This window comes from Cnephaeus nilssonii (assembly GCF_951640355.1).
Source record: "Cnephaeus nilssonii genome assembly, chromosome: 9".
NCBI classification, from domain to species: domain Eukaryota; kingdom Metazoa; phylum Chordata; class Mammalia; order Chiroptera; family Vespertilionidae; genus Cnephaeus; species Cnephaeus nilssonii.
The window spans coordinates 76,842,499-76,966,926 of record NC_137080.1 but is presented as its reverse complement, the minus strand read 5'-3'; the positions used below and the strand labels follow the sequence as shown (position 1 = coordinate 76,966,926).

The following is a 124,428-nucleotide window of genomic DNA, read 5'->3' as shown; positions in this document are numbered from 1 at the left end:
TCAACTAGGTTGCAAAACCCCCGTTGCCCCTCCCCCATTTTCCTTTTCAGTGGAGGCTATCTCCTAGGGATGCTTACTCAGAAGATGAGTGGAGGAGGAAATATCCACAAATTATAAAAGAGTGGACAGGTATAGAATTCTCTGTTGGCAATATATGCCTTCAAATTTTGGGAAAAGTAAGTTGGACTTCCAGTGTAGCTCTGAGGCATTACTGTCTAAGTATATTATTGTCCTTTGTGTGTGAAAGTGCATGATAATTGGCTTTCAGAATCAACAGGAACACTGAAGAATGTACTATAAAGATCTGTAACCAGCCCTAACCGGTTTCGGCCTGTAGACTTAAAGGTCCCAGGTTAGATTCCGGTCAAGGGCACATACCTGGGTTGTGGGCTCAATCCTAAGTATGGGATGTGCAGAGGGCAGCTGAATCAATGTTTCTCTCTCACTGATGTTTCTAACTCTCTATCCTTCTCCCTTCCTCTCTGTAAAAAATCAATAAAAAAAATATATATATATATATTTTAAAAAAAAGATCTGTAACCGGAAAATACTTACTTTTTAATGGTATGGCTAAGAGTAAGGTTGAGGATTAGGTACTACTGGGTGTTGAGGTATGATTATGTTATTTCTGGCTCTTGGATCTTGAACAAATCCCCATGCCCTCCCATAAGATTTTTTAACAGGAAGGATAGGAGTGTTACAAGGGCTCATTCAAGGAATGATGAGGTCTTGGTTGAGATATTCCTTAATGATATGTCTGATTCCTTCAATGGCCTCTGCATTTAAAGGGTATTGACGAATGTTGGGCTGAGGTTTATTTTTGTCAATTTGAATTTTCATCCCTGGTACAAAATAAATGTGACTGATGTCAGTGGCATTTTTTTGACCAATGTTTATTTGGAAGGGAATCTAAAAGAGAACTTGGGTCAGTTAAGGTGACTGAAAAAAAACTAGAATAGCTATGACTGAGTCCATGAACAAGTCCTCTTGAGGGTCATAAGTTTAAATGTAGTAAAGGCCTTGGGGCAGCTGGGGCAGGGTGGAGGGAGTGAATGGGGGGGGGGGGGGGAAAGGAGGACATCTTTAATGCATTCAACAATAAAGATAACTTTTTTTTAAAGTTCAAGATGTAAGAATATTTCTACCTTCTGAGAGAAAGAAATATAGGCTGTGTGAGCTTTCAAGAAAGTTTCATCCTAGGAGATGAGTAGGGGCAGAGGGAACCAAACGAAATTGGTAAGTTCAATGAATAGGTCCAAGATGAAAAGGAACTGGAAGGGATTTGGAGACAGTTATGGGTTGCTTGAAAACCTCCACCGTTTGCATGGTTTCAGTACTCTGAGGAGGTGGAATGGTGAGGCTGATGGGGATAAGAACTGATAAGGTGGCTCTGGTGTCTACCAGGGCCTTGGTTACCTCATTTCCAATAGTTAGATCAATTTCTCCAAAATAATTTGTTAGAAACGTGGGAAAATCTTTTGATCCTTGGAGCAACCTTACTGCTGAGAAAGCATAGATTGAAATCCTTGAGGAGGATTCACACATTTTATTGGCCTTGTAATTGTCTTTTGAGCTTTAAATAATCCCGCCCCCCCCCCCCCCCCCCCCCCAAAGTCCAGGCTTTCTGAAATAAGTACAAACCCCTTTGAATGGTTGTTTGTGTTTGGAACCTAGATGGACAGATTTAGACATCAATTGCAGTAATTTTAGGCTCATTAATTGGGTTGCCTGAATTTGGGCATTTAGGGCTTATAAAGCTTTCTTTTTTGGATCTTTTGGACAGCTAGGGTGAGCTGCTCAGATAGTTCACTAAATCATGGGTTTTTATGGTGGCCCAATTAATTTATAATTTTTTACCCATTGTTCAAGTTCATCTTGTAGACCCTCAGCAAAGGCTGAATTAAGAAGCACTGAGGGCCCAGCTGGTGTGACTTAGTGGTTGAGCACTGACCCATGAACCAGAAGGTCACAGTTTGAATCCTGGTCAGGGCTCATGCCTGGGTTGCCAGTTGGATCCCCAGTAGGGGTCGTGCAGGAGGCAGCCAATTGATGCTACTCTCTCTTTCCCTCTCCCTTCCTCTCTCTGAAATCAATAAAAACATATTTTTTTAAAAAAGGAAGCACTGGCCCTAGGCAGTTTGGCTCAGTGGATAGAGTGTCGGACTGCGGATTGAAGAGTCCCAGGTTCGATTCTGGCCAAGGGCACATACCTGGGTTGCAGGCTCAATCCCAAGTATGGGGCATGCAGGAGGCAGCCAATCAATGATTCTCTCTCATCATTGATGTTTCTATCTCTCTCCTTCTCCCTTCCTTTCTGAAATCAATAAAAATATTTTTTAAAAGGAAGCACTGATGTATCATCGACTTCATTTATGCTGAAATACTGTTTAAAATGTTTTCAAATCTGTTATGCTAACCAAAAACAGTTTCATTTTGTTTGTTTTTAAAAACATATTTTGAATTCTCTTCTAACCAATAACTTGAAGAAAAGCCTCAGGTATCTTTTCATTAAGTTGTTTGGCCAGCTTTGAGGCTTTCTTCATGGCTTCTCAGCCTTGACAGAAAAAATCTCTCATAGGGTTGTTATATCCGGCAGTTTAATTTTAAGTGGAGCAGTATGAGAAGCCCAATTTAAAAATGAGAGTTCAGCAAGTGAAGGGTAAAGAGGAGTAGAAGGTGCAGATAAGGAGACATCAGAACTTTTAGAAGTCTCCTCAAGTTTAGTCAGTATCTGAGACAACTCTGAATTTGCTTTGGTTAATTTAGGATTTGTATTTTGGGAAGAAGCCATTTTTGATGCTTGAAGACCTCAAAATGCCAATTAATATATGCTTCTCATTCAGATTGCTTAGTTTTGTAGACTTTTTCCAAGTTGACTGTGCAGATAGACTAACTAGGGGAGTTCTAAAGAGCCTAAGTTGAACAGTTTAACTATAAATTATCACAGGTAATGATGGACCAGTGAGATAGAAATTTGCAGGAGGAGGGCCTGTAATTTTTATATATAAATTCATCAACAGTTCCAGGAAGTGGCTGTCTAGGAATTACAAAGTGAAGTTACCATTTTTTAAAGAGTAACTACTCACCATATAGGCATTTTAAGTCCCATAGACAAAAATCTAGTAACAGAGAACACACAAACAGAGCCTAAAATTCAACCAAGATGGGAGGTTAGGGTCCAGGAAGACTTACCCCAACAATCTAGGACCATTCGGGAGATGATAGAGTGCAATGGACTCTTGGAGGTTCCTTAGTCAAATCTCCGAAGGCATTGGAGGAAGATGGAAGTCACTCAGGATCTCACTTCTCACACCGTATTATGTCAATCCATTTGGACCTAGAACTGAAAGATAAATAGAAGCTTTATTTGGGGATCTTAGGAATTGTAATTCAGAACATACAGATATCGATGGAAATCCAAATTGTGTTCTAAAGACAAAAAGCAGAGAACTGAGTTTATAATGACAGAAAAAGGGGGCTTCCAAGGGACTTACACAAGTTGTTTTGAAAGAGCTGTCACTGCTGCCCTCAAGCAGACTTACACTGCTGTACATGTTGATTGCTTTATGTCTATTGCTAGGTGAAAAGTTTATTTCTCTTTTTTATCTGAGAATCATATTCTAACTAAGTTTATATCCACAAACATTTACAATTCTGAAAGCTTCCACACAATTAAAAATGGGTTAATATTAGTACATGGATGTTTAAAATTTTTGTAAGTCAGCATAGCACAATTTGCAAATTTATAATTAGGTACATTCAAATTTGGTGCTAAAACATAAAGCATTCCTTTAGAATTTATGAAAAATATATAATGGACAAGTAGTGGCTAAACTATTGGTACAAATATCTATAGACTTGACAATATATAAACTACAGCATTAACCTATCAGAAACTACAAAAACAATACCTAGACAAACCCTAAATTATGCCATTCTTGTACTTCCTATTTGCTAAATGACACAAGCTTGAGATGGGAACAAACTCAGTTATAGTTGACACAAGAAAATCTAGATTTAGGCACAATAGAAATTCCAGAAAGTATGGGAACTATCGAAGAATAGGTCTTTGGATGGGAGTGGATCCAACATGAGGTAAAAGAATGTCTTACTAGGCATGTAGTACACTGGAATGGAAAATATAAGAGCAAAGGATATTTGGAGCACCAAGCAGCTCAGTAGTTGCTGACACTATAAAATCTAGCAGTATCTGGTAGGGCTCCAAGTACCATCCAGGGGTTTGAGGGATTCCAGTCTTTAGTTAAATCAAAAGTGAGAGTAATAAGAGCTCAGGGGTAGGTGGACTAGGTATGTTTGATTATTAAGACAAGCTCTAATTATCCTAATGGGTACAAAATGCAGGAAGTGTGTCTATGGGACAAGACAATAGCCTAAGTATTTTCAAAAAAGACTTTAGGTCAGGGTAGAGCTAGATGCTAAGTTTCAGAGTGTTGAACTAAACTTCTTTAGGTTCCTCCCCCTATATTTAAGATTTTTTAGAGGTTAAGATGAAGCTGAGCCCACAAACTAAAGTTAAATGGCTGTAACTGTGGAGAGAAAATAGTTATAGAGGATGGGAACCAGGAATGGCATAATTTAGGATTTGTTTAGGTAGAATTTTGAATGTTGGAGCTAATTTAACATGTAAACATTTTACTGCTACCAGGATTTATCTTACGACACTTCCCTCAATCTTATGCCACCCATCCTAACCTGTAATAGCTATGAATTCCCTTGATATCCAAGGGAACATATAAAAAGGAGAAACTGACCTGGTTTGCAGATTTTTAGCACATATTGTTAGTCTCACATTACATACTAGTATCAAAGAAGTTGGCAATGTGAGGTATGAAGCTTGGAGAAAAACACTGGAAAACATTTATAAGTTTAAGCCATAACTCTACAGTGTAATTTGTTCTCAGATACCCCATCTTTGAAAAAACTCATATCTCATAAAAGGAAAAGCTGGCCTATAAATGAAATATATCTCTTTGTAGATCCCATCTGAATGAGCTATCATATTGTGGGCTCTTGGCACCTTGTATTACACATTCCTATTCATTGACACTAAAAAAGCCCCAGATAGATTGGTTTAGGCACCCTAAAAACTTACATCAAGAAAAATGACTAGATCCATAAACTTCCTTCCCAAAACCAGCTTAATCTATAGGATGGGGCAAAGTAGGTTTACAGTTGTAAGAACTGGAAACACAGACTTTATAGTTGTATGATGATTTATTCATTATTGTATTATTTTCCATACAAATATCTGTAAGCCTGCTTTTGCTCCACTCTGTAGAAGACAGAGTTAGCAACTCAGCCCTGTCTTCTCACAGTCACAAGAGGGTGAGTGAGAAAAGCACTAACCAGGGGAAGAAACACAGAGGCAACCCAGGCCACGTCAGGGTGAATGTACCCATCTGTTCCTTATGCTTGTGTGCACAGCATAATTCACCACAATGTCCTTTTTCACAGACCCCTTTTTAAGTTTCTCCACAAAATCCATCAGAACAAGCTAGTTTATGAAGCTTCAAAATAAACTCATCAAGAGAAAAACATGCAATATGTATTATAATGGCAGAATCTTTAAAAATATGAGTAGGGTGCTGGTGGGAATGCACTGGTGCAGCCACTGTGGAAAACAGTTTGGAGTTTCCTCAAAAATTTAAAATGAAAATCCCATTTGACCTAGTAATCCCACTTCTAGGAATATATACTGAGAAACCAGAAACACCAATTAGAAAGAATATATACACCCATATGTTCATAGCAGTGTAATTTATAATAGCTAAGATTTGGAAACAGCCCAAGTGCCTATCAGCAGATGAGTAGATAAAAAAGCTGTGGTACATCTACACAATAAAATACTATGTGGCTGAAAAAATGACAGAACTCTTACCATTTATAACAGCATGGATGGACCTGGAGCATATTATGCTAAGTGAAATAATCCAGTCAGAGAAAGATAAGTACCACATGAACTCACTCTATGTGGAATCTAATGAACAAAATAAACTGATGAACAAAATACATCCAGAGACATAGAAGCATGGAATACACTGTGTAATTCCAGTGGAAAGCAGGACTAGGTGGGTTGTTGGGGGTTGATTAATGAGGGAACTTATATACATACTAAAGGCCCTCGGCCTGGCCTGCAGGGATCAAGCCGAAACTGGCTCTCCAACATTCCCCGAGGGGTCCCAGATGACGCACCCTGGAATTGGACTCCCTCCTCTCTAGTTCCAGATGTGACACCTGAGAACCTCAGCTGCCAAGTCACTGCAGCTTGGCAACTCCTGTGTTCTGGTGGTCATTGTGCATCATAGCTTCTGGTTGAATGGTCAAACGGTCGGATGGTGGCTTAGGCTTTTATATATAGAGATATGCATAGCCATGGACACAGACAATGGAGGGGTGAAGGCCTGGGAGGGTCGGGTACGGGTGGAGGGTGTAGTTGAAAAAATAAAGGGGACAACTATAATACTTTCGCAAATAAAGATAAATTAAAAATAAAATATTTAAGCCCTAATGAGTTTGGCTCAGTGGATAGAGCGTCGGCCTGCAGACTGAAGGGTCCCAGGTTCGATTCCAGTCAAGGGCATGTAACTTGGTTACAGGCACATCCCCAGTAGGGGGTGTGCAGGAGGCGGCTGATCAATGTTTTTCTCTCATCGATGTTTCTAACTCTCTATCCCTCTCCCATCCTCTCCGTACAAAATCAATAAAATATATTTAAAAAATAAATAAATAAAATGAAATAAAATATTTTAAAAATAGGACCAGGAAAAATACAGGTAGACAAAAGCAGAGCATAAAAACAATCTGTGTTCTGTAAATACACCAATGATTTATACAAATGAGGTAATATGACATAAAAGAAAGTGAAAAATATAAGATTATCCTCTCTAGTGAACATAATTCCGTTCAGTTGCTGCCCTAGACATCTTCCATATATATATAAATTGTCTCTTCTGTTAATTCACAATGAGACCAAAATGTGTCAACTTGTTTGTCACAGAAATGAAAAAATCCACATGAATCACTTTTGTCCTGCACATTTTCACCTTGTTCCCTACTTTCCAAGAATAAAGTTGTCTTTCTCTAACTATTCTCCCCTCCTCATTTGTGCCTGGCCTTGCACCCAAGCATGGCAGACAGAGAATCCTAGAGGCCCAACGTTCTATAGCGGCTGTTTGCAAAGGGGGAGGAGACTACAGTAACTGCCACACTGGATACACTTTATGTGAGAAGGAAAAAGGGAACTATCGTGAAGGACTCTCGTGTGTAAGAAGGCAGGGTGGCAGGATGCCTACATGGCCCAAGGAACCAGAGGGAGCATATTATGGGCAGAAGAAGGGCAACCAAAGGCTGGAAGAGGAAAGGTTTGCAGTCAGCTGACTCCTAGCCCTTTGGTAGTTGCTTGTAATGGGCAGAGTCCATTGGGGGAAGCAACAGACACTACAAAGAGGACCCTGCTGCTGGAAGTGGACAGGAAGTAACATCTATGAGAGTCAGAATGCAGGATCACAGCTTGTCTACAAACAATGCCTACAATGAAGATGAAGAGAAAATAAGAGTGGTAGGATATGCAAGTACAAAATGGCCGTGCCCAGCCCAGCCCAGGGAAGGTAGGATTCAAGGAAAAGAAACTACAAGAGAAGAGCCTTGGACCACATCACTCTGCACAAAATGCACTCAAGAAACTTCATTTTACTTTTGACCCAACTGACAGAATGAGCTCCTTAATCCCTTCCTTTGCTCCTCAAAAGCCACAGTAAATTCACTAATGAGATGGCCTGGTATGATTTCAGAACAACTCTAATTGTGCAACCTAGATGTCCCTTTCCATTCTCTCTAAGGATATTAGCAATATATATATATATATATATATATATATATATATATATATATATATATATATAAAATGATAAATATATGTTATACAATATAATATAGGGAATATAAGTAACTACTCATTAATTATATTCATGAATGTCTGTAACAAACTTTGAGATTATTCTCCTAACATCATAGCCTGGGAAAGCGAGTCTAGAATAACTGTCTTGTCCACCAGCACATCTGTCCCGAGATCTCAGCCATTTAGGTGTTGGTTTAGCTCACCTACCGCTCCCTCTATCCAATCCTCTCTTCTGTTGGGAATCTGACCTCCCGATTGGCTCTCTCATCCCTTTAAACTGCCTGCTTGTGACATCATTCTCCCACCAAACCTACCACCACCTGGTAGAATCTTGGGGTGTCCATGGAGTTGTCTGTAAATAAATTTGGATCATCGCAACTGACCAGTGACCAGTAACTGGTGACCAGTGTCCAGTGGCCAGTAGGACCAGTGACTTTCGTACTGGACACATGTGCTCTTTGGCTTCAGCCACTGAGACATCCTCATCGCTTGCATCTAGAGTTGATATTTCCTCCTCCTCTTCTCTGACCATGTCAGGTAAGGAAAGAACCTTTTTAAAGTTTCTCATTGGCTGTTTGTTTGCCCCTAAATTTAGCAATAGAGTCAAAAGAGCATAGAATAACTTGGGGAAATATTGATCTAGAAGTCTGCAGACCTAATTTCAGTTTGGATTTTGACATCTACTAGCAATGTGACTTTGGACAAGTCATTGGCTCTCTCATAAAATCTGTCTTTTTCCTCATCTGCTACATTCGGATGTTAGATTGGTTGTGGACTCTAACCCCTTCCTGTTCTAATATGGAGTTTTAAAGAACACTCATGTTGAAATCAAAATCAGCACTTCTTGACAATGTTTCAACAGCAACAGAATGAAAACCTAGGTCATGTAGAAAACTAGCAATACATATATGTACAGGATATCTTGTGTGTAACGATCTCCCACCACCAAGGTTTCAACGTTAGTATTTTAAATTGAGTGATGTTCCAAAAGTAATATTCATGTGCTTTTGGAGTTTTCTATCCAAACTAGGTGACCAGACAAAATAGGAAGAGAGGATGAACAGTACTGGGCTATAGGGAGGCAAGTATTTAAATGTAAAAAAATTAGAATTGCTTTCATGGGCACATGCCATCAGGAACCAGGAGGGAGGGGAAAATAGAAGCAGGAAGGAGGGGAAACTAAGAATGAAGAAGGAGAGCATGGAAGAGCTCTCAAGAACAAAAAGGGTAGTTTGGAATGGAATATTGAAAGGAACCAAAGATTTTAAATGAAAGCAGAAAGAGCATGGAGTGAAATCAGCTCAGAGTAGGGCAAAATAATGTGGATCTCAGCAAATGCTTACATTGATAGACTATGAAGGAAAGTAAGGCCGGAGTAGGGCACCACTAGACAAATCAGTGTGTAAAAACAATCATATTCATTTCCTGTGTATTTTTATTGCCTCTCTGAAAAATGTGACATGTGACAGTTTGGAATATAAACATTTAAAAATATATTTCAGAAATGATGTTTCTTATATACAAGATACTAAGAAAGGTGATTATCTAGGGCAGTGGTCGGCAAACTGCGGCTTGCGAGACACACACAGCTCTTTGGCCCCTTGAGTTTTTAGCAAAGGCCAGCTTAGGAGTACCCTAATTAAGTTAATAACAAGGTATCTACCCATATAGTTTAAGTTTAAAAAATTTGGCTCTCAAAAGTAATTTCAATCATTGTACTGTTGATATTTGGCTCTGTTGACTAATGAGTTTGCCGACCACTGATCTAGGGCATTGGAAATAACAGAATTTTCAGTGTTTCAATTCGTTCCGATGTTTAAACTATGACAATGTTTTGTCTACTAAAAAAAAAATAAGACTTTAAAAGCTATATCCTAAATGGATCACAAAGAATACATCCTTTACGTGATAAGTATATTCCAAGTCAGAGTTGCACTTCATCTTTACAGTTATTTTCTTCCTAACACAGAGAGCACCCTGATACACAGCCATCACCTCATTTTAGGTCATAGCTACCTAAGGAGAAAAAGAAAACATCAAGCCCCGTATCTCTAAGTTCACAGTTCTCTAAAAACCATTTTATGGATTCTCTAGAAAACTCTTACATTAAATTTTTTAATTGGAATCTAGTGATGATGGTTTTAAGACTTTGGGTAGATTCCCTTTCCTGGATGTTGAAGATGATGATAATCTAGGTTTCACGATAAATATAAAAACCTTCTTGATACATTTCAATGGTTCTTTTTTCTTTGTTATGAAGTTACATTAATTGAAATATATATTTCTAATAGACTAAGTATCTATTACTTGTTGGGGAATATTCAGAGAAACACGAATACACTAATGGAATTCCTTTACACTTATTTGGCTCTCTGCTTTAAACCAGTTTTTACTGAAATATTGGTCTGCATATATTGAAGGCACATATACATCAACATTGATTGCATTGTGCTGCTTGTTATGCAATATTTAGTGATACATCTTCTCTGTCCATATGTACTGGCTAGTAACTTATTCAAAATTACCTATTGTGGGTTGTTTCTGGTTAACAGTATTCACTAAAATAAAATAGGCCATATTTACTTTTATGATATTGCATGTATAAAACAGAACTTCATTTCTAAGTAAATTTATTAGGATTTGATGTTTGCTACGTGCCCCAATTTGTACTCATGTCGATTTATTCCTGTGATATATGTTGTATTTGGTTTTTCTCTTTGTCTTTCCAGAACTTATATCTTTTGTATTAATCATATGAAAGATATCACTTATATATGAATTATTACTGTTATCATCATTATTATGACTTTATAGATGAGCATCCCAAAGCTAAGACAGTTTCTCACTCCCTGAGAAACTCACCTTCATATAGTTATTTGAGGTAGGATCCATACCCAGGCTTGAAGAGAGTAAGAATGAACTTTTAAACTTAGCAACTGGATTGAGCTTTATGTGAATTCTCCAGAATAGCATGTAAACTGTGCAGGCAAAATGAGCTGCTGAAAATAACAATGGCGATAGATGTACCGTTTGTTAATAGACAAACAAACGCCTGCATCAGAAGTTGTATTGCTCCTAGATGTTGGCAGTGTAATGCGCAAAGCTCTGGAAAGGAAGTCGGGATGCTTAGGTTATGGAACCAGGTACTAATACTAACATAGGGAGAGAACCGAGCCGCAGTTTCCTCCCTCATGAAATGAGAATGTCAGAACAGAGGTTCTCTAAAGACTCCTGTTCTACAATGCTTCAATTCTAGGAAAGAGCATACAAATCAATACTATTGCAGGTTCAGGGACGAGATAGGTCAGGGAGCAGTTGCTTCTAGCCTAGAGAACGATGTGTGAACCACAACAACTAGGTCTTGTGTACATTTTTGTCCATGTTGGGAGCACCAGCATTTACAAAGAGGATAAACTTTGAGTTTTGATATCTCAGTGAGTATTGGTATTTCAGGCTTTCTGATAGCAACTATCTTAACATAATGCTATTTTCCACACATATTGATTATCAATCTCTCTGATATTTTTCATCATCCTGTTATTCCCTACAGAGAATTTCAAAAATGCACCTTTCCTTGGAATTTCAAAGTCTCTGCAGTACTCTCTTCCTGTGGAGAGCAATGCAGCCTCCCTACCAGGACGTGTCTGCAATTTCTACAGCATCTCTGTTCCAGCCAGCAGCTCAGCATGGCCCCTGCCATCAGCCTCTGGCACCTCTTTCCAACCTCTCATGGGTGGTGCCTACTTTTACCAACATTCTAGCACAACCATGTTATCTGGAGTTCCAGCTGCTTCCAATCCTGGAGTTTTTGAGTGGGCTCTCACAGGAGGCATTGAAAAGAAGTCACCATCACTCAGCGACTTCACTGTGACTGTCATCGACCAGGACACAGCTGTCTCCTCCATATCTCTGGCATCCCAGTGTGATAAAACCGCAGATGTCCATAACATGGCCCCTCTGTATCCATCACTTTCTGTCAGCCTTGTTCAGGAGGCACCATCTCACATTCCAAATCAGGGCCATAGCCTGCCACTTCCCTACCATGAGGGAAGCCAGGTGTGTTTCTATAATCAGGGCCCTCTGCTCTCTGCAGAAAGTGGCCCCTACCTGCAGTCCTATGGCTCTGTGTCTTACACCGAGAGCAGGGCCTCTGCCCCTGACCCGGGGATGGTCATGGTGCTAAAGGAGGCTCAGCCCACAAATATGATACCACCAGTCTCCACCTCTGCAATCTGCTACTCTGTGCCTCCTCAACCCACCACAAAGACAGGTTTTCAAGGTGAGTACAAACAGCAACAAGGAAGAGGAATAAGGTCAGCATTCGAAACTAGGGTCAACCTGCAGCTGGCAAGTGGTGGTTCCTCAGACAGGTAGAATGTAAGTCCTATGACTTACACCCTCAGTCAGTGCCCTCCATTGTCAGACTCTTTATGAGGACACCTGATAGAGGTGAGAGGTGGGGCATGTAGCAGCCTTGGATGCCACATGTAGGAGAAATCAAGAGCATACCAAGGGACACCACACTTTCCACTGCCCTACCTGATGAGTCCCCCTGAAATGACCTCTCTTGATTTATTGCTTTTGTCTCTCTCTAAGGCATTTCAGGACATTACTGTGACAGTGTCTGTTTAACTTCTCTTAGTTGACACCTGGATGTAGGACCTCATGTTCCAACATCTTGTCCAAAGCAAGCAGGCTATGATCTCCCCTTGCTTATAGACTTCATCAGGAAGAGCTCAATTCCCTGTCTTAGTCCTTGGTGTAATGTGTTTTTATTCACTCAGGAGAGTAGAGATAATTAAACGGGTTCCATATGAGACTGGGAAACATATTTTAAAAATCACTTTTATTTTTTATTTGACTTATAACAACCCTGTGAAATGCAAAGAAAATAATGAAAAAATGACATCAAATGGTCACCATTAAGAAACAGAACAGTTGCCTTTTATCTCCTAGCACACAGCGCTGTTCATGATCCTGCAAAAGAGCTTGTAGGAATGCCTTTCCCACTGTTGGAAGGCACATGATTGCTGCATTGGTGGTCCTGGGGGAGCATGTTTTTACCAGGGACTGACTGACTTCCCCTTGTTTCCATTGTAGTGATGGAGACTTCCCTGGGGATGGAGACTTCCCGGGCATTGCAACTTCCAGGCCAAATATTTTATCTACCACCTCCAAAATTCCCCAAGTCCTGCAGTAACAGACATATCCAGGTACTTGAGAGTTACCCACCACCTCAGAGTGGGGACATAGCAATGGCATCTCTAGTCCAGAGTCCTAGTAATCTCCTGGCACTGCCTCCAGCTCCAAGCCAGGAACATAAAGAGAATAAGAATGTGGAGAATATTAAAACCAAGCTTTCCGAGCATCTGAATGGCTGCCAGATCCCAAGAGAAAACCAAGCTTCTCCACTGCTCCATTTAGAAACACCTGACATTCCGCAGGTCCTGGCATACACTGATCCGCTTGACCAAGAGAAGAAGCCTAGTGGTGACAACTCTGGTTTGGGAAAGAACAGCCTGAGTCTTAAGGACCAAGGGACACCTGAAAATGGGACTGAATCTAATGATAGTTTTGCAGACATCGCTACACTGGTGAAGGGTATTCACCTTCCACAGGTCTTAACTTCCTTGGCTGACCTTGATCAGCCCCAAGGTTCCAAGGTGATCAAAACCAAAGACACCAGAGGCCTCCAGTTGCACGAGGGGCAGAAAAAGTCAAGTGTCAGAAAGGCTCACTCTGATCAAGGCAGGAAGATCAAACATAAAGCCTCTGAGCCTGTCGGTGATGCTCCCAAGGCCAAGATCAAACCCAAGAGCCCAGACTGTGTGTTCGTGGGAGAAGTGGTTCATTGCAATGCTGCAGCCGGTGGCAGGGCTCCTGGGAACATGGCCGAGCATTCTAACAGCAAACGTCAGAGAGCTGCAGCCAGCAGCACCAACAAAACTAAGAGCCATGGGCAGGAAAACACCAAAAGAAACAAAGAAAAGTACTCCAAGAGAGCTGAGGAGAGGAAGCAGTCAGGGAACAACGTCAAGGCAGAGGAGAAGCCAGCCATTCCCAAGATGAAGAGGAAGAAAAGTCATCCTGAGCTGCCACAAGAGGCCATCAAAAAGCCTCGCAGCAGCCTCAGTTTGCACATGCTGGAGTCTGTGCAGGTTTTCCATGCACTGGGCAAGAAGAGTGATAAGAAAGCTGACCTGTCTTCCTCACGGGCCCAGGGAAACTTAAGCAACCCCAAAGGCCCCCAGCCACGCCCAGCTATCAAAAGATGGCTGGATTCTCCCGGGGAGGGCAAAGGTCCTGAGACAACTCAAGTCAAATGCCAGAAACCATGTGGAAGTGCTGACAAAGGGTCTTCATCTCCATCCCAGGACCAGCTGCCATCTCCCGGGAAGGTCAAGTTGGTGCCACTGGTTTTTCCAACCATGGACAAGCCTCGACCTGTTCCTCGCAAGCCACCGACTCTGGCATCACGTAGGCCTGCGGTTACCAACCCTGCCAAGCCTGCTGCAGTCAATGCATCCCAGCCAACTCCTGCATCTTTGACAGGTCCTGTCAGATCAGATCGGCCAATGTCCACCAACTCAGCCAGACCAGGTTTGAACAACCCTGACCAGCCTCCTGCTTCTAGGCCTGCACCCTACAAAACATCATCATGTGCTTCCTTGCAGCAGGAGCCTGTTCACACTGCTGTGAGCCAGCCCCAGACCCCGCTTAAGCCTCACAACCACTATCCTCTCCAGGATTTTGCCCTCCAACCAATACCATGGAGGAAACCTGAGGTTCTGGGGCCAGTAATGTCAACACCCATCACAAACGAGCAGAGGCCAGATCGAGAGGCCATGAAGAGGAAGGCTCAACTAGAGCGGGAGAATGCTGCCAGATGCTCACTGGGGAAAATGCAGCATTTCATTGAGAGGGAAAAAGAAATGGACATTTCTCTGTACTATGGCTATGTGATGTAGGTGATGCTGGGAATGTTGGTGCCACTTTGGGTACTCGCTGTTTTCCATAGATAGATAGATAGATAGATAGATAGATAGATAGATAGATAGATAGATATGAATTTCTCAATCTTGATATATTTTATAACTTAATAAAACTGAATAAATATTATAAATTAGCATTTAGTAATAAAGAAGCATTGTGAGTTTTCAGACGCTGTTAACTCTGCTCTTTCTTTGGTGGGTATGGAAATCAAAGGCTGCATGATAAGGAAAGAAATAGAAGTTGGATGGGCGAATGAGGGACAAGGGGTGAGCACTGTGGGGGAAAAAAGGAACGTGGGCCATGGCCAGAAAGGCCAAAAGGGGAGAGATGTTATGGACTTATAAAGAGAAGCTGGAGGTGGATATATGGCATAAGTGAGAAGCAGGAACTGAGATTAGTGTCAAAAGGAGAAAATTTGAATTGAGTTGAGAGGGGAGAAGCTGAGTCTAGGTTGACCAGGAGAAATGTAAAAAGGCTCTTTTGGAGATTGGCTTTGTGTCTCATGACCACTTATTAAGTACCGTATTTTCTGGCATATAAGACGACTTTTTAACCCAGGAAAATCTTCTATACGGCCAGTCCTCTTATACGCCAGAAAATACGGTATTTCAGAAAACAGATTCAGGACACATTTCCTATAGGTTGGGGTTGCCTTATGCATATATGACTATAGTTGGGCAAAATGAGAACAAATCAGGGGAATCTACTAGATGAGTGGCAAAGGCTTAGAGTTTTCCTAAGGCAGCTGATGACAGGGGCCTACAGAATGAATGTCTGTAGTAGGAGGCCCACTCAGGACAGGACGTGGGAAGTAAATTATCATTTGCTCCACACCTATGCCCAGGCCCAATACACCACTTCAGTTCACCTTCACATCATGCAAGGCCAGTATCCCTGTGTCACTTTACCCGAGAGGTTCAGCAATGGGCTGAGGTCACATTGCATGCAGTAGAGTAAAGCCTCCATTGGAGGCCTGTCTCCGAAGTCTTCATTATTGGCAAGTGCCCATAGGTGGCCAATCTGGCTTTCAGAGTCCAGCATCCAGAGATTACTGGTGCATGAGATCAAACATCAGATGAAGCCTAAACATTAACTAGAAGGGCAAGCCAGGGCCTCCTGGATGATCCTAGGCTGCACATGTCCCCTTGTCTAAGCACCACCATCAACTGAGCAAAGCCCAAGAGAAAAATCCTTGGAAGCATCCATGCCCACTGGCAAGAGCAATAGCCACACTGGGTTGCAGGTGACCAGCCCCCTAACTGCAGTAGCTAGGAATTCCCTTGATTTCCATGGGAAGACAGAAAAAGGAGAGACTGGTCTGGACTGGAGATATTTAGCTCATAGTGTTAGTCTCATATTACATACTAGTATCAGGAATTTGACAATGTAATGTAGGAATCTATGAGGAAAAGCCTGATAAAATTTATAACTTTAAGCTATATCTCTGCACTGCAACACTTCTCACATTTTCTTCTCAGGTAAGATTGTACCATCTTTGAAAAAACTCTTATCACAGGAAAACTTGGCATATAAATGAAATATGTCTCTTTGGAGATTCCATCCATAGGAGTTATCTTCTTTTGGATCTTGGCCTCTTGGATCACATACTTGTGATCCAATAAAAAGCCCCAGGTAGTTTGATCCAGGCACCCTAAAAGCTTACCATCAAGAGAAGTTACTAGATCCAAGGACTTCCTCCCCAAACCAGCTTACTCCAAAGACAGCATGGGGCAAAGTACGTTTACAGTTGTGAGTATGGGAAACACAGACTTTATAGTAGTATGATTATTTATACATGATTGTGCTATTTTCCATTCAAACAACTGTAGACCTACTTTCCCCCCCCCCCACCCGCCCTAAGTATAAGACTGGATTAGCAACTCAGCCATGTCTTCCCACAGTCACAAGAGGGTTAGTGAGAAAAGCACAAACAAGGGGAAGAAACACAGAGGCAACCCAGGCCACATCAGGCGACTGTACACATCTGTTCCTTATGCTTGTGTGCACAGCATAACTCACCACAATGTCCTTTTTCACAGACCCCTTTTTAAGTTTCTCCACAAAATCCATCAGAACAAGCTAGTTTATGATGCTGCAAGAAAAATTCATCGGGAGAGAAACCAAGTGGCGGCATAGGTAAACATCTAAACTGTTGCCTCGCACAACAATTTCAAAACTACAACTAAAAGACAGAACAGACATCATGCAGAACCACAGGAAAGCTGGCTGAGTGGAAATTCTACAACTAGAAGGAAAGAAAAAAGCTCACGGAAAATCAGAGGATCTGCAAAGGACTAAGGTACAGAGACACATGCGCAGAGAGGAAGGGCAGCTGAGTGCATGGCTGGCTTTCTCTGGCGGGAGAGGGAAGGAAGCCCCCGACTGCACTGAACCCCACTTCCGGGCGAAACCCCGTGGATCCAGGCTCATACGGGGGTATTCTGGACTGTCAGGTAGAGAGAAAGGCACACGGAGACTTGGAGACTCGGGGAAACCATGGCCGGCAGGGGTCTGGAGGCACGCATGCACAGAGAAGACTGACTGCTGAGGTTGCCGCTAGCTCTCCCTAGTGGAAGGGAGTCGGAAGCAACTGACTGCACTGAACCCCAGTTCCGACTGCAGTGAACCCCAGTTCCGGGCAAGCCTGGGGGAATCTGGACTGTTAGGCGGAAACTCAGGGGAGCCACGGAAGGCAGAGGTCTGGAGGCGTGTGTGCAAGGGCAGGGCTGACGGGAAGCCAAGACTGTCTGCTCAGCCCTGAGACTCCGCCCCATCCAAGCTGAGCACAGAGGCTTTTGCAATTTTGCAAGTCTGGTCCTATAAGGCTGTCTCCAGCACGCGTCTCCTGGCATAGACACAGCTGATTCACATAGCCAATTGGCCTGGAGGTCAATTCCTACCAGTGAGACCAACAACAATCAAGACTTAACTACAACAAGGCTGTACACACAGACCACAAAGGGGTACACCAATATTGTCCACCTGAGGTGACTGGGAGGCCGACCCACTGGGCCATATAGGAAAACTAGCACAAAAAGCTACCCTACCAACTCAGGGAAGCAGCAAAAATGTGGAGACAAAGTAACAGATCACAAACGAAAGAAATGGAAGGGGGAAAAAAGACTGGATATAGAATTCAAAACCACGGTTATAAGGGTTTTCAAGAATTTCCTAGAAAAGGCCGGTAAATTTAGCCAGACCCTCAAGGATATGAAAAAGGACCAACTAGAAATTAAACACAAACTGACTGAAATAAAAAATATTATACAGAGACCCAAAAGCAGACTAGAGGACAGCAAGAATCAAGTCGAAGATTGGAAATACAAAGAAGCAAAAAATACTCAACTGGAAAAGCAATAAGAAAAAAAGAATATAAAAAGTTGAAGATAGTGTAAGAAGCCTCTGGAACAACTTCAAGTGTACCAACATCAGAATTATGGGAGTGCCAGAAGAAGAGAGAGAGCAAGATACTGAAAAGCTATTTGGAGAAATAATGACCGAAAACTTCCCCAACCTGGTGAAAGAAATAGACTTGCAAGTCCAGGAAGCGCAGAGAACCCCAAACAAAAGGAACCCAAAGAGGACCACAGCTAGACACATCATAATTAAGATGCCAAGAGCAAAAGACAAAGAGAGAATATTAAAATCAGCAAGAGAAAAATAGTTAATTACCTACAAGGGAGCACCCATACGATTATCAGCAGATTTCTCAACAGAAACTATGCAGGCCAGATGGGAGTGGCAAGAAATAGTCAAAGTGATGAATAGCAAGAACCTACAACCAAGATTACTCTACCCAGCAAAGTTATCATTCAGATTGGAAGGTCAGATAAAGAGCTTCACAGATGACAAAAAGCTAAAGGAGTTCATCATCACCAAACCAGTATTATATAAAATGCTGAAAGGTATTCTTTAAGAAGAGGAAGAAGAAAAAAGTATAGATAAAAAATTATGAACAAGAAATACATATCTATCAACAAGTGAATCTAAAAATCAAGTGAATTAAAAATCTGATGAACAGAATAAACTGGTGAATATAATAGAATCAGGGGCATAGAAAGGGAGTGGACTGATAATTCTATGGGGGGTTCAGGAATAGACTGGACAAAAATCGTACACCTATAGATGAGGACAGTGTGGGGATGTAAGGGCAGAGGGTAGGGTGGGAACCGGGTGGAGGGGAGCTATGGGGGGAAAAAGTTGAAACTATTGTAATAATCTGAACAATAAAGATTTATTAAATTTAAAAAAAATGAAAAATTCATCAAGGGAAACATATGCAATATGTCTTACCACGGTGGAATCTTTAAAAATAAGACTAGGTTGTTGCTGGGAATGCAGACTAGTCCCGCCACTGTGGAAAACAGTGAAGAGTCCTCAAAAATAAAATACAGAACTCCCATTTGACCTAGTGATCCCACTTCCAGAAATATACCCTAAGAAACCAGAAACACCAATCAGAAAGAATATATGCACCCCTATGTTCAAAGAAGCACAAATGAAAATAGCTAAGATTTGGAAAATAGCCCATGAGCAGATGAGTGGATAAAACAGCTGTGGTACATTTATACAATGAAATACTATGTGGCTGTGAAAAAAGAAAGAACTATTACCATTTGCAAAGCATGGATAGACTTGCAGAGTATTATGCTAAACTAAATAAGGGAGAGAAGACAAGTATTGCATAATCTTATTCATATGTGGAATCCATTTAATGAACAAAATAAACTGATGAGCAAAATAGATCTAGAGAGATAGAAGCATGGAACAGACTGACAAATTTCAGAGGGAAGGTATGGGTGTGGGTTTGGTTGTGGTGTGATTAACAGGGAATTTGTATGCATATATGCTCAGCCCATGGACACAGAAAATGGAGTGGTGAAGGTAGAAGTGTGGATGGAAAGGGTGGACTGGAGTGGGTCAATGGGGGGGGGGGGAAACAAAAACAGAAAATAAAGGGGACATCTCTAATACAACAATAAAGATTTATAAATAAATGTACGACTAGGGGAGAAACCAAAATGGCGGCATAGGTAAACACCTAAACTGCAGCCTCGCACAACAATTTCAAAAATACAACTAAAAGACAAAATGGACATCATCCAGATCCACAGGAAAGCTGGCTGTCTGGAAATCCTACAACTAGAAGAGAAAACCATAAGGAAAATCAGAGGAGCTGTAAAAGACTGAGGTACGGAGACACGGGCATGCGCGTGCGGAGAGAACGGAGTCAGAGAGGACGGGCGGCTGAGTGCCTGGCTGGCGTTCTCTAGTGGGAAGGAAATAAAAGCTCCAGACTGCGCTCAACCTCAGCTCTGGCTGCACTGAACCCCAGTACCGGGTGAGACCCTGGGGACCCAGGCTCATACTGGTGGAATCTGGGCTGTAAATCGGAAACTCATGGGAGCGGCGAAAGGCAGAGCTCCAGGGCGCGCACGTGAATGCACGCAGAGGATTGACTGTTGAGTGTGCCACAAGATTGCTCTAGCGGGAAGGAGACAAAAGCTCCGGACTGCGCTGAACCCCAGTTCCGGGTGAGAATCTGGGAATCCATATTCATTGGGGGAGAGACTAGACTGTTTGGCAGCGGGCGAAACTCGAGGGTGCCTTTCTCTCAGAGGTGCTTGCAGCGAGAACTGAGGGACACTGAGACCCAGGAACCTCATAGGGCGGGGCCAATGGGAAGCCAAGGCTGTAGGCTCCACCCTGAAGCTCCACCCTGAAACTCCGCCCCATCCAAGCTGAGCACAGAGGCTTTTACAATTTTGCAAGTCTAGTCGAATAAGGCTGTCTCCCGGCGTAGACACAGCTGATCCTACAAAGCTAGCCTACCAACTCAGGGAAGCAGCAAAAATGGGGAGAAAAAGAAAGAGATCACAAACCAAAGAAATGGAGGAAAACAAACGACTGGACATAGAGTTCAAAACCATGGTTATAAGTTTTTTCAAGAATTTCCTAGAAAAGGCCAATAAATTTAGCGAGACCCTCGAGGATATGGAAAAGGACCAACTAGAAATTAAACATACACTGACTGAAATAAAAAATATTATACAGACAGCCAACAGCAAACTAGAGGAACACAAGAATCAAGTAAAAGATTTGAATTACAAAGAAGCAAAAATCACTCAACTGGAAAAGCTGAAAGAAAAAAGAATCCAAAAATTTGAAGATAGTGTAAGAAGCCTCTGGGACAACTTCAAGCGTACCAACATCAGAATTATGGGGGTGCCAGAAGAAGAGAGAGAGCAAGACACTGAAAACATATTTGAAGAAATAATGACCGAAAACTTCCCCCACCTGGTGAAAGAAATAGACTTACAAATCCAGGAAGCACACAGAACCCCAAACAAAAGGAATCCAAAGAGGACCACAGCTAGACACATCATAATTAAGATGCCAAGAGCAAAAGACAAAGAGAGAATATTAAAATCAGCAAGAGAAAAACAGTTAATTACCTACAAGGGAGCACCCATACGATTATCAGCAGATTTCTCAACAGAAACTATGCAGGCCAGATGGGAGTGGCAAGAAATAGTCAAAATGATGAATAGCAAGAACCTACAACCAAGATTACTCTACCCAGCAAAGTTATCATTCAGATTGGAAGGTCAGATAAAGAGCTTCACAGATGACAAAAAGCTAAAGGAGTTCATCATCACCAAACCAGTATTATATAAAATGCTGAAAGGTATTCTTTAAGAAGAGGAAGAAGAAAAAAGTACAGATAAAAATTATGAACAACAAATACATATCTATCAACAAATGAATCTAAAAATCAAGTGAATTAAAAATCTGATGAACAGAATAAACTGGTGAATATAATAGAATCAGGGGCATAGAAAGGGAGTGGACTGATAATATTATAGGGGGTTCAGGAATAGACTGGAAAAAAATCGTACACCTATAGAGGAGGACAGTGGGGGAAGGTAAGGACAGAGGGTGGGGTGGGAACCTGGTGGAGGGGAGATATGGGGGAAAAAAGGAGAAACTATTGTAATAATCTGAACAATAAAGATTTATTAAATTAAAAAAAAAGAAAAATGCATCAAGGGAAGCATATGCAATATGTCTTACCACGGTGGAATCTTTAAAAATAAGACTAGGGTGTTGCTGGGAATGCAGACTAGTCCCGCCACTGTGGAAAACAGTGAAGAGTCCTCAAAAATAAAATACGGAACTCACATTTGACCTAGTGATCCCACTTCCAGGAATAAATATATCCTAAGAAACCAGAAACACCAATCAGAAAGAATATATGCAGCCCTATGTTCAAAGAAGCACAAATGAAAATAGCTAAGATTTGGAAAATAGCCCATGAGCAGATGAGTGGATAAAACAGCTGTGGTACATTAATACAATGAAATACTATGTGGCTGTGAAAAAAGAAAGAACTCTTACCATTTGCAAAGCATGGATAGACCTGGAGAGTATTATGTTAACCTAAATAAGTGAGAGAAGACAATATTGCATAATCTTATTCATATGTGGAATCCATTTAATGAACAAAATAAACTGATGAGCAAAATAGATCTAGATACATAGAAGCAGGGAACAGACTGACAAATTTCAGAGGGAAGGTATGGGTGTGGGTGTAGTGTGATTACAGGGTAATTTCTATGCATATAAGCACAGCCCATGGACACAGAAAATGGAGTGGTGAAGATAGAAGTGGGGATGGAAAGGGTGGGATGGAGGGGGTCAATGGGGGGGGAAACAAAAAGAGAAAATGAAGGGGACATCTCTAATATAACAATAAAGATTAATTAAAAAAAAGTACGACTAGGAAAAAAACATATGAACAAAACCAGAGCATTGACAGACAGCATAAAAACAATCTGTGTTCTGCAAACACACCAATGATTTATATAAATGAGGTAATCCTATCTAATAAAGATGAAATATGTAAATTGACCAAAACTCCACAAAAAGATGGCGGCATCCACGGCCAATAAAGAGGGAATATGCAAAGTGACACAAGGCGAGAGGCAGAAGGCAGCTCTGGCCCAAGAAAAGGGGGAAAGGCAGCTCCATGGAGGAGCGAAGGTGGAAAGGCGACTCCAGGCCTGAGGGAAGGCGGACAGACAGCTCCAGCCTGAGCGAAGGCTGTGCTGGAAGTCAGGGGAAGGAAGGCCTACTCTGCCACGAATGTTCGTGCATCGGGCCTCTAGGATGACATGAAAGTGAAAATATATTTAAGATGATAACCTCTAGTGAGCCAAATTCCTTGCATTTGCTGCACTAGATAAGTTGTATATACATGTAAATTGTCTGTTATCTTAATACAAAATGAGACCAAAATGTGTCAACTTATTTTTCACAGAACCTACAGTATCCACATGAATCTCTTTGGTCCCTGACAATTTCACTTTGCCTGTCCCCTCTAAGAATGTCCTTGTGTTTCTCTAACTATTCTCCTCGTCACTTTTGCCTGGCCTTGCACCCAAGCATGGCAGACAGAGAATCCTAGAGGCCCAACGTTCTACAGCGGCTGTTTGCAAAGGGGGAGGAGACTCCAGTAACTGCCACACTGGATACACTTTCTGTGAGAAGGAAAAAGGGAACTATCGTGAATGCCTCTCACATACGATAGAGCAGGCTGGCAGGATGCCTACATGGCCCAAGGAACCAGAGGGAGCACATTATGGGCAGAAGAAGGGCAACCAAAGGCTGGAAGAGGAACGGTTTGCAGTCAGCTGACTCCTAGCCCTTTGGTAGCTGCTTGTAATGGGCAGAGTCCATTGGGGGAAGCAACAGACACTACAAAGAAGACCCTGCTGCTGGAAGTGGACAGGAAGTAACATCTATGAGTGTCAGAATGCAGGATCAAAGCTTGTCTACAAAAAATTCCTACAATGAAGAAGGAGAAAAAATGAGAGTGGTAGGAGATGCAAGTCAACCTATCCTGGCCCAGCCCAGCCCAGGGAAGGTAGGATTCAAGGAGAAGAAACTACAAGAGAAGAGCCTTGGACCACATCATTCTGCACAAAATGCAGTCAAGGAATTTCATTTTACTTTTGAACCAACTGACAGAAAGAGCTCCTTAATCCCTTCCTTTGCTCCTCAAAAGCCACACTAAAATCACTAATGAGATGGACAGGTATGATTTCAGAACAACTGTAATTGTGCAACCTAGATGTCCCTTTCCATTCTCTCTAAGGATATAAGCAATATATATAATGGTAAACGTGCTATACAATATAATATAGAGAATATAAGTAATTACTAGTTAATTAAATTCATGAATATCTATAACAAATGTTGAGATTATTTCCCTAATATAAGAGCCTGGGAAAGTAAGACTATCATAGCTGCATTGTCATCTAGCACATGTGTCCTGGGAGCTCAGCCATTTAGGTGTCGGTTTAGCTCCCCTACCACTCGCTCCATCCAATCCTGTCTTCTTGGGAATCTGACCTCCTGATTGGCTCTCTCCTCCCTTTAAACTGCCTGCTTGTGACATCATTCTCCCACCAAACCTACCACCACCTGGTAGAATCTTGGGGTGCCCATGGAGTTGTCTGTAAATAAATTTGGATCATCGCAACTGGCCAGTGACCAGTAACTGGTGACCAGTGACCAGTGGCCAGTAGGACCAGTGACTTTTGTACTGGACACATGTGCTCTTTGGCTTCAGCCACTGAGGCATCTTCGTTCCTTGCATCTACACTTGATCTTTGCTCGTCTTCTCTGACCATGTCAGGTAAGGAAAGAAACTTTTGAAGTTTTTCATTGGATTGGTATTTGTACCTAAATTTAGCAATAGTGTCAAAAGGGCATAGAATAATTTGGGGGAATATTGAACTAGAAGTCTGAAGACCTAATTTGAGTTTAGATTTTGACATTGACTAGCTTTGTGACTTTGAACAAGTCATTGGCTCTCTCACAAAACCTGTCTTTTCCTCATCTATTATATTAGGATGTTAGAGTGGTTGTTCTATCTAATGCCTTCCTTTTCCTAATACTGAGTGTTAAAGAGCACCCATGTTGAAAATGAAATCAAGACTTCTTCGCAGTGTATGAACATATACTGAATGAAAACTTGGGTGATGTAGAAAACTAACAATATGTATATATACAGGGTGTCTTGTGTGTAATGATCTCCCACTACTAAGGTTTCAACTTCAGTATTTTAAATTGAGTGCTGTTCCAAAAGTAATACTCACCTGTTTTTGAAGATTTCTATCCAAACTAGGTGAACAAAGAAAATAGGGAGAGAGGATGGAGAGGACTGGGCTATAGGGAAGCAAGTATTTCACTGTAATTAAGTTTAGAATGTCTTCATCAGCACAGGTCAACAGGAAGTGAGGGAAATGGGAAAATACAAGCAGGAAGGAGGGTAAACTAAAGAATAAAGAAGGAGAGCATGGAAGAGCTCTCAAGAGCAAAAAGGATAGTTTGGAACGGAATGTTGAAGAGAACCAAAGAATTTAAATGAAAGCAGAAAGGGCGAAGGGTGAAGCCAGCTCAGAGTAAGGCAAAATAAAGTTGATCTTAGCAAATGCTTACACTGATAGATTAGGAAGGAAAGTAAGGGCAGAATAGGGCACCTTTAGGAAAAGCACGTATCAAAAAAGTCATATTCAGTTGCCTGTGGTTTTCTATTACCTCTCTGAACACAGATGGCACGTGACAGTTTGGAACATAAATGTTTAGAAATATATTTCAGAAATGATTTTTTTTTCTATTCAAGAAACTAAGAAGGGTGATTATCTAGGGGGTTGGAGTAAACAGACTTTTCAGTGTTTCATTTCATCCTTATCTGTAAACTATGATGTTGTTTTTTCTATTAAAAATGAAATTAAAAATTTTTTAAAATATATTTTTTATTGATTTTAGAGAGGAAGAGACAGGGAGAGAGAGATAGAAACATCAATGATGAGAATCATTGATGGGCTGCCTCCTGCACCTCACCCACTGAGGATTGGTCCCGCAACCTGGGCATGTATCCTGACCAGGAATCAAACTGTGACCTCCTGGTTCAAATGTCCACGCTAAACACTGAGCCTTGCTGGCTCGAAAAGATTTTGTTTTAAAAGATATATCCCAAATGGAATGAGAAAGAATACATCCTTTATGTGATTAGTATGTTCCGTGTCAAAGCTGCTTTTCATCTTTACATTATTTTCTTCAAAACACAGAGAGCAAGCACCCTGATACACAGCCACCACCTCCCTTTACATCCTAGCTATCGAAAGAGAAAAAAAAAATTTAAGCCCCTCATGTCTAATTTCACATTTCTCTTAAAACAATTTTGTGGAGTCTCTTGGGGAATCCTACATTAATTTTTAAAAAATTGGAATCCAGAGATGACAGTTTTAAAGGATTTGGGTACGACCCTTTCCTGAATGTTGAAGATGATAATCTAGGTTGTCAGATAAATAGAAAAGCCTTCATACCTTTCAACTGTTCTTTTCTCTTTTTGATGAGGTTATAATAATTGAAATATGTATTTCTAATAGACTAAGTATCCATTACTTGCTTGGGAGTATTTAGAGAAACATGAATGAGAACAATAATGGAATTCCTTTACACTTATTTGGCTCTCTGCTTAAACCAGTTTTTACTGAAATATTGGTCAACATATATTGGAGCACATATCCATCTACATTGATTGCATTGTGCCTGTTATGCAATTTTTACTGATATGTCTTCTCTGTCCATATATACTGGCTAGGAACTTATTCAAAATCACCTATTGTGGGTTGGTTTTAGTGGACAGTATTCACTAAAATAGAATAGAGAATATTTACTTTTATGGTATCACATGTATAAAACAGAACTTCATTTCGTAGGAAATTTTTTAGGCTTTGATGCTTCTTATGTGCCCAAATTTGTACTAATGTCTATATATGTCTTTGTATTCCTGATGTATATGATTTTTCTCTTTGTCTTTCCAGAACTTATAGCTTTTTTATAAATCACACGTAATATATCAATTATTCATTAATTATTACTGATCTAACATTATTATTGTGATTTTATAGATGAGTAGGCCAAAACTAAGAGAGTTTCTCTTTCTCCACTGCTCCCTTTAGGAATCCCTGACATTCTGCAGGTCCTGGCCTGCACTGATCCGCTTGACCAAGAGGAGCAGCCTGGTTGTAACAACACCGGCTTGGGAAAGAATAGCTTGAGTCGTAAGGACCAAGGGACACTTGAAAATGGGACTGAATCTAATGATAGTTTTGCAGACATCGCTACACTGGTGAAGGGTATTCACCTTCCACAGGTCTTAACTTCCTTGGATGACCTTGATCAGCCCCAAGGTTCCAAGGTGATCAAAACCAAAGACACCAGAGGCCTCAAGTTGCACGAGGGGCAGAAAAAGTCAAGTGTCAGAAAGGCTCGCTCTGATCAAGCGGGGAAGAACAAACATAAAGCCTCTGAGCCTGTCGGTGATGCTCCCAAGGCCAAGATCAAACCCAAGAGCCCAGACTGTGTGTTCGTGGGAGAAGTGGTTCATTGCAATGCTGCAGCCGGTGGCAGGGCTCCTGGGAACATGGCCGAGCATTCTAACAGCAAACGTCAGAGAGCTGCAGCCAGCAGCACCAACAAAACTAAGAGCCATGGGCAGGAAAACACCAAAAGAAACAAAGAAAAGTACTCCAAGAGAGCTGAGGAGAGGAAGCAGTCAGGGAACAACGTCAAGGCAGAGGAGAAGCCAGCCATTCCCAAGATGAAGAGGAAGAAAAGTCATCCTGAGCTGCCACAAGAGGCCATGAAAAAGCCTCGCAGCGGCCTCGGTTTGCACATGCTGGAGTCTGTGCAGGTTTTCCATGCACTGGGCAAGAAGAGTGATAAGAAAGCTGACCTGTCTTCCTCACGGGCCCAGGGAAACTTAAGCAACCCCAAAGGCCCCCAGCCACGCCCAGCTATCAAAAGATGGCTGGAATCTTCGGGGAAGGGCAAAGGTCCTGAGACAACTCAAGTCAAATGCCAGAAACCATGTGGAAGTGCTGACAAAGGGTCTTCATCTCCATCCCAGGACCAGCTGCCATCTCCCGGGAAGGTCAAGTTGGTGCCATTGGTTTTTCCAACCATGGACAAGCCTCAAGCTCGACCTGTTCCTCGCAGGCCACAGAATCTGGCATCACGTCGGCCTGCTGTGACCAACCCTGCCAAGCCTGCTGCAGTCAATGCAGCCGAGCCAACTCCTGCATCTTTGACAGGTCCTGTCAGATCAGCTCGGCCAATGTCAATCAACCCAGGCCGACCAGGTTTGAACAACCCTGACCAGCCTCCTGCTTCTAGGCCTGCACCCTACAAAACATCATCGTGTGCTTCCTTGCAGTGGGCGCCTATTCACACTGCTGTGAGCCAGCCCCGGACCCCGCTTAAGCCTCACAACCACTATCCACTCCAGGATTTCGCCCTCCAACCAATACCATGGAGGAAACCTGATGTCCTTGGGCCTGTAGAATCAACACCCATCACAAATGAGCAGAGGCCAGATCGAGAGGCCATGAAGAAGAAGGCTCAACTAGAGCGTGAGAATGCTGCCAGATGCTCATTGGGGAAAATGCAGCATTTCATTGAGAGGGAAAAAGAAATGGACATTTCTCTGTACTATGGCTATGTGATGTAGGACATGCTGGGAATGTTGGTGCCACTTTGGGTACTAGCTTTTTCCATAGATAGATAGATAGATAGATAGATAGATAGATAAGAATTTCTCCATTCTGACATATTTTTTAAATTAATAAAATTGAATAAATAGAATTAGTAGATGAGTAATAAAAAAGTCTATTGAGTTTGAAGATGCTGTTAACTGTGGTCTTTCTTTTGTGGGTATGGAGATCAAAGGCTGCATGATAAGAAAAGAAATGGAAGTTGGATGGGCGAATGAGGGACAAGCGGTAAGCACTGTGGGGGACAAAGGAACGTGGGCCATGGCCAGAAAGGCCAAAAGGGGAGAGATGTTATGGACTTATAAAGAGAAGCAGGAGGTGGATGTATGGCAGAAGTGAGAAGCGGGATCTGAGATTATTGTCAAAAGAGGATAATTTGAATAGAGTTGAGAGGGCAGAAGCTGAGTCTAGGTTGACCAGGAGAAATGTAAAAAGGCTCTTGTGGAGATTTGCCTTATGTCTCATGACCACTAGATAAGTATTTCAAAAACACAGATACAGGACACATTTCCTACAGGTTTCGGTTGCCTCATGCATATATGATTATATTTGGGCAAAGTGAGAACAAATCAGGGGTATCTACTAGATGAGTGGCAAAGGCTTAAGAGTTTTCCTGGGGCAGCTGATGACAGGGGCCTACAGAATGAATGTCTGCAGTAGGCGGCCGACCCAAGACAGGACGTGGGAAGTAAATTATCATTTACTCCACACCTATGCCCAGGCCCAATACACCACTTCAGTTCACCATCACAACATGCAAGGCCAGTATCCCTGTGTCACTTTACCCGAGAGGTTCAGCAATGGGCTGAGGTCACATTGCATGCAGTAAAGCCTCCATTTGAGGCCTGTCTCCGAAGTCTTCATTATTGGCAAGTGCCCATAGGTGGCAAACCTGGCTTTCAGAGCCCAGCATCCAGAGGTTACTGGTGCATGAGATCAAACATCAGATGAAGCCTAAACATTAACTAGAAGGGCAAGCCAGGGCCTCCTGCATGATCCCAGGCTGCACATGTCCCCTTGTCTAAGCACCGCCATCAAGTGAGATAAGCCCAAGAGAAAAATCCTTGGAAGCATCCATGCCCACTGGCAAGAGCAGTAGGCACACTGGGTCGCAGGTGACCAGCCCCCTAACTGCAGTAGCTAGGGATTCCCTTGATTTCCATGGGAAGACAGAAAAAGGAGAGACTGGTCTGGACTGGAGATATTTAGCTCATGGTGTTACTCTCATATTACATACTAGTATCAGGAATTTGACAATGTAATGTAGGAATCCATGAGGAAAAGCCTGAAAAAATTTATAAGTTTAAGCCATATCTCTGCACTGCAACACTTCTCACATTTCCTTCTCAGGTAAGAATGTACCATCTTTCAAAAAACTCTTACCTCATAAGAGGAAAAGTTGGCATATAAATGAAATAGGACTCTTTGGAGATTCCATCCATTGGAGCTATCTTCTTGTGGCCTCTTGGCCTCTTGGATCACATACTTGTGATCCAATAAAAAGCCCCAGGTAGATTGATCCAGGCACCCTGAAAACTTACTATCAAGGGAAGCCACTAGATCCCAAGACTTATTAAATTAAAAAAAAAATTAGGAGCAAAAAAAAATTAACTACTCTTAAAAAAGAGTGTTTTAAATAGAAAATAAAATTTTGGATTGGGAAATATCTGTACTTTCTAAAAAAAAAAAAAGTACCACTAGGAAAAAAACATATGAACAAAACCAGAGCATTGACACACAGCATAAAAACAATCTGTGTTCTGCAAACACACCAATAATTTATATAAATGAGGTAATCCTATCCAATAAAGATGTAATATGCAAATGGACCATAACTCCACAAAAAAGATGGCGGCATCCACGGCCAATAAGGAGGGAATATGCAAAGTGACACAAGGCGAGAGGCAGAAGGCAGCTCTGGCCCAAGAAAAGGGGGAAAGGCAGCTCCATGGAGGAGCGAAGGTGGAAAGGCGACTCCAGGCCTGAGGGAAGGCGGACAGACAGCTCCAGCCTGAGCGAAGGCTGTGCTGGAAGTCAGGGGAAGGAAGGCCTACTCTGCCACGAATGTTCGTGCATCGGGCCTCTAGGATGACATGAAAGTGAAAATATATTTAAGATGATAACCTCTAGTGAGCCAAATTCCTTGCATTTGCTGCACTAGATAAGTTGTATATACATGTAAATTGTCTGTTATCTTAATACAAAATGAGACCAAAATGTGTCAACTTATTTTTCACAGAACCTACAGTATCCACATGAATCTCTTTGGTCCCTGACAATTTCACTTTGCCTGTCCCCTCTAAGAATGTCCTTGTGTTTCTCTAACTATTCTCCTCGTCACTTTTGCCTGGCCTTGCACCCAAGCATGGCAGACAGAGAATCCTAGAGGCCCAACGTTCTACAGCGGCTGTTTGCAAAGGGGGAGGAGACTCCAGTAACTGCCACACTGGATACACTTTCTGTGAGAAGGAAAAAGGGAACTATCGTGAATGCCTCTCACATACGATAGAGCAGGCTGGCAGGATGCCTACATGGCCCAAGGAACCAGAGGGAGCACATTATGGGCAGAAGAAGGGCAACCAAAGGCTGGAAGAGGAACGGTTTGCAGTCAGCTGACTCCTAGCCCTTTGGTAGCTGCTTGTAATGGGCAGAGTCCATTGGGGGAAGCAACAGACACTACAAAGAAGACCCTGCTGCTGGAAGTGGACAGGAAGTAACATCTATGAGTGTCAGAATGCAGGATCAAAGCTTGTCTACAAACAATGCCTACAATGAAGAAGGAGAAAAAATGAGAGTGGTAGGAGATGCAAGTCAACCTAGCCTTGCCCAGCCCAGCCCAGGGAAGGTAGGATTCAAGGAGAAGAAACTACAAGAGAAGAGCCTTGGACCACATCATTCTGCACAAAATGCAGTCAAGGAACTTCATTTTACTTTTGAACCAACTGACAGAAAGAGCTCCTTAATCCCTTCCTTTGCTCCTCAAAAGCCACACTAAAATCACTAATGAGATGGACGGGTATGATTTCAGAACAACTGTAATTGTGCAACCTAGATGTCCCTTTCCATTCTCTCTAAGGATATAAGCAATATATATAATGGTAAACGTGCTATACAATATAATATAGAGAACATAAGTAATTGCTAGTTAATTATATTCATGAATATCTATAACAAATGTTGAGATTATTTCCCTAATATAAGAGCCTGGGAAAGTAAGACTATCACAGCTGCATTGTCATCTAGCACATGTGTCCTGAGAGCTCAGCCATTTAGGTGTCGGTTTAGCTCCCCTACCACTCGCTCCATCCAATCCTGTCTTCTTGGGAATCTGACCTCCTGATTGGCTCTCTCATCCCTTTAAACTGCCTGCTTGTGACATCATTCTCCCACCAAACCTACCACCACCTGGTAGAATCTTGGGGTGCCCATGGAGTTGTCTGTAAATAAATTTGGATCATCGCAACTGACCAGTGACCAGTAACTGGTGACCAGTGACCAGTGGCCAGTAGGACCAGTGACTTTTGTACTGGACACATGTGCTCTTTGGCTTCAGCCACTGAGGCATCTTCGTTCCTTGCATCTACACTTCATCTTTGCTCGTCTTCTCTGACCATGTCAGGTAAGGAAAGAAACTTTTGAAGTTTTTCATTGGATTGGTATTTGTACCTAAATTTAGTAATAGTGGCCAAAGGGCATAGAATAATTTGGGGAAATTATTGAATTAGAAGTCTGAAGATCTAATTTGAGTTTAGATTTTGACATTGACTAGCTTTGTGACTTTGAACAAGTCATTGGCTCTCTCACAAAACCTGTCTTTTCCTCATCTATTATATTAGGATGTTAGAGTGGTTGTTCTATCTAATGCCTTCCTTGTTCTAATACTGAGTGTTAAAGAACACTCATGTTGAAAATGAAATCAAGACTTCTTCGCAGTGTATGAACATATACTGAATGAAAACTTGGGTGATGTAGAAAACTAACAATATGTATATATACAGGATGTCTTGTGTGTAATGGTCTAACACTACTAAGGTTTCAACTACAGTATTTTAAATTGAGTGCTGTTCCAAAAGTAATACTCACCTGTTTTTGAAGATTTCTATCCAAACTAGGTGAACAAAGAAAATAGGGAGAGAGGATGGAGATGACTGGGCTATAGGGAAGCAAGTATTTCACTGTAATTAAGTTTAGAATGTCTTCATCAGCACAGGTCAACAGGAAGTGAGGGAAATGGGAAAATACAAGCAGGAAGGAGGGTAAACTAAAGAATAAAGAAGGAGAGCATGGAAGAGCTCTCAAGAGCAAAAAGGATAGTTTGGAACGGAATGTTGAAGAGAACCAAAGAATTTAAATGAAAGCAGAAAGGGCGAAGGGTGAAGCCAGCTCAGAGTAAGGCAAAATAAAGTTGATCTTAGCAAATGCTTACACTGATAGATTAGGAAGGAAAGTAAGGGCAGAATAGGGCACCTTTAGGAAAAGCACGTATCAAAAAAGTCATATTCAGTTGCCTGTGGTTTTCTATTACCTCTCTGAACACAGATGGCACGTGACAGTTTGGAACATAAATGTTTAGAAATATATTTCAGAAATGATTTTTTTTCTATTCAAGAAACTAAGAAGGGTGATTATCTAAGGGGTTGGAGTAAACAGACTTTTCAGTGTTTTATTTCATCCTTTTTTGTAAACTATGACGATGTCTTTTCTATTAAAAATGAAATTTAAAATTTTTTAAAATATATTTTTTATTGATTTTAGAGAGGAAGAGAGAGGGAGAAAGAGATAGAAACATCAATGATGAGAATCATTGATGGGCTGCCTCCTGCACCTCACCCACTGAGGATTGGTCCCGCAACCTGGGCAGGTATCCTGACCAGGAATCAAACTGTGACCTCCTGGTTCAAATGTCCACGCTAAGCACTGAGCCTTGCTGCTCGAAAACATTTTTTTTTTAAGATATATCCTAAATGGAATGAGAAAGAATACATCCTTTATGTGATTAGTATGTTCCATGTCAAAGCTGCTTTTCATCTTTACAGTTATTTTCTTCAAAACACAGAGAGCAAGCACCCTGATACACAGCCACCACCTCCCTTTACATCCTAGCTATCAAAAGAGAAAAAAAAAAATTTAAGCCCCTCATGTCTAATTTCACATTTCTCTTAAAACAATTTTGTGCAGTCTCTTTTGGAATCCTACATTAATTTTTAAAAAATTGGAATCCAGATATGACAGTTTTAAAGGATTTGGGTACGACCCTTTCCTGAATGTTGAAGATGATAATCTAGGTTGTCAGATAAATAGAAAAACCTTCATACCTTTCAACTGTTCTTTTCTCTATTTGATGAGGTTATAATAATTGAAATATATATTTCTAATAGACTAAGTATCCATTACTTGCTTGGGAGTATTTAGAGAAACATGAATGAGAACAATAATGGAATTCCTTTACACTTATTTGGCTCTCTGCTTAAACCAGTTTTTACTGAAATATTGGTCAACATATATTGGAGCACATATCCATCTACATTGATTGCATTGTGCCTGTTATGCAATTTTTACTGATATGTCTTCTCTGTCCATATATACTGGCTAGGAACTTATTCAAAATCACCTATTGTGGGTTGGTTTTAGTGGACAGTATTCACTAAAATAGAATAGAGAATATTTACTTTTATGGTATCACATGTATAAAACAGAACTTCATTTCGTAGGAAATTTTTTAGGCTTTGATGCTTCTTATGTGCCCAAATTTGTACTAATGTCTATATATGTCTTTGTATTCCTGATGTATATGATTTTTCTCTTTGTCTTTCCAGAACTTATAGCTTTTTTATAAATCACACGTAATATATCAATTATTCATTAATTATTACTGATCTAACATTATTATTGTGATTTTATAGATGAGTAGGCCAAAACTAAGAGAGTTTCTCTTTCTCCACTGCTCCCTTTAGGAATCCCTGACATTCCGCAGGTCCTGGCCTGCACTGATCCCCTTGACCAAGAGGAGCAGCCTGGTTGGAACAACACTGGCTTGGGAAAGAATAGCTTGAGTCGTAAGGACCAAGGGACACTTGAAAATGGGACTGAATCTAATGATAGCTTTGCAGACATTGCTACACTGGTGAAGGGTATTCACCTTCCACAGGTCTTAACTTCCTTGGCTGACCTTGATCAGCCCCAAGGTTCCAAGGTGATCAAAACCAAAGACACCAGAGGCCGCAAGTTGCACGAGGGGCAGAAAAAGTCAAGTGTCAGAAAGGCTCGCTCTGATCAAGCGGGGAAGAGCAAACATAAAGCCTCTGAGCCTATCGGTGATGTTCCCAAGGCCAAGATCAAACCCAAGAGCCCAGACTGTGTGTTCGTGGGAGAAGTGGTTCATTGCAATGCTGCAGCCGGTGGCAGGGCTCCTGGGAACATGGCCGAGCATTCTAACAGCAAACGTCAGAGAGCTGCAGCCAGCAGGACCAACAAAACTAAGAGCCATGGGCAGGAAAACACCAAAAGAAACAAAGAAAAGTACTCCAAGAGAGCTGAGGAGAGGAAGCAGTCAGGGAACAACGTCAAGGCAGAGGAGAAGCCAGCCATTCCCAAGATGAAGAGGAAGAAAAGTCATCCTGAGCTGCCACAAGAGGCCATCAAAAAGCCTCGCAGCGGCCTCGGTTTGCACATGCTGGAGTCTGTGCAGGTTTTCCATGCACTGGGCAAGAAGAGTGATAAGAAAGCTGACCTGTCTTCCTCACGGGCCCAGGGAAACTTAAGCAACCCCAAAGGCCCCCAGCCACGCCCAGCTATCAAAAGATGGCTGGATTCTCCCGGGGAGGGCAAAGGTCCTGAGACAACTCAAGTCAAATGCCAGAAACCATGTGGAAGTGCTGACAAAGGGTCTTCATCTCCATCCCAGGACCAGCTGCCATCTCCCGGGAAGGTCAAGTTGGTGCCATTGGTTTTTCCAACCATGGACAAGCCTCAAGCTCGACCTGTTCCTCGCAGGCCACAGAATCTGGCATCACGTCGGCCTGCTGTGACCAACCCTGCCAAGCCTGCTGCAGTCAATGCATCCCAGCCAACTCCTGCATCTTTGACAGGTCCTGTCAGATCAGCTCGGCCAATGTCAATCAACCCAGGCCGACCAGGTTTGAACAACCCCGAGCAGCCTCCTGCTTCTAGGCCTGCACCCTACAAAACATCATCGTGTGCTTCCTTGCAGTGGGCGCCTATTCACACTGCTGTGAGCCAGACCCGGACCCCGCTTAAGCCTCACAACCACTATCCACTCCAGGATTTCGCCCTCCAACCAATACCATGGAGGAAACCTGATGTCCTTGGGCCTGTAGAATCAACACCCATCACAAATGAGCAGAGGCCAGATCGAGAGGCCATGAAGAAGAAGGCTCAACTAGAGCGTGAGAATGCTGCCAGATGCTCACTGGGGAAAATGCAGCATTTCATTGAGAGGGAAAAAGAAATGGACATTTCTCTGTACTATGGCTATGTGATGTAGGACATGCTGGGAGTGTTGGTGCCACTTTGGGTACTCGCTGTTTTCCATAGATAGATAGATAGATAGATAGATAGATAGATAGATAGATAAGAATTTCTTCATCCTGACATATTTTTTAACTTAATAAAATTGAATAAATAGAATTAGTAGATGAGTAATAAAAAAGTCTATTGAGTTTTAAGATGCTGTTAACTGTGGTCTTTCTTTTGTGGGGGTGGGGATCAAAGGCTGCATGAGAAGGAAAGAATTGGAAGTTGGATGGCGAATGAGGAGTAGGAAGGAACTTCGGCCATGGCCATTAAGGCCAAAAGGGGAGAGAAGTTATGTGGTTATAAAATGGAGCAGGAGGTTTGGGATGGCAGAAGCAAGAAGCAGGATGTGAGGTTAGGGTGAAAGAGGTAACTTTGAATAGAGTTGAAGAGGCCAGACGCTCAGCCTAGGTTGACCAGTAGAAATGTCAAAAGTCTCTTGTGGAGGTTGGCCTAATGTCTCATGATTAAGTGTTTTAGAAAACAGATTCAGGACACATTTCCTGAAGGGTTGAGTACCTTATACATATATGATTGCAGTTGGGGAAAGTGAGTACAAGTCAGTGGTATCTACCTGGTGAGTGGCAAGGGCTTAGAGTAATCCTGGGGGCAGCTGTTAATAGGGGCCTAGCCAAGTGAACTGATGCAGTAAGAGGCCCACTCAGGACAGAGTGTGGGATATAATTTATCATTTACTCAACCCCTAATGCCCCAGGCCCACTAATACACCACTTCAGTTCACCTTCACAACATGCAAGGCCAGTATCCCCGCGTCACTTTACTCATGAGGTTCCGCAATGGGCTGAGTTCACATTGCATGTGGTGGAGTAAAGCCCCAATTTGAGGCCTGTCTCTGAAGTCTTCATTATTTGTAGGTGGCCAACCTGCCTTTCAGAGCCCAACATCCAGAGGTTACTGTTGCACGAGGTCAAACATCAGGAGAAGCCTAAACATTAACTTGAAGGGCTAGCCAGGGCCTCCTGCATGACCCCCATTTGCGGCTATGTCTAAACACTGCCATCAACTGAAGCCAAAGGGAAAATCTGTTGGATGCCTCCATTCACACTGGCCAGAGCAATACGCACACGTGTGTGTGAGGCATTAAACAACTTTAGGACTTAGGTGCCAGTTCAAAGGGGCTTCCCAGGAGGCCTCCCGGTGTAGTTCTGGTTTGCAATAGCGGTAAGTATATGTTAATTCAATAATCAGTCCAAGTTCTTCATTCTGTTCTTGGATTTTGTTGAAAATATCTAAAGGGGGGAAAACTTTCTCCAGGACCAAGTCTGTTTTCAAAACTCTTTTTCAAAGTCACTTTGAAAGCAATGAAACATGCCCCAGGAATCCTCTGTCCGACTGGGAGATAGTCTTGCCACCTTTCGGGGATGTGGTTTCTGCCCTTCCTCTTGGCCAATGAACCAGAAAGGATGTGTCTCTGGCCCCAGTTTCCATGGTGCCATTGGCCCATGTGGGCTCCTGATATGGCTCACCCAATGCCAAGAACCTCCACCAGAAACTCCTACACAGAAACCTATGCAGCTCCACCCCCACCCTGCCTCTGAAAATTATATTTTGTAATAGAGAGGACAGTGATTCAGAGCCAGTTCCAGAAGCTGTATCAGAGGTATCTGTTTGTGGTTTAGCCCAGTTAAGACTGGGCTCCGTTTTAGATTGCTCTCTTGACAATATCAACTCCATTTTGCTTTTACTTTCTCAAGCCACTCTGAAAAATCATTCAGCATTTTTATTAAAAACTAAACATGCACCTACCATACAACCCAATAATTCTACTCCTGGCTGTTTATTCCAGAGAAATGACGAGGTCTATTCACACATACGTAATAGCAAAAACTTGAATACAATAGAGATGGTTAAATAAACTGTGGTATATCCATACCGTGGACTATTACTCAATAATAAAAAGGAAGTGCTATTGACAGATGCAACAACCTGGGTGAATCTCCAGAGCGTTATGCTGAGTGAAAAAAAAAAAGCTGATCCCTAAAAGTTACATACTTGATGGTTCCATTTTTACAATATTCTTGAAATGGCAAAATTATAAAAATGAGAACACATGAGTGGTTGCCAGAAGTTAATGAGGGTGTTGGAGTGGGTGGAAAAGTGATTATAAAATGGCAACATGAGGGAGGGATCCTTGGGGTGATGGAAATGTTCTTGATCTTGACTGTATCAGTGTCAATATCTTGGTTGTGATATTATATTACAGTTTTGGGAAATGTTACCATAAGTGGAAGCTAGCTCAAGGGTATAAGGCATCTCTGTATTATTTCTTATATCAGCAAGTGAATCCATAATCATTTCAATATAAAAAGATTAATATTAAGAACACTCCCTATGTCTGGGTTGCAGCCCATACCAACTAAATTACATGATCTGCAGGTGGGAATCAACCAGGCATCAGTCGTTTTTAAAGATGCTCAAATGATTCCAATGGGAAGCAAGTGTGGGAACCACTGAATAAGGAAGGCATCTCAGAAGCCTCCAAGGAGATATTTAAGAAGAGGAAGGGGAAAAGCATTTCCTAAACTTCTGTCTGTAAAGACATCTTTGCAAAAGGGATTACATTTTGCCACAGCCCCAGTCATTGTGAGGGAGAGAACTTGGCCATTTCTTACTCATCTGGCCTTGAAGCTTCACTAATTGAACTTAGGCTTATAAGCCAACCACTTGGTTAACTGGAATAATTTATCAAAAAATTTTAAAGTCATTTCATAAATAATCCTATTTCTTTCTCTCCATCTTCCCCCCAATAATCTTTATTAAATCTAGCCTGAGAAGGTAGGTTATACAAGTGCTGCTAGGTTTTCCAAAGCCTTCCCAAGGTATTACAGGTGTGCTGGTGTTTTAAAAGTAACATTCCACCCCGACCTGACTTAAATTTCAACTCCTTGCATAGTCACTGCCTTCTTTCCAAGAAATTTGTTGGAGATACCACTTAACTTCCTAAACAATTGGCCTCCTAAATCAAACTGAAAGAAGAAAGGAAAGGGACTGAATCTTGCCTCTCATTACACTTGGACCCAATTTCCCCTTTACAGTGAATCTTACTGCACTGTTGAGAGGATTTTAAAAATGTCCCTCAATTGCATGTATTCAAGTAGTACCATGACCTATTTTTCAGCCTACATCTTCTCTTGGGACTTTCTCTTTTAAATTAAAAACATTGCTTAAAATGTGTTATCAGAGCAACATTAATGTATTGAGTAAAGGCAGCCTTATCAGACAAGATAACCTGCTTTTCCTCAAAGATGCCATTTTTATTGCATTAAGGGTTGTTTGCTCAAAGTGATCTGAAGAAGCCACATGGGTTAACCCTGTACATCAAGTCCTCTTTCTCACCAAGCCAATTTCCTGCTTGATGTTTACACTCCAAGTAACATAAGTATAGTAGTGGCTCCATGGAGACTAACAGAATAGGAAAGATTGAGCCATCTTTCTTTTTAACCCTTAGTGGAGGATATTTTTCTGTTGATTTTTAGAGAGAGTAAAAGGGAGAGATGGTGGGGAGAGAGAGAAAAACATCAATGTGAGAGAGACACATCGATTGGTTGCCTCCAACATGTGCCCTGACCCGGGCAAGGGATCCAGCCTGCAACCCAGGTATTCGCTCTTGACTGATAATAAAACCCTTTGGTCCGGGGGGTTGAGGGGGCAACATTTAACCACTGGCTCTAACCGGCTAGGGCAGATTGAGCTGTCTTTAATATTTGTTTTTGGTTTTTATTTCCAAGAAATCTATTTGGGTAAGATGAATATTAGACATATATGCTAGTAAAGGTAAGTAAATCCACCTTATGATAAAAAAGAACATAATTCCTTTACTGCTAAGCAAAAAAAAAAAAAAAAAAAAAAAAAAAAAAAGAGTGGTGAGTCATTTTGTTCAAGACAGAGGCTCTTCTAGATGTTAAGTGTACACAGACATCCAGCATTAAACTCGGTTAAGGACAACCAATGAAAAACAAGCTGAGCACAAAGATTTACCTCCCACCCCATGATGTAAAGTTTCCACACAGCAACATCTGGAGGCTGCACAGGCCAGATGACTTCAGTAGAAGACTCAGAGGTGAGAAAGCATGCTTAGCCTTGGCTCTTTGTGAACACAGCTTGTTGCTGAACCAGTTCACTCTGCTTCTATTTCACAGTTCTATCGTCCCAACCGAGTGCCCTCATTTGGTTCTTCCAAGGCATGAAGCCCTTTTCCCACCAACGACCTTTTCTCAGGCCAGTCCTGCTGCCTTCACTGTGGGTCCCCAGACTCCTTGCCTGCTGGCTCCCTCTCAGACTTCAGGTTTCCATTAAAATAATATCCCTTCCCAGCCTCCTCATTCCAGGGGAAGTCTCTGACTCGGCACCATGTTTATTTCTGAGTCCTACTCCAGGGCTTGACATCTAACAGATAACGATTTGTGAAATTAATAAATGCTTCCTCCAAAAATTAATAAATGTTCCCTCCAGCTATAAAAGTACATACCACACCATTCCTTAAGAGAATTTGAGTGACCAATAAAAATTAATTATAGTTTTAGTTAGGCACACATACAGCCACCTGATAGTAAAACACCAAGAATGTAATGATTAGTCAAGCCATTCGGGATCAGAGGCTAATTAATGTCAGTTGCTCAGGTAACATTTTAAACAGGTGCCACACTGAACAACCTGTGACTCAGACCTGTTTCACAGGTATTCCCTCCTCTGAACACTGACCTGCATCTATTATCTGTCCCATTCATCCTTTCAATAGGTACCTCTACTGCTTTATGAATCAAAGCAACCTCTTGAAATATTTTATTTGTTAATCCTCATCCGAGGATATTTTTCCACTGATTTTTTTAGAGAGAATGGAAGTAAAGGGGAGGGAGAGAAACATGGATGTGAAAGAGGCACATCGATAGGTTGCCTTCCAGAGGCATCCTGACTGGGGGGCTGGGGACAGATCCTGTGACCAAGGTATGTGCCCTTTGTTAGAATTGAACCTGGGACCCTTCAGACCGCAGGCCATGCTCTAACCACTAAGCAAACTGGCTAGGACCTTTTGTAATAGATTTTAAGCTCTTGGAAAGTAAGGACCACTCTTTTAATAATAATAATAGCAAACACTATTATATTTTCTATGTGCTCGTCATAATGTTATATGCTTTTCTGTACTAATAATATATGCAATGAAGCCATTATCGGAACCCAAGCTGAATAACCTCAGAGCCTGGCACACCCTTTCCTTAACCCTGGATTTGACACTTCTCAACTGTTTGCATGGCCTTGACTATGTTGCCTCAGTTTCTTCCTCTATAAAATAAGGCATGACATAGTACCTATCTCAGAGGGTTGTTGTGAAGATCAAAGAAATCTGGTGCCTGTAAAATGCTTAGAAGATGGCTGGCACATAACAGGTGCTCATGAAATGTTAGTTGTTGTTATTATTGTTTATAGGAAAGTCCCCAGTCCTGGGAAATCCCTCAGTCCCAGTGTTTAATGGAAAGTCTCATGTCCTTGGCAAAAGTTCACAATAGGTCCAGAGGGCAGGCCTGGGACAGGGGGTCAGCTGCTGTCCTGTGGTCACCCTTCACTGACCCGCCACTCTCAGAGCCCAGCTCAAAATTTCCCTGTATGCCCTGTAATTGCCCCTACCCCCACCACACACAATATTTCTACTTCTTAGTCAACAGATTGTGATGCAGAAATTGTTACCTTTTGTCATACAAACATTCTTCTACGTAGACCATCTCCCTGTTTCCCCACTTACTGTTAAGTTTTTTAAGCATCCCCTAAGAGCAAACTATTTGATGTTTGATATTAACTGACAAGGCTAAACCGCCTTGCCTACCTGAAGGAAACCAGAGCACCTAGTGCCCCCTGCCGCCTTTTCAGAGGAAAGGCCATCAAATACGAAGAGTTTGATTTATTGACGGTGAAGTTTTGCTTATCGAGGTCTAAAGAGAAATCGGTATAAATATCCTAAATTTTGAAACTAGATTCAGGTTTTACCTTTTCTTAAATTCGCCTCCTTGAATTTCCGTTATTTGCTTTGCCTTTGCAAAACTGACTTTTACTTACTAATACTTTTCTCATTTACAGTTGTTTTCCTTGAACTTGCGGTTTGACTACGGGGATTTGAACTGGTTTGGTCTTACTTTTGGCTCTTTTTCACTTCCGTGAAGCCCCGAGACCGGCTCGCGGGGGCGAGAGGCTGCGGCGTCAGCGGACGGAGGGCGGCACCCCGGCCTTTCGCGGGGCGGGACCGGAAGTCTCCCGCTGGCTCCCGGGGACCCTCTGCGCCGGCCCCCCGGCGCTCTGGAAAGACGAATCCCCCAGGATTTAGAGCGCGCGCCCTGAGGCCAATGGGACGCTGGCGCATGGCTGAGTGTCAGGCAGGCTCAGCCAATGAACATGAGCTTTGGAGAGGGGACTCCGCCCCCTACTTGGGTCGCTTAAATGCGTCCCACTGCATTCCCCGGAAGCCAGAAGGTGTGCTGAGGCATCTTAGTAACGAAGCGGGCTCTGGGGCATCCACCGCGTCCACAGCGGTGAGCGGAGCGGCCAGGTGTGCCCAGTATGTCAGAAGCTGGTGAGGGAGAGAGGAGCATGGAGGCACGGACACCCCCCAAAATGGACCCAAGGCCGCTTCCGTAGGCGGATCGCCTGCCTGGACCCGCGAGTCCTCAACCTGGAGCCAGAAGGCCAGGGACGCAGACCAGATGACCTGCGGCGGGAGCCCGGAGGACGCGGGGCAGGTGCTGTGGGGGTGGTGGGAGTTTCGGTTCAGCGTCGTCGGGGAGCTTTCTGGAGGAGAGGGCAAGTGGCCGAGAGGAAGGTATGCCCTTGAACCTGGGCTGAGCCAGGTCGAAGTTGGGGTCTCCATCCTCTTCCCTCCCTCCTTCCATCCTTCCCTCCAGCTGGGGATGGAGTCACTTACTGACTGCAGTGTCCACTGTCGCTAGGAACCTGGGTGCCTGAGGTCATATCTTGTGCTGCCACTTTCTAGCCAAATGAACTTGGACAAATTATTTAATCCTCCTGAGCCCCCAAATTCTCATCTGCATAATGGGGACAACAGGAGTGCCAGCTTTCTAGAGTGGTTGTAAGGATTTGTTCAGTTAGTACACATCAAGCTCTTAGAATAATATCTGGCACTTAGTAAGTGCTAATCAATATTAGTTACTGTTATTATAAGTATTTGATAATGTCTAATTCAGTGGCTCCTGCCAATGAAATGTATCAAAGCACAAAGCTTCTTCTCCTTAAAAGTATTGGGATATGTGGCCTCTTGAATGTCTTGTAGGCCCACAGAAAGCAAGCTTTATAATCCACTTAGGGATGAAGATGGAGTGAGCCACATCTTTGTGTCAATCACGTGCTTGTGACTGGGGATCAGTCCCAGACCAGCGGTAAATGATAGCGCGTCTCCCCCACCCCCTCTCCCTCCAGAGAAACCCCAGGACAAGTTCACAGACTTTTTCTGCTTAAGAATCCTCACCTGGGAGCCAGTTAAAAATGCAGTGTCCTTGGGAATGGGGACCCATAGCCAGCCAGGCCTGGGGTTGAGCAGGGTCGCAGGGTCACTATTAGTAACCATCTAAGCCAAAGAAGGCCAACCAAGTTTTTTGAGAGTGACATCTGGGTTCAGGGTAAGACAGAAGTGGATGGTAACATTTTGATAAGAGGGTTGGGTTTTGGTCTTGGGGTAAGAAAACAAAACAAAAAAAACACACCTTCCAGTTTGAATATTGCCCAGGGCCTGGTGGGTGAGGTTGCCTGTCCTTTCCCTCTTCCACCTGGGGATGCTGTGGTCTTAAGTTTAGTTAGGGTCCATGTAGAGCTGAGATTTCAGTAAGGAGGTAATGCACATTTGTTAATGTCTTTCAAGGGTAGACTGTGTGTGTGTGTGTGTGTGTGTGTGTGTAGACCTTGGCTGTGGATGGTGGCTTTATTTGTTATTTTTCCAATGCAAGATTTGGGAGATCCAGCTCTTCCTTAACTCATGGATTTCCTATAAGACATTCTAAACCAACAGCTTCCTTGTAAGATTTCTTGTGGCCATGTGTCTCACCCTACCATTTTAGATAAATAGTTCGTTGGTGGCCTGATACAAGCAAAAAGGACCCAAAAGACTATTTTACCAAATTTGGAGAGGTCCTTGACCATACTATAAAAATGGATCCCAACATTGGAAGATGAAGGGGTTTGGGGTTTATCCCCTTTAAAAATGGAGAAGGTAAGCTGCGTACTCCACCAAGGGCCCTTGTGTAGAGAATTTATTTCTAAAAGAACAACATGATCACGATGAGTTTGTGGGGGCTGCATGTGGCCAAGTGTACTGGGGGAAAGTAGAGTTTAGGGACTTACGATGTAAGTGGGGAGTGAGAGGAATATGGGTTGAGGTCCAGGTAGAGGACAGTAGATATTTCTTTCCTATTTGGGGCACTGCACCAAACACTTCACATGTGAGGACTAGAGAAATACCCAAGGATGCAATGAGGTAAGTATTATGTAAGTGTCATTTCACAGAGAAAGAAACTAAGGCCCAGAGAAGATTCAGTAACTACAGTAGATCACACAGTGAGTAGGGGGTGGAACAGTGAGGATTTCCTGCTGCTTATTGTGGAGGAAACAAGTCTTACACTGGGACTGCCAGGACAGGGAGTGAGGACTGATTTATGTGTGTGTAGCTAAACCAGCCTGACTTCAGATGTAGATAAAGAAAATGAGAATTATAATACCAATGCAAGCATGATCCCATCACCAAAAAAGAAGGCTGAACGACTGTGTTATTTTAATGACAGATGGATTAGGAGGTAAATAACCCAAACAGAGCATACTGCACCATATGGAGAAAAGAACTTGCAATTGGATACAGTGGAGAAGGGGATGTAAAAGCATGTATGGATTCTGTATCTAACAAGTCCAGGATGAGGCTGGCAAGTACCTCTAAACCAGTCAAAAGTGTTTTCAGCCCAGCCAGCATGGCTCAGTGGTTGAGCATCGACCTATGAACCAGGAGGTCACAGTTCCATTCCCGGTCAAGGACACATGCCTGGGTTGCAGGCTCAATTCCCAGTGGGTAGTGTGCAAGAGGCAGCCAATCAATGACCCTCTCTCATCCTTAACTCATGGATTTCCTATAAGACATTCTAAACCAACAGCTTCCTTGGTTCCTATCTCTCTCTCCCTCTCTCTTTCTCTTTGAAATCAATAAAAATATTTTTTAAAGCATTTTCATGCCCCAAAAGACGCCAGTGTTCAGTCAAAAATAGCAGCTGCTAAATGAATTAGTTTGGGCATACCACACAAACAAACATGCATTATCATATTGTTTCCTTGATTGTTCTATGAAACTGAGTAAATTTACATTTTCTGATTCAGAGGTTGCAAGTAAAATATCTTGTGGGAAAACAAAAGAAGAAATTTCTATAACAGATGTGTTGGCCCCTTACAGCGTAGAGCTGATTTTGCCATATCTCACCAACAATGATGTTTTCTACAGCATATCAACTTCAAGGGATGAGCCAAATCATGGCATCAAGAAAATGTTCCCTTTAGCGCTTAAGTACTTTGACTTGAAAATGGAGTTTCAAATAGTGGGCTTGATATCTATGAGGATTTAACAAAACTGCTGAAATCATAAAACAAAAGATTGTTGATATTTTGTCCAAATGCAAACTAGACTTAACTCATTTATCTGCATATTTATGAAACAGTACAAATGTAAATTTTGGCAAATTCCATTCAGTCTATAAACTTCTTAACAGAGATAATGAAAAGATCTTACCTATTCAATGACCTGCACATCTTGTATATAACATCGCTAAAAAGGGTTGTGATTTGCTTAAATATGATATTGAAATTTTCATAATGAAAGTTTTTGGTCATTTTCATCAAATGCAAAAAAAGCACTTAATGAGTTTTTGACTTTATAGAAATGGAAGGAGATCACCTCTGTAGATATGTGCCTACAAGATGGGCATCATTGCTCCCAGCCATAAAAACCATGCTAAAATGTTGGCCTGCCATAAAATCATATTTTCAAAGTGTGGGACAAGAATAATATCCTTTTTGATTTGGAAATATATTGAGGATGAGAATGGAGAAAAGGACTACAGTAAGATAGAAGTTTATATGCTGTTTGCCAGCACTGCTTGATGGTCTTTCAAGAGGCCATAAAGAGCCTGTAAAAAGGATAACCTGGCCGCTGTGGGAGTCAGGCTGGACTGGCGCCACGGGCGGCCAGGACCTGCGCCTGACTTCTGCCCAAGGCCCCCACCACCACCACCACCCCACCCCCCCAGCTCCCCCTGCCTGTGTCTACTCCAGGGCTGCCCAAGCAAGGGCAGCAGCTCAGCCAGCCCCAGGCCCTCCTGGCCCCCCATCTCTGTCTCCATCTCTGCTCTGGGCCTCTCCTGCGCATGCAACCTCCTCCTGTCCAGCCTAATTTGCATATTAGCTCTTTTTATATATACTTTGTATACATATCTATAGATAGGAAATATCTAATTAGCCCTCTTATATTTTTATTCCCCTTTTAAAGTCTTGTGTATCTTATTTTGATTTGTATTTAAAATACCCATAGCATTTTAGCACAGCAGTATGTGTCTAATTTAGAAATAATTATACACATATTGGGATGCTTGTTTAGAATTTCCTAAACTGATGAGCACAGGCCTAAATAATAAGTAACCATGTGGGTTTTAGAAGAAGAGAAAAGTCAAGGACCTGAAGCAGTCTCTTTTGTTTCTTTAAAAATCAGTAAGTCTCCTGTGACTGGTTTTTATGAATCCATCTCCCAAAGCCAGGGTGCCCCTGGAAGAACCGATACAAACTGAGTTCCTGCACATTTAGAAACGAGGACCAGGCTCAGGAACCACAGGACACTCACTGAGGTATAAACATCTGGGGAGAACCTGCCTGAGCAGCCAGTCTGCCAGTCAGTCGGGCCCTCAACCTTGCTGTCCCCTTCTCCGATTCCTTGTGCAGTATATACAACTGAAAACCCACATTGCCATAGATTGGGGGTTCCAAATCCTGAGGGGCCTGGGAATGGAAATCAGGAGATCTGAGAATTTGGACAGGAAAAAGAAAGCTCTATTTCCATTAATCTCTCTAATTAAAATTTAGCATTTCTTTTCATTGGGAAAATAGGTTGCAAACTACAACAATATTAGTACCTGTGACTCTGTCATCACTAGGAATCACAGATATTCACATGTTACAGATACCTCAAACTATTGTTCATGTGTACCACTATTGGAAATTATGGTAATTATTAAACCCACTCCTAGATTGTGTGATTTTATAAAGAAGCACATCTATTATATCACAGGTGTACGTGTTTAATAATTTAATAATGATTTCAATAAAATTGGCTTCCTTGGCAATTCTGTGTATCTTGTGCATTTCTCCAGACTGCCAAAGGGGTGGGTGGCACATTGGGAGTTAGTATCTCTGCTGTGGATCATGAATAGAAAGCTTCACAAATAGGTAGAGGTCAGTAAGCTTTGCTGTACCCCTGCCTGGTGCTCTAACCTTACCATTAGCTGGAGTAGGTGGCAGCTGGTGGCATTTTGAGTTGAAAGGACAATGGCCCCTTTGCCCAAGACCTTCCTGTTTCCACATGTCCAAAGGTATGGCATTTCTGTAATATGCAAAGAGTTGTTTTTCTAAATGTAGGTGAAAATGCCTTCAATATTCTGAGGCTGTTTTTACCTTTGAATACCTTTGTGACAGGGATCTCAGAGGGCACCTAATCTGAGCAGCATCTTAAATCCAGGCACGGAGGTTCAGGGGAAGCTATTTACCAGGGTTCACATCAGTTAAAGATAATGATGCATTCCAAGAGGGTTTTAGTTTTATTCTGAATAGAGAACGTGTGCTGGGAGTCTGAAGCGGGAGGAGGTAGGGGGAAAGAGAGAGAGAGGATGGGAAGAGAAGGGGATGGAAAGGAGCTCTGGGAGAACTCAGAGCCATTCTTCAGGACACCACTCCCTCCAACCCACATTCCAGTGCCTGTCATCAGCTCTCCTATGAGTCTTCAGGAGTCGTAACTCCCTAGGACCAACTTAGATTTCTCATAGGTTAGTCACATTATTTCTCAGAAGTACTTTTAAGCACATGGAATAGATTCAGCAAAGTTCGCAAGATTCAATGTATATTTTAGCTTTTTTTTTTTTAATCTATTATTCCCAGTCCCACAGCACCCCTAGCGCTGCTTGATGACTACTAGATGACAGCCTTTGACAAATATATCATGGGCTATTATGTAAGGAAATGGCCTAGAAGGCAATACCAGAGTGAGATGAGAAGTTGTTATGAGGAGGTATAATTCCAGTCAAGTTAAGTTTCTTTTTGGAAATTGATTATCCAAGGAGAAGACATTTAAAGTGCCTTCCAATTCTGGCACCCTTTCCCCTCAGATATTTAAACCCACCTAATCCTGGGCTTGAATGATAAAACTAGGATCATGACCTCCCTGCCACATCTAGATGACCCCTTAGATGGTGGGTAATGAAGGGTGCTTGGGCTTTGAAACCTGACAAACCTGGGCTCTCACCTTTGCTCCCCACGGAGACTTTAGCTCCCTCCACTGAAAACGGAAGCAATCTTCTGGAGAGTAAGTAACAGGCGTGGGTTGCTGCAGACACAAAAGTCCCTGGAATGATGAATGAACTTCAGGGTTAAAAATCTTCTGGGATTCCTGCTACACCCAGACCCACCGTCTGCGAATGCTTGTAGGTTCCGCTCCGTGCGGCAGGAGGCAGCAGACCCCAGCCCAAGCTCAGGGCCAGAGCAAAAGCAGAGCAGATGGAACCAGCAACCGGATGGCCCCGCCCGGGATGCTGAAGGCCTACCTGATTGGCCATCTTCCCTCCGCTGGGCGGGGCGGGTTTGGGCGGAGCCGCACTTGACCGTGGACGGAGGGACGCTGCGCATGCGCGCTCGGGAAGGCACCGCCCAGAACCAGCCGCCGCTGTCGAAACCCCGCAAAGTGGGGCGCAGGCCACCAGGACCACTTCCGGATTTCAGGTACGACGTTTGCTCCGGCTGGCTCCTGGGAGGACTTGGGGCTGTAGGTGAGTTGTACACCCTGCAGTCGAGCACTTGCTGCCCTGAATTTTCTCCCAAAGGCGCAGAAATAAACAGACCAGTAGCCATGCAGAGGAACTTGGTAGGTTTTTTTTCAGGAGATGGGGGTCCCAGGGATCGCTTCTCTAACCCTCCTGGGAATTCCCCATATTTCTTCCTCTTCACGGTCTTGAATCTCCCACCTCTCCTCCCTCCCACCTTCCTGGAGCTGGGAGAGGTGGGGTTAGGGGTGGGGCTTGTGGATCTTTGCAAAAATGCGTGGCAGGGTTTTACTTTCCTAGCATCTCCCAGGTTTCACTGGAAAATGTGTCTTTTGAGCCCCAAGGAGTGCAAAGTTAGGTAATTGTTGATATTCAACATGTGAAAATGCTTTTTATATGATAGCTTACAGAAAACCTCTTAGTGGGGTCCCCAAATTTTGGAGGGTTAGCGGCAAGGCAGAGCTCTGTCACCTGGATTTGTACCCGGTGCACAAGTCATTTTGCTGCATTGCACCCAAGATGTTTTCTGGCCCTTCTAAGTGCTGAGCATCTCCTTTGCGATGTGTCCCACATCGTCGTCCCCCCCCCCCCCCGCCCCCCACCCGCCCATCTTTTCATGTGTGCTTCTGCGTTGCTCAAATGGTCCTGCCATGGAAGGGGAGAAAGAAGGGTGATTGCTTTTTGTTGGAATTTTCTCTGTGAGCACAGAAACTTCTTGCAAAGATTGGGAATAGATTTTTTTTTTCCCTCCTTAAAACAATGCTCAGTTCACTAGGAGATTAAGGGGCTGGCTGTTTCCTGGCATTAGAGCTATACTGAGGGTAGGTCAGTGACACCACATCTTCAGACAGAGGTTGTTTACTTAGGTTCACTCACCACTCATTCATTCAGCAGGTATTTACTAAAACCTGCCTGTGCATGACAATGAGCTTGATCCTGTGAGAAAGGCAAAATGAATGTAACCTGAGCTTTATATTCAAGGATCTGGGCTAGCTGAGAGGAGAGCTAAGCCCAACATAACTAAGTCTCTGCCAGGTAGAAGAGGGCGTCAGAGAAGTGGGGGGCTCGGAGGAGGGAGAAGAATCAGCCTTTCACATCAGGTGGTTGGCTTACTAGGAAAATTAGGTCCCCAGATTACTATCTGGTGATGAGCGATCTCTCATAAGCGTCAGGTCTCTGTAGGCATTTTCCCAACTGTTGTGTCAGGCATCTCAGACTGAACATGTTTCAAACAGGTCTCTGAGGGTAGGGCAGTGACACCACATCTTCAGACAGAGGTTGTTACTTAGGTTCACTCACCACTGCAGAGGGTCGTGGTGATAATTGCCTCCTGGTCACCTCCCTCCTTCCCCCATCACACACCTACTGCTGTTCCGGTGTCCCCTGTTTCAGGGACTAGCATCAAGGCTCCCCTGCCTCTTCTACTCCTAATGGTCCAAGCCAGAGACCCAGGGTGAATCATCTCTGACTCACCCCTCTCCCTCACCTCTGTATCCAGGCTTATTGATGCTACCTCCTGAACCTTTCTCATATCTGTCCACCTCTCTCCACCCTCATTGCCATTTCTCCAGGCCAGGCTACCATCATCTCATGCTTTGTTTACTGCAACAGCCTCTCAGCTTATTCCCCTGCCTGGCTTCCACACATCTCCCGCTACCGCAGCCAGGAAGTGCTTGCTGGAATTAAATCTGATCATGGGGCTCCTTTCATTCATCCTTTGCTGCCCTTGAGACAGAAACCAGATTCCCTCACATGGCTGATCTGGTCCTGTCTTTCTCTCCAGCCCCATCTCTTTTCACAACCTCCTCGCAATTCTTTCCATTTAAAAACATGTTATGGTTTCTCATGCCAGGAGGCCTTTGCCTACAACACGCCCTTCCTTGCTACCCTCCTCACTTCGGTTACTCCTTTTCTCCCCAAGGTCCCAGCTGGGACTCTGCTTCCTCTAGGAATCCTTCCTTACGCTCCCAAGCCTCTTTAGGTGTCCATGCCTCTCCTCTTAGGGCTCATTCATGCATCTGCCTCCTCCGCTGTGCTGTACTACAAGTCCTGGAAGGCCAGGGCCATGTCTGAGGGCTCTGCTTCCTACTGCCTTGCGCAAAGAAGATGCTCAATAAATAGTTGCTAAATGGAATTCAGTATAAATGTAAGTTGTACTATTATCATTTGACTCGGTGAATGCCTGAATCATAAATTCACCCAACCTCAGTTGTTTTCTCAGATCAAGCTTAAAAATGGGTGTGAGGGTGAACAAGAAGAATAATCCTTATTAGAGTAGCTAATATTTGTTGAGTGCTCAGTATGTTCTAAGTGCTTTAGGGTATTAATTCATTTAATGATCACGGCTCTAGGAGGTAGATATTTCTTATTATCCCTGTTTCACAGATGGAGAAACTGAGATACACAGAGATTAAAGAACGTGCCTAATGTCACCCAGCTAGTAAGTGGTGACATCAGGTTTGAAGCCAACCATACACTGTGGAATATGATTAGTTCTTTCAGGAAGATAGTAAGTAGGACTGAACATGAGATGCTCATTGGGCTGAAGATGGTAAGTCCCCAGATGGAAGACAGTGCCATGCGCTCACAACTTTTAAGCTATGAGGCCAAGTGGAGTGATTAATCCAGAATTTAAAACTCTAAAGAACATTTGTTTTGGTTGCATATTCACTTTTTTTTCCAGCCAGTAAAGCTCAGTTAGGAGAGGCATTATAGTGTCTAGGAATGAGACTTCTCTGAGTCTGAAATCTTGCTTCTGCTGTGAGACCTCAGAGGTGTTGCTTGCCTTGTCTGTGCCTCTCCTCATCTGGAAGATGGGGATAGTAATGGTGGCACTTACTGCAGAGGGTCGTGGTGATAATTAAATGAGTTGATACATGTAAGGCCTTAGAATGGTGCCTAGCACATGGTACTTGCTCGTAAACATTATCATTATTATTTGTTTTTCCCTCATTTAGTCAATAATGGTTTTTGAACGCAGGTCCTTCCTACACATTCAGTCTCACTGCACTGCTTCTTGGGCACAGATGAGCTCCCCTGTTTTATTTCATTCTTCTTCCCACAGATCCTGAGGATTTTTCAGTGTTGCCTCCTTCACAAGGCCATCGTCTCCTCCTGTGCCCTGGGTTTCCTCCCCAAAGACCCTTTTGCACAGTAAGTTCTAGCTTACCCTCCGAGATAAGCTCACAGCCCGTTTTCCATCCTTCTGAGTCAATTTGTTACAAAGTGCTACAGGAAATAAAAGATCAGGTTAACCTAAATGACAAGCAGTGAGAATGCAATCTCATCCACAATTCCTCGTATATACAAAGATAATTATTCCCCCCCTGGAGGAAATATAGATGTAAAAAAGTGAAGGTATATTGCCCTAACCGATTTGGCTCAGTGGATAGAGCGTTGGCCTGTGGACTGAAGGGTCCCGGGTTTGATTCCGGTCAAGGGCATATACCTTGGTTGCGGGCACATCCCCAGTAGGAGGCATGCAGGAGGCAGCTGATCGATGTTTCTCTCTCATCGATGTTTCTAACTCTCTATCCCTCTCTCTTCCTCTCTGTAAAAAATCAATAAAATATATATTTTTAAAAAGTTAAGGTATAAAGCACTATAGGGACTCTCAGAGGAGTTGGTGTTAAGGATGCGGTGTGATGCAAGAACCAAGAGCCAGCTAGTGACCAGTGTCATGTCTCCAGCCTGTAGCCCGTATACTTTCCCCTACATCTTAGAGACCTGTGGGCAGGACTTCAGTGGAGTCTTTCACCCCTGGATGCTTCAACTGCTACTGTGATGCACAATACAATATCGTTGTCATTTAGTTAACTTTGTGCCAGGGCTTCGTTATATTCTTTAGTGACTTACCATTGATTAAGTGGATGTGTCTGCTGCCCCAGAAGAGCTGTCTCATAACAAAACCCGAGATAAAGCACATGTTTAAAGTGAAGCTGTGGTTCAATTAACAAACACACATCTACATTACCCCTTTTCCATTCTTCGGTGTGAGGAGGATGGAGGGACAAATACCTGTTCAAAGATGAAAGAATTATAAGATGGAGTTGCTGACATCAAGGAATTTAAAGAAGCAGTTGGCTCCAGACCAGGCTAGAGTGACTAAGGAGGTTGGGAGATAGTCAGGAAGGGGGTGGGCTGTCGGGGGTGGTTGGGGTTTGTAGGTGGGAAAGAGGCGGACATTCCAGGCATTAAGTGAAGATTGCGGTGTTGTCTCCAGTGAGGAGACCTGGCTAACCACAGCAGAAATCTTACTAGCAGAAGTGGAAGGGAAGTAAACAGCTGAAGGTACAGCAGGTTTGGAAGACAAGGAAAGGAGACTCAACCTGGGTGTCTCCCAAGTGGACTTGAGGGGGATGAGCATGGTACACATTGGTTGAACGTCGGATGAGTGAAGATCTAGCTTCCCCTTTTTAGTAGAGAAATTAATGTCTATAATTCTGAGTAATGCATATCACTTTTATATACATTTGCTTTCCCCGACTCATTTTATTTTGTAAAAGTTGTCCTTTCTCCTTTGTTCTACGATTGCAGCCTTGCCAATGGACCTTGTTGGTTTTGGTTATGCAGCCTTTGTGACATTTGGAAGTATTGTGGGATATAAGCGGAGAGGTAAGCCCTTTTCAACAAAATGCCTTGGTGGGGGCTGCTGATTGTTTGAGGAGCAGCTGGGGGCCTGGAAGTAGGACCAGAAGTAGCTGGTGGCTGGGCACCAGTGGAAGGGATTCCTGGAAAAAGCCATGTCTATGCAGTTATCAGGTTACTGCCTTCCTTAGAGATTGATGAGAAGTCCAAGGCCAGAGCACAGTTCTCCCCAGGGGGCTGAGGGCCTGGCAAGTGAGAACAGGTTCTCTGCTGGGATTCCTGAGAGCCTGAAATTCACGTGAGGTTTTGTTGTTCTTATTTTCTCTCTCAATATGTATAGCACTGCGGATATGCATTTGAAGGGAGAATAATGATGGCACCAAATTAAGACTTGTTAACAGCTACATAAAAGTTGGCATATTCAGGGAACCAAAAGAAGGCCAGAGCTCCAATAATGGAGAAAACTTGGGGTTTTCCTAAGTGTAGTGGGAAGCCAGAGGGTCTTTAATTAGAGGAGTGATCTGTCCAGTGTATGTTTTTAAAAGGTCATGTTACTGTGTTTAGAGGATAGCTTTGGGGGAGGGGGTGGGTGTTGGGGGTGCAATGAAAAATTTATCACTATATCTGACTGTAACATTCTAAGCCTTTATATATGTGACATGGATGATATTATTTTTTTTAATTTTTTATTTATTTTTTTATTGAGGTATTATATGTGTACATATCTTACCATTACCCCCCGCACCCCACACCCACACATGCCCTCACCCCCCAGAGTTTTGCGTCCATTGTTTATGCTTATATGCATGCATACAAGTCCTTCGTTTGATTTCTTATCTACCCCCCCTCTCCCTAACTTTCCCCCTGTAATTTGAAAGTCTGTTTGTTGCTTTAATGTCTCTGTAACTATCTTTTTGTTCATCAGTTTATAATGTTCTTTATTATCCATAAATGAGTGAGATCATGTGGTATTTTTCTTTCATTGACTGGCTTATTTCACTTAGTATAATATTCTCCAATTCCATCCAGATTGCTGCAAATGATGAGAATTCCTTCTTTTTTATGGCAGCATAGTATTCCATTGTGTAGATGTACCACAGTTTTCTGATCCAGTCATCTGCTGACGGGCACCTAGGCTGTTTCCAAATCTTAGCTATTGTAAATTGTGCTGCTATGAACATGGGGGTGCATATATCCTTTCTGATTGGTGTTTCTAGTTTCTTTGGATATATTCCCAGGAGTGGGATTACTGGGTCAAATGGGAGTTCCATTTTCAGTTTTTTGAGGAAACTCCATACTGTTCTCCACAGTGGCTGCACCAGTCTGCATTCCCACCAGCAGTGCACGAGGGTTCCTTTTTCTCCGCATCCTCGCCAACACTTGTCGTTTGTTGATTTGTTGATGATAGCCATTCTGACAGGTGTGAGATGGTACCTCATTGTTGTTTTGATTTGCATCTCTCGGATAATAAGTGACTTTGAGCATGTTTTCATGTGTCTCTTGGCCTTCCTTCTGTCTTCTTTTGAAAATATTCTGTTTAGGTCCGTTGCCCATTTTTTTATTGGATCATTTATCTTCCTTTTATTAAGTTGCATAAGCTGCCTGTAGATGTTGGAGATTAAACCTTTATCAGTGATGCCATTTGCAAATATGTTCTCCCATGCAGTGGGCTTTCTTGTTGTTTTGTTGATGGTTTCTTTTGCTGTAAAAAAGTTTTTTATTTTGATGTAGTCCCATTTGTTAATTTTCTCTTTAGCTTCCATTGCCCTAGGGGCAGTGTCAGTGAAAAAGTTCTTTTGGCATATGTCTGAGATTTTGTTGCCTGTGGATTCCTCTAGTATTTTTATGGTTTCCGGTCTTATGTTTAAGTCCTGTATCCATTTTGAGTTTATTTTTGTGTATGGTGTAAGTTGGTGATCTAGTTTCATTTTTTTGCATGTGTGTGTCCAATTTTCCCAACACCATTTATTGAAGAGACTGTCTTGATTCCATTGTATGTTCATGCCTCCTTTGTCAAATATTAATTGAGCATAGTGGTTTGGGTCGATATCTGGATTCTCTATTCTGTTCCATTGATCTATATGTCTGTTCTTGTGCCAGTACCAGGCTGTTTTGAGAACAGTGGCTTTGTAATACAGCTTGAAATCTGGTATGGAGATCCCTCCTACTTTATTCTTCTTTCTAAGGATTGCTGCGGCTATTCGGGGTCTTTTTTTATTCCAGATGAATTTTTGGAGAGTTCTTTCTAGGTCTGTGAAATATGCTGTTGGTATTTTGATGGGGAGTGCATTGAATCTGTAGATTGCTTTGGGTAGTATGGACATTTTAATGATGTTGATTCTACCAATCCATGAACATGGTATGTTCTTCCATCTGTTTACGTCTTCCTCTATCTCTTTTTTCAGTGTCCTGTAGTTTTCCGCGTATAGGTCTTTTACCTCCTTAGTTAAGTTTATTCCTAGGTATCTTAATTTTTTTGGTGCGATGGTAAATGGGATTTCTTTTTTAGTCTCTCTTTCTTTAAGTTCACTATTGGTGTATAGAAAGGCCATAGATTTCTTGGCGTTAATTTTGTATCCCGCTACATTGCCGAATTCATTTATTAAGTCTATTAGTTTTTTGATGGAATCTTTTGGGTTTTTTACGTACAATATCATGTCATCTGCAAATAAGGACAGCTTCACTTCTTCTTTTCCAATTTGGATGCCTCTTATTTCTTCTTCTTGCCTAATTGCGGTAGCTAATACTTCCAGTACTATGTCAAACAGGAGTGGTGAGAGTGGGCATCCCTGTCTTGTTCCTGTTCTTAGGGGAAATGGTTTTAGTTTTTGCCCATTGAGTATGATGTTTGCTGTGGGTTTATCATATATAGCTTTTATTATGTTGAGGTATGATCCTTCTATTCCCACCTTGTTGAGAGTTTTTATCAAGAAAGGGTGTTGGATTTTGTCAAATGCTTTTTCTGCATCTATTGATATGACTATGTGGTTTTTATCTCTCAATTTGTTTATGTGATGTATCACATTTATTGATTTGCGGATATTGTACCATCCTTGCATTCCTGGGATAAATCCTACTTGGTCATGATGTATGATCTTTCTGATGTATTGCTGGAGCCGATTTGCTAGGATTTTGTTGAGAATTTTGGCATCTATGTTCATGAGGGATATTGGTCTGTAATTCTCTTTCATTGTGTTGTCTTTATCTGGTTTTGGTATTAGGGTGATGCTAGCTTCATAGAAGGAGCCTGGAAGTGTTCCTTCCTCTTGAATTTTTTGGAATAGTCTGAGGAGGATAGGTTTTAGTTCTTCCTTGAAAGTTTGGTAAAACTCTCCTGTGAAGCCGTCTGGCCCCGGGCTTTTGTTTGCCGGAAGCTTTTTGATGACTGCTTCAATTTCTTCCATAGTTATTGGCCTGTTGAGCTGTTTAGATTCTTCCTGATTGAGTTTTGGAAGGTTGTATTTGTCTAGGAATATGTCCATTTCCTCCAGGTTGTCCAGTTTGTTGGAATAGAGTTGTTCGTAGTATTTTGTAACAATCCTTTGTATTTCGTCAGGGTCTGTTGTTATTTCACCTCTTTCATTTCTGATTTTGTTTATTTCATGGATGATATTATTAACCCTGTTTTGCAATTGATAAAACTCAGAGAGGCCATGTGACTTAGCCAAAGTCCTTCAGGCAATAAGTAAAAGAATTTGGACTAGAACCTAGGGCATTTGGATGCTCATTCAGGATGCTGTTGCAACTAGGGTGTGTGTGTGTGTGTGTGTGTGTGTGAGAGAGAGAGAGAGAGAGAGAGAGAGAGAGAGAGAGAGAGAGAGTTTGTGTGTATAGCTGCAATGGTTCTTAATCCGAATTGCAATCTGAATTCCTATGGATATTTAAAAAGTAGAGCTACCTTGACCCTACTCCTCGGGATTCCAATCCAGCAGATTCTAAATAGAGTGAATTCCGTGAAGCAAGGGCAGTGCGTGTCTTGTTTAGAGTCACGGGCACGGAGCCCAGCGCACAGAAAGTGCTTGGTGGGTGTTGGTGCAGTGAGAGGACGGGTTGGGGGCTGGCTGGCTGCAGCAGTGCCCTGGTTCTTCCCAGTCCTGGCATCTTGAGGCTGGAAGCTTTGTTAATTATTCAGGATAGAGCCAGCACCTGGTTTGCATAGCACTTCTCTCTCTACCCCTATAAGCTAAAAATACCTCTGCATCTTATTTTTATCATCACAACCTCACAGTAAAGAGATGGAGACAAGGAGAATAGGGAGAAAAAAGAGAGGGACATAAGTCAACCGGTTGCCCCAGGTCATGCAATCAATGTCAAAACCACTACCACAAGGCAGACTTTCTTATTCCCTCAAATGAGTTGGGATTCAGCATGAAACAGTCATTTCTTACAGACTATCCACGAATAGGCCTGTATTCAGTTTGGCTATGTCCAGTTGCGATGCCCAAGTAGAAATACACTGGAAGGTGAATGTGTCATACTTGACGTAATTCCTTTCACTTTCTGATTCTCTTTCTGTGCCCATACATCCCCCTCTCCCCCGCAGGTGGTATTCCGTCTTTGATTGCTGGTCTCTTTGTTGGATTTTTGGCTGGCTATGGAGCTTACCGTGTCTCCAATGACAAGCGAGATGTGAAAGTGTCTCTGTGTAAGTAAGACACTTTCCAGGTATGGAGCATTGAACCTGGGGGGTAGCTGATATGATGCTTCTAAATTTAATATTATTGCTTAGTGTGTTGGAATGGTACACAATAAAAAATTTGGCCTTCTTCTAAATACTAAAATAGTATTATTTTATTAATCAGGTCTTACTTTAAAAAAAAATATGTAATTATTTTCCTTACATTCGGTTACCTAAACATTTGTTGGGTGTCTCTGGTGGGTGCAGTATTCTGCCCAGAGTTCCTGAGGAAAGTTGAATAAGCCAACAGTCCTAGCTTCAAGGAGTATTCTGTAAATAGAAAGTTAAATTAGAAAAAGACTTCCTTTTAAAGGTGTTTCAAGAATGGATTTTAACATGCTTGTTTACTAAAACCTTTTTAATGAACTAGTTAAGTGTTTTAATAGAGCTTTTCATCTTTTGAAGAAAATAGCAACTCAATACCTATGCATAATAGTTGTTATATTAGAAAGCTCAAATGATAGCCCTTTTTCTCACAAGTAGGCATTGGTGAGGTGTTTGCAACTCTGATTCATGTATTGGTTTGTCTTTTAGTTGCAGCTTTCTTTCTGGCCACCATAATGGGTGTGCGGTTTAAGAGATCCAAGAAAATTATCCCAGCTGGGCTGGTGGCAGGCTTAAGGTAAGAAAAACTATTTTAATGTACATTTTCCTCTGCACCTCATTTTGAAATGCTGAATTTTGGGCAAAAGTTGCCACAGTCTTTTCGCAGCAAGGGTTCAGGAATCTGGAGAAGGGCTGCGCATAAATGAATAGAGACTAGACAAGAAATATAAATTTGGAAGGCATTTGGGGGAACCAGGCGGAAACCAGCTCTCTAGTGAAGTGGCTCCCCGAATCTCCAGACTTACGGCTTTTTATTAACACATTTTTCCCTTTAGCAAATCAGATATACTTATCAAAGGTAAGGTTTGGTAAACAATGAAGGATTATCAGGTTAGGGGAATTGCCCTCAGCTGTTTGGCAGCAGGTAATAATATGCAGATCTTCAGCCCTGCTGAAGCTGTCCATCAGCTTTCTGATGAACTTCTCGAATTTATTATGCTAATTACTGTTCTTTAGCCTCCAGCAAAAAGTCAGTGTTAATTTGAAACATCAAAGTAATTTATTTTTTTTTACAATAAGCATGACTTTGAACTCTTAAAATAAGACTTCAGTCAGTCTTTGGGACGGATGTGCACAGAACATTTATATTGAATATACTTAGTGTTGCTATAGTATTTGATCACATGTACACTATATCATTTTCAGAATAAAGAACTCAAGTCTCATTTTTTCTCAAGATTTACCCACCTGAGGCAGTATTTTGAGTTTTTAAGGGAGAAAACAATATTTTTTCCCACTAGATCAGTAGGGAGCTTCAAGTTTCTCTTCATTTGCTCCCAGTAATTCTATCCATGAGATTAAGCATGTTACCAAGTAAAAAATTATAGTTTATATGTTTTTTGAAAGAGGTGAATAGCACTACTGTTTCTATCCAGCTCAATGTAACTTTTTAAAAATGTGTTTTTATTGATTTCAGAGAGAGGAAGGGAGAGGGAGAGAGATAGAAACATCAATGATGAGAGAAAATCATCAATCAGTTGCCTACTGCACGCCCCCTACTGGGAATCAAGTCTGAAACCCGGGCATGTGCCCTGACTAGGAATAGAACTGTGGTGTCCTGGTTCATAAGTCAACACTCAACCCCTGAGCTATACCGGCTAGGCATATAGGTTACATTTTTAATTCTTCCTGAAGTCTGCCTTAATATATTGAAAGCCATAAAACATGTTCATTTCCTTTGATACACATTTTTGCCTTTTGAAATTTTTTCTGAAGAAATAATGAGATGTATATAATATCTGGTGTTTATTGCGACTTTATTCCTAATGCAAAACATGATAAACTGAAAAATTAGAAATAACTTAAAAATTCACCAGTAAGGAAATATTTCAGTAAATGATTGTCCCCTTAATCGAATACTGAGCAGGCATTACATGTCATGTTTTAAAAAACAATTTAGTGGCATTGGAAAATCTTAATAACATAAGGAGATATTTTTTAAATGGATAAAAAAGCAAATATACTGTGATCTCAATTTTTAAAAGTTTGTACATGAAAAACTAAGATAAGAAGGGAAATCCCTCAAACTGTTAGAGTTTGACTCTGGGTGGCAGCATAATGAGTAATTTTCTCCTTCTGCTCTGTAGAATTTTCTAGTGTGGCTGTGTTTATGATTTGGGGAGGAAAAGTGTGATTACAAAGACTGCTTTCCAGTTGGAGGCCTGCCTAAAAATGATACTTGGTGGTGGAAAGAATCAGAAGTAGGGTTTACGGGTCAAGAAGACAAGACCCCAAAAATATGAAATAACTGCTGTTACCACCCTTTTAAATTGCTGTTTGTGAAAACCACCAGAATGTGTCTTAGGTTGATGTCCCTATTTTAGGGAAATGACTGTCAGTAGTTTCAGTTCTGATAGTAAAAAGAAAACTTGTCTATTTAAAAAAAAGACAAGACCCCAATCAATGAAAAGTAGCTGAGATGGTAATTACTCCTCAGAAGTGTTCCTTGATTATTTTTTTTCAACTTGCTTAACTTTATAAGCTTTTGAAAGGTTTGTGTTTCTTTAGAAACCTTTCTCTCATAAAGCTTTATCCCAGATCTTTAGAACAGCGTGTTCTAATTTTTCTCATTCATTGAGTGAACATTTTTAAGTGGCTAATTCAGTCATGTCTGGGAAGTTCAAATGCAGGGGTAATGAGGTCACCCCTGCTCCAACGGTAGAAGTCTGTTAGAAGCCTGGGAGCCAGGGTTTAGTCACACCACAGTTAGGGGAGCATGCGGCCCTTTCTGTCTCAGCCATGTAAGAGCCACCCTCCCTTTGCCTTTCTTCTCATCCAGCCTCATGATGATTCTAAGACTTGTCCTACTGCTGCTCTGAGAATCCGGAGGAACTGAAAGCTGAATTGATGTCATTCTACACTAACTGGCAGAGCACACTCTTGGAATTCAGAAGACAAATTTCAGTATGGAATGTTAAGGTTGTTATTTAATACTAGAAACAAAAGAAATACTGTCACCTCTAATATGAACACTAGTCTGAGGTGGTGTTGTTTTGTTTTTGAACAAAACTTTGTTTTCTAATTGTCAGGTACTGTTTTCATTAAGGGTATTTAATAGCCTGGCCAGAGTGACTCAGTTGTTTGAGCATCTTCCCATGTACCAAAAGGTTGTGGATTCAAGTCCCAGTCAGGGTACCTACCTGGGTTTCGGGTTTGATCCCTGGTCAGGGAGCATATGGAAGGCAACTGATCGATGTTTCTCTCTCATTTCTATGTTTCGCTCTCTCTCTCCCTCTCTCACTTCCTCTCTCAGCATGTCCTCGGGTGAAGATTAAAAAAACATATTTAATAAATTGTAATATACTTTTTCATTTGCTGTGTCTAGTTTTATATATGTGGTATTTCGTGACAATTCTAAATACTCATCTGAAGTGAATTTAAATGAAACTGCAGCGTATCAGATAATGGAATGCCCTAAGTGGACCTCAGAGAATGCTGATGTATCTATGTCATTTGAATTATATTAGAAATTATATGTTTTTCATTTTAATTGTATTGCTGCCAGCATTATTTTTGTTCCTTAAAAGAATACATCATCAGCACACTCTGTGCTAAAAGAATGTATTTAGTGTTCAAATAAAAGATGGTCTGTTTTAAACCTGCTGTTGTTGTTTGTTTGCTTGCTTTTTTCATTTTAGTGTCTTATGTATATACTTAAATTGTCTTTGACATTTAACTATTCAATTATTAATGAAAGAAGTTGGGAAGGAGGGTTATTATACCAGAACTCCTCCTCAGAAGCAGACATTCATTCTCTCTCTCTCTCTCTCTCTCTCTCTCTCTCTCTCTCTCTCTCTCAACATTAATAATTCTGAAACAAAAATGATTTTGTCTCAATTCACCACTTCATTTTCAGACTTAGTTTTGACTTTTACTTTCAGGCCCCAGACTGAACATCAGTTCCAGCTCAATTCTCCCGCTGGTGGTTGTATGCTCTTTGCTGTTTGGAAGGTCATTTCCTCTCTCTGAAACTCAGTTTCTCATCCTTAAAGAGGAACTGGGACTAAATGATTGACAAGACCCATTAGAGCTCTAAACATCTGCAATGTTGTTCTTGTTGGCTCTGTGCAATTGTGTCAAAATTCAAACCCTTTTTTATTATTATTTTATGTTTTTAATTGAGATAACATTTGTTAATGACATTATATACGTTTCAGGTGTACAACATTATAATTCGGTATTTGTGTATGCTATTGTGTGCTCACCACCAAAAGTCTGGTTTCCATCCATCACCATACATTTGACTCCCTCTACCCATTTCATCCTCTCACCCCTGTCCCCTCTGGTAGCCACCAATTCGTTGTCTGTATCTATGCGTATGTTTTTGTTTTGTTTGTCATTTGTTTCTTTTTGGTTTTATATTCCACATATGAGTGAAATCATAGAGTTCCTTTCCTTTTCCATCTGCCTTACTTCACTTAGCATAATACACTGCAACCTTTTCTTTAAAGGAAGTGGTGGGTAGAGCTCCCAACTGAGAACAGCAGAGTTGAATGTTTACTATACTCAGTTACCTTTCCCAACTGACTTTCAAGGAGGTTGTTAAACTTACAATGATAAGTAATTCAATTAAGGGGAGAAAGAAAAAAACAACAACACCTTAACTTAACGAGATAGGAATCCCAGACAAAATCCTTTGATATACTTTAAAAATATCCTACCTTAAAAAAAAAGAAAGAAAGAAAAAGAAGAAGAAAAAAAGAAAGAAAGAAAGAAAGAAAGAAAGAAAGAAAGAAAGAAAGAAAGAAAGAAAGAAAAAGAAAGAACTCCACCAATCCTAATGGTATCAAAAAGGTTGTGGCCACAAGCAAGTGTGGGGTGCCCCCCTCACTTGCTGATGGTCAAGGGTAATTGAGAAGAGCCTTCATATTCAAATTGCAAACCGCTACTCAGCTTATACTCAAACCATGATTATGACACTGAAGTAGAAACGAAATGTGAACTTGGTAATAGAATCATATACTCTATACCTGGAAAATGCTGTAGTAATTGAAAGCCTAAGAAAATAGTTTGAAGCTATGCCGTGTCCTGAACTTTTCCCAAAAGGTGGTGCAAGTAAGTGATGATGGATCAGCTTTGATGATGTTCTCAGTAGACCCCAGGTCAGAGTGAGATCACGTGGTCAGTCTGGGGCCTGGAGGAAAGAAGTTCTTAAATTTTTGCCCAGTGAATGTCTTTGAGGTGTTCCCTGCTGAATGGAGTCTTTCCTGGTCATTAAACTAAGAATGGTAATGTTACTCAATGCCTTTCTCATAATGGCTATGATTTTGAACATTTGTTGTATAGGAGACACTTTACCCATTAGACAACTTTGGAGTGTCTGCCCTATTCACAGTGGTTCCCCTTCTCCGAGAACTGCTCGATCTCTCCCACCTCCTGCACAGGAGTGATGGGCTGTGCCGGCCATGGTTGCACTGCAGACCCCCACCTTCCAGCCACGACTGATTTGACCAGGTCCAGTGAGTCACCCGACTCAACTGCAACCCAGTTTTCATCCTAGGGATTTAGCTTTGAGACTCTGAGGCAGCTCTGTGTGTTGCTGGAACTGAAACATAATCTTTAATCCACCATATGCCACAAACACATGATTTAGAAGAACTACTAAGAAAGAGCCCAGTTAGCCTCTGTAATTGAAATAGAGGAAGAGAGTTGGAGGGAAGGAAGAGAAGTTAGACACTGAAGTATTCTTGAGAGAAAACCCCCTCTTTCCTCACATCGGCCCAGTCAAATGCTGGAGAAAACAGGCTGAGAAATGCCAGAATCCCAGTATGGCTTAGGGTTTCTGCAAACCTGGGAAACATTTACCTTACTTCTTGCAAACTCAGAGCGACTCAAAAGCATTGAGTAGTAATGTCTAGGTGCTGTGTCTAGGCAGGTGGGCTTAAGATAGCCTAAGAGTTATCCACATAAGAGCCAGATGTTTCCAATGCGTAGTTACAAATTCAAAGGACCATGCTGTGTTAATGAAGGCAGGATGATCACCAGGGCCTGATAGGAATGAGGACATCTTGGCAATCTCCTGTGTGGACAGAGGTCTGTTAAGGACAGGAGGGCCCTCTCCCTGGTGCCTGAGGACTTAGATACAACCCTAGAGAAAATATGGGGGGATGTTTTGGGAAAGAGACTGGAACTGTCTGAGATTTAATTTGGTGCCCTTGGTGGAGTGGGGCTCAAAATCGAAATTAAATGCAGTTGCAGAAATAATAAAGGTTAAATTCTTGCACTCTTGAGTTGGTGAACTGATGGTCACTCCATCTCACATATAACATAAAGTTCCCTTTTCAGAGTGGATTGCTTAGACTCCATTTTAACAATCAATAGACTGATAATTATAAAAAGAAAATAGGCCACACCACAGATGCTCTTGCATTACACAAAAATAGAGGAACGTTATCTTGTTTTGTATTCAAAGGCCTGTTCTTCACAATAATTTCCCAGGCTCTGATAGACCTCAAAGTTTTAGAGTCCCAGAAAGTTGGCCTGGATAGGATTTATTCGGAATAGCAAGATAGGCAATGTTTTAAAATTTCTTAAAAGCAAAAGTGTATTCTGAATGCCAAGTCTAAATTAGTTGCCTGGGTTAAATGTTTCAAGTCAAAATATCTTGACTTTATTTGGTTGAGGTCTTTATCTCCTAAATGATAATGAAAGTAGATTATAGGTGGGTCAGCTCTGAAAAGACGTGTCAAATTTCATAATAATTTGAAAGACTTGCTATTAAAAGTACAAATCAGCCAGGTCGACGTGGCTCAGTGGTTGAGCATCGACCTGTGAACCTGGAGGTCACGGGTTCGATTCCTGGTTGGGGCATAAGCCTGGGTTGCGAGCTTGATCCCCAGTGTGGGGCATGCAGGAGGCAGCCGATCAATGATTCTCTCTCATCATTGATGTTTCTATCTCTCTCTCCCTCTCCCTTCCTGTCTGAAATAAATAAACTCAATAAAAATATATTTTTTTAAAAGTACAAATCAAAACTATGGTACCATAATTTGTAGGATGCTTGACTTCAATTAAACAACCAAAAAATACCTCTAAGAATTCAAATAAACTCAAAATGAACATTTTAAATGTGGAAAACATGTTGCTGATTTAGAAATATACTCTTGGTATTATATGTTCATATATCTGTATTTCAAATAAAATATCCATAAATGTTAACAGATAATGATACATCTCCAGTCCGCTCAAGATGTATATACTAATTTGAGGTGAGAGAGCAACAAAAATATTTGGCAAATATAACTGAACCAGTATTGTTAGTTCATTATAAATGATTTGAACTATAAGTTTTACTTTCATTAAAGCTATAACTTTATTATAAACAGAAAAATTATAAATATTTTTAATATCTGTTATTTTGTGTTAAGAGTATAGTAAACACATTCTAGAGTAATTGCTAGATTTTTAACAACTGAACTTGTTTGCTTAAGAGAAAGTACTGGCTTCCTCAGATAAATGATACCAAACAGAACTCTGAGCAATGGGTATTAATAGAATATCATCTTTCGCCAGCATTTTCCAGCTCTCTTTCCTTTTGTAATTACTTCCAAATCTGTCTTTTACTGAAGTCAAGGGGAATTCTAAGAAGGCTCAATAGGCCTTAAAAACACTGATGCCAGTTCTCTCCACCTACTTGCAGAAAAGGAGGGATTAGAAGCAATTATTGTGCATTTATTTCATTCTAGCCAGAAGAACGTCATAGCTTTCTGCTAAGTAGTTAATTTCATAGCTTCCAAGTGTGCCTTTGAAGTAAACAAATTTAAAACTCCATTGTTCAAGTGTGTATGAACATAAGGAATTAAATGCAACAGTAGCTGCATGCCCCCTTCCCTGTTCTCAGCCTAGCCTTCTGGAATTTTATCTCCAGTCATGCTGGCACCAGGCCTCCATTCTGCTTTGTCTGCTGAAACTGGGTCTTAGTAACATGAATTCGTGGGTAATTTAAGATAAAGAATTTCCCCCTTTATAAAAGTGAGTCTAGTAATCGAGTGCACAGTACAATTCTTGGTTACTGAATACATACTTTCTGGTTGATGAAAATCTTTTTTTTTATTTATTTATGTTTATTTTTATTGATTTCAGGGAGGAAAGGAGAGGGAGAGAAAGATAGAAACATCAATTATGAGAGAAAACCATTGACCAACTGCCTCCAGCATGTCCCACAGTGGGGATTGAGCCCCCAATCTGAGCATGTGCCTTGACCAGAAAACGAACCATGACCTCCTGGTTCATAGGTCGATGCTCAACCACTGAGCCATGCTGGCTGGGCTGGTTTATGAAAATCTTTATGTCCTGCTTATGGCATAAAGTGAGGTTTGCTTTGCTCCTGGCACTCATTGGTCTAATTTGAAAAGGCTGTGCTTCGGTCTCCACACAGGAGGATGTCTTGGCACTGGGAACTGAATTGTTACTAACAGTGGAAAAGGAGGCTTTAAAAACAATCAGGTGCCAGCAAGATAAACAAGTTTATATATTCAAACTATAGTGGAAAAATTGTAAGCAAAATCAATTGTCTTTTAAAAATCCTAATGGCCTATTTTAATCTAATGTTTTTAAATTGACAATCTTGAAACACAGAAGTTTGCAACTGAGTGCAGTTAAGCCTGTCAGCATTTAGAACATGTTTCCTTCATGTATGTGTAATGTGCGGGAAGCATATATGTGAATGCACAGGTGCATTCTTGTATTGGAAGCTTCATTTCAAGACAGATTAGCATAAAGGAATTAATTAGTTTATTTTTAATTTATTTTTCTTGATTTCAGAGAGGAAGGGAGAGGGAAAGAGAGATTGAAACATCAATGATGAGAGAGAATCATTGATTGGCTGCCTCCTGCACGCCCCCTACTGGGGACCGAGCCTGCAACCTGGGCATGTGCCCTTGACTGGAATTGAACCCAGGACCCTTCAGTTCACAAGCCAATGCTCTATCCACTGAGCCAAACGGGCTAGGGCAATGTTAATTTATAAACCACAATATTAGGGGCAATTATTCCCACTATGACAGAACTGCTTTTGACTTTGAATCAAGTAGGAAGCTCCCTGAGTATATTTAAAGGATTCTGTTAAGATGTTTTGATGCACATTTATCTTCTCAGTGAGTTATACCCAGCAAATAATAGTTACAACTAAAGTTATTAGTTGGTCCTTTTCATGTCATTACATTATAATTTATTTATTTTATGTTTTATAAATTATACTAACATAATCCACTAACCTCTAGAAAGGTAATGTATTAATTTGACAAATCCACACACTGTGACTAATTTTCAGTTTTCTCTTCATTCTTTTTTATTATTATTTTTTATTGATTTCAGAGAGGAAGGGAGAGAGAGAAACATCAATGATGAGAGATAATCATTGATTGCCTGCCACCTGCATGCCCCCTACTAGAGGGATCAAACCTGCAGCCCGGGCATGTGCCCTTGGCCAGAATCGAACCTGGAACCCATTAGTTCACAGGCCAACCCTCTATCCACTGAGCCAAACCGGGTAGGGCTCTCTTTATTCTTTTTTTGGTGCAGAAGCAGATGAGTTTTTCTTCAGTAGTTCAAATTATGGTTTCTAGTAGCTGTAACTTGACACTATACCTCCCAAAACACTGTATCATCTGAGCAAAATCTTATGGAAGAATGCCAGGCATTGGATTCCCGTTTCATCTAGAATGAAATCCCAATTCCTTGATAGTACTCACAGGAGTGTCATCTGCCATCTGCCATCTCCATCTCGTCCCCCACTCTCCAGCCACGTCTCCTCTGGCCTGGGGGACTGTGCACTTTCCCATGCCAAGGCTTTGAAAATACGGGTTCCTCAGTCTGAAACCTTCTTGCCCATCTCCTTGCATGCCTGTTTTCTTCTCACTTTTAATGGCTCATCACCTCCCCCAAATAAATAACAAGTGCTGTCAAGGATGTAGAGGAAAGGGAATCCTCATGCACTGTTTGGTGGGAATGCAGATTGGTGCAGCCACTGTGGACTACAGTATGGAGGGGCCTCAAAAAATTAAAAATAGAACTGCCTTATGACCCAGTGATTTTACTTATAGGAATATATCTGAAGAAACCCAAAACAGTAATTCAAAATAATATCTGCCCCCACTGTGTTCACTGCAGCATTATTTACAATAGCCAAGATAAGGAAGCAGCCAGGTGCCCATCAGTACATGAATAGATAAAGAAGCTGTGGTACATCTAGACAATGGAATATTACTCGGATATTTTAATAAATGAAATATTACCATTTGCAACAACATGGATGGACCTAGACGGTGTTATGCTAAGTGAAATAAATCAGTCAGAGAAAGACAAATACTATATGATTTCACTTATATGTGGAATCTAAAGAACAATATAAACCAACAAACAAAAACAGACTCATAGATACAGAGAAAAGTCTGATGGTTGCCAGAGGGGAGGGGGTTAGGGGACTGGATGAAAAAGGTGAAGGGATTAAGAAGCACAAATTGGTGGTTATAATATAGTCATGGGGATGTAAAGTACAGCATAGGGAACATAGTCAATAATATTGTAATAACTATGTATGGTGCCAGTTGGGTACTGGAAATTTCAGAGAAACACTTTGTAAAGCATATGATTGTCTAACCACAATACCTGAAACTAATACAAAATAATATTGAATGTAAATGGTTTTTAAAAATAAAATTTGAAAAATGTTCTTTGTGACAGCATGAATGGACCAGGAGAGTATTATGCTAAGCTAAATAAGCCAGTCAGAGAAAGACAGACATCACATGATCTCACTTATATGTGGAATCTAATGAACAAAATAAACTGATGAACAAAATAAGTCCAGAGGCATGGAGGCATGAAACGGACTGGCAGATCCCTGAGGGAGGGGAGTGGAGAGGACAGAAAGAGATTGACCATAGAACATATATGCATATATGCATAGCCCATGGACACAGGCAATAGTGTGATGAAGGCCTGGGTGGGGCGGGGGCTGGATGGAGGGGGGGGCAGAGTGGGGGGAAATGGGAGACATCTTTTAATAGTGTCAACAATAAAAAAATAATTAATTAAAAATGTTGCCTCCCCAGAGTGGCCTGCCCTTGCCATCCATCTAAAGTAAAGCTCTAACAGCATGGATGGATCTGGAGAGTATTATGCCAAGCGAAATAAGTCAGGCAAAGAAAGACAAGTACCACATGATCTCACTCATATGTGGAATCTAATGAACAAAATAAACTGATGAACAAAATAGATCCAGAGACATGGAGGGATGGAGCAGACTGAGGAATCTCAGAGGGAAGGCAGGGGTTGGGGGTTGGGAGAAGTGATAAACCAGGGAACTTATATGCATATACGCATGGCCCATGGATAGACAATAAAATGGTGAAGGCCTGGGAGGGGTGGATGCAGGGTGGAGGGGGTCAATGGGGAAAAAAAACAAACAAAGGGGACATCTGTAATACTTTCAACAATAAAAATACATTTAAAAAGTTAAAAAAAATAAAGTAGAGCTCTTGTTGGTAAAAGGGTGCATACTTTCAGCTATAAGATGAATAAGGGCTGAGGATCTAATGTATGACATGGTGACTTTGGTTGATGACACTTTGTTGTATAATTGGAACTTGCTAAGAGAGTAGCACTAGAAGGTACTCATATAAAAAAGGTAAATTTGTGAGGTGATGGATGTGCTCATTTATTCGATGGGGGAATCCTTTCACAATGTGTACATATATCAAACATCACAGCCCTAGCTGGTTTGGCTCAGTGGATAGAGCGTCGGCCTGCGGACTGAGGGGTCCCGGGTTTGATTCCGGTCAAGGGCATGTACCTTGGTTGCAGGCACATCCCCAGTAGGGGGTGTGCAGGAGGCAGCTGATCGATGTTTCTCTCTCATCGATGTTTCTAACTCTCTATCCCTCTCCCTTCCTCTCTGTAAAAAAAAATCAATAAAACATATTTTCAAAAAAAAAACACCAAAAACATCACATTGTACACTTTAAATATCTTACAATTTCATGTGTCAATTATACTTCAGGAAAGCTGGGGGGAAAAATAAATTAGAACTCTTCCCTACCTGCCCCCCAATTACTCTCTAATATAGTCCCTGTTTAATTTCTTCATATCCCTATCACAGGCTGTAACTGTGATATTTATCTTTTTGTTTGTGGACTTACTACTCCCACTAAAACATAAATTCCTTGAGGTCGAAGGCCTTTGTCCATCCCATTCAGCACCAGGGACAACATTTTATATCTTAGGGCTCAAAAATATTTCCTGAATCAATAAATAAATGTGAAAAGTTTTGGACCCCTGGCCTCTAGGCTGATTCTACCACTGACCATCTGTGTGACCCTGGACAAATCCAATCTCTGGGGACCCCAATTATTCATCTAAAAATAGCAAGGAAGATTAGATGTATTGAGGTTACAATGGTTGTCAAGTTTTAATGGTTAATTCTTCCTCATTTTCTCAAAATAGTACTAGAGCAACCCGTATTTAGGGCAACCTCAGAAAAAGTGTGGGTAGGTCTTGAGGGAGAACAACAAGGTGAGGATGGTATAATGATAGAATTTCAATCAGTTTGGTGAATCCCCATCTCAGGAGCATGGGGCCTAGCCTTCACCTACCATACCTCCCTGCTGGGTAGATGTTTCTCCATGATTGCTCACTACTACCACCCTCTTCCCCAGCCTCTCCAGTGTGCGGGTGAGTACACTGTAATTTAAGGACATGGGAACAGAATGGAAGAAATGTCATATCTAGGAGGACCCCATGTTGGAATGTCCAGTGTTTATTGAGTTAATCAGAGAAGGGGTCATGATGGAAAGAGTGGTGGGAAGGACATTTCAAGATAAGAAGGGAAGAAGAGTAGAGAGTGTGGGATAGTGGTCATGCCATCCTTGAGCTCATCCAAGTTGCCCTGCCAAATGCTGCATTCCCTGCCCAGTGCCAGACTGTGCAACCTTCTCATAGCATTCTTCACATGCCTGAGCCCCTGAGGGAGGGCTGTCATCGATAACTTGTTATTCATTTTGTGAACATTTGGGCCTTTGGAAATGAAGCAGGATTGGAGGGGGCGAGTGTGACAGCATGTGGGCAAGAAAGGCACATACATCACTAAACGAAGGAAAGGAAGCCCAGGATTATACGAGCACTAGAGTTTGGTGCAGGCTGTGGGAGGCCTCTAGTAGAAAGTTGCTGAAGGAAAAGAGGTTGGGCTTGGATTTGCAATAAAGGTGTCAAAGAAGATAGAACCAAAAAAACACCTTTGAACTAGTAGGACTAATTTGACAAGTTGTTTATTGGTTAAGAAGCAAAAGTTCAAGACTTTGGAAAGAGAAAGCAGAGTCAAACGGTAGACTACTGGAGTTTGGGAAGGGATAGGAAGAGGGAAGGAAATAGCAAAAGAGAAAACCAGCCAGGGATAAACCCCCACCCACCTATTGGCTCCCCCACAGCCTTCTGCCTCAGAACAGCTGGGCATCTGCCCATCTGCCCACTTCCTGTTGTCTCTACCCAACCTCTGTGCACCCATCAAGCCTCACTGGGCCCCAAAAACAGAGCTTGGTTCCAGCTCCCTCCCAGTCAAACTGATGTAGGAGGAGCCACCAAGTTAGATTGAGCTCATGTTTTGACTAGTTTTGGAGTGTTTATTTTATTTTACTTCACTTTATTTTATTTTATGAGGGGTAGGAATGTAGGTGGCTGAGGGGATTAGGGCAAGAGAGACCTAAGCCTCTTTGTAATTAGAAGGCAACATGCCAGAGGATAGATTTGTGGGGTCTTATTTACCTTTATTAGTTTTATTGCCATGTTTGGGGGTATAATTGACATTTAATAAAGTGCACTTAATTTGTGCAACTGGTCAAGTTTTGACACACGTATACACACATGAAAACATCACTACAATCAATGTAGCGAATATAGCATGTCTTCATGCCCTGTTGGAATTCCCTCCTCCTTCCCCTCCCCATATCCCTGATCTTCTTGTCACTATAAATTAGTTTGCATTTTCTAGATTTTTCTATAAATAGAACCACACAGTAAGTGTTATTTTCCACTCAGCATAATTATTTTGAGCTTCATCTATGTTGTTGGGTGTATTCATTCTTATTTATTGCAAAGTAATTGTACTCATTTCCTGTGACCACTGTGACAATTATCATAGACTGGATGGCTTACACCACAGAAATCCATTCCCTCACAGTTCTAGAAGCCTGAGTCTGAAATCAAGGTGTCATCAAAATTGGTTCCTTCAGATGGCTCTGAGGGAGACTTTGTTCCATGCCTCAGTCCTAGTTCGTGATGGCGGCCAGCCATCCTTGGCTTCTCTTGGCCTGTGGCTATGTTACTCCAGTCTCTATCACAGAAATGGACAATGGAAAAGGATTCTGAAAAGAGGGACTGAGGGAATAAGAAAGAATGAACTGGAAGGTGTGAGGGAAAGTATGGAGAACTTTCCACCTCAGCCTTTTAGTCAGCAGGGTTAGTTGCTCTTTTGGAAGTTTACTCCAACATGCATTTAAGATTTAAGAGAAATTTTTCTCAAAAGAAAGAAAGAGAGAGAGAGAGAGAGAGAGAGAGAGAGAGAGAGAGAGAGAGAGAGAGAGAGACGGGGGGGGGAGGGAGGGAGGGAGGGAGGGAGGAAGGAAGGAAGGAAGGAAGGAAGGAAGGAAGGAAGGAAGGAAGGAAGGAAGGAAGGAAGGAAGGAATTTCTCTGTTCCAGCAAACACATTGTTCTGAACAGAAGACTCCCAATATACTCTGAAGTTAGTCTGACTCTGACGCCATGGCTGAGCACTAGATGGCGCACTTTCTGGAGCAATAGGACCTCCCTGGTGACCAACAAAACTTAAATGCCTTTAGGAGCCTTTATCACTTTAGTACACAGTCTCGGCCATTCTTAGGTGACTTCCCACAGTTGCAAATGAAACTGAGCCCAACCTACTAAACCTTCCTTTTCTTTTATAGATAAAGTGACTGTCCCATTCATGTTAGCTTTTGGGGGAGCAAAACTTCTCAAAAGGGTGGTTAGTAGCTGCTCTCTCTATTTCTCACTTCCTGTTCTCTCCTCAACCCACTCTAGTCAGGCTTCCACCCCACACTCACAGCACCTGATCTAATCAAGGTCAGCAGTAGTCTCTGGTTCCCAAATTCAATGTTCACTCTTCAGTCCTCACGCTCCTCCCTTCTTGATGCCCCCCTCTTACCACCCCCACCACTCCCACCCCCACCCCCCGCCACTTCACTGACAGACACCTCTGCCTCAGATTTCTTGGCTCCCACTCTGCTTCCCTGCTCCTCTCTAGCTGCTCCCTCATTCTAGGTCATCGTCTCAATCTATCATTATCATCACAGTGACTCCAGTGCTGGTTTCTGTCTTGCTGTTTCTGGTTTGCTCTCATTGGGACTGCTTGCTCTGGGGCAAGTTAGCTGATCTGTCATGGGGACACTCAAGCAACCTTACAGAGAAGCAGACATGCAAGGAACAGAGGCCTACTGCCAATAGCCAGAGAAGAACTGAGGCCTCTAATAACATTTATGGGAGTGACCCACCTTAAAAGTGGATCCCTGATGCCCCAGTCAAGCTTTCAGATGAGTGCATTCCCTGCTGATGGTTTGATTGCAACCTCCTGGGAGGTCCTGACCAAGAACCACACAACTAGGTTGCTCCCAGACCCTCAGAAATTATGTTAGATAATAAGTATTTGTTGCTTTAAGTCATTAAACTTTGGGATGATGTTGTGCAGCAAGAAATAACTGGTATACCCTTGCTTATCTCTTTGACCTCATCTTTCAATAGTTCCCACCATGCTCCCATAACATCTGCCTGCTGAAATACACCAGAGTTGTTCCTGACCAGGGTCCTTGCTCTCGTTGGTTCCTCTGGTTAATATTCTGTTACCCTGAATCTTCTCATGCCTGGCTCCCTCCTGTCATTCAGGGCTTAGTCTTCTATGACTACTCATTCTAAGTTAACCACTTCGCCATCGCCATCCCAAAGAGTCTCCACCACACTGCTCTGTTTTATTGCCCTCATAGCATTCATCACTAGTCACGATTCATTTTTTCATTGATTTGTTTATTTACTCATCATCTGAGCAGGAAAATGCTGTTACCATGGCATCCTCTGTGCTTAGAAAAATGTAGGGAACAAAATAGGTGCTCAGTAAACATTTAATGACTAAAACAATAAATAAAATCATTTCAATGTTATTTATTGGGACCATAATCTTTAAGAAAATGTCATCAATTTCTGAGGTCAGGGTCTAAATTATTTTTTTCTATGGGTTTGTTTAGCTGGCCTGTTGTCTTAGAATGTCACAACTATGTTGAAAGTTTCAAAGGACAAATATACTTAAACCTAGCTATGAGTGCATAAGGGAGGTGAACAAATATTGTGGGAGAAAATTAGGAGTCAAGATGGATTATTAAAATGAACACAGATTAAAGTTGTGCTGCCTCAGGGCTGCCTCAGTCCAAGCAGCTCTAGTTGGCAGAATGTTTCTAATACATACTTGTTCTTCAAGAAGATTTTGGAAAATTGGCAAGTTACCGTATATACTAGCTCAGATTTTGGCCCGATCCCCTCAGTACAGTCAGAGAAATTAATATCTGTTTTTCTTTCACTTTATATAATCTTTCCATAAAAATGGTGGGTGGTATAAAGATCAATGTTAATTATTTAATGACAAATATCTTTATGTTTTTATTTTACAGATTACCTAGGAGCAGTTTTCAAAATATTTAACATCTGGTATAGTAAATATGTTAATATGTAAATCAGTATATATATCAAAAATTAAAAATATATTTCCACTTATAGTTCCAGTGATTTTTAACTAAATTGTGTATAGCATAGAGATGGATAAAGATGTAGTGCAAACCAGTCACAAATCAGTGTAATCATTCCTGTTCACCTGTTTTTTTTTTATAAACTGTCCACATGTCATGGGCTGTTTGGGTTGGCAGTGGTACCTTCCTCTGTGAAGGCCATCAACTCCTGTGGTGGTGGCCCTTTCCGCGTCCATGACTCCCAGTGAATTCCTGAGTCTCTCTACTGCTTTCTGCACTGGTCCCATTGAGGGAAAGGGAGGTAGAGGCCCCCCATTGTGGCTAGCCCCAGAGTGCTTCCCCATCTTAACCTTACCCCTAGCTTTGTCAATAGACATTTCATTAAATTCTCCTTAGCCACTCTTTTTTAGTTAAGGTAATATCTTATTCTTCTTGTGTTCATAGCAATAGCCACGATGAAGTAAATCATGTAAAGTTTACTTCAGGATAATAAAAGGGAATCTAAGATATAAGTTATAAACTGAGGAGGGCTGGGTGTGATAAGGTTGAGAACCTCTGCTCCAGAGCAAGGGTATACGAGGATATTGGTGGAGGGATGTATAGAAAAGCATAATATGCAAATTGGCCTAACAGAGGAATAACCGGTCACTCTGACGCGCACTGACCACCAGGGGGCAGATGCCCAATGAAAGAGCTGCCCCCTGGTGGTCAGTGCGCTCCCACAGGGGGAGCGCCTCTCAGCCAGAAGCACAGTGGTGGTAGCGGGACTTGCCTCAGTGGCAGCGCTAAGGCCCGGGCCTAAGCCGTCAGTTGGACATCCCCCAAGGGCTCCTGAGCTGTGAGAGGGTGCAGGCTGGGCTGAGGGACCCCCCTGAGTGCACAAATTTCATGCATCTGGCCTCTAGTCTATCATAATCATCTATCTGTCTATCCTCAATTATCCATCTATCAATCATGCATTTGTCAATCTATTTATCATCTATCTACCTTGATGCAGAGTTCCACTACAAGAATATTTTATCCTCCCTTAGTCATTCTGCATGTTATCCAGGTATTTGCATCCTAACCACGTTCTCCTAAAAGACACATATTTTGTGTATTTAGTTGAAAATACTTTGTGGTTGATTTTGCAGTTGGCTGTTAAATCTATGTAATCTTTCCAAGATAAAGTTGTTTTAAAAAATACAGTAATTCTCTATCCATTTGCACCTCTCACTCACCTCCACAGACTGTAAATAGCACCAGGATGGAACTCTTCCCCACTCTGTGTTTTCCCTGCAAGTGCAGAGTGAAATGAAGAGAAAAAGTGAGAATATTAATCTTAACTGTGGTGACTGAATTGATTAAGTGATGATTTCTTATAAAACTTGTAAACAAATGATCATTGTTGCTATCTTAAGGGTGTAAAGCTTGAAATTTTGAGAAAAAACATATTAACACTATTGTCAAGTACACTCCTTAAAACGAATTAAATGCACATTTCTATAACAAATATTTTTTAACAAACAAGAACGCAAAAAAGAACAACGGACAGGACAGCTCCTCGTACAACGAATTACCAACCCCCAAACGCCAGGAGCACCACACTTGAGAACCCTGTTCCAGCCATTTGCTAGACTGGCCATGAACCCCAGAGAGAGCGCGGGACTTCTCACTTAGCTAATCACAGCAGAGATGAGTGCAATCTAGTGCCACTGACATTCAGACTGATTTCATCCTATCATAATAAATTCAATTTTGAACTTTCACAGCCTCTATAGTATTACAGTATTACCATTCACAACGGCTGCACGTTGACTCTTTCAACAGAGAAAGAAACTTCAGTACAAACACTTAAACTCTCTTGCACTGGTCAGATTCTCAGATTGCCTAAAATGCTATCATTTTTTTCTTCTCATATTATTACTAGTAGCCCATTTGCAGGAAGAATCCTGCAAGCGGCTGCCACGCCTGCACCTGCGGGCCACTGCCGCCCGCCCCGCTCCACCCCGCTCCGCCCCGCCCCACCCGGCCCCACCCAGGCTTTCCCTCTGGCAGCCACCTTGCTTTCTGCTTTTCCTCCCTCTTCCTTCTAAGTTGTCTTCAGTCTTCACTCCTCCCTCCCTCAGCGTATGCAAATTAACCGCCATCTTTGTTGGGTAATTTGCATACTTGCCCTGATTGGCTGTGGGCGTGGTTTGGGTTGGTGGGCGTGGCGAAGGTGCGGTCAATTTGCATATTACTGTTTTATTAGGTAGGGTTTTTTCTCACATCACAATGCTTATGCCCTCCCTTTCTAAATTCTTCATTTTTACATTTTCATAAAGATGCATCCAGTAGCAATTGAATGAACAACTCTTGAACTGTTCCTTAAGCACACCAAGAAGGCACAATGTAAGTATAAAACAGACATTTTGTGTTGCCAAGAACACATTTTGAAATATTGTTTTGGTGATTTCACTGTGAGGATGTGCTGCCATGTATGAAGTTATAAAATCAGTACTTACCTTATTAAAGTCTGTCTCCCATTTGTCTCAGCAACTCACAGCCACCTCCTCGCGTGTTTAGCAGCTATTTTTATAGTTGAATAACTTCTCCTCTTAAAGGGGGAGCTTCCAGAGAGGGGAAAGCCACTCCTACCGTGTACAGACTCCATTGGTTCAATGCCAAATTAGAAGAAAAATGAAAAGTCAACCTCCTATCATGAAACAACTGGTTATGTTCCTTTTAAAGGTCAGAAATAAAAGATTAAACAAAACTTTTCAGATTGTGGAACTCTCTCTGCCAATCAGTGGACATGGCCTTTTGAAGAAGCTTGCTGTGAGGTTTGCATGAATTGGATGCAAGGACTAAGGTCTCTTCTGTGAGCAGAGAAGGAAGCTGAAATAAGTAAAGGGCAAGCTGATTGTGGAATACTTTTTCTATTGGGTTTCAGATAAAATACAGGACACCTGATTAAATGTGAATTTCAGACAAGGGACATACTTATACTAAAAAAGTATTTATTGATGATTTGAAATTCACATTAAACTGGGCATCCTGTATTTTCTCTGCTAAATCTGGCAACCTGATTAGTACACCTTTTCCTCTATGCCACACTCATATCAACCTCGCCAGCCTCTGGGCCTTGGCACGAGCTCTTTGTTCAGATAGGAATAATCTACTTTGAGCCACTACTACATAATTGACTTATATGTTTAATATCAGTTTTCCCCTAACTCTGTGAAGTTTTGGAGGTAAGGTTTTTATCTTGTTTCCAGTCATGTCCCCATTGAGCTATTATGTGCCAGGCACAGTACCTGGCACATAATAGCTCAATAAATAGTAGAGTTTTAAAAAATTATTAAATGGAAATTTTCCTGCAAATACAACCATAGAGAGAATAGTAGAAAGTAGAGAAAGCCCAACATACCCATCCCCCTGCTTCAGCAATTGCCAACAATGTTTTTTATCTGTACCCTGTTATGGTGGTGACCTCCTAAAAAGACAGATCCATGTCCAAATACCTGGAACCTGTAAATGTGACCATACTTAGAAAAAGGGTCTTTGCAGATGTAATTAAGTAACTTGAGATGACATCATCCTGGATTATCCAGGTGGGCCCCAAATCCAATGACAAGTGTCTTTACAACAGAAGAGAAGACACAGACACACAGAGGGTGAGTTGATGTGAAGATAGACGCAGAGATGGGAGTGATGTGACCATGAGCCAGGGAAAGCAAAAAGCCACCAGAGGCTGAAGGAGGCAGGAAAGGGTTCTCCCTTAAAGCCCCTGGAGGAAGTGCTGCCCAGACAACAGTTTGACTTATAATTTCTGGCCTCCAAGAATATGAGAGGATATATTCTGTTGTTTTAAGCCACCTAGTTTTAGTAATTTGTTATAGCAACCACAAGAAACTAATATATGGGAACCTATTTTACCCACAACCATGGAATTATTTTGAAGCAAATCCTAGACTGCCTATCACTTCATCAATAAGAAGTTAGGTATGCTAATCTCTAAAAGGTAAGGATTCTTTCTAAGCATAATAATACTATTCTCTTATCACACTAAAAATTATAATCTCTTAATTTCATTAAATATTCAGCATTCCAATTTCATCCATTGTGTTGTGAAGATTTCTTTACAGTGGGCTTATTTGCATCAGAATCCATGCAAGATCCCTATGTTGCACTTGAGTGATAGGAATACAGTAGAGGCCCAGTTCACGAATTCGTGCACCTGTGGGGTCCCTCAGCCTGGCCTGTGGGATTGGGCCGAAACCAGCTCTCAAACATTCCCTGAGGAGTCCCGGATTGCGAGATGGTGCAGGCAGGGCCAAGGTACCCCACTGGTGCACGATCGGGGCCGGGGAGGAATGTGGGAGGTTGGCCGGCCAGGGAGGGACCGCAGGAGGGCTCCAGGGCATGTCCAGCCCATCTCGCTCTGTCCCGATTGGCTGGACCCCCACAGCAAGCTAACCTACCAATCAAAGCATCTGCCCCCTGGTAGTCAGTGTACATAATAGCGAGTGGTTGAGCAGCCTTAGCATATTACGCTTTGATTGGTTGAATGGCCAACTGGACACTTCGTATATTAGGCTTTTATTAGATAGGATTATGAAGACATGGGTGAATGAATACAGATGTCAGGCAGATGAGAGTGTGTGTGGAATCTTGAGGAATTCCCAAAGCCCAGACTCAAACCCTTAGGTCCTCAAGCTGTGGGTGGAGTTGTGCAAGGTGTTATGACCATTTGTGATGAAGCGGTAGGGAAGCCACCCAGCCATGCCCGCACACCAGGACCTCACAGGAGAGTGGAGGAGGCACAGTGGCATTCAACTTTGTTAGTGATTTAGAGGGCTCTGTGGGAGGCACAGAGAAACAACTAAGGTGAGGTGTTAAGCATGGTCAGGTGGGAAAGAGGGGGTGAGAACAGATGGGAGGAGAAATTCCCACAGGCCTGGGACTCACCGAAGGACTTAAAGAAGGTGGTGATACTCAAATGTGCATTTTAGGAAAAGTATTCTGGTTGCAAGGAGACAGCAGACTAGATGGAAGTGAAGCTACAGACAAGGAGCTCCGTGTGTCTGTCAGCTCCCTCCCCACGCTACGGGGAAGCTCATTGTGGGGAGAAGAACTCATTATGTCAAAGCCCAGATTTTCTGGGAGGGTGTTCATGATGAGCCTCGAGTGTGGCTGAAGTTAGAAATCACTCCTAATCCAGCCACTCTGGCCAGTGACCGGCCAGAAAAATAGATTTTATATACATTCATTAACATATAATTTATACATGTAATCTGTACCTTGGAAGTCCAGGTCTGAGCCACATGGAGTGATCTGAGAGAAAGCTCAGCCAGGGGCCCCACTGAGCATTAGGCAACAGAGTGATGATGCTATGCCAGGGGGTCATGGACTGAAAGGACAACAAAGGCACCAGAGAGCAGAGCTTGGGTCTGTTGTCTTGTTCATCATTTCCCCACCCCCTAGGACACACTCTGAAACCCTCCTGGACAGGACCCATGGAGCCCCCTCCATCAGCACCAGCATGAGGCTGGGAAAGCGACACCTAAGACAGGAAGATAAGTCCTTCAGTGACTCCCAGGCACGTGGGGATGCACTAAGAAGTCCGTAGTAGGCATATCACTGTTGTATTGCATGAGAACCAAACTCATAACAAAACCAAAAAAAATTTATTACCAGAAGGAAAACAACTCCTAAGTAAAAAAAAGAAAATTTCTTATGCCATTACCAAAAGGGGTAGCTGTTTTCTTGTGAACAACTGAGAATGTCAGATATGAATTTTACACTTGACTCTTTGATGGGCTCTGTGACAGATATGTGACATTTCCTGGAAAAGATGAGAGACATCATAATTCATGTTTCCATTTTTTATTTAATTTTGAATTCCAAGAGAAATGCAATAGAAGGAGATTGAAAATCTGATTTCATATTGGAACTTAATGAACAAGAATAAACTATAAATCTGCTCATAGGAGATTTAATTATTTTGGAAAAGTTTATTATTCTCACAACATCCAGGATCTACATCTAGGTAGAGCACTTCATTGTTGCACAACTTCTAAATACTGCACCTGCATGCGCTGGGCGTCCATGCCTGCTTTATTTAAAACTTGAAAATCTTCCTGGCTTCTTCTAAAGCTTTTGCATCTATGGGAGGCTTCCTCTGACTGCCGGGCTGCAGAAACTTCTTCACGGGTGGGAGGTTGCTGATCCTGGTTTTCAGGGCCTGCAATGCACAAAGCACAGCCTCAGATGGAGACACAACACCAACCCGTCATTACACAGGCCAGGGAATCTGAGACCCTCCTAGACAGGACCACCGGCGTGGCGTCCCTTCCATCAGCACCAGCCTGAGGCGAGGAAACAGACACCCAGCAAGAAAAGAAGATAAAGGGAAGGAAACACAGCTCAATAACACTTCCCCCAGAGACATGGTTAAGACTTGATTCAGTTCAGTCTTTCCTGTCTTCCTCCCCACATGGAAATCTGGTAGCTTCATCACTCTTGTGCAGACAAGGAAGACTAACGTGTCTGTCAGAGCAACACAGAGAAAGGCTCCAAACTGGAGAAATGAATATGTGGGACAATTGGGCTGGAACTGAAGATAGAAAATATAGAAGGTCAACCATGAGGATAGTCAAAAGCAATCTTCAGAGAGAGAGAGAGAGAGAGAGAGAGAGCGAGAGAGCGAGCAGTGGGGAGGGAAGCACAGTGCTTGTGAAAAGGAGCAGGAGCTGAGGACAGAGACGCTGAGCCCTAGGTCCCTCTTATTGTGAAAGACAAACTATTCTCGTTGGGGCAGCATCTACCTCCAATTTCCTTTGCAAAACAAGATTCTTTTCCTGCCTCAGACCAGGGCCTATGAGCAAATTTTGAAGACCTGAGGGCAGGGAGCCTGGACAATGATGCAATCATAATATCACCAGTCTAAGAGCCCAGATATCAGATTCCAAGATTGAGATGCGGGTTCCCTCCCCCAGGGCTGTGAAAGGGGTCACCTTCAGCAGTGGGAAGTTGGCCAGAAGGCTGGGGTCAATCTCTTCAACATAGTAGATAAGTTCAACCAGGTGAATGTCGGCCCTGCTCAGCCTGTTGCCAACCAGGTAGTGTTGTCCGTGGCTCTTCAACACCTGGTGCAATGGAGAAAGCAGGTTATGAACACAGGTGCACTCAGGCTGGGTCCCCCTGCTCCTTGCCCAGGTCTCTCCAGGCCGGCTTCCCATCTCTGCTGTCTCCCTGGACAGGTGCAGGGTACCATCTCTTTTTCCCATTCCCATATCAGTGGGCTCCCTCTATGCATCTTGCGCTGGCCCAGGGCTAGCTCTGGCTGCACTGTGTGTCTGTTGGCCCCTTGCTCTGCCCTTTGGAGCCCTGAACGTTAGCACATGGCTCTCTCTCTCTCCCTCCTTCTCTCTGTCTCCTCTCTCACTTGGGCAAAGATCCATCTCTAGGACATCCTTCTTCAATCCTGAGCAGACTATATCAGAGCCTACATTTCTCCGCTACTCATTTCCTGGGCTATCTCGTTGGAACCTCATGCAAACCTGGGTTAACTTGAACTCACCATCTCTCTTGCAATATGGGCCCTATCTCCTAAATTGCACTATGTTATGATCTGCTGCTGAAATGTCTATGTGTGAACTGCAGTGATACCTGAAACGCACTTTGTAATTTATCCAAAAACAGCATGTTTGATTGATAGAGAGAGGGACTCAGAGATAGAAACTCATGATAAAGAAAACATAATGAAAGGTTAATGTTTGTATCCCCATGGTGGGTGCATATGTGTTCAATTATTCTGAATGTATGAAATTTTTCAGAATAAAAGTTTGGGGGAAATGTATGATATTTATTAAAATATTCCAGCAATCATAAAATATGACATAGCACCACCAACTAAAGATAATAACATATTGGCAAATACACTTTCAGATCATGTATGCATATAGAAGAATGGATAATTATTTGGTAAAGAATATGATAAGGTCAAAACCTATTTTGTAACATACATTTTTAACTGATGTTATCATGGAGCTCTTTGATTTCAAAGCATCTGCATCCTCAAACTGCAGTGCCTACTGACCTTGTCATTGAGTGAATGTCCCCTAAACTCTCAGCACCACAAGGCCCAGGAGGGTGTATTATTAGATTACTATTCCATTTTTCGCTCTTTGAATATAGACGAACTCACAAGTAATGAATTAAAATGTGTAGAATGAAAGACTGTTTCATAAATGCTTTTTAATGCTTTATAAAGATGAGAGTGTTAGTGTTAAACCTTTTTTTATATGTAAGCCTCCTGTAGCCCTTACAATCATTATTTGGTCCATAATTTTTATTTAATTTGATTTTAGGAAATTTGGATCTTGAAATCTTTTTTTACCTTCAGGGAGAAAAATTATGGTCTGTACTACATACAAAATCATGGAACTTTATTTCCTTATTTTGCATAGCTTTCCTCTAAAGTCTGACAATCCAATATTTTGTAGATTGTTTGTTCCTTAACATCTTTTCATCTGTCTCTTCCTCTCCATCCCACTGCCCCCATCTCTGTTTAGATACTTCTCATCCGTCCCAGAAACACTGTTGGGCAATCGGTCTCATGTTTCCTACGCATGTTGCCAGCATATTTCCTAATAAGTTGCTTTCTTCCTGCTTCTCTTGGATGAAAATCCCCTTTATGGTGTTCTGCCAAATCCACTCCAATTGCTAGTTTTGACTCCCAGAGCCTTCCACAGCCCACACTCTGTGGCCATAAAATGCCATCAAATAGAGAATTTTAAATCAGGTCCTAGTAAATTGAAATTTTGGCTCAGCCGGTGTTGCTCAGTGGTTGAGCGTTGACCTATGAAACAGGAGGTCATGGATTACGGTCAGGGCACATGCCTGGATTGCAGGCTCGATCCCCAGTGTGGGTCATACAGAGGCAGTCAATCAATGATTCTTTCTCATCATTGATGTTTCTATCTCTCACTCTTCCTTCCTCTCTGAAAGCAGTAAAAACATATTTGTTTTTAAAAAAGAAATTTTGCTGAAAGATTATAACTTGGATATAACAGGGACATATCCTCCCCACAGCTGATTTTGATAACATCCCTGGAGAGCCAGGGTGCTCCATCAGTAGTCAGGAGGGCCCATTGGAAGTGAAGGTCAAAGACCCAGGACTGCCCAGGCACCATTTCTCTTTGTCCTCTAGTCTCAGTGCCCCAAACACTGAACAGCCCACTTACCTTTTCAAAGGCTGGGAAATAACGATTCGTTGTTTTCTCTCTGATTTGGGTCATCTTGGCATCTTTTTGATCGGGTGGGCATAGTGGCAAATGCAAGATCATTTCATTCAGATCTGCCATACCTTCTGAATACATATCAATCCTGAAAGACAAAAATGAGCCAATTGTCAACTGTCACCTGCCTTACATGTTATAATTTAAATATGTAAGAGAATGGGGAAACAGGAGAGGGCAACTCCATTGGGTGCATTTTTATAAGCCGGTCATTCAGCTATGATATTCACCTAATTTTAACATTTCATATCAAGGTGGATATCTACATCTAAAATTTTTGTTATGCCCAAAACCAAATATCCTGACAGAGAACATCAGTGAGGTGTTCAGAGTCACAGGCTTGGAGAAATGGTGGAGTCACTGCAGGTACCCAGTGAGATGCTACCTAGGGTTTGCCATCTCTGTTTTGGTTGGTCCTGGGCACAAACTCTATGTGATTCATAAGGCTGAAGGCCTGCCACCTGAGGGATCTGCAGAGAGTCCCTGGCATAGACACCTCAGTCACGTCCCTCTCCCTCTCTCATCCTGTTACACCACCCAGGCCCGTTTATATGCCCAATATTAGCAGTTCTTCCAGTGAGTTCCCATAGAACACAGTCCCCATAGAACACAGTTCCCATAGAACACAGTTCCCATAGAACACAGTTCCCAACCTGCTCCATGTGCTGTTTTAAACGTTGGCCCTGTTTGCACTGCTCAAGTCTCTACCTGAAACATCCCCTGAATGGGTGTGATTCTTTATATAGTTCCAACCAGTGCATATTCCAGGAGATAGGTTTTTATTGTGCCTAACTGGGCTTCCTATAAGAGGTTTTCCTTTTTTAAGAGATAACAATTTTATAGACATTTAATTCAAACACCATAATGCCCTTTTTTAAAATGTACAATTTTGTGATTTTTCATAAATTCACAGGTTTCTGTACCATCACTGCACTCTAATTTCAGAATATCCCCGCCCCCGAAGGGAAATTCTGTGTGCTCCCGCAGCATTCCACATTCTCTCTCCCCCCACGCCCACCCCACGGTCCCCCAGCCCCTGGAAACCAAAATTGCTTTCTGTTTCTATGAAAAGTAATGTTCTTGACACTTCATCTGAAAGACATCATACAACATGAGCCTTTGATGTCTGGTTTCTTTTATGCAACATAATGTTTTCAAGGCTTATCCACTGTCACTCCTTTTCATGGCCAAATAATATTACATTCATGGATACACAATCCATTCATTGGATGATGGACACTTTTGTTGTTTCCACTTTTTGAATATTATGAATAATGCTATTATGAACATTTTTGTACAAGTTTGAGTGTGGATATATTTTTTACTCTTTTGGGTACATGCACACTTAGTAGTGGAGGTGCTGATATAGTAAATCTATGTTTAACGTTTTGGGTAACTGTCAGATAGTTCCTTACAAGATTTTAGTTTCAACCATGTGGTCCCATCACGACAGGGAGAAGACCCCTCCCCAGATGTAGTTGTATTGAATAAATCTGGCTGCTTCAGTACTTACATCAAAATGCTCCAGGCAACCGTAGCATCTTGGGCACCAACCTTTACAAACCTTTGTCAAGTGGCCAGTCCACACAACAGGCTGATAAATTTGGTTCCTGGAAACTATTCCTGTGATTTCTGGACCTTGAAAAGTAGCTCCTTTCAATCCTTTCCTCCCTCAGCCTCTTCTTTAATGGCCTGAGCACCTGGAGTCATGACTCCACCATCCTCCTGGCTTCATAGTTCCCCAGTGTTTGGAAACCTCTGTCACTGCCTGTGCTATAGCCATGGACTGAATCTTCTCTAAGAAGTGGGATCCCTCCTCCTCATGCTCTCTGCTGGCCTGGACCTGAGCCTTTACCTCCAAGGCCCATGCTGCTGCTGATTATGATCCTCTGGCACAATCCGGCTCATTCAATGAAGAACCTAAATTTTTATTAATTGTTGATGAAAAAAAAAAAACAGAAAAAAAATACCTACAGGGCTCTCTCCTTTATGTCTTTCCCATAGAGGTTGTATTTGGCGGCAATGTAGTTGAGAATGGCTCTGGTCTGTGCCAGCTTCATCCCATCGATTTCCACCATGGGCACTTGCTGGAACATCAAAGACCCATCTTTTGAAAGAAGAAGAAAAAGTAGAGTGAAACGTCTCCACACTCATAGGATGAAAAGATGTTTGTTAAAATGACTAAAGATATGAATGGAAACAAAAAATTATGGCCTGGTAACGTTTTAATAGAAATAGTATTGGGTTTCCGCTTCCTGTAACCTTTTTCTTCACAATCTGCCTTTTATTTTTTTAATTTATTATTTCACTTATCTTTTTTCACTTCCCATCCAGATACATGGTAGGTGCCTGTGTTTTTTAATTGACTTATCTTCGTGGATAATTTAGGAAGAAGTTGGAGAGAGGCTGCCAAGGGCCACCAGCCAGATGCCATTTCACATGGGGAGTTCCCAAAGTCTTGTGGGGTTCGTGGCATTAAGGCAAATTGTAAGTGAGATTTCTATGTAGCTGTTCTGTGTGCTCTTCAAACTCCAGCACTCGTCAGTGTGTGCAGGCAGGCCCTGCTTTCCAGACTCCAATGCTGCTTGCTGGCTCTTTCTCTTTATCTTCCTCTTCACACTGTCACGTGGTCTTCCAACTAATTCAACACCATCTTGTTATCTGAGTCTGTAATACTACTGGGATATTACCTTGTCAAACCTGCCTAAGTCTTGTCAAACCTGCCAGATTGAAGGCAACTGCTGGGCCTGTTTCTACTCTCTTCACCCTGATGCATGTGTTTGAGTGTTGGTGGATAGATGGGGTCCTGAGCAGACACACCTTCACTCATGGTGGGTGCAGAAAGGCAGAAGAAGCAAAGAGGGGGTATTCCAGCTCACAGGGGATGGTTGCCTTGGCAAATACTCTGAGAGTTTAAGCCTTTCGTATCCTAAGTGAGTGATAAGACCTGCTCAAGGACCCCATCCTTACACTTGAACCACTTTTCTTCCTCTCTATACACCCCCAACCCCTGCCAGCTCCCACCATACACACACATAGGCATTGCCTGGTGTTCAAACCTCACTATTGACTTTATAGATTCCTCATCAGAGCAATTTAGATACATAGTCTTACCATTTCTTAACTTTTCCAAGTCTTCTGGACTTTGCAAAAATTGCTCTTCAAACTGGAAAGCAGAAACAGTAAAGGAGTTCTTGTTACTCATTCCATAGCAGTATAGAACTTAAAAAAAACAAAACTTTATTGTTGTGAGTATTACAGATACTCTCCTTCCCCCCGCCCCCTATTGACCCCCGCTACCCAGTTCCCACTCCATTCCAGGCCTTTACCACCCTATTGTCTTTGTTCATAGGTAATGCATATAAGATCTTCGTGGGGTTTTTAAAAGATCTTTGGTTAATCTTTTCCCCTCCCTCTCCCCTTACCTCTGAGATTTGTCAGTCTGTTCCCTGTTTCCAAAAATAGGGACTTTTTTAAAACGCCCTGGGACGCGGGACAAATTGTTAAAAATCGGGACTGTCCCGCCCAAAGCGGGACGATCTGGTCACCTTATCCATGACTCCCTCCCCAAGAAAACCTGGGTTCCACAGAGATGCTGGTGCCCTCTGATCTGGACTGATAGGTGTGTTTCTCAATGACACCTCTAGAGGGCAGAGCTCAACAGAGTGCCACAGAAACGACCAGTTTTCCACAGAGAATCTGGAATTTTGACAAGGTAAGTGCTTGGTTGTGCTCCTAGACGCTCCCATTCTTCTTTTATTCATCTGTTTACTTGTCTGCATCCTGACTGAAATATAAGCTTCCTGAGGGCAGGGACCTTGTCTGTCCTGTTCTTCTGCGTATCCCCAGAACCTAGCACAGAAGCTGGTTCTGAAAGGTGAAAGGTGCTCAACAAAATCGTTGCTGAGTGGGTGTATTAAATCTTTTAACACACAGTTTCTTACAGTCTGCTTCTCCCTATATTTCTGGTTTAGGCTTGAACTTAAATTACATTTATTTTCTAATAGTATTTTATTTTTATCTCTTTATTATAGAAATTTCTAGCATAAAAATAAACAGAAAATTATCATCCTGTACCCATCACCCAGCTTCAATAATTACTGACTCAATCCAACCCTATGTCGTGTATTTGCTCACTCTCCCTATCTTTTAATAATTTGAAGCCAATTCTAGACATCATATATTTCACCTTTAAATACTTCAATCTGTTCCTCTAAAACATAAGAATTATTTTAAAAATAACCACAATACATGATCACACTTACAACATCAACAATGACTCTTTAATATCATCCAATATTCAATCAATGTTCATATTTTTAATGTTGCATAAATGTTACAAATGATATTTTACAGTGTGTTTAAATTCAAATCCAAATAAGGCCCACACATTGTGATTAGTTTCTTAAAGTTATTTTAATTGTTTGTGTTCCTTAATGAGAAGAATTTTTTGTTGTCGTTGTTAATCCCCACCCAAGGATATTTTTTCCATTACTTTTTTTTTCTTTAGAGAGAGAGTGGAAAGGAGGGAGGGAGGGAGGGAGGGAGGGAGGGAGGGAGGGAGGGAGGAAGGAAGGGAGGAGGAGGAGAAGGAAGAGGAGGAGGAGGAGAGAGAAAGAGAGAAAGAGAAACATTGATGTGAGAGAGACATATCAATTGGTTGCCTCCCTCACCCACACTGACCAGGGTGTGGATAGAACTGGCAACCCAGGTACGTACCCTGGACCAGGAATTCAAACAGTGACCTTTCACTTTGGGGGCCATTGTTCTAACCACTTAGCAAAATCAGACAGGGTGAGAGGAAATTTTAATAATACATTAGGTTAAATCTGTTCATCCTATATAATAAAAGGCTAATATGCAAATTGTCCCCTCGGGAGTTTGACTGCTCGCTATGATGTGTGTTGACCACAAGGGGGCAGCGCAGAACAGAGGAAGGCCCCTGATTGGCCCTGATCACTGGCCAGGCCTAGGGATCCTACCCGTGCATGAATTTCATGCACCGGGCCTCTAGTCTCTTAATAACTGGCAGTTTTCATTTTAATGCAAAACTCATGAGAAGCTTAAAAAAAGTTTATAGCTTACTGAGAAAGTGGGCAGGACAGTAAGAAGCTAGGAAAATTCCTGGGCAAGTGGAATAAGGAAACTGAGACAAGAACATTAAACCAGGCCAAACAATTTGAACAACCTATGGACAGCTAGTGAAACACAAGACCTTATCTTCCCTAACCAAGGACACTTGGGAGCAAATGGTTAATACTTCTCTCTGACCAGAGAATACGTAGCTTAACTCACCTGGTCGGGGAAATAAAACACAGAGACCCAATTAATGCCATTTGTGCCAGCCAAACCCAAGGAAAAATGAAGTCAGGGGAAAAAATAACAAAAACCCCATTAGAACCAGACAGACCCAAGATAAAAGTAAAATAGTAAAGCAGACCAAAGAATAATCCTGAACTCCCTATACACTTATTTGGATGCATCAACATGTTAAAAACACAACTGGAAAGCTGATGAATAGTCTATGAGCCCCCCCCCACCGCCCCGCCCCCCAAGATTCTCCTCCACAGAAAAAAAAAAAAGATAAAAAGCCCTCAGGACAAAGACCAAGTGCAGGCTCATTCTAGAGCACACCTTCTTGGGCATGAACTTTTTACTTCCTCCGAAACTCTAAGGGTCTCCATGAGACTTGCAACCAGGAGAGCAGCGGGCTCAGCGCCTCATCCTGTCTCCAAGGCCCCCTTTTCTCTGACTTCCCAGTGAGCTAAAACCATCCCTGCCTTGGCTCACTTCTTTCCTCTAACGTGTCTAGGGAGTCAAAGCAGACCACTGCCTAGCCTCTCTCCTGTTGATTCTTCTCCCCTAAGTCCTTCCTTTGCTTCACTGCCCCATCTTTTAAAAAGTTAAACAAATAAACAAACAAATTTGCAGTACTTTCAAAATCACCTGAACTCATGTTGTGAAACCTTTCCTACACCAAGTCAAGAACCCACACACTACACCCTGGCCTGAGGCAGACCCTCTCGGGCCTTTCCCTGTCCGGTAACAAAAGTACTTCAATACAGTCAATTTTAGATCCAACTTAAGAAGACAGAACTCAGAACCCACCTCAACTCCAGCTGCAGCCAGGAGCCACCGGATGGACTCCATTCGGCCTCGTGCATTGAAGTAGTGAAGCTTGGGCTTCCCAGCCATGATGCAGTCTCCTGGTTTCTCTAAACATGAATGAATGAATGAATGAATGAATGAATGAAACACAAAAGCAAACATTCACTTTCTGATGTGTGGTAGAAGAGCACCAACAATGCTGAGGGAGTATCTGCCTTCTTTGTGGCAGAGTTAGAAGAATCCCTGGAAGGTCTTTCTTGGTCTGATTTCTCACCCATCACTAGCCACCCCTGAGAAATTACTCCAAACCATTGTCATATTTCTATTGGGTAAGATCTGATTGACTTGGCAGGCAATAGGGGAGAGGGTGTGGTAAAGATGTATTTGTGGGTGTTAGGAGGAGGGGAAGGATTAGAAAAATAATGACTATTGAAAATTTCCTAATGATTCTGGCCCTTTGAACACATTATATCTTTAATCCTCATAACAGCCCCATGAATTAGTTATTACACCCATTATTCAGCTCATGAAACCAAAGGCACATTCACAGTCATACTCCCGCTAGTGATGGAAATGGAAATCTAAAAATAAACTAAAAAAGGGAAGGGCTAGAAACCACCCAGGTGTGGGCCCTGGGAGCCTGTGAGGCACCTTGAAACCAGAGGGCTTCACTGAGAGGGAGGAGGAGGAGGGAGCAGAGTCAGTCCTCAGCACCATGGAGGTTATGCTGCATTTGTTCAAAAGCTGAACTTAGGGCAGAGACTCACTCAATTGTAGCTCAAAAGACCCTAATTCTTTCCACAAACACAGGGTGCTAATTCCTTACCTTTTTTGGAATTCTACATTTTACCTATACTTGGTGTGTTTTATAAGCTAGAAAATTAATGTTACTGCATTAACTTGACAGTCTATGGAATGGAACTAACATTTGTTCAATGCCTACCATACAATGGGCATTCTCTCACCTATTTATCTTCACTTAATCCTATAAAAATCACCTGAGATGGATTCTGTTATTATTTTCCTTTTACAGTTGGGGATACTGAGGCTTCCAGAGTAACTTGCTCAAGGTTAAGTGGTATCCACCAACTTAAAAAATGAAATAAAAAAATAGAAAATATCAGCGTGCATATTAGGTAGAACAGATAATCATTGTTTCATGAGGTTTAGTGTTGGTTATGTTTGTTGTTTGTGTAGGTGTGTGCATATAGCACACTTCCTTGGTTATTATAAGAGGAGGAGATACTTTGGTTGTGTCTGGCCTATCCCAGGCTGCATAGGAACTGGACATAGCCAGGAACCTGAGAATGAAACTTAATGCCTCCAACAAGGGACAGAACTAGGTCTATCATTGCGTGAATGGAAACACAGGACTCATTAAAAGCATGAATCGCAAAGCCAGGACTTAGAGAGAAACAGTTGCATTTTCTTTGTAAATCCCAAGTGCTGTTTAGAAAACATTAATTCTCTTGAACATTTTTGTTGTTGTGGAGTTTGAAAAAAAAGCATATACTTCTCTTTACCCAATGGATATATCTCTGAAAAAGTGAGTGGACTTGAATTTTAATACCAAAATGTTTTTAATATCCACATTGTTAATGTGAGATTCAAAAATCTAAGCTTTAGAAAGTAAAGACTATTGTGGAAACATATTTAATCAACCTGTTTTGGGTTTTATGTTTGTTATTTTTTAAAATATATTTTTATTGATTTCAGAGAGGAAGGGAGAGGGAGAGAGAGAGAGAAACATCACTGATGACAGAGAATAATTGATTGGTGGCCTCCTGCAAGCCATACACTGGGGATTGAGCCCACAACCCAGGCATGTGTCCTGACTGGGAATCAAACCATGACCTCCTGGTTCTTAGGTTCACACTCAACCACTGAGCCATGCTGGCTGGGCAATCAACCTGTTTTATAAGTGGAGATTTTGTCTATTGTACTTTCTTATCATGGGAAATGGAGATGCAATGATTCAGCAGAATGAAGAGGAGAATTTAGCACTAGAATGTGGCAGGTGTTTGCTATGGACTAGAATTCACAGAGCTTAGTGACTCAAATCCTCTCACTAAGCTGCCTCCTCCATTGATTGAGGATCAAGTTACAAAAGAGAAATAATATCTATCTTATGTAATGTTTTATCATAAAGCTCCTCCTTAAAAACAACGTTCTTCCCCTTCCAAATAGGAGGTACCCAATGTCCTGATATGACTGGGCCAAAAGTTATCATGAAACTGCCTGGTCAACAGAAAATGAGAACCACAGATAGTCAACGACTTGCCAGAGGTCACACACCTTGGTTCCTGATTCTCAGTATCTACTTACTGTGTCTACCCTCAACGACCCTAGGAAACAGCTTCTAACATCCTATTTTAAAGATGAGGAAACTGAAGTTTAAACGGATAAAGCACCACCCCTACTCTCCTATGCTTTGTTAGTGTTAGGCTAGTTTGAACTCATCTTCCGATTTCATAACACTTTGGCAGGCTTTTTTGCTTCTCTCCTGAGACCTTTGTTCATTTTTCCCACTCAGAACCCATTAGCCAGCTAATGGTTAAAGAGGAGGGATAGAGAAAAGTGTTGAACTCACAAGTTCCTTTTTGTTCCCTGATTTTTAGTGGTTTGACAAGAAGAAATATTAATACGTGCATGCCTTGCTTTACATTGATATCCTAAAAAACTGTGAGTGAATTGGGAACTAGCATCACTATATTTCACCTGAATAAGGAAGTCAGCTTGAAAGGAATATGTCCGATGATAATTCCGTAGTAAAGTAAAGGAGCTAAGTCTCTCGGGGTGGTCCTCATTACAGAGGTTTTTGTTGTGTGTTTTTTTAACAAAATCAAATCCAAATGGTTTACTATCACAAGAAATGCAAAAGGACTACATTTATCAGTTACTAACTTATAAAACTGGACTAAAACCGAAATTAATTATATGCTGCTTTGAGGCACAGAACTGAAGCTGGTTCCAGCCCTCGGGGAGCCATACGTGGTAGACAGTCACCAGACCAGCTCCTTGCCCTCAGGGTCAGAGTCAGCTGAGAAAGACAGGAACCGGGACTGATCCCTGCTGTCATTGGTCACAGTCTGGTGGGCAGACCTGAGAACCTGACTAGGCCACAGCCCTCATTTGTCACACCCTGCTAAGGTTAAACACTGGAACCAAGCCTGCTCCATGCCCTCAGGGGTCACAGACTGCTGGGGGAGAACAGACATCAGGTTGGGTCCCACTGCTGGAGTCAGTGTCTTGTGTCGTTCAGGGGAGAGCTAGTCCCTCGCTGTAGTCCTGGAAACCAGCAGCGCTGTCCCAGCGACCTCTCTCTACAGGTCCCGGCTTTCCTGAGGCTGGTTTGCAGGCTCCAAGACAGCCCTCACAGCGTTTCTTAGCACAGAGACAAAGCCCAACTCCTTTCTTTGTAAGGTTCATATAGTGGCCAAATTGTTTAATATTTGCACCCCAATTCTCTCTTCTAAAATTAGAGATAGGTAATATGTACTTTTGAGGGCTATTGAGAAATAAATGTGAAAATGTACATAAAAGTCATAATAGGAATTAATAAATGCAGGTCCCCTCCTGTTCCCAGTTCCGGGGAAATGGGTTAGTCTTTGTACACATTGGTTAGCACATGTGTCTTCTTTTATCTGTCTATCTATCTATCTATCTATCTATCTATCTTCTTCTTCTTCTTCTTCTTCTTCATCATCATCATCATCATCATCACCATCATCATCATCATCATTATCTGTCTGCCCATCCTCTATCATCTGTCTGTCTATCGTCTACATCTACCAATCACCTATTTGTCAATCTATTTATCTAGCTGCTAGCTTAGATAGATAAACCCACATGCCTGGGTTGTGGGCTCAATCTATCTCTTGATTCAGAGTTCCAGAACAAATATGATTTTATTCACCCACAGTCAATCTGCATGTTACCCAGCTTTTTTCATTAACCACGTAATCCTAACAGACACATATTTTGTGTATTTAGTTGAAAATACTTTATGGTTGGTTTTGCAGTTGGCTGTTAAGTCTATGTAATCTTTCCAAAATAAAGTTGTTTTTAAAAATGCAGTAATTCTCTATCCATTTGCACCTCTCATTCACCTCCACAGACTGTAAATAGCATCAGGATGGAACTCTACCCCACTCTGTGTTCTTCCTGCAAGTGCAGAGTGAAATGAAGAGAAAAAGTGAGAATGTTCATCTTAACCATGGTGACTGAATTGATGAAGTGATGATTTCTTGTAAAACTTATAAACAAATGATCGTTGCTGCTTCTTAAAGGTGGAAAGCTTGGAAATTTGAGAAAATATATGTTAACATGATTGTCAAGTACATTCCTTAAAACTAATTAAATGCACATTTCTTTAATATTTTTCAACAAACAAGCAAAAGAAATAGAACAATGGACAGGACAGCCCCTCACAACAATGTATTACCCAGCACAACACGCCAATAGCATCACGGTTGAGAACGCTGTTCCAGACATTTGCTAGACTGGCCATGAACCCCAGAGAGAGCGCGGGACTTCTCAGTTAGCTAATCACAGCAGAGACTGAGTGCAATCTAGTGCCACTGACATTCAGACTGATTTCATCCTATCATAATAAATTTAATTTTGAACTTTCACAGCCTCTAAAGTATTACAGTATTGCCATTCACAATGGCTGCACGTTGACTATTTCAACAGAGAAAGAAACTTCAGTACAAACACCTACAACTGTCTTGCACTGGTCAGGTTCTCAGATTGCCAAAAATGCTATCATTTTTTTCTTCTCATATTATTAATTTTTCTCACGCCCTTGCTCATGCCCTTGCTTTCTAAATTCTTCATTTTTACATTTTCATAAAGATGCATCCAGTAGCAATTGAATGAACAACTCTTGAACTGTTCCCTAAGCACACCAAGAAGGCACAATGTGAGTATAAAACAGACATTTTCTTGTACTATGGACACATTTTGATATATTGTTTTAGTGACTTCTCTGTGAGGATGTGGTGCCATATATGAAGGTTTATAAAATCGGTACTTACCTTGTTAAAGTCTGTCTCCCACTTGTCTCAGCAACTCACAGCCACCTCCTCGTGTGTTTGGCAGCTGTTTTTACAGTTGAATAACTCCTCCCTGAAAGGGGGAGCTTCCAGATAAGGGAAAGCCCCTCCCACAATGTTCAGGGTCCATGGGTTCAATGCTAAATAAGAAGAAAAATGACAAGTCATCCTCACATCACGAAACAACTGGTTAATATGTTCCTTCTCAAGGTCAGCAAATGAAAGATTAAACAAAACTTTTCAGATTGTGGAACTCTCTCTGCCAATCAGTGGGCATGGCTTTTTGAAGAGTTTGCTGTGAAGTTTGCATGAATTGGATGCAAGGACTAAAGCAGATGATAAATCTGTAATGTGAGCAGTGAAGAGAGCTGAGGTCAGTAAAGGGCAAGCTGATTGTGGAATACTTTTTCTATTGGGTTTCAGATAAAATACAGGACACCTGATTAAATGTGAATTTCAGACAAGGGACATTCTTATACTAGAAAAGTATTTATTGTTTATCTGAAATTCACATTAAACTGGGCATCCTGTATTTTCTCTGCTAAATCTGGCAACCTGATTAATACACCTTTTCCTCTATGCCACACTCATATCAACCTCGCCAGCCTCTGGGCCTTTGCACGAGCTCTTTGTTCGGATTGGAATACTCTACTTTGAGCCACTACAGCATTATTGACCTTATATGTTTAATATCAGTTTTCCCCTAGCTCTGTGAAGTTTTGGAGGTAGGGCTTTTATCTTGTTTCCAGTCATGTCCTCATTGTCTGGCATAGCACCTGGCACATAATAGCTCAATAAATAATATAGTTTTTTAAATTATTAAATGGAAAATTTCCAGCAAATACAACCATAGAGAGAATGGTAGAAAGTAGAGAAAGCCCAACATACCCATCCCCCTGCTTCAGCAATTGTCAACAATGTTTTTGATCTGTACCCTGTTATGGTGGTGACCTCCTAAAAAAGATAGATCCATGTCCAAATACCTGGAACCTGTAAATGTGACCGTGCTTAGAAAAAGGGTCTTTGCAGATGTAGTTAATTAAGTAAGGGAACCTGAGATGGCATCATCCTGGATTATCCAGGTGGGCCTCAAATCCAATGACGAGTGTCTTTACAACAGAAGGGAAGACACAGACACACAGAGGGTGAGTCGATGTGAAGATAGAGGCAGGGATTGGATAGAGGCAGGGAAAGCAAAAAGCCACCAGAGGCTGAAGGAGGCCGGAAGGGTTCTCCCCTAAAGCCTCTGTAGGAAGTGCAGCCCTGACAACACTTTGACTTTGAACTTCTGGCTTCCAAAAGTGTAAAGAATACATTCTGCTGCTTTAAGTCCCTCGGTTTTAGTAATTTGTTATAGCAATCACAAGAAACTAATATATGGGAACCTACTTCTCCCAGAATCACGGGATTATTTTGAAGCAAATCCTAGACAGCCTATCACGCATCTATCAGAAATTGAGTATGCTAATCTCTAACAGGTAAGGACTCTTTCTAAGCATAAAATTCTCCTATTACACTAAAAGTTATAATCCCTTAATTTAATTAAATATTCAGCATTCCAATTTCATCCATTGTGTTGTGAAGGTTTCTTTACAGTGGGCTTATTTGCATCAGAACCCATGCAAGATCCCTATGTTGCACTTGAATATATCTATGAATATATCTATGAAGACATGAGTGAATGAATACAGATGTCAGGCAGAGGAGAGTGTGTGTGGAATCCTGAGGAATTCCCAAAGCCCAGACTCAAACCCTTAGGTCCTCAAGCTGTGGGTGGAGTTGTGCAAGGTGTTATGACCATTTGTGATGGAGCAATAGGGATGCCGCACACCCAGTTCATGCCTGCACACCAGAGCCTCTCAGGAGAGTGGAGGAGGCACAATGGCATTCAGCTTTTGTTAGAGGGCTCTGAGGGAAGGCACAGAGGAGAGCCCAACTCCCCCTGGGAAGCAGTTGAGGTGAGGAGCTAAGCATGGTCATGTGGGAAGGAGGGGGTGAAGACGGATGTGAGGAAGCATCCCCACAGGCCTGGGACTCACTGAAGGACTTAAAGAAGGTGATGATTCTCAAATGTGCATTTTAGGAAAAGTATTCTGGTTGCAAGGAGACAGCAGACTAGATGAAAGTGAAGCTACAGACAAGGAGCTCTGTGTGTCTGTCAGCTCCCTCCCCACACTACAGGGAAGCTTATTGTGGGGAGAAGAACTCATTATGTCAAAGCCCAGATTTTCTGGGCGGGTTATTCATGATGAGCCCCGAGTGTGGCTGAAGTTAGAAATCACTCCTAATCCAGCCACTCTGGCCCAGTGACAGGCCAGAAAAAATAGAAAAAAGATTGCATTCACTAACATGTAATTTATACATGTAATCTGTACCTTGGAAGTCCAGGTCTGAGCAACATGGAGTGATCTGAGAGAAAGCTCAGCCAGGGCCCCACCGAGCATTAAGCAGCAGAGCGATGATGTGCCAGGGGGTCATGGACTGAAAGGACAACAAAGGCACCAGAGAGCAGAGCTTGGGTCTGTTGTCTTGTTCATCATTTCCCCACCCCCTTAGGACACTAACGAGTCCGAGGTAGGCATATCACTGTTGTATGGCATGAGAGCAAAACTCATAACAAAACCATTTTTATTACCAGGAGGAAAGCAGCTCTTAAAGAAAATTTCTTATACCACTACCAAGAAAGGTAGCTATTTTCTTGTGGACAACTGAGAATGTCAGATATGAATTCTACACTCAACTCTTTGAAGGGCTTTGTGACAGACACATGACAATTCCTGGAATAGATGAAAGAGACCTACTAATCAATGTTCCCATTTTTTAAAATTTAATTTTGAATTCCAAGAGAGACGCAATTGAAGGAGACTGAAAATATGATTACATATTGGATCTTAATGAACAATAATAAATTGTAACTAAATCAGCTCATATAAGTTCATTATTTGATTGCTTGCAAAAGCTTATTATTCTCACAAAATCCAATGTCTACATCTAGGTAGAGCATTTCACTGTTGGACAACTGCAGAAGATTGCTCCTGCATGTGCTTGGGAATCCTTGTCTGCTGTATTTAAACCTTGAAAATCTCCCTGGTTGCTTTTGACACTTTTGGGTCTGTGGGAGGCTTCCTCTGACTGCCGGGCTGCAGAAACTTCTTCACAGGAGGGAGGTTGCTGATCCTGGTTTTCAGAGCCTGCAATGCACAAAGCACAGCCTCAGATGGAGACACAACACCCACCCGTCATTACACAGGCCAGGGAATCTGAGACCCTCCTAGACAGGACCACCGGCATCCCCTGTATCAGCACCAGCAGGGGACTGGGAAAGGGACACCCAGCAAGACAAGAAGATAAGAGGAAGGAAACACAGCTCAATAGCAGTTTTCTTAGAGACAGCATTCAGTTCACAGTCTTCTTGCCCACATGCAAATCCTATGGATTCATCAATCTTGTGCAGACAAGGAAGACTAACGTGTCTGTCAGAGCAACACAGGTAAAGGCTCCAAACTGGAGAAGTGAATATGTGGGACAACTGGGCTGGAACTGAAGATAGAAAATATAGAATGTCAACCAGGTGGAGAGTCAAAAGCAATCTTCCTTGTGTGAGAGAGAGACAGACAGAAAGAGAGAAGGGGCTGTGGGGAGAGAAATATAGTGTCTGAGAGAAGGAGCAGGAGCTGAGGGAAGGAAATCAGAGGAAGGAGACCTGCTCACACAGACTCAGGTAAGAGAGATGAGGACTCACATGGGAAGAAGGGAATCCCAGAGAAAATGAGGACAGAAACTGCATGGAACAGGGCTGAGGACAGAGCCCTGGGTCCTTCTCATTGTGAAAGACAAACTATTCTCAGTGGGGCAGCATCCACCTCCAATTTCCTTGCCAAAACAAGAGTCTTGTCCTGCCTCAGACCAGGGCCTATGAGCAAATTTTGAAGACCTGGGGGCAGGGAGCCTGGACAATGATGTGATCATAACGTCGCCAGTCCAAAAGCCCAGATATTAGATTCCAAGATGGGAGATGTAGTTCCCTCCACAGGGCTGTGAAAGGGGAGGGAATCTCCCACCTTCAGCAGCGGGAAGTTGGTCAGAAGGCTGGGGTCAATCTCTTCAACATAGTAGATAAGTTCAACCAGGTGAATGTCAGCCTTGCTCAGCCTGTTGCCAACCAGGTAGTGTTGTCAGTGGCTCGTCAACACCTGGTGCATTGGAGAAAGCAGGTTATGAACACAGGTGCACTCAGGCTGGGTCCCCCTGCTCCTGCCCAGGTCTCTCCAGCCCGGCTTCCCATCTCTGCTGTCTCCCTGGACAGGTGCAGAGCATCAGACCACATTCATCTCCCTGACTCAGTGAGACAGAGAGAAGCAGGTCTTTGCTGTTCTTTCCTCACCCCTCAGCTGACGCCCAGGCAACCATCTCCTTTTCCCATCCCCATATCTCTGTGCATCTTGGTCTGGCCCCGGGCTAGCACTGGCTGCACTGTGCTTCTATGTGCTACACGCCCTGAAGCCTCAGCAGCTCTGAGATTTCAGGACTTGCCTCTCCAGGCTGTTCTCTCTCTCTCCTTTGGGCAAAGACTCCATCTTCATGACATCCTTCCTCAATCCTGAGAACACTATTTCAGAGTCTATATTTCTCCTCTTGTCTGCTCTTCTCATTTCCTGTTCTACCTATGTAGGACCTGAAATAATCCTGGAACAATTTGAATTCACCATTTCTCTTACAACATTGTCTCTTACTCCTAAGTCACATGTGCCTCTCAATAACATTGGGAGAATTTGCTATAATGCACATGTGAACTGCCTATGGGTGACTGCACTTGTGAGTAACTTACTTTTAAATGCATCAAAAATTAATGTTTTGTTACAGCAGAGAGGGATGGGAAATATATAATTAAGCAAACATAATTATAAAATGTTAATTTTAAATCTAGGTGGTCAGTATATATGAGTTTGTTGTGCATCTCTTTCAACTTTTGTTTCAGTTTTTTATAATTAAATATTGGAGGAATATGTGATGCTTATTAAAATTATTACAGCAATGTGGAAATTATAGAGAAAAATACACACATGGACCACTGACTAAAGATAACATTTTGGCAAATACGCTTTCAGACTAGATAGATAGATATGAATGGATAAATAATTAATGACTATAATAAAATATCAAATGCTATATTTTTATATGCATTTTGCATTCACATGATCATAGGGCTCTTTATTTTCATGGGATCATGGGGTTTTTATTCATGTGATCATGGAACTCTTTATTTTCCCAGTATAGATACACCTAAATTGCAAAGTCTGTTTAGGTTCTTATCATGTGAAATGTGCCTAAACTCTTAGCACCACAAGGACCAGGAGAGGGTACTTAGTATGTTCTGATTAATACCAAATTCTTTGCTCTTTGAACAGACCTCACACATAAGCAACAAATTAACATTAGTTGAGTGAATGAATGATTTAATACTTTATAAAAATAAGCTCCTTGGTATTAATCTTTTTATTTCTATGTAAGCCTCCTGTATCCCTTACAATCTTGTTGTTGTTCATGATTTTTATTTAGCATGATTTCAGGGTGTTTTAATCTGAAATACTCCCCTTTTACCTTCAAAGAGAAGCATTAACTAATATATGTATATTGATGGAACTTTATTTCCTTAGTTTTGCATGACTTTCCTCAAAAGTTTGAGAGCCATGTCCACAAAATTTGTAGATTATTTATTCCTTAACATCTTTTTATCTGTTTCTTCCTCTCCACCCCACTGCCTTTCTCTCTGTTTAGATACATCTCATCCATCCCAGACACACTACCATATCCTCCTGGTGGGCAGTTGGGGTCATGTTTCCTATGCGTGTTGCCAGCATATTTTCCAATGAATTGCTTTGCTTGTGCTCCTTTTGGATGAAAAGCCCCTGCATGGTGTTCTGCAGGATCTACCCCAATCGCTCGTGTGGCTCTAACTGTGGCCATGAAATGCCATCAAATAGAGAATTCTAAATCAGGTCCTAGTAAGCTGAACTTTTGCTGAAAGATTATAACTTGAGTATAACAGGTACATATCCTCCCCACAGCTGATTTTGATAACATCCCTGGAGAGCCAGGGTGCTCCATCAGTAGTCAGGAGAGCCCAATGGAAGTGAAGGTCAATGTCCTGGGACTTCCCAGGCACCATTTCTCTTTGTCCTCTAATCTCAGTGCCCCAAACACTGAACAGCCCACTTACCTTTTCAAAGGCTGGGAAATAACGATTCATTGTTCTCTCTCTGATCTGGGTCATCTTGGCATCTTTTTGGTCGGGTTGGCATAGCGGGAAACGCATGGTCATTTCATTCAAATCTGCAATACCTTCTGAATACATATCAATCCTCAAAGACAAAAATGAGTCAATTGTCAATTGTCACCTGCCTTACATGTTATAGTTTAAAAATGTAAGAATGAATTTTTATATACCAGTCATTCAGTTATGATTTCCTCTTAATTTTAACATTTCATATCAACATAGATATCTACGTCTAAAATTTTTGTTATGCCCATGACCAAATATCCTGACAGAGAACATCAGTGAGGTGTCCAGAGTCACAGGCATGGAGAAATGGTGGAGTCGCTACAGGTACCCAGTGAGATGCTACCTATGGTTTGCCATCTCTGCTGTGTTGGTTCTGGGCACAAACTCCATGTGATCCATAAGGCTAAAGGCCTGCGACCTGAGGAATCTGCAGGGACATCTCAGTCATGTCCCTCTCCCTCTCTCATCCTGTTACACCACCCAGGCCCGTTTATATGCCCAACATTAGCAGTTCTTCCAATGAGTCCCCATAGAACACAGTCCCCATAGAACACAGTTCCCATAGAACACAGTTCCCATAGAACACAGTCCCCATAGCACACAGTTCCCAACCCTCTCCATTTGCTGATTCTAAACTTTGGCCATGTTTGCACTGCTCAAGACTCCACCTGAAACATCCCCTGAATGGGTGCGATCCTGTATATAGTTCCAACCAGTGCATATTAGAGAGGAGTTTTTTTCTTTTGTTCTACACTGGGTTTTCTGTAATACTTATAAATATTAAAGCCTTATTGAAATACTGTATTTACATAGCATAAATATCACCCTTTAAAGTGTACTGTTCTGTAGTTTTTAGTACATTCTGAAATCATCATCACATTATCTAATTCCAGAACATTTCCTATCAGGCCCAAAAGAAATCCTGTACTCTTGACCTTCACTCCCTATTTCCCCAAAATTCCTTCCCCAGGAGATCACACAACTACTTTTTGTTTATATGGATTTGAATGTCTGGACATTTCATATGAATGGAATCATTTTATATATGGCCTTTTGTGTCTGGTTTCTTTCATTTTGTATACTATTTTTAAAGTTCATTCATGTTGTCACCAACATCAGAATTTTGTCCTCTCTATGGCTAGGTTACATTCCATTGTGTAAATAATCCGCTCTTTGTTCATTCATTCACCAGTTGATGGACATTTCTATTGTTTCCACTTTTTAAATATTGTGAACAATGCTGCTATGAACATTAGTGTGCATGTTGGGGAAGGTCATCAAGAAGATGTGAATGTCATTTGACCCCCAAACTGGACCTAGGCAATTGGAGGCTCCCCACTCCCTCCCCTGTACTTGGAATTTGCTCGCCACATGCCTTCCCAGGGACACAGCCTTGAGATAGGAATGCGGTGATGAGACCATCTGGACTTGATGTGTGACCCAGTTCAGGCCTCTATATAAGCTTGTAAGATTCTGGAGGTGGATTCAGAAACCTCACATCTTGTGGTCATGAGCAAATGTCCTTGTTTATTAAACCTGCCACCTACCAATAAGGTCTGGATGGACTATTTATTCCGTATCTCCCTGCCCTTCACAGATGGAAGCCAGTTTCAGATTTCACCTGAGGACTCCCAAGGAGGTCTATGAAGCCATAGTACAAGGTTTAGTGTGGATGTATTTTTTATTATCTTGGGTACATACCTAAGAGGTGAGGTGCTGACATAGGATAACTCTTATGTTTAACGTTTTGAGTAAGTGCTACCAGTACCTTACGAATTTTAGTTTCAATCATGTGGTTCCATCTCAAAAAGAAGGAGAACACCTCCCTCCCCAGATGTAGCTGTATTGAATAAATCTGGCTGCTTCAGTTCTAAAAAAAATGCTCCAAGTAATCCTGGCCTCTTGAAAACCTGCCTCTGCTAACCCTTGTCAAGTGGCCAGTCCACACAACGGGCTGGTGAGTTAGGTTCCTGGTAACTGTTCCTGTAATTTCTGGGACTTGAGAATTAGCCCCTTTGTGTCCTTTCCTTCCCCAGTCTTTTCTTTAAAGGCCTGAGCACCTGGAGTCATGATTCCTCCATCCTCCTGGCTTCATAGTTCCCCAGTGTTTGGAAACCTCTGTCACTCCCTGTGCTACCTCTGTGGACTGAGTCTTCTTTTCTAATCCCACTGCTTGAGATCCCTGTTGGACTGGACCTCAGTCTATAACTCCAAGGCTCATGCTGCTGCTGGTCATTATGCCCCGACACAATCCTGATCATTCAAGGAAGAATCTAAATGGTTATTAATTGTTTATGAAAAAACAGAAAAAATACCTACAAGGCTCTCTCCTTTATGTCTTTCCCATAGAGGTTGTATTTGGCGGCAATGTAGTTGAGAATGGCTCTGGTCTGTGCCAGCTTCATCCCATCGATTTCCACCATGGGCACTTGCTGGAACATCAAAGACCCATCTTTTGAAAGAAGAAAGAAAAAGTAGAGTGAAATGTCTCCTGGATCACAGTCTTTTAAGTGGGAAACAAGTTTGTTGAAATTATCAGGTAATACTTCAAAAAAAATGGCATTTTGTTCTTAGTTTTTTATAGTCTTTTTTCTTAACAATCTGCTTTTTATTTTTTAACTCATTATTTTATTTACCTTTTTATTTCCCATCAGATACATGGTAGCTGCCTGTATTTTTTTTTCAATTGGTATATCTTTGTGGATATTTTAAAAAGAAGCTGGAGAGAGGCTGCAGCAAGCTGCCAGCCAGAGGGCATTTCAAATGGGAAGTTCCCACAGTAACTCTCGTAGTGTTCACGGCATTTAAGGTAGGTATGGAGAGAGATTTTTATGTAGGGGTCTCTTTCCCTGACTTCAACATCTGCAATATTGCTAGGATAGTACCTGGCAACAAACCATAGAGATAATTCAAAGCAACTGCTGGGCCAATTTCTACTCTCTTCACCCTGATGCATGTGTTTGAGTGTCGGTGGATAGGTGGGGTCCTGAGCGGACACAGCTCCTCACTGTGGGTGCAGAAAGGAGAAGCAAGGAGCAGGCATTCCAGGTCACAAGGGATGATTCCTTGGCGAATACTCTGAGTTCAAGCCCTTCCTAGCCCTGAGTGAGTGATGAGACCTGCTCAAGGAGCCCACTCTTACACTTGAACTACTTTTCTTCCTCTTTCTCCCACCCTCCAGCACCCACCATACAAACACATAGGCATTGCCTGATGTTCAAACCTCACTATTGACTTTATAGATTCCCTCATCAGAGCAATTTAGATACATAGTCTTACCATTTCTTAATTTTTCCAAGTCTTCTGGCCTTTCCAAAAATTGCTCTTCAAACTAGAACCAGAAAGAGTAATGGAGTTCTTGTTTTTCATTCCATAGCATTACAAAACTTTTAACCTTAAATGACCTCTGCCTGGTACATCATATGGAGGAGGTAAGGTTTCTGAGTTTGGCATGGTACACAGAGGAGCACAATCATGCCATTTGGAAATTCAGATTAGAGCCATCAAGAACAGTGCATGAAGCAAAATAAGCATTCAGGGAACGACAAGTATCACATGATTGTGTAGAATCTAATGAACAAAATAAACTGATGAACAAAACAGATCCAGAGACATTGAAACATGCAATAGACTGATGTATTTCAGAGGGAAGTGGTGGGAGGTGGGGGACTGGAAGAGTTGACCAAAGAATTTATATATGCTTAACTCATGGACAAACAATAATGTGGAGAAGGCCTGGGGAGTGGGTGGGAGCAAGGAGGAGAGGGTTATTTGGGGGGCGGGGGGGGGGCGGGGGCGGGATAGAACATCTATAATACTTTAAGCGATAAAGATATTTTAAAAAGAGGACAGAGCATGGCTTGCAGCACTGAACTGCTCACACTTGGAGGTTCCATTTTCCTCCACCTGCTTTTACATCTGTCAATGGTCAGGTTATGATTTGGGAGGGGAGTGTTATTGGGGGGAAGGAACTGGGAAGTTCTAGTTGTGGAGTTTTAATATCTCAGGAAAGCCTTTCTCTCCATATGAGACAGGCCAGGAAATTGTGTGTCCCCCAGCATGGGGTATCCTTGGCCCATAACCATCTAAGATGCTGTCACCAAGGTGACAATTGCATCACTCTAGTTTATTTTATAGTTTAAAAGGGATATTTTATGATAAAACTTGTGGTCTCTAGCTTACTCTGTGGAACAGTCTATTGTGAATCTACATAATTCCATGGGGGAAGACCAGATAGATACTGAGTTATGTGTGCAGCAATTTATAAAGCTTCCAGTTCAAGACAAACATAAAGGATGGTGGATGGTCATCAAGGGAGGGTGGCCAAGATAGGATGGCATTGGCTGGTGTGATGTTGCTTGTGAGGCTAATGGAGATGAAAATGATTGTAAAGATCAATGTTTGGGAGCAGAGAACCCAGAAATCCTGGCCAAGAGCCTTACCCCACACCCTCTTCAGTAAAGCTGGGATGGAGAAGAGAAAGCCTGAGATGTTCTCCACATCACCTCCTAGTCACCCTCCTGTGCTGAACTCATCCTACCCACAGGCTCCGAACACATCCCTGAACCCCAGAGCTGAAGACAGAGTGGTTTTATGGAGAAAAAAAAATTCGAATGGCACTATTTGTATTTTTTGTGTACTTTCTTACTCATGAAATTAAGAAAAAACCAGGCTCAAGTCCCCATGCCTTCATGAACCAATGAAGAAAGTATAATCCTGGCTCAGGTAAACATGTTGTTATGAGGCAGAAGGGAACACATTAAACCCACCTTTACTGCTCTGATTTTTGGGACAAAGTTTCCTGTGTTCATCCATGACTCCCTCTCCTGAAAACCCTCAGAGTTGCTGAGTCACTCTGATGTGGACTGAGAGAGATGTGTTTTTCTCATTGACACCTCTAGAGGGCAGAGCTCAACAGAGTGCCACAGAAACCTACCAATTTTCCATGCAGAATCTGGCATTTTGACACTGCGAATCAAGCATGTCAAACTCAAAGGCTTACACAGGCCAAATAAACAAGGTTTAAGTTTATGTGGGCCGCAAATAAACAAAAGCTTCCATTTTCATAGAAACGTAGGTTTATTTACATAGAGACATGCTCAATACAAAAGCCTGAAATAAATGAGTCATCGTTTACATAAAATAACAGAATATTTTAATAAAAATTAATATTTTTTTCTTGAACATTAACTTAGCAGACACTGAATAACTGCACAAATTAATAAGCGTAACACAAATAAACCTATTTTTCTTGTTCTCCAAAAGCGAGATATTTCCTGTTGCACACACCAAACACATCAGTATAAGACTAATGAGGTGGCAATCAGCTGCTAGAATATTCGCTGCTAGTATTAGTAGAGAGAAATGGTGTGCCTGTGCATAAGGCACGTAAGGGAAATTAATGCAACATAATTATAGTAATCAGTCATTAATGAACGTTGTAGTTCGTTATTAATAACTAGAGGCCTAGTGCATGAAATTGATGCACTGGAGGAGGGGGTCCCTCAGCCTGGCCTTTGCCCTCTTGAAGTCCAGGAGCCCTCGGAAGATGTCCAACTGAAGGCAGGGAGCAGGCCTAAGCCGAAGTAGTTGGACATCCTTAACGCTTCCAAGGAGGCGGGAGATGCTTTCACCAGCTGTGAGCCCGGCTTCTGGCTGAGAGGTGTTCCCTCTGTGGGAGTGCACTGACCACCAGGGGGCAGATCCTGTGTTGAGCGTATGCCCCCTGGTAGTCAGTTCGCGTCATAGCGACTGGTCGATCCACCATTCGGTTGATTTGCATATTAGCCTTTTATTATATAGGATTATGTTTAACAGGATATTGTAAAAATTAAGTTATGAGATTTTTATTAAAATGTTTCTTACATGCAGTTATATTGGCTGGGCCACAAAAATATTCATTATGGGCCACATGTGGACCGTGTGCCGTGAGTTTGACATGCTTGCTGTAAATACTTGGATGTCCTCCTAGGACCTAGATGCTCCCATGCCTCCTTTAAATCACCTATTTACTTGTCTGCATCCTGACTGGAATGTAAGCTTCCTGAGGGCAGGGACCTTGTCTGTCTTGTTCATCCATGTATCCCCCAAACCAAGCACAGAACCTGGCGCTTAAAGGTGCTCAACAAAATCATTGCTGAGTGCCTGCTTTAAGTCTTTAACAGGCAGGTTGTTATAATCTGCTCCTCTCCACTTTTGTGGTTATATCTTCATTTTAATTACATTACAGTCTATGGCCATACCACCCTGAACGCGCCGGATCTCGTCTGATCTCGGAAGCTAAGCAGGGTCGGGCCTGGTTAGTACTTGGATGGGAGATAATTACATTACATTCTAATATTATAGTTTTTATCCTTTTATTTTAAAAATTTCTAGCATGCACAAAATAAAAGTACAAAGATCCTCTTTGTATCCATCACCCAGCTACAATCATTATCACACAAGCCAGTCTTGTGTCATCTATATGTCCACCCACTCTCCCTATCTTGTGAAGATTTGAAACAACCCCATATACAGTATCATTTAATACTTAACTCTTTAATTTATATTTCTAAAAATATTACATTTATTATTAAAATAACCACAATATTACAAATAAAATCACAACTAAAAATTAACAATGATTTTTAATATCCTCTAATATTCAATCAATAGTTGTATATGTGTCATAAATATTTTACTGTTCATTAAAATAAAAATAAAGTCCATAAGTTATGTTTAGTGGCTATTTCTTCTGTTTCCTTTAAAATTTTCCTGTACTCTTACATTGGCAGGATTTTTTAAAATGTTTTGGTCAAATAGTCCAATTCCTTCCTAATATGCATAATTTTTTTATTTAAGGCAAAACCATTCACAGGCCATCTAGTATGGAAGTCTCCTCGCTTATGTGAGAAAGTACTTTAAAACAGTCAATTTTAGACTCAACTTAAGATGACAGAACTCAGAACCCACCTCAACTCCAGCTGCAGCCAGGAGCCACCGGATGGGCTCCATTCGGCCTCGTGCATTGAAGTAGTGAAGCTTGGGCTTCCCAGCCATGATGCAGTCTCCTGGTTTCTCTAAACATGAATGAATGAATGAATGAATGAATGAAACCATAGAAGCAAACTGTATTTTATGGTGTACATTTGAACAGAAGGGTGAAGTATCTGCTTTGTTAATGGTGGAATTGGTGGAGTCCCATGAGGATTTCCTATTTTCATATTCTCACCCAATAGTGGCCATTGGTGTCAAATTGCACCAAGTAAGTCTCAGGTTGCCATTTGTCCTCACTCTGAGGATATAAACAGAGCAGCCTGGCTCCCACACAGGAGAAGCAAGCCAGCCAGTGAGGGGCCTTGAAGCCAGAGGACTTAACCACAGGGAGGAGAAGGGAGCAGAGTTAGCTCTTGTGCAAATGCGTGCAGTGGGGCTTAGTCCTGGCCTGATAGTCACCAACACCTTCAAAGTTCTCTCCACACAAGAAGAGGTTCATTCCTCTTTTCTACTGGAATTCTGTATTTTTCCACCACTGGATGAATTTTATTTTCCATTTAGAAGAAGGGATGTTAGTGCATTACCTTTATAGTACATGGAAAGGAACTAACATGTTTAGTGTCTACCACATAATGGACATTTTCTGATTCTTATCCTTATTTCATATTTGTAAAAATGACTTGAGTTAGATCTTGTTATTATTCTAAATTTATAGTTGGGGGTTCTGATGGCTATAGAGGTTAAGCAAAGGGCCTAAAATAAGTGGTAAACCTATCATTTGAACACACTTTAAAAACACTTGTATTGGACACCAAAGTCTTGGAGCTTCTCTAAAACAGTATATTGTAAACCATGGATTGTGATCTCTCAGTGTGCTGTGAAATCAGAACAGTGGGTTCTGACTAGCATTTTCTATTTGAAATATAATAGGAAATATCAATGTACCATATGTAGTAAGTCTAACTACATACTTACTAAATAAAATTTTAATTTAGTTACACTTACACTGTGTGTGAGTGCGTATATGTGATTGTATGCTCTGATTTGTTGTAAAATGTGAGAAATTCATTTGTCTGGGTCAGCCAAACAAGTCTGACAGCTATTGCCCTTTTCTAAGGTTTCTCTGCACCACTGACTGGATAATTCTTTGTTGTGGGGGGCAGACCTGAGCATTGGAGGATATTTACTTTAGCAGCATCCCTGACCTCTACCCACGAGATGCCAGTAGCATAGTGCCCTGTCCCTCTCTCCCATCATGACAACCCAAAATAAAATCAGGGGCAAAATCACCTCTGGCTGAGCACCACTGCTCTGTTCCAAGCTGGGACAGCAGCACATGGATGGGAGGAGCTAAAGACAGCTCCTCACATAAGGACAGGGAAACCCCAGCCAAGGTCTGGGGCAGGTTTTATCTGTGATGTGAGTACAAAGGCACGGGAGTCATTAAAAAGCAAAGGTTTGCTCTTCCTGAAAGCGGCCAGGGGTGACCTCTGAAAATGGTTCGCTATTCACTTGACCCAGAAAACCCCACAAAATCATGCAAGTCAGGAGGTTCACATCTTCCTGTTCATTGCCCAGGCCATCAAGGGTATGCATATTCCAAAAGCCACCAAGTACCCGAAGGATACCACTTTATAGAAGCTATGTGTGCCATTCTGTTGTTACAGTGGTGGAGCTGGTAGGTGTGCCCAGGCAAGGATTCAATTGACCAGACTTAGCGGGGGACAATTTCTATCCCATTCTTAGTCACTAGACATCTGGTCAGAAAATATTTTTAAGTATTTTTGCAAGATTTTGTGGTTAATTTTTTAGCAAAACATATATGTCTTCACGCAATAGTTATATTTTTAAAAGGTACATGAAACTTCAATTTTTATATGTCAAAAGGTAACCGTAAATTAACATTGCAATTAAGCAATAAATGCTGTGTTCTATTCTGCCTTTTCTCAAGGCTACAGCCAACCTTCTGTTTTCTTAAAGTGTGTAAATAAAGCCCTGTGGTGTCATTCCCTATTTAGCCTTTTTTACAGCTTGGTGAACTACTGCTTGGGGCCACAGGTGTCCTCAGTAAAGCTACACATTCCAGGTTTGAAGAGAGAGAACTCTGCAGAGTAGGGGAGGAAGCCCCCTCCCATCCCATGCTCCCCCTTCTTAGGAGAAGCAGCACTTCCATTCCCCTCCCCCTGATCTGTTTGTTGTACAGCCCCTGTCTATCCTTATAAAAACCTCCGTCAGCACTGAGATCTCAAGGTGGTTTTTTGAGGGCAGGGAAAAGTCCCCCATCTTCCCAAGAAGCCAGCACGCAAATAAACCTCTTTTCTTTTTCACCAGCACCTGTCTCGTGAGTTTGGCTCTCATTGCAAAGGCAGCCAAATCTGGGTTTGGTTACAAAAAGAGTTTAAGTGTTCCAAATGATATTTATTCATTTATTTACTTACTTACTTGCTTCTTAGAACCTTGTTTCTGGATGACATGTAATATATTTTCTCTTCTTAGGACGTTTCATTCAAACTTCCTCAAGTAACACTCATGGAGCAGCTTCATGTATCAAGCAATAGTGGCTCTTTGGGAACAAGAAACAAGTCTGATTTGCTCCTTCCCCTTAAGGGGCTTAAGTCTGGTCAGAAAAATAGGCTTGTTGACAACTGGAATTCTGAGGCTTTCCTGAATGAGAACTCTGTTTTGCTCTTTCTTATGTTGACAATTCTTCCAGGGCACTACTGACTCTCATTAGGTTGCACACTACTGGATGACTTCCTGTGCCTTCTGAAAACGAATGCTCCCTGGATGTATGTTGCTCTCCCCTCAAAACTTCCCAAATTATAGACCCAGAAAGGGCCTGAGAAGTAGGCTATTCCTGCAAGAGTGTAAAGAATATGCTAGACACCAAAGAGAGGGTATGGCTTGCCAGCTAGCCAGTTAGTGATAAAGTGTAAATTAGATCCCAATTCTCCTGGCATTCAGACTAGTTTCTTCCAATTATTCTGCATTACTGAATTTTTGCAGCCCGCAGAAATTAGTGTCTTTGTCCCCCACTAAATTAGTGAGCTTCCCGAGAAGTTGTTGTAGTACACATTGTATTGAGCACAGTTCATTGTTCAATAGGCCATTTGCTCAAAGTTCAGTACACTCTCCAAGTGACATGGCATGGGTAGATTTCTCAAAAGCCACACTTTTTTTTTTTTAGGATTTCCCTCATAAGGCTTGCCATTTTACAATATAGCAGTATGGAGTAATTAAATTATAAGCTGGGATCATGGAATGAAGTAGCCAATTCTGATTATAAAACCCAAGCTATTTAAATGGAACTATCTAACAGTAGAACTTTCCACATAGTAGAAACACAATGGTTATGCCAAAAAGCTTTGGCAAGGTAGTGCAGAGTAATATTTAATTTGGCAAAGAGAAGGAATTTGCAAATCCTCTGTCAGACTGGGAACCTAACAGCTCAAGAGAAGGCATTATTTTCTTAAGTTTGCCTAAGAAGTAAACCCAGAGGCACTTGACTTCCTATTCTAAAATCCCTATACTTTTAGATTCGCTAGTCAGTTTGGGTCTTTTTTTTCTAAGAAACCCTTCCTAACCTTTGGTCCAAAAGCATTAAACAAAGAAGGGGAGAAGGAGGATGAGAGCAAGACAGAGGGTTAGGGCGGGTGGGGTGAGGAGGAAGGGAAAGAGAAGGAAGAAAAAGAGGAGAAAGAAAGACAAGTGTTTAATCACAAAGTAACTCATATAAACAACAAGCTAATATAAGAATTCACCTATAGAGGTGTAAGTTCAGATTCTGATTGGCAGGCATTGCTGCCAATTGGTTTCCCAACAGGAGGTATCAGTTCAAGAGGCACATAACCATTGTCATACATTTTCTTCTCCTTGCTCAATGTGTGACCCTGCCAAATTTAAATTCACTACCATTGTGTGTTGACTACTATATTAACACACTAATGCATCATGTATAATGGCAAAAGTGACTATAATGTAAGCTCACATGCTCTCCCTTGTAACTGGAATATTGTATTTTCTCATTACCTGTAATAATAACACTCTTACTTTTCCCATATCATCAAGTTCTCTCCCTTCATTTTCAAAATTATTGGTTATTATTTTCCATTAAAGACCGGGCCTTGAGGAACTAATAGATAATGCTTGAATTGTCTCCTGAACACACAAGGAAGGCACAATAAGAACATAGAGTCCCCACTTAAAATAACACATTTTTTTAAAATTTCCAATGACACGGACACAAGAAAATGTATAAAGATGTGTAAGGTCAGTACTAACCTATTAAGTTCACGCTGTCTCTCTGCTCAGCTCCTCAAGGTCACTGCCTAATAGCTGTGTTAGATGCTTAAATATTTTGACAACCCTCTCCCTCCTAAGGGGATGGAGTCCAATAAGGAGCAGTCACTCCCACAGCCTCCAGCCTCCACAGAGTTCAATACTAGACCTGAGAGCAAACGACAGCTTAGCAATGTTTCATTTCAAGATTATCCATAAATGCACGAAGAAGGCATTTCAGGTTTATTTGGTTGCCCAATAGGTCCGTGGGAACCAGGCTTCTATTAACACTGCTGCTTATGTAGGATTTCATGAAATTTGCTGTAAAGATGGAAAAGTCTTATGGGAAAATGTATCATAGGAGGGTAGTGTCAGAAAAGAGGATAAGATAGAGAACATAGGGAGATAGCAATCTAAATTCGTAAAAAGGACTGAATGACTATTGCAACCCAAATTCTCTAGGCCCTAAGAATCTGCCTGAATTCTCTAGCGGTGGGCAGGAGGAACTCAGCTGCCTTCCCTGGGCCATGTTAGACCCTTTCCTTAGAGACATTTCTCTCTAGCCTCAGGACCCTTGCATGTGCTGTTTCTTTTGATTGGAACGCTCTCTTGTCCCTACTCTCAGGCATCCTGTGCTTCCTCTGTCAAGTAGTTATGACCTTATCTGTGTAATATCTGTGTGTCTTCCCCCACCTCATGCCCCCCATTAACTGTGAGCTGCCAAGTGCCCATGACTGACTATAGTGCCTGGCACCACATAGAAGAGACTTCATAAGAAAAAATAAATACGTATAAAATGTATAATGTATCTTTTTCTAATGAAAAACTTCTAACAGATATAAATGCAGAAAGACGAGTATAATGGGCCTTAGTGGATCCATCACATTACCACAATAATTGTCAGCAATGTTTTGAAGCAAATCCCATTGTTTTGCATCAATAAATAATTTAACATATATCTTTTAAACTTTGGTGAAATTATTTATGTTACAGAAAAATTGTAAAAGTGGTGCAGAGTTCCCAAATACCCTTCCCCCAGTTTTGTCTAATATGAATATCCATAGTAAAATGATCAAACCAGGAATTTGACATTGATACAATACTATTAACCAAACTCCAGATTTTACACGGGTTTCAGCAGTTTTTTGACCAGTGTCTTTTTTCCAGGCCTGGATTTCACACCGATTAGTTGCCATAGTCTCCTCCAATCCATGACAATTCCTCAGTCTTTCCCTATCTGCCGACCTTGGGCTTTAGGAGAGCAGGGGTCCAATGTCCCTCAAAATGGCTCTGCCTGACGTTTCCTCGTGGCTTGATTGAAGTTATATATATTTTTTGCAAGAATACCACAGAAGTTATGCTGTTCCTATCTTGGGGCATCACTTCCAGATATAACATCATACCCAAGACAAAATATGTCTTATTAACGATGAAGCTAACCTTGATCCTTTGACTCAAGTAGTGTCTGCCAGTCTTGTCAGCTATAATGTTCCTATTTGGAATTAATAAATATTTTATGGGGAGGTACTTTGTGACTATGCAAATATTCTGTTTCTAAATGAGCTTTCACCCACCAACTTTAACATTCATTATGGATCTTGCCTACAGCTAATGGTAGTATAGTGTTTGCTTAATGGTGATTTTCCTCATTCCTTCTATACTGGATAACTGAAATTCTCTTGTAAGAAGGAGCTATCTCTTCTCCCTTATTTATTTGTTCAATTATTTACTTATAGCAGCATGGACTTATGGATATTTTATCATAAGGGTTATGATCTAATACATTTTGTTGCTGAAATTTTTCCAGCTTTGGCCTTTGGGCGATACTTCAGGTTGGCTCCTATGTCCTTTAAAACAAGTTTCCTCCCTTTATGGGTAATTCCATATATTTTCTGCCCCAAAGATGTTTCAGGTTATCTTGTGTTTCCTCTACCCCAATCCGGACTGGTCAAGCAGGGCTGGTGAATGTGCCCAGGAGGAAGGCAAGAGGCCCCTCCATGCCCAAGGCTGTAATTGGGCTGGAGCTTGGGGTGAGGAGGGCTGTGAGGAGGCACCCCTGCAGGCATGGGAGTCACTGAAGGAGGTAAAAAAGGTGGTGATCATCAGATTTGCATCTTAGAAAAACTGTTACTGAACTAAAGGGGTTCATTTGCCTGTGTGCATCAAAGCCCAATCAAATGCAGCAGGTTTATTCATTGAGGAAATGGCACCAAGCCCAGAGCCACAGGTGAGCAAATGCTCAAAGACCTTCTAGTGGACACATTATGAAGGGGAAGAAATCATTAATCATGATGAATAAGCGAGTTAGGGTCCTGGTCATAGTCATGGTTCTAATGATTGGTCGGTGCTAGAGTAGGGGGTAGGTATCAATGCATGTGGTCCTGATGTCAGCCGTGGCATTGCTCTGTCTGCTTTCACAAGGGTGTGGTTGGTGGGCTGGTTCTGCTTTCCTGGGTCTGGAGCTGAAACACAACTGAGGCCTAGATGTCATGTCTAGTTTGGCTGACACTCTGTCTCTGTGGTCAGCAGAGAGGCTTTGTTCCTAAGATGATTTGATTCCGACCAGAACCTCATTGTTTGGAGGACTTAGGAAATGCATGTGCAGGGGAGAAAGAGGTGGGTGAGCCAGGGTGCTGGGTAAGGCCAGTTTGAATCAAAGGGAAAGAAATGAAGTTTCTGCATGGTTACAAACCACTCTGGTTGCAAGTAGAGAACAGACCAGAGGGGAGTGGAGCTGCAGTTAGGGAGGTTATTCGGGTGGTGGAGGTGAGAAATCATGAGGCCTGATCTCAGGCAGTGGAAGAGAGAGATGTGCATGGCAGTTGGGAGTTGCGTTGCCATGGCTCTGTCTCATCCAGGGGGCGGGCAAGGAGAGGCAAGGCCGCTGAGTGGACACCTCAGAGGGGCTGCCAGCACTGCCCTGGCTCCAGGGAGGAAACGGAGAGGAGGAGCCTGTGGAGCAGACTCTGAGTCTGGTTTTTGAGAAGCTGAGTCTGAGGGGACCAAGGGACAAGATGCTGGAGATGAGCTGTGGGCTGTCAGGGGCAAAACCCTGTGGCTTCTGAGTTGAAATAAGGTAACCCAGTCAGAAGGGAGGAGAGGCAGAGCAGGGCTGTGTTCCCAGCTCAGAGCTGGTTTTTCCTGGGTCAACAGAGGAGAGAGGAAGCCCTGAGGTCTCCCGGAGGGAGAAGGAAAGATCCTGTAATTCAGGTCAGTCTTGCTCATGACATGGAATAAGTTCCTGTCAACTTGGAGGCAACTCGCATCCTCCTTCCCTGGGACATCATCCCCCACTTCACCCCGAAGCAGAATAAGAGCAGGCAGCTTCCTCACAGGGGACCAGAAGGGTCCCATGAAATCAGCAACTCAACTGATTCGGTGGGAACTCTGCCCAGACCTTTCTCCTGGCACATGACCCGTGTACTTCTATCTTCTGGAAACATCCATCTGGCTGCCCCTCAGGCAACTCAAACTAACCGAACCCCAAACAGAAATTGTGTTTCCATTCTGAGATTGGCCCTGCTGACCCATACCGTTGCCCAGGCTGTAAGCCTGCCATATCCCTGACCTGCTCTCTCCCTGCCAATCTCCATTTTCCTTTCACTCTCACTCCAACCCAGCTGCCACTTTCACTCTCCACACTGACCCATCTTCCAGTGCGGGCTGCCATCATCTCTCATGCAATGTCCATAGAACCCTGCACTCCAGACTCTATGTCCAGACTTGGTCCCTGTGATGCTGTATTCCAACTTCCATGTGGCAGCCAAAGTAGTTTTGTTTTTCTTTTCTTTTTGAGATATAATTGACCTTCAGCATTATATTAGTTTCTGGAGTACAACATAATGATTCAATATATGTATACTAGAGGCCCGGTGCACAAAAATTCGTGCACTCAGGGAGGGGGTGTCCCTCAGCCTGGCCTGCATCCTCTCACAATCTGGGACCCCTCAGGTAGGGTCCCTAGGCCTGGCCTGAGATCAGGGCCTATCAGGGCTTTCCTTCCCCCGGCTGCAGGCAGCTAGCCCCAACCCCACCGCTGCCACTGCTTGTCTTCTGTGCAGCAATGTCCCCCTCCCCTGCCACCAGTGGCCTCTCTCTTCAGGTTGGGGTGCGATGGCTTGGCTGGCCTGGGCCTCCCTCTGTGGGGGATCGCTTGCCGGCCACACACCTGCCACAGAGTCACTGCCAGTGGCCTGGCCTCTCTCTTTCTTTGCTAGGGGGGCAGGGCCAGTCCTGTGAGGGGCCGTCTGCCTATCTGATTGCCCCTAACTGCTGGCCTGCCTACCTAATCGCCCCTAACCACTTGCCTGCTTATCTGATCACCCCTAACCGCTGGTCTGCCTACCTGATCACTCCTAACCACTCTGCCTGCCGGGCTGATCGCCCCTAAACACTTGCTTGGGATTGGGGCCAGCCTGGCGAGGGGTCGTGGCGGTTCTGGTCTCTGGTCATTCCGGTCGTTACACTTATGGTGGCTGAACTTTTATTATATTGGATATTGTGAAATGATGACCACAATAAGTCAAGTCAACATCCATGATCACACATAGTTGCAAATGTGTTTTCTTGAGATGAGAATTTTTAAGATCTACTCTCTTAACAATTTGCAAATATAATATGCAGTATTGTTAACTATAATCACCGCACTGTACATAATGACATCCCAGAACTTATTTATTTTGTAACTAGAAGTTTGTACCTTTGATCCCCTTCACCCATGTTACTCACCTCCACCTCTAGCAACCAGCAATCTGCTCTTTATAGCTGTAAGTTTTTTTGTTTTGTTTTTAGATTCCACATATGAATTCTATGGCATTTGTCTTTTTCTGCCTCACTTATTTCACTTAACATAAGGCCCTCAAATGGGTCTGTCTAAGAAGCACATTTAACTCTGTCACCTTCTGCTGCTTTAAAACTGTTGAATTAGCAATTTTTTGCCATCAGAGTGAAGTTCAGACTCTTGTACAGAGATGATAAAGCCCTCCATAATCTATCCAAGAGAGACTCAATCAAAGGAGACTGAAAATATGATATCATATTGGATCTTAATGAACAAGCATACACTATAACTAAATCAGCTCATAGAAGTTTATTATTTGATTACTTGTGAAAAACTTATTATTCTCACAAGATCCAAGGTCTACATCTAGGTAGAGCATTTCATTGTTGGACAACTTCTAAAGACTGCTCCTGCATGCGCTGGGCGTCCATGCCAGCTTTATTTAAATCTTGAAAATCTCCCTGGCTGCCTTTACTGCTTTTGCATCTATGGGAGGCTTCCTCTGACTGCCGGGCTGCAGAAACTTCTTCACAGGAGGGAGGTTGCTGATCCTGGTTTTCAGAGCCTGCAATGCACAAAGCACAGCCTCAGATGGAGACACAACACCCACGCGTCATTACACAGGCCAGGGAATCTGAGACCCTCCTAGACAGGACCACCGGCATCCCCTGTATCAGCACCAACAGGGGACTGGGAAAGGGACACCCAGCAAGACAAGAAGATAAGAGGAAGGAAACACAGCTCAATAGCAGTTTTCTTAGAGACAGCATTCAGTTCACAGTCTTCTTGTCCACATGCAAATCCTATGGATTCATCAATCTTGTGCAGACAAGGAAGACTAATGAGTCTGTCAGAGCAACACAGGTAAAGGCTCCAAACTGGAGAAGTGAATATGTGGGACAACTGGGCTGGAACTGAAGATAGAAAATATAGAATGTCAACCAGGTGGACAGTCAGAACCAATCTTCCCTGTGAGAGAGACAGACAGAAAGAGAGAAGGGGCTGTGGGGGAAAAAACACAGTGTCTGAGAGAAGGAGCAGGAGCTGAGGGAAGGTAATCAGAGGAAGGAGACCTGCTCACACAGACTCAGGTAAGAGAGACGATGACACACTTGGGAGGAAGGGAATCCCAGAGAAAATGAGGACAGAAACTGCATGGAACAGGGCTGAGGACAGAAACGCTGAGCCCTAGGTCCCTTTCATTGTGAAAGACAAACTATTCTCCTTGGGACAGCATCCACCTCAAATTTCTTTGGCAAAACAAGAGTCTTGTCCTGCCTCAGACCAGGGCCTACGAGCAAATTTTGACAACCTGGGGGCAGGGAGCCTGGACAATGATGCGATCATAATATCGCCAGTCAAAGAGCCCAGATATTAGATTCCAAGATGGGGGATGTGGGTTCCCTCCCCAGGGCTGTGAAAGGGGTCACCTTCAGTAGCGGGAAGTTGGTCAGAAGGCTGGGGTCAATCTCTTCAACTTGGTAGATAAGTTCAACCAGGTGAATGTCAGCCTTGCTCAGCCTGTTGCCAACCAGGTAGTGTTGTCCATGGCTCTTCAACACCTGGTGCATTGGAGAAAGCAGGTTATGAACACAGGTGCACTCAGGCTGGGTCCCCCTGCTCCTGCCCAGGTCTCTCCAGCCCGGCTTCCCATCTCTGCTGTCTCCCTGGACAGGTGCAGAGCATCAGACCACATTCATCTCCCTGACTCAGTGAGACAGAGAGAAGCAGGTCTTTGCTGTTCTTTCCTCACCCCTCAGCTGACGCCCAGGCAACCATCTCCTTTTCCCATCCCCATATCTCTGTGCATCTTGGTCTGGCCCCGGGCTAGCACTGGCTGCACTGTGCTTCTATGTGCTACACGCCCTGAAGCCTCAGCAGCTCTGAGATTTCAGGACTTGCCTCTCCAGGCTGTTCTCTCTCTCTCCTTTGGGCAAAGACTCCATCTTCATGACATCCTTCCTCAATCCTGAGAACACTATTTCAGAGTCTACATTTCTCCTCTTGTCTGCTCTTCTCATTTCCTGGTCTACCTATGTAGGACCTGAAATAATCCTGGAACAATTTGAATTCACCATTTCTCTTACAACATTGTCTCTTACTCCTAAGCCACCTGTGCCTCTCAATAACATTGGGAGAATTTGCTATAATTCACATGTGAACTGCCTATGGGTGACTGTACTTGTCTGTAACTTACTTTTAAATGCATTAAAAAATAATGTTTGATTACAGCAGAGAGGGATGGGAAATATATAATTAAGCAAACATAATTATAAAATGTTAATTTTAAATCTAGGTGGTCAGTATATATGAGTTTGTTGTACATGTCTTTCAATTTTTCTGTTTCAGTTTTTTATAATTAAATATTGGAGAAATATGTGATGCTTATTAAAATTATTGCAATGGAAACTAAAGAGAAAATAAACAAATGGGACTACATCAAAATAAAAAGCTTTTTTCACAGCAAAAGAAACCATCAACAAAACAACAAGAAAGCCCACTGCATGGGAGAACACATTTACCAATATTAGCACCGATAAGGCTTTAATCTCCAACATTTACAGGGAACTCATACAACTTAACAAAAGGAAGATAAACAACCCAATCAAAAAATGGGCAACGGATCTAAATAGATACTTTTCGAAAGAAGACAGAAGGAAGGCCAAGAGACATATGAAAACCTGCTCAAAGTCACTAATCATCCGAGAGATGCAAATCAAAACGATAATGCGGTACCATCTCACACCTGTCAGAATGGCTATCATCAACAAATTAACAAACAACAAGTGCTGGTGAGGATGCGGAAAAAAAAGAACCCTTGTGCACTGCTGGTGGGAATGCAGACTGGTGCAGCCACTGTGGAGAACAGTATGGAGTTTCCTCAAAAAACTAAAAATTGAATTCCCATTTGACGCAGTGATCCCACTTCTAGGAATATATCCCAAAAAAACTAAAAACATCCATCAGAAAGGATATATGCACCCTTATGTTCATAACAGAACAATTCACCATAGTTGAGATTTGGAAACAGCCTAAGTGCCCATCAGCAGATGAGTGGATTAAAAAACTGTGGTACATCTACACAATGAAATACTATGCTGCTGTAAAAAAAGAAAGACCTCTTACCATTTGCAACAACATGGATGGACCTGGAGAGCATTACGCTAAGTGAAATAAGCCAGTAAGAGAAAGATAAATATCACATCATCTCACTCATTTATGGAATACAATGAACAACATAAACTGATGAACAAAAACAGATCCAGAGACAGAGAAGCATCAATCAGACCATCAAACCTCAGAGGGAAGGTAGGAGAAGGTGGGGGTAAGGGGGAGAGATCAACCAAAGGACTGGTATGCATGCATATAAGCGTAACCAATGGACACAGACAACAAGGGGGTGAGGGCATGAGTGAGGGTGGGGTGGGGGGTAATGGGGGGATAAGGACATATATGTAATACCTTAATCAATAAAGAAATTAAAAAATTATTACAGCAATGTGGACATCATAGAGAAAAAAACCACACATGGACCACTGACTAAAGATAACATTTTGGCAAATACGCTTTCAGACTAGATAGATAGATAGATATGAATGGATAAATAATTAATGACTACAATAAAATATCAAGTGCTGTTTTTTATAATATATATATATATATATATATATATATATATATATATATATATATCTTTATTGATTTCAGGAAGGAAGGGAGAGGGAAAGAGAGATAGAAATATCAATGATGAGAGAGAATCATTGATTGGCTGCCTCCTGCATGTCCCCTATTGGGGATCAAGCCTGCAACCCAGGCATGTGCCCTTGACTGGAATTGAACCTGGGACCCTTCATTCCACAGGCTGATGCTCTGTCCACTGAGCCAAACCAGTTAGGGCTCAAATGCTATATTTTTATATGCATTTTGCATTCACATGATCATAAGGCTCTTTATTTTCCTGGGATCATGGAACTCTTTATTTTCCAAGTATAGATACACCTAAATTGCAAAGGTTCTCATCATGTGAAATGTGCCTAAACTCTTAGCACCACAAGGACCAGGAGAGTGTACTAGTATGTTCTGATTAATGCCAAATTCTATGCTCTTTGAATAGAACCTCACACACAAGCAACAAATTAACATTTGAGTGAATGAATGATTTAATACTTAATATAAATAAGTTCCTCAGTATTAATCTTTTTATTTCTATGTAAGCCTCCTGTATCCCTTACAATCTTGTTGTTGTTCATGATTTTTATTTAGCATGATTTCAGGGTGTTTTAATCTGAAATACTCCCCTTTTACCTTCAAAGAGAAGCATTAACTAATATATGTATATTGATGGAACTTTATTTCCTTAGTTTTGCATGACTTTCCTCAAAAGTTTGAGAGCCATGTCCACAAAATTTGTAGATTATTTATTCCTTAACATCTTTTTATCTGTTTCTTCCTCTCCACCCCACTGCCTTTCTCTCTGTTTAGATACATCTCATCCATCCCAGACACACTACCATATCCTCCTGGTGGGAAGTTGGGGTCATGTTTCCTATGCGTGTTGCCAGCATATTTTCCGATGAGTTGCTTTGCTTGTGCTCCTCTTGGATGAAAAGCCCCTGCATGGTGTTCTGCAGGATCTACTCCAATCGCTTGTGTGGCTCTAACTGTGGCCATGAAATGCCATCAAATAGAGAATTCTAAATCAGGTCCTAGTAAGCTGAACTTTTGCTGAAAGATTATAACTTGGGTGTAACAGGTTCCTATCCTCCCCACAGCTGATTTTGATAACATCCCTGGAGAGCCAGGGTGCTCCATCAGTAGTCAGGACGGCTCAATGGAAGTGAAGGTCAATGTCCTGGGACTTCCCAGGCACCATTTCTCTTTGTCCTCTAATCTCAGTGCCCCAAACACTGAACAGCCCACTTACCTTTTCAAAGGCTGGGAAATAACGATTTGTTGTTCTCTCTCTGATCTGGATCATCTTGGCATCTTGTTCATCAGGTGGGAATAGTGGTAAACGCATGATCATTTCATTCAGATCTGCAATACCTTCTGAATACATATCAATCCTCAAAGACAAAAATGACTCAATTGTCAACTGTCACCTGCCTTTACATGTTATAGTTTAAAAATCTAAGAGAATGGGGTATCAGGAGGTGGCAAAGTAATTCACCTCCATTTTGTGCATTTTTAAAAATATATATCTTTATTGATTTCAGGGAGGAAGGGAGAGAGAGAGAGAAACATCAATCAGCCGCCTCCTGCACGCCCCTGACTGGGGATCAAGCCCACAACCTGGCCATGTGCCCTTGGCCTGAAGTGAACCCGGGACCCTTCAGTCCCCAGGCCGATGCTCTATCCACTGAGCCAAACCTGCTAGGTCTGGATGCAATTTTATATACCAGTAATTAAGCTATGATTTTCACTTAATTTTAACATTTCATATCAAGGTGGATATCTATGTCTAAAATTTTGGTTATATTCATGACCAAATATACTGACAGAGAACATCAGTGAGGTGTTCAGAGTCACAGGCATGGAGAAATTGGTGGAGTCATTGAAAGTACTCAGTGAGATGCTACCTAGGGTTTGCCACCTCTGTTTTGGTTGGTTCTGGACACAAACTCCATGTGATCCATAGGCTAACGGCCTGCCACCTGAGGAATCTGCAGAGAGTCCCTGGCACAAGACACCTCAGCCATGTCCCTCTCCCTCTCTCATCGTGTTACACCACCCAGGCCCATTCATATGCCCAATATTAGCAGTTCTTCCAGTGAGTCCCAATAGAACACAGTTCCCATAGAACACAGTTCCCATAGAACACACACAGTTCCCATAGAACACAGTCCCCATAGAACACAGTTCCCAACCCTCTTCATTTGCTGATTCTAAACTCTGGCCCTGTTTGCACTGCTCAAGTCTACCTGAAACATCCCCTGAATGGGTGCGATCCTGTATATAGTTCCAACCAGTGCATATTATAGAGGAGTTTTTCCTTTTGTTCTAAACTGGGTTTTCTACAATACTTATAAATATACCAGCTTTATTGAAATACTATATTTACATACCATAAATATCACCTTTTACGTAAAGTGTACTATTCTGTAGTTTTTAGTACATTCAGAAATCATCATCACATTCTCTAATTCCAGAACATTTCCTATCAGGCCCAAAAGAAATCCTGTACCCCTAACTGTCACTCCCTATTTCCCCAAAATTCCTTCCCCAGGAGATCACACAACTACTTTCTGTTTATATGGATTTGAATGTCTGGACATTTCATATGAATGGAATCATTTTATATATGGCCTTTTGTATCTGGTTTCTTTCATTTTGCATACTATTTTTAAAGTTCATTCATGTTGTCACCAACATCAGAATTTTGTCCTCTCTATGGCTAAGTTACATTCC

The 124,428-nt window shown here is 42.1% G+C and overlaps 6 protein-coding genes and 1 pseudogene across 9 annotated transcripts in view; 4 read left to right on the top strand and 3 right to left on the bottom strand.

The window, feature by feature from the left end:
* Positions 1-7,516: 7,516 nt before the first annotated feature.
* Positions 7,517-14,886, top strand: LOC307105384 (uncharacterized protein C2orf78-like; the record flags this gene model as incomplete). The annotated part of the gene is made up of 3 exons (XM_079781144.1): positions 7,517-7,592; positions 11,469-12,197; positions 13,019-14,886. 3 exons carry the CDS (start codon positions 7,517-7,519, stop codon positions 14,884-14,886), a joined length of 2,673 nt encoding a protein of 890 aa, XP_079637270.1.
* Positions 14,887-23,726: 8,840 nt separating this feature from the next.
* On the top strand, positions 23,727-28,496 carry LOC307105383 (uncharacterized protein C2orf78-like; the record flags this gene model as incomplete). Its single annotated transcript, XM_079781143.1, has 2 exons — positions 23,727-23,837; positions 26,904-28,496. 2 exons carry the CDS (start codon positions 23,727-23,729, stop codon positions 28,494-28,496), a joined length of 1,704 nt encoding a protein of 567 aa, XP_079637269.1.
* Positions 28,497-28,701: 205 nt separating this feature from the next.
* On the top strand, positions 28,702-36,043 carry LOC307105382 (uncharacterized protein C2orf78-like; the record flags this gene model as incomplete). The annotated part of the gene is made up of 2 exons (XM_079781142.1): positions 28,702-28,767; positions 34,451-36,043. The coding sequence occupies 2 exons, from the start codon at positions 28,702-28,704 to the stop codon at positions 36,041-36,043; spliced, it is 1,659 nt and encodes a 552-aa protein (XP_079637268.1).
* Positions 36,044-48,992: 12,949 nt separating this feature from the next.
* Positions 48,993-62,132, top strand: TMEM14A (transmembrane protein 14A). Of its 2 annotated transcripts, none has more exons than XM_079780210.1 (6): positions 48,993-49,101; positions 52,207-52,295; positions 53,679-53,756; positions 58,273-58,374; positions 58,942-59,029; positions 61,292-62,132. In XM_079780210.1, exons 3-6 carry the CDS (start codon positions 53,687-53,689, stop codon positions 61,329-61,331), a joined length of 300 nt encoding a protein of 99 aa, XP_079636336.1. In that variant the 5' UTR covers positions 48,993-49,101; positions 52,207-52,295; positions 53,679-53,686; the 3' UTR covers positions 61,332-62,132. The 2 variants fall into 2 exon arrangements, with proteins under 2 accessions (XP_079636336.1, XP_079636335.1); XM_079780209.1 differs by having other exon boundaries at positions 49,016-49,148.
* An 18,983-nt stretch (positions 62,133-81,115) lies between these two features.
* On the bottom strand, positions 81,116-95,725 carry LOC307105645 (glutathione S-transferase A2). Of its 2 annotated transcripts, XM_079781515.1 has the most exons (8): positions 95,687-95,725; positions 94,757-94,811; positions 90,648-90,754; positions 87,654-87,705; positions 86,514-86,646; positions 84,486-84,627; positions 82,254-82,385; positions 81,116-81,481 (listed from the first exon to the last, which is right to left on the bottom strand). In XM_079781515.1, the coding sequence occupies exons 2-8, from the start codon at positions 94,776-94,778 to the stop codon at positions 81,359-81,361; spliced, it is 711 nt and encodes a 236-aa protein (XP_079637641.1). In that variant the 5' UTR covers positions 94,779-94,811; positions 95,687-95,725; the 3' UTR covers positions 81,116-81,358. The 2 variants fall into 2 exon arrangements, with proteins under 2 accessions (XP_079637641.1, XP_079637642.1); XM_079781516.1 differs by lacking the exon at positions 94,757-94,811.
* A 3,047-nt stretch (positions 95,726-98,772) lies between these two features.
* On the bottom strand, positions 98,773-109,025 carry LOC307105381 (glutathione S-transferase A2-like; annotated as a pseudogene). Its single transcript has 6 exons — positions 108,939-109,025; positions 105,267-105,318; positions 104,307-104,439; positions 101,925-102,066; positions 99,766-99,897; positions 98,773-98,895 (listed from the first exon to the last, which is right to left on the bottom strand). The product of its transcript is annotated as a glutathione S-transferase A2-like (transcript).
* Positions 109,026-118,462: 9,437 nt separating this feature from the next.
* LOC307105648 (glutathione S-transferase A2-like) overlaps positions 118,463-124,428 on the bottom strand; it is a gene marked incomplete at both ends in the record, with an annotated part of 11,799 nt that continues 5,833 nt past the window's right edge. Inside the window, 3 exons of the mRNA XM_079781521.1 lie at positions 118,463-118,585; positions 119,451-119,582; positions 122,945-123,086. Coding sequence (XP_079637647.1) covers positions 118,463-118,585; positions 119,451-119,582; positions 122,945-123,086 — 397 coding nt within the window. The remainder of the gene's footprint in view (positions 118,586-119,450; positions 119,583-122,944; positions 123,087-124,428) is intronic.

Excerpts from the sequence above, each read along its gene's own strand:
- LOC307105645 (XM_079781515.1), bottom strand. The coding sequence starts at position 94,778 with ATGCTATTTACAGTCTGTGGAG. Across the intron at positions 82,386-84,485 it reads ATTTCCCAGCCTTTGAAAAG|GTGTTGAAGAGCCACGGACA; the intron begins GTAAGTGGGCTG and ends CCATTGCACCAG. Across the intron at positions 81,482-82,253 it reads CCAACTTCCCACTGCTGAAG|GCCCTGAAAACCAGGATCAG; the intron begins GTGACCCCTTTC and ends TGTGCATTGCAG.
- TMEM14A (XM_079780210.1), top strand. The coding sequence starts at position 53,687 with ATGGACCTTGTTGGTTTTGGTTATGCAGCCTTTGTGACATTTGGAAGT. Across the intron at positions 58,375-58,941 it reads AGATGTGAAAGTGTCTCTGT|TTGCAGCTTTCTTTCTGGCC; the intron begins GTAAGTAAGACA and ends TTTGTCTTTTAG. Across the intron at positions 59,030-61,291 it reads GGGCTGGTGGCAGGCTTAAG|CCTCATGATGATTCTAAGAC; the intron begins GTAAGAAAAACT and ends CTTCTCATCCAG.